Genomic DNA, 138,304 nt, shown 5'->3' with positions numbered 1-138,304 from the left:
AATTGTTTTACTTGCAGCTTTCTACAAAGGGTAACTAGCACATGTTGTGCGACCAGGAAGGACAGGTCACATTTGGCATCTTGCGAGGGATAGTTTTGTGGGTCTGCTTTGGGGACCCATCTAGGTATCCCCTGTTAATGACCAGCTTAGAGAATCCCTTTTGGTGCTGAATTAGTTAGCTACTTGTTATAGATGCTCCTGTTGGAATATGTGTCCAGATCTTTATATGATGCATACTCCACGACTAGACTAAAGATAACCAGTAAAGGCTTTTGTTTGGATTGATGCCCAAAAGAACCTTTTATAACAAAATTAAGAATACTACAAGCGTTCAAGTAAACCCAATCATGCAAAATACGCTAGCTATTCTGCTAGTGTTGGTAATGATTGTAGAATTTATCCTTAGCTACCAGAAACTTGGTATGGAAACAACTTTAATGTCAAAAAAAATCAGCCCTAGCAACTTTCAAAATTCTGACTTTAATTTGTCAGCAAAATTGTTCAACTTTATTAACCTTTTTTGGTAATGGTCAACAGATCAAATCAAACAACCCATAAAATCTCTCAAAATTGGGTATTTTCTACTACTGATGTGTGTTCGTGGAGGAGTGCATGCGTGCGTATAGCACATGACCTTCGCGTCCATTTATTATTATTATTGTCCTGGCTGTTGGATGCTACCAAGATCGCGGCAGCAGAACAGCCAAGCGAGCTCCTGTAGCTGGATAACACCTCTCGGGCCAGTTGCCGCGAACGCATCTCCTTTTATCTGGTGAAATAATTAGGTAATCAGAGTACAAATAAATTTGATGTGAATCGTTTTATCCCCTTGCACTTAACATCACTTAGGAGCACATATAGTAGCTTTTTTTTTGTTGTTTCTCTCTTTAAAACGTGCATTACTAATAGCAAAAAAAAAAACGACTTGCATGAAAGGTTAATAAAACTCTGTGCTGTTACTCGACTCTGTTGGGTGTGAGTGTGACTTTTGTGTTGAATTCCTTTGGTTTTTAAGGCATTTAAGTTCTTGGTAAACGATTTTTACTTTAATATATGTTGCAAAAGATAATATTATTGTTTAGAAAATAAAAATAATCAGGAGAGGCATAACATTTGAATACATTCTTTTTTTGTATAATCTTAGATTGATATGTAAAACAAGCTATAGCAATTACTCCCTTCGTCCTATAATATAACAACATAAAACCAGATGGATACATCCTAAAACTATGAATCCTCATAGCCCCTGTTCAAATCGATAGCAGTAGGATATGTTATTTTAGATGTTACTGTCCCTCCATTTTGTATTATAAAACTACGAATCTCGATAGCCCTCCTGTTCAGATTGATACTAGTTTACTCCGTTTAGTATTATAAGTGTTTGACTTTTTTCCTAATCAAACTAAATTTATTTAATTTTGACTAAATTTATATAAAAATATAATATTACTTTCAACACAAAACCTTCCATTTTGTGAAGTTAGTAGAAGAGGATAGATCCAGTAAATTGTAGTACATACGAATGTCAATCTTAATTATTGTAGATTAATACACTGGTAAGGGTCGATCAGGCAAATACCAAAGCTGACCCCCGAACAAAACAAACATATTATCAAACTATATTCAATGCTAAATTTAATGAAACTAATTTCATATTTTAACTAGAAAAAGTCAAATGATTTATGATATGAATCGGATGGAGTATATTTTGGGACGGAGGGATTACAAGCAAGCCCCCCCCCCCCCCCCCCCCCCTCCACACACACACAAAAGCATGGTGCACGAAATCAATTATAAAATGAGTTCGTACTCTTGCACGTGTTGTATGTACGACTTCGGTACAGAATCACCAAGTCGTTACAGTAGACCAAAGTCATTTCACTATGCACACAGCTCTCCTGTGTGTTCCTGCTAATGATTCAGATCCACTTAATTCTGTTGCAGCAGTTGGCTAGGCAAAAAAGGTAGTGGGCACCTCTCGTACCACATTTACCAAAAATCACATGCAAATGCGGGCAATGTATCAAGTACTAACATTATATGGGAGATGCCGATAGTTGCAGCTTCAAGAATCTCTAGCTTACTTAAACAATTCAGATTTTCATTTAAATTTTGAGAACTGTAGTTATTGTATTTAGAAAATGAATTAAATTTGGTTGTGTGTCTAAAAGTGGAGGCCGAAATGTAAATAATTTTCACTATCTAAAGGAGAAAATAAACTAGAAACAAAAAATTAGAAAACTTATTTTCTAGATTTTCATCAGGTAGCTACTTAGCTGTTTTACCAGATTGTTGGTTATGAGTGAGGGAACTCCAACTCGAATAATTATATGCTTGGTTTATCAAGCTTGATTTTTTTTCTAAATTAGAACTAGCATAGATTAATCTTGTTGACACGCTTTTTAAATTGTTAAATACGTTTTTTTAAGAAAGAGGTTGTAGGGTTGAGTGTCCTACCTCGTTTTAGGTGTGTCTGAAAAAGCTAAGCCATCGTAGTCAAACTCCATACATCATTCTTAGACCAGGTTTTAAATACTGTATTTTAGACCATAAACTCAATATATAATGATGAGCTAAAAAAGAGTTTGGGCATGTCAGTAGAGGACCCAAGCACAAACTCTGTTTGGCGTGCAAGTTGGCACCAGTCCTACATACTGTAGTACTCCACCGTACACGCCCACATTGCTGCCATCCACTGCGGCAGTGCTGCTTCTGCTGGTGGGCCCCACCTCGCTCCGCTGTGGGGCCCACTTCCGGTGGGGGCCAGAAATTATTGCGCACAAGACCCGCAGGCCCAATGGCGAGCCGCCACGTGTACCCGCGCCTCCCCTCCCAGGCCAATCGGGAGGCCTCGTCCCTCGGGGACCCACCTGTCGGTGGCACAGAGACCTCCCCACACACGCTCGTCTCCCACTACACGCCCCCCCGCATATATTCCCGTCGCCACCACGGCGCAACTGCGCGACCGGACCGACCGAGACCGCCTTGTCTCCTCCTTTTCTTTCCCTACTTTTTTTTCTCCACTCGTGTGTAGTGAAAAAAAAAAATCGCCCACTTTAATCATATTCTGTCTCAAAATATATGACTGACGATTAATTTTAGCAAGGTCTCAAAATTAAAGTGTAGTATTTTTATCGACAAAACATTTTTCATATATTCAAATGTTAAAAATCTAATGGTAGGAGTACTAATTAAATTGACATTAACCTAATTGCCGGTCAAATTCTGCAACAGTAGAATCGCACCTTTTTTTAAATTTTTTTTAGCACGGAAGAAACTAATATGATTAATTAAATTTTGCATAGTACCGGTACTGTGTTGGATAGTTGTACTCAGTACTAGTGTTGTGACTCGACTCCAATAATAAAATAATAATATTACTATTCCATCTATTCATGTCCTTGCGAAGCCAAATAGCGCTGAGGCTACTGCTTGCAGCAACAATTCTTCCTTTTCTATTTCCATATATAGAAACACCAACCTCCTCATTTCTCCCCTGGCCCCAACCCCAAACCCACTCTACTCTACTGTGCCTCACCTCTTGCCACTACTATTTCTAGTAGTCGTGTATCATCATTTCAGATATCATATCGCCACCTCTCGTTTTTTTAATAATATCAGCGGCGAGCGAGCGAGATGGACTCCCCGTCGCCTATGGCGGCGCAGGCGGCCGACCTGTCGCTGACGCTGGCGCCGTCGGGAGGGGGTGGTGGGGGAGGAGGGGGAGGAGGAGGCGGCGGCGGTGGTGGGTCGTCGTCGGCGTGCATCGACGGCAAGGACGTGCGGCTGTTCCCGTGCTTGTTCTGCAACAAGAAGTTCTTGAAGTCGCAGGCGCTGGGCGGGCACCAGAACGCGCACAAGAAGGAGCGGAGCATCGGGTGGAATCCCTACTTCTACATGCCGCCGACGCCGCACCCCGCCGGCAATGCCGCCGCGGCGGCGACGCCCGGTGGGATGTCGTCCGTCACGACGCCGTCCGGGAGCTACGGCGTCGTCGGTGGTGCCGCCGCCGCGGCGGCGGCTGTCGTCGGGGCTACTGCTGGCGTTGGGGGCGGAGGTGGAGTGGGAGGGGGGCTTCTCCCGGCGCACGCGTACGCCGGGCACGGGTACGCCGCGGTGCCGACGTCGTTCCCCATCGCGTCGCACAGCTCGAGCGTGGTTGGCTCCGGTGGGCTGCAGTACTACGCTGGTACCGACTGCGGCGCGGCGGCGGCGGGTGCGGCGAAGACGACGACGACGGCGGCGGCGGCGGCGACGGCCGTGGCGGGGAGCGAGAGCGGCGTGCAGGTGCCCCGGTTCGCGACGCACCAGCACCATCTCCTGGCGGTGGTGAGCAGCGGGCGCGCGATGCTGGCGGCGCCCGACCAGCCGGGCGCCGGGCGCGACGACATGATCGACATGCTCAACTGGAGGCGAGGCTCCCACGGCCCCACCGCCTCCGCCGCCGCCACCACGCCCTCCCCGGCAAGCACCACCACCACGCTCAGCACCTTCGCCAGCGCCGATGGCAGCAACAACGGCGAGGAGAACGAGGAGCTCGACCTCAACTTGAGCCTCTAGCTCCCACCACCACCACCTCCTCCTCCTCCGCCGCCGCCGCCGCCGCCGCGCAATCCAAGAAGGCAAGGTTAATCAATCGCCATGTTCTTCTTCTCCAAGCTCCACCTACTCCTCTTCCAATTCCTCCTCGTGTGTGATTAATCCCCCTCTTCTTGCTGCCTGCGTACGTACTCCTTAATTAATTAGCTCTTAGGGACGTTAATTAATCTCAGTTCTTGCCTCTTCTCCTCTCCTCTCATCTCCTCTCATCTCACTTGTATGTTAATGTTAGTACTCCTTGTAATCGATCAATCAGTCCTCTTTTTTTGCATCCTTTTTTGTCTTCTTTTTCATTTTGCCGTCGATTTCTTGGCTTCTCTCTTCATTTTACCTTTCATGTTTGCCTCTGCTGCTGTATATATCTGTGACTGTCTCTGTAGTCTGTACTTGGATGGCACTTGCAACCAACCGCAGTGCAATGGCCTGCAGAGGCTCGATGGTCACACTGTTCATCTCATGCTCGAATCACCATTGACATGTCCATCTACTTCTACTACTTCTCATCGTATCAAAGCGTTTTCTTTTCTTTTCTTCTCTGAAGCCGTGAGTTTTCTCTGGTTGCAGCTGCATCTACGTGCCTGTCAATCCATTCAACTACGTTCATATATTCTCCTCGTTGCAATTTTTTTAATACGTTTTCTCATACTGTTCATGGACCTGGATAGATTAATATCCGTATACACATACTGTACATATTTGGTGGTACTAGTGTATCTATCTATCGTCTGCTGCACTAATTCATCATATCCAACGGCTGTGACTGCTAGTACTAGCTCTTGTTTGTTTGTTCGATTCTGTGGCTGCAGAATAGTAGCAGAAGGATATTAGACAAGAAGTTTTTAATTTTTTTTTACATACGTCATGCAAGGTGAACGTGCATACTACTACGGTGTATGGTAAAGAAGGTGAAGTAGTTGCTGGTTTTTACTACTACTGTACTATTTTAATCCTTGTGTGTCCCAAAACTGTTGCTGCTGTTTGGCGTACGTGTGCATGTTGCGTTTTGGTGACATGAGATGAGATGCAGGTTTGGGAGCGGTGGGTGTTGAACAGTGATGCAATCAATCTCGCTATGTATATACTCCTTCTCGTGCTACTGACATGTGGGGACATGGCATGAGTATACAGTAGTAGTATACTCCATGTGTGTGAATGTTCAGGTCGGTGTCCCATCGCGTCGGATCGTGTTTCACAGTTGCGAGAGCTTTTTCTTTCTTTTTGGCTACTGCAACGCTTTCTCTCTTCTTCCTCTTTTCTGCCATGAAAGCCTACTATACGACTAGTCATCTCCTGACTTGAAAAAAAAAAACCAGAAGAAAAGGCGAGAGAGAGAGAGAGAGAGAGAGAGAGAGCTCCTGTTTCGAGTTATGGTGAGAGGTGACGCGACTCACGCACCGGACGGACAAATCCGCGCCGTCCAATAGCCAGCCAGCCAGACCCTCTTTGCGGGCCCCACCTGTCAGCGCCACGGTCCAATCCCCGTGCCCCGGCCCGAGCCGGATCGTCTGCGCGCCAAAGCCCAAAACGACCCTTGGGTGGCTCGACCGGTCGGGTCGGGTCGGCAAACTCCCACGTGAGCCGTTAGATCGGGTTGTCAGGCGATCACGACCGTCCATCGCGACGGCTCTCTGTTCTTTCCGGCGGTTAACAGTAGCCATCCAGGAAAGCTACGTCGACGTGGAGGAGGAACATGTCGACACTTGCATATTCCGAGACTCGTACTCGCGTACTAGTACCGAGTACAGTACTAATTTTTGTTCGTACGTACACGTGGGCGATATGGCCAGCTATACGTACACTCGTACCGCCGCACCGCGCCAATACGTAGACGTACGGAGTGCCGGGCCCACCGGTCGGCGTGTGTGTGTGACTGCGGCTGTTTCCGGCTGGGGGCAGGAAGCAGCAGACAGCGGCAACCGATCTGGTTCCTCGCCGTCTGCACAACTGGCGGGGACGACGACAGCGTGGACACGACACGCGCATGTGACCGCGCCCCACCCTCTGGGGCGGCGGGCCCACCTGTCAGTGCCTCCTGCTGTTGCGAGCGCGCGTATAATTAACTTCGGTACTCCTCCGAGCCAATGCTAAAAACTCGTCCGTTAACTTTTTACATCATGTTTCAACTATAAACAAAATTTTATGAATACTATTTATTTTGTTGTGATATATTTTACTATTGAAGAAACTAGTATGACGTATTTTAATACACTTATTCTATTTATTTAAATAATATAAATGATCAAAGTTGTTTCACAAGTTAAGATTTTTGTCGTGTACTAAAATCTGGAGGTAGTACTAGTAAAATTATGGCGCTGATGAATGGTGATGACTGCCGGAGCCACAGCTCAGAGCTACTGCCACCAGCAGCCATTTTCAACTCAGCCGCAGCCAAAGCGAACAGCCCGTACATTAGGAACTTTAAATTAAATCATAAAGTTTAAGGGCCTACTATTTGTATGGGAGGAAAACCAAGGGAGTCAGGGGCTGTTTAGGATCCCTCCTATCCAAACACCACCTCATATTTCTATGGATTAATATCTACTAGTGTCATTTGGTTCATAGGAATGTAGATATAGGAAAACCAAATAAAAATTTTCTTTCCTACAAGTTGTAAAGAGAAAACATAGGAAATTTTCCATTCACTCAAACCTACTGAAAAATTCCTATACATTGAAGTGTGCATGTTTTCCTATTCCTATATATTAATTCCTCCAAAACAGATAAGTCTTAAATGTTGGCTATTGCTAATAATAATCTACTACTCCCTCCGTCTTAGAATATAGTAGTAATATAGTACCGAATGTGATGTACCCTACTACTACGAATACGGATATAGGTCAGAATACATCTAATCCGGTACTAGATTGCTATACTCTGAAAAATTTATTTTTGATAGTAATATTTCAATCCAACAATCTATCATCTTAATGACTTTCTCGGATTTAATGTATGACTCTTCTTTCTTCCACATAAGATTGGCTATACGGGCATCGAGAAATGTAAATATTAATGAATCGCTTGTTCACGAGGAATGACTAGTAGCATGTTTAAATGGATGATAAGTAGAATTACTTATCCTTAGTCTGTGTGCCAAGATGAAATTTAACCATGAGCTTTTGTTTCGTGTCCAACTTTAATCGTCCGTCTTATATAATTTTTTTACGGTTTGTATTTTTATTGTTATTAGATGATAAAACATGAATATTACTTTACACATGACTTTTTTTTTAACTTTTAAAAAATCAAGATGATTAAAGTTTGACATGAAAACTGATGACCACACTTAAAATGGGACCGGACGGAGTAAAATGCAGACGATGAGACTGACGGTCACAGGACCAGCCGCGGCGGTCCCGGCTGCGGCAGCCGTGTTGTCTCTATGCGTGCGTAGCTGTGTGTTGGAACAGCCGCCCTGATGATTCTCTGTGGCGCAACATCTGTGCCACCCAACTCCCTCATTGGCCGCCTCAGTTATCTCTTGTCGCCTAGCGTCCTCGGGAAAGGACAGGGATGAACAGTCGATCCAACTAACAACTGTTTCAAAATTATTTATGTACAAATAAATAAATAAATTTGTTCTTTTTTTAATCAAAGAAGCAGATAATTTAGCCCACTGGATTTGGTAAAAACAAATAAGGGAAAATAATATATGTATCCGTTCGTATCTGAGACGATTGCAACAGCAGCTCTGGTCTGATACACTGATGTGCCATCTGTGTGTGTGTGTGTGTGTTTTTCTTGGATTGTTGCTTGACTGGCACGGGGCAGCTACTTGCTTTAACTTAATTAAGCAGGACCATTTCTGGATAAACTCGTAATTTAGCAAACCGGTCTTACTTCTTTTTGTGATTGCCGTGCTTGTGTGTGGTCATCAACTCATCACGAGTGCACAACAAGTTACATGAGTATAAATACAAGTTGTAACATCTGTATTAAAAAATGTCATTATTAATTTATTGGTAGGTCAACTTACACGCAGTGAAGAAAATGAGAGAGAGAGAGAGAGAGAGAGGGGCTGCGTGGTCTTAAAATAATTTGTCAGTTTACGGAAATAAATAAATAAATGATGAGCATGCAGCGTTGGTCGTATGTACTGGTTAGTTGCAATTATACAAATGGTATAATCACTATAGCATGGCATAAGAAGAAAACACCATGCATTTCTCTTTCTCTCTAAATAAAGTGGTACAAACCCTCTTTAATAATTCGATTGTGAAATACGATAGTGAAACAGTGATTGTACGTTAGCCGTTGATGCACAGTACCCGTAATCCTAGTGGAGATAATGTGATCATGTGCAGAGCTACTGTTTTGCATATGTATCTTTTAAATATTTGCATTATATGCATGAAATTACATTGGTAGATTAATATTAAAAAAATATTCCATATCATATTGTTTTATTAGGTTTTAGAAATACACCACAATTAAAAAAAATACATGGATTTACATTAATTAGTCCATTTGTATGCTATAAAGAGGACATACCTAGGTCATGTTTGATAGAGCTTAAGACATTCGGTTGTATTTTCTTTTGGAATCTATAGCTCATCAATCTATATTCTAATAATAATTTGTAGATATAGAATTAGAATCCAGAGGATGAAAACTTGATTTTTTCTATATTTTTACCATCTAGGCACCTACTTCTCGAAAACTCCAGCTCTCCAAACACAATGAAAATGTAGAGAGGTTTTTCCCACCTAAGACCTTATTTGATTAATTCCCATAAAGCTTTATTCGATTAATCCCACTCACAACAGAATTAATAAAAAATTGGAAGGAGATAATTCTGCACCTATTAAGGTATAGAATTAATCTCTCTGATGAGATTAACCGAATAAGGCTAAAGAAAATGGAGGGGATTAAGGGAAAATAGTTTCACACTAAAATATATGTGAAATTATTTCCATTCAAATATCCCTCAAACCTGGCGAACAAGGTCTAAACTAGATGATGAAATTTCCTGAATGGGAAGCGAAGTAGAGGAGGACATGCATTATTTAGCAAAGCGATTGGCATGATGCCATCGGTTTTAACTATTTTTGTCTCTATATCGAAGCGAATTATTAAAGAGATCAGTGTTGTGTTCTGCTCGTGATTAATGAAACTGTTTATACACGCCTGCATGTGGACCGCTGCTTTTATGTCCTACTCGTATCATCTACTTGCATGGATCTTATTGCAAGGACACATAAATCCGAGACAGAATGGTTTCGTTTGTCATTTTCTCCCAACCACCTCTAGATCTTCTCCCTCACACTTTCTCCCAACTGCACATAGGTCCCGATTTAAATCCAACATAGCTGGAGGCACAATGTTTGAACAATTTTTCCGGATCGTAATTAATCACGTCAATCCATATACTACCCCCACAGCCTTAAATCTGGAATTACAACGATTTAGGGGCTTGTTTGAAACGCAAGAGCAACGCCTCGCTCTCTTCAGCGAGCTAAGTCGATGTTAAAATTTAAAACTTCAATGCTTAGTATGTGTTATAGTTATCATTAGACTAATCGTGGTCTCCTTTAGGATAAAGATTGAAAAACACATAATAGAAAAAAAAAAGGAATGTGAAAGGAATAAGGCAGGGTTGCGCATGGAAAACCAAGGAATAAAAAACAGAGAAATTTTTGTAGGATATGATGTTTGGGTCACAAGATTATCTTGAAGACATGATTTATCCTCCATCCTATTCCTATGCTAGCTAGTAAAAAAAAAGGATGAAGTGAATGTTTGAAATACTTTGGAATTCTTGCGTTTTTTATTGCAATGCAAGCTACAGTATTCATCCATAATTTCATTGGGCAGTTCCTGCTACGTACAATGGTGGACAAATCCTTTTTAGTCCCGGTTCACAACCCACTATAGTCTCAGTTATACAACCGGAACTACGAATCCGGGACTAAAAATGCCCGGGTTGAAATAACTGGGACTAAAAAAGGATCTTTAGTCCCGGTTGGAGTTACTAACCGGGACTAAAGATCTAGTCCCGGTTAGAGTTACCAACCGGGATTAATGTTTTTTTTCTTTTTCTTTTCTTGCTGCTCGCATGATTTTGAGCCCCACAAATCATTCATATTATCCACAGATCATTCGAACACCACAGATCATTCACAAAATCCCCAAATACATCAAGCTGCATTTCTATCTCCAAATACATCACAAATCATTCACAAAATCATAAAATCATCTCCACAAATTCATTCACACATCACACAGATCAGAAAAAGAAATCACATCTCACAGATCGGCCGCACAGATCAGAAAAAGAAATCCACATCACACAAATCGGCCGTACACATCGCACAGATCAGGAAAAAACCACATCGCAGAGATCGGGTGACGGCCGTCCGCCGCCTCGGGCTCCGCCGCCGCCTGGGGAGCGTCGCCGCCCGCCGCCTCGGCGGCCGATGCCTGCCCGCTGCCGCCTCGAGCTCCGCCGCCCGCCAGGGGAGTGCCGCCGCCTCGCTGGCCGCCCACCTCGGGCCTCGCCGGCCGCTTGCCTCGCCTGCCTCGCGGGCCGCCGCCTTGGCCGCCCGCCGCCGGCCTCGCAGGCCGCCTGCCCGGCCGCCCGCCGCTCCGCGCCCTCCCTACCGCCGCGCGCCGCCCGGCCTCACATGGTAGGAGGAGGAGGAGGAAGAGAAGAGAAGGGAGAGGAATGGGAGAGGAGAAGGGATGGAGGAGGATAAGGATGGAGAAGGGATGGATGAGGCTATTTAATTAATGAGAGGGGAGGGGAAAGGAAGGGGGAGAGACCGAGGTGGCCGGGCGGGGCAGTGGCGCCAGCTCGGTTGATTTTTTTTTTTTTTGTCCTGGTTGGTATAACAACCAAGACATCTTTAGTCCTGATTGTTTATATCAACCGGGACTAAAAAAGAATTGGGGCCTAACTCGGTCCGATAACTTTTTGAACCGGGACTAAAAATGATCTTTAGTCCCGGTTGGTATTACCAACCAGCGCTAAAGATCAAAATTTTTTAACCGGGACTAAAAATAATCTTTAGTCCCGATTCCTATTCGAACCGGGACTATTGTGAATTTTGGACGACCGAGCAAAGATGATTTTTCCACCAGTGGTAGTAAATTAAAGGCACCTGACCAATGACAAATCTTAAAGGACCATAAATCCTAAAGAGAAAAAAAAAATCTGTGGAAACAATTTGTTTCAAAGTACCCCTTAATTTGCATGATTTTACTCGAAACAATTTGTGATGACACAATACTTTCACGGATTTTAACATATTTTCTCTTCGAACTCATAAGAACCACGCACATCAATATATTACAGAGAGAGAAAATTTCGTACAAGTGCACTCTGCTGTGACGGTCACGAGGGTTTTACATGGAATGAAAAGGATAGCAAAGACTGGCTTAAGAGTGAAAAATTTTTAAGACATTGCATCCGCGCGTTCAATTCCACGACAACGGAAACGACGAGAGCGCAATCCAAGCATCCACAACGATGTCTCTCTCCTCGCATTTGGACGCGCTGCATATGCAATCTACACAGCCCATGATGATCGAGAGCACTGCACAATCGTCTGAGAGAGAGATCCATCCCGATCGTACGTACGATTCGCACAGGGAGATTGTCGCTGGATCGAAGGGCACGCAGCACGTGTAGCACACAGTCCGGTGACTCTCTCTCTCTCTCTCTCTCTCTCTGAGCTGTTCATGGACTGATCGATCATCAGCTGCACCTTCTGCAAGCTAGCTGCCTCTCTGCATATCGATATACTGTAGATATATAAGCAGTGTTGTGCTTGTTGCATCTGCCTGGCTGATAGCTGGAGTGTATCTGGTCTCAGGCCCAAGGCCCGAACGGATTATTATCGTGGATTATCAACATGATAGTAATAGGGAAAAGATTAATTTTTGAGAAAAATAAACATAATGAATAGTTTAAAACAAGCTGCCTAAACAGTGCAGCAAAATAACTTTTTTTTAGAAAACATGGTACTAGTAGGATTGAGCAAATAATATGTTTCAATAATCCAATTGATAAGTGAAGTGAGTGTAGCTCAACTGATTAGGTTCCTTTTGGTGGAACTAGCCTACCCGGATCCAAATCCTATATTTGACATGGTGCTCGCATTTACGCCTAATTATTCTTTTAGTGGTAGGTGACGTATATGTTGACAGCGAGGCGCCCGTGATTATTTATCGGATTAGTAGTGTGGATTATCTATTCGATTATAAAGATAAATTAAACAATTTAATATATAAAGTCAATATAAATAGCCTAAAATAAGTGGTCCAAACAATGCAATAGAAGATTTTTTTTTTACAAAACATATTATGTTACATACGTGGAGCAGATAATCTGTGGCAATGGTTTGGTGAAGTAGGTTGTAGGCTATTTACGTGCTTCTGACCTACTTATATTGCATACCCATTTGTTGGTCTGAGTTATTTCATTACAAAAATATTACCTCCTTCTCTAAAAAAACTTTCATTTAAGTAATACAACGAACCTGAATACTGCATACGAACCTAGCTAAAAATGAAGTCTATATAACCTGAATACTGCATACGAACCTAGCTAAAAATGAAGTCTATATATATAGGACCGGAGAAGCTAGAAGTACTCCCTCCGTGCCAAAAAAAAAAAATAAAATAAACCCCGGTTTCCGTGTCCAACGTTTGACCGTCCGTCTTATTTAAAAAAATTATGAAAAAAATTAAAAAGATAAGTCACGCATAAAGTATTAATCATGTTTTATCATCTAACAACAACGAAAATAGTAATTATAAAAAAAATTCATATAAGACGGACAGTTAAACGTTGGCACGAGAACCCACGGTTTGTCTTTTTCTGAGACAGAGGGAGTAGATGATAAAATAGCCATTGTTGGGCTAACAGCAACACATTTGTATGTACATAGTACGTTTGTGCTATGCAGCCACAGAGAATATGTTGGATGGCAGGTTGGCAGTCAATGTCTCTAATACTGTTTGCAACAAAGCCCAACAGAGCACTGACTTTTCCTCACAAACAAACATGATAATGTATGAAACTGAACATACACATATTGCAACTACTTAATTATCTATTTATGTGCCTGCACATATATAGCAATACAACATGTTGCTATACATAGCCTGGTCTTTTCCAAAATCCAGGGATGTACTTTGGGCAAAAACAAAAGCCTAAAAAAAGCTTTTTTTAAGATGGGACTAAAACTTTTAAGTCGCCCCTATCACATCGGATGTTTGGACACTAATTATAAACATTAAACGTAAACTATTAATAAAACCCATTTATAATCTTGGACTAATTCGCGAGACGAATCTATTGAGCCTAATTAATCTATAATTAGCCTATGCGATGCTATAGTAAACATTCTCTAATTATGGATTAATTAGGCTTAAAAAATTTGTCTCGCAAATTAGCTTTCATTTATGTAATTAGTTTTATAAGTAATCTATTTTAATACTCTAAATTAGTGTCTAAATATAGAGACTAAAGTTAATCCCTGATCCAAATAACCACTAAATAGCTAGGGTGTGTTCACGTTCTCGATTCCCTTCTTTCATGCTCTACCTTACCTACATCAGTTTCATGCTACACCAACCAGCGTTGTAAATTCATGAATAGTTAAGCAATCGATCGCCTGTTTCCATGTGCGAACAGGGCGTCACATGGACTCGTGTGCCCCACGGCGGTCAACAGCGCCAGCGGCACAGTCTAGTCCGGACGACTAATGGCGTTTGATCAACTAATTATTTTTTAATATAGATGACATTCGGTATTGAAATTTGATCGAAATTTATTTTTAATTCTATCATTTCATGTACAGCCGATTGAATAAGTTGTGGATAAAAATGTCATATATATTTCTTTAATGATTTAAAGCCTAATGCTGAGAAATAAACTGCAATGGATGAAAACCCTAAAATCAGCTGTAAAGTTAAGTTTTAAATTTTAGCAAAGGCTTATATGACGAATAATGTAAACAACTGTTAGCTATGGTTCTTTTTTTAGTGTGAACAGTCCTTGGTGGCAGTAGCTTATTATTTTAAGTTCTCGTGCTAAATAAGGATATCAAAATAAGTAAGAAAAATATTTTATACGTACAGACTATCTCTGAGAGCGTGATCCAATTGGGACTATAAAAAAATACAGACAAAAGGGCAACATTGCAGGATAGAGACATGACTGATATATATGAATTTATATGACTCAATCTGCTGGTTTGTATTTTCCTGGAATACATTACTATAAACACATGCGTGCCTTGAACTGTTGAACATATAATTCCTCCAAGTTGCAAAGGAACAGAACATTCATGTCATCCTGCAAGTGTGAGCGTGGTCCAAACTAATAAATTTATTCCCCTTCCTGTCAAATGGGTCTCACTGGATTTTCAGTTAGATTTTGTTCAACCACCCATCACACCAAACTTTGATTTCGAATCCGATCCAATCCTCTCTTTCCCCCTTTTTATGCCTTTTTTTTAACTGATGGTGCCTTTTCTATTCTCTTTTCATCTCTGATGGAAGTGACGAAGTAGTAGTACTATGTATAAGTAGAAAATGTTGTAGGTTGGGGGGTCCCACTAACAGGCTGATGAAAAGAAGAACATCACCAACCAAATAGCAGGAGGTGAGGGTGACAGTATAATAATCTCTCTAGCAGCAGCTATTGATAAGCAAAAAATATGGAGACAAATGGGGCCTAGTAATAGTGCATACTGCACAGTAAGGCTTTACTTCTTTTGAATGGAGGAATTTCCCTTTGAACCGTTCATTTCAATCACAGGATTGAGAAAAAAAGAAATTGAAAACAATGATTTTAGTAGGAATGCAAGTCACAAAACACACATGAATGATTATTTGAATAGACCATAAACGTAGAGATCGAATAAGAGAAATAGGCTTTAAGGAAATTTCTAAGAGGTTAGAGCTTTTACTAACTTTTCTCCAAAATCTATTTGCATCAAGTCAATCCCTAAGAATTTCACAGAAGTTGAGAAGCTCCAATCATTTATTTCAAAGGACTAAGGATTTGAATGCTAATAAATTCCTCCATAATTCCCTTGTTTCATGGGAATTTTGGGAATCTTACGAAGAAAAAACTCCTATGTGGTGATTTGAATGAAAGAAATAGCTATCCAAAAATCCAATGAAATTCATCTGGATTGACTCAAAACATAGGAAATTGGAGGAATTCTAACATGAGCTTCAACCTCTTTAAAAGAAACCATTTATGTTTGTCTCTCTCTTATCCAATTCTTACGTTTTTCCTACACTACATCCAAACGGTCATTCATGCAGTTTTCCTATAATTTTTCAGTCCATAGGATATATTTCAGATGTTAGGGCACTTCAATCATGCTTTTTTTTTTTTTCTGTTCCTGCGTTTCAAAGAGCCCGATAATGGAGCTGAAATGTCGGAGAATTGAATGAGATTTCCCACTAAAATTCAATAAACCTCTTGTGTTTTGAAGGAGCCCTTAACTATGACTATGAAAGCTTACTCTCTGAAGTAGGGGCTATTCGGTAGTGCTTGCTGCACTGAGCTACACCAGGAGAGCAAAGTTTAACTATCCTGGTGTCAAATGAAGTAAAAGTGACCCCTAACTGTTCTGATGTCAAACGTAGTATAAAAGTGTATCATATCCGGATTCCACAGTCTCACAAAAGCGGTTATCTCGTTGGGCTGAGAACTACACTCTAATCGATCAATCACGGATAGCCTAGTTTGCTTTCAGGCAGCTGGCCTGGCCCATTGCTAAATATGGGCTAACTGTAGGGTAAAATAGAAATAAGTCCACTATATATCCCCAATCTTTTTGTCAACATTAAATGAAATTCATGTCCTTCACACCGAGACCACTTGAATTTCTTTGGTCATTTGGTCAGGCCCTAAGGTTGAAGTGGCATGCGAAATCACTGGAACAGAAGGATAGGCCCTGGACGATGGCGACTTTCAGGCCTGGGAATGATGTGGAGACCATATTTCGCTCGGCGGCTGTTAACAGTGAAATTTGGTAAGCCCAGAGTAGTCATCGGCTTAGAGTTAGCATCGGCTTCGAAGTCCTGAGATTAGCCGATGAGAGTTGTCAAGTCGTCAGTTGTCGGATTCTTGCTATATTCGGTTAAGGAAATTGATCTACTAAAGGAAGCTTATCCAGAAGAGACCGAGTTCAAAGAGAATGCGGCGTGGCAAGTTATCTATTAATTAGGAATAGTTTGTTAGTTTCCTTTTATCTTTAGGAAAGTGTGTTTAGTATCCTATAAGGACTTTATCTTTTCCTTTTATCTTTAGGAAAGTTTCTTTCTTGTCCGACAAGGAATTGTATCAACCCGTGGGTATAAATATGTACACCCGGGGTCTATGTAATCTATTTTCACGATCAATACAATTCGGCGCATCGCCACCTTTTACCTTTTCTACTTTATTTTATCGTCCGGCGGGACTTGACACCTGACGCGGGGCTGCATCGGTGTTCGATCTCTGGCTAAAGGGTAACTCCAATGTTCCGCCGGCCCGGGCAATTGTATCGTTTACGTCGGCGTCGTTCAAGGCTGCATCAGTACATTCGACCTCTTGGATTGCTCTGGTTTGGATGATATATTTGCCTACCTATTTATCATGTCTCTGTTAATCTAGTCTTAGCATATCAATTTAGCTCTATCGGCTGTCTCTCGCTTTAGGGTTTCTGCCGGTATCGGCTAAATCATCGGCTTGATTGTCTAGATATTATGTTTCTTTTCATACTTAGTGCTGCATCAGTTAAGTTTGATCTACTAAGTCGTGCTTAGAACCATAATCTCTAGCCTGCTTATTGATTGCCAATAAGGGTTTCATCGGGGTTTCAGTCGGTGAGTTATCTGGACGTTGCATTGGCTCATGAGGATTGTATATACATATAAGTTGGATTTAGCCGATGACAACAAAGGTTTCATTGTTTAATCTAATCTTGTGGATTTCATGACATCGGACCTCCAGCCGATGTGTGCTTTAACCTTCGGACCGATGCTTATTTATCATATCATTGATAGCCGATTGGTTTATATTGGATTATATTGTTATTTTATTACATCATCATCAGCCGATTGCCTTTATATCATTATCTACATTGGACATATAGCCGATTGCTTAAACCCTATCGCTATCGGCTAGTATCGGCATCGGCTATTATCGACTATCGGCTGGAACTACTCCATCGGCTTGTCAGCCAATCGGCTTTTTGATCTATTATTTGCAAATCTTGTCAGTTGTAGGATTAAACTGACTGGCACGCCCGCATCTCATTAATCTTTGGACCTGCACAGGAGCTAAGCAGATCTCCCAGGCCGGTGTGTTCGATTTTTTCATCAACAGCGGCAGGGTACATTGTCAGCAATGGGAAGAACACTGACTTCTGGACAGCAAACTGGACCGGGAAGAGATGTTTTGCTTGGCGATGGCCGATCCTACACTCGCTTTCGGTTGCCAAAGCCCTGTGCAACAATCGATGGGTCTACGGGCTGCAAGGGGCGTTGTCCAACGAGGCAATGGGCGAGTTCTTCCAATTGTGGAAAGAAATCCGCGATGTGCTGCTGCTACCCTCGGCGGATGAGATCAGGTGGAAACTGACAAATGACGGGCAGTTCTCGGTAGCAGAGAATTGTCCTATGACATGTTCTTCATGGCAACAGAGAATTGTCCCTATGGCGAGCTGCTATGGCACTCCAAGGCCCCCTCACAAGTCCGCTTCTTCATGTGGATTACGCTAAAGGATCGGTGTCTTACTGCTGACAACCTTGCCAAGCGGAACTGGCCTCATGACGACATTTGCCCGCTCTGTCAGCGCCAAGACGAGGACTGCCACCACCTGTTCGTTGGCTGCGACTTCACGGCGGCGGTGTGGAGAATTATCAGAAGATGGTGCAATGCTAGCTTCCCAATTCCGACAGATGAGGAGAACACACTAGCTGACTAGTGGTTGGCACTTGGCAACAAGATGCTGTTTCCGGACGAGCTACAGGATGGATTTTGACAGTGCATTCATGCTAATTTGTTGGTTGATTTGGAAGGATCGTAATGCAAGAATTTTTCAACATGTGCCCAAGACACCGGAATAACTTGCGGAGGATATTGAAGAGGAAATTGCTGTCTGGAGGGTGGCTGTTTCGCGAGTAATCGCCATGACTGTCTGCGGGGTTTAGCCCTACTTTCTTTTCTCGTTCTTGGTTGGCTGGGGTCTTTCCCTGGCAACCACGGTATTGTAAGTCGTTGTAACATTTTACTGTATTTTCCCCCCAAATCTTAATGAAATTGGTCGGCTAACTTTTGGCCGACCCGTTAAAACATTAAATGAAATCCATAAACTTAAAGTTCATCTATTTTCACTATATGTCCTCTCAATGCAAACTTAGACAACTATATCAGTTTAAACTCGATCCAAAGCATAGTAAAGTGAGAGAGTAGCACTATTTCGTTCCTGTTCACATCCATATCTTTCATGAAGTAACTTATATATATGTTGAACTCCGTTAATTAAAAATTAAAGGAGTATATAAACCGGTTCCGTAAATATCTTAAGGCGAGATATACAGATGCCAAATAGGTGTACAGTACTCGAAATTACAAAGATTATACCAGTATAATTAATCGTTGGGATTAAGAGCATGAACGACCCAGTTACGAGGGGTGCACGGAGTACGTGTGTTGCTTGCGCGCGTGTGGATCGACGAGATTCTTTTGCAAAAATTACCTAATTAATTAATCGGCGTGCTCTCTGGCGTCGTCGTATATTGTTTATTGTTTGGCTAGAGTTCGCCGGCGGCGGCGGCGGCGAGGTCCTCACAACCTGGGGAAGGGGCGGGCGAGGCGGTCGGCGTCGGTGTAGATGTGGGCGCGGGTGATGTCGGCGAGCGAGGTGCATCCGCTGAGCGCCATGGTGAGCTCGAACTCCTCCCGCATCATCCGCAGCACGTTCCTCACCCCGGCCTCCCCCTCCGCCGCCAGCGCGAACACCACCGGCCTCCCTATCTGCAAACGCAATTCAATCCATCAAGACGACGACGACGACGATGACATGTATCACGCCATAGATCATCGGCTATCGATCGAAGGACTTACGAAGACGCCGGCGGCGCCGAGGGCGAGCGCCTTGAAGACGTCGGTGCCGCGGCGAACGCCGCCGTCGAGGTACACCGGGATGCGCCCCGCCGCCGCCGTGACCACCTCCTCCAGGGCGCTGATGGTCGCCGGGACGTAGTCCAGCTGCCGCGCGCCGTGGTTCGACACGATGATCCCCGCCGCGCCGGAGTGCACGGCCAGCCTCGCTGCGCACGCGCGCATAAACGCATCAGTTTCCTTTGTGATTTTGTGGATTTCAAATCAGTCAAATCAGAAGAAATGCAAGAAACAGGAAGCTATCCTACCATCCTCCGCGGTGATGACGCCCTTGACGAGGATCGGCAGCGACGTGATGCTCTGCAGCCACTTCACATCCTGCAGCATCATCAACAACACACACCGTCAGAATTTCTCCCGATCTTAGCATCAAGAACAGTAATTTCGATAAGTTAATTTGCTGGTAAGTTTGTTGTAGCATCGATGAGCATTGATCATTACCTTCCAGCTGAGCGTGCGATCGATCTGCCCGGCGACGTAGGAGGCCAGCCCGGAATCGTTGCTCTGCAAATGCCAACGAAATGGTTCAAATTGCTGCATAGAACAGACCATTTTTCCTTCAGAGAAAATAACTGTTTTTTTTTTTGGCTGAATTAACCGACCTTGTCCATCTCTGCAAGGTCCAGGCCTTCGAAATTCTTCAGTGTCAAGTATGGTGGCAGAACGAACCTGCAACAACGCAGCCATTTATCACATCACTTAACATTTACGACAACTCGCTGAAATTCATTTCTAGATCGTGCCAAATTCAGGTGGCTAGTTAAGAACTCACCTGTTCTTGATGTCAGCTTCCCTGCGTCCCAGTCGCGGAGTGTCCACGGTCAGTGCGATCGCCTTGAACCCAGCTCTCTCGGCTCTTCTGACAAGCTGCTCAACCACATTCCTGTCCTTGTACACCTGTAGATGTATGCAGGATCATACAAGAAAATGAGATACGAAAATAAAATGTAGCCAAAGTATGCTACATGAGCAGAGTGATATGATATGGTTTACATATAGCTGGAAGAAACGGATTCCTGGTCCAGTTGAGGCGACCTCCTCAACACTTGAAGTAGCCCAAGATGACAGTGTCTGAAACATGAAGGCGATACCAAATTAACATTGGCGTTCATGCAAGTTTGAATTTCTGTTTTGGTTTGGTTTCTTTATGCATCCAAGGAAATGTTGTTTGCTATTGAACATGACAACATGTAGATAGCATACCATTATAGTTCCTGCTGCTGAAGCTGCCCTGGCTGTTGCATACTCTCCTGAATACATATGGTATTTTAGTTAGCCCAATTCTATGCAAAGATCAATGTAGATCATGTGCTTGCTTGTTACATGCTAACAACTTCAGTTTATTTTCAGTTTTTGTAGTAGTAATATGCTTTTTTTAAACAATATAATATGCTAATGTTGATGGATGAAATTACTTTTGGTTTTGAGTTTGGGCTAAATGGAAGGCTGTACAACAATTAAGCAACATAATTGAAATGGCATATGTACCGTCAGGGTGAGCCATCTTCTGCATGGCACTGGGAGCAATCATTATGGGCATTGATATCTTGAACCCAAGAACAGTTGCGGACATGTCGATCTTTGAGACATCGATCAGGATGCGGGGACGAAACCTAGCCAGAAAAGGTTACAGTCAGATTGTGGGCTGAAAAATTAACAAATGTTCAACCTAAGGAATGTGATTGAAAAATTTAAGTCATTTGCTAAAGCTTTCGTAGGAGAAAGTGATAACGTTAGATGTTGTATGATAGATATTCTGGGTCTGGGAATAAGATTATGATTAGCTGAGAGTTTCACTGATTGGCAATTTTACTGAACTAATGAAATGCCCTTAACTCTATTTTGAAAAGAATACGATGTGCTCAAACTAGTCTACCTAGTAAAAAGACCGAGTGGTCAGGATTGGACAACTAGTAATGTTTTGTCGATCCATCCTACTTAACTATGAGCTATCAGATTGAACTTGTACATGGTAGACTCATAGGGAGGCATTTACACAGATGAAATATTTTGATGCACAATATGGCATAGGGAGGAGTAGTGGTGCAATTAATTTGTAACATGTCAAGCAATCAAGTAATTAAGAATTATGGCTTACAAGATCCTGGAGAATGCCTCCCTGTTCTCCTTGAGAGTCCACTCATCCTCAGCTCCAGAGGCGTAGTAGTCGTAGATCATCTTCGGAAGCTTCTGCTTCGCGATGGCCTGGTACTCCATGACATTGGTGATCTCCCCCATTTTCTCCTGCCTTGTGAACCCTGCACCGCTCTACACCCAAAGAACAGCACTGTCAAAAGAATTGAGCTATAGCTTTCCTCCTACTAAAATAACAATCATCTACATGCATGATGATAACTTATTCTTTTTTTTTTCTGATAGAACACATGCAACTATGCAAGTCTGCTAAAAGTTCATAGCAACAAGGTAAACAAAAAAAAAAAGACTTTCCATCATCAGAGAAACCAAGGGACTCCTTTCTCTTGGAGTGCGTGCAGATACCCATTTTTTTTGTTTCTGCAGAAAATATGTGGTATTCTTTTAACAGAAATGATAAACAAAAAAAGAAATCTTCATCATCTGTACCAACGATCAAACGACGTTGGAACTGAACAAATATAAAAAAACCTCTCATCACTCATACAAACAAGAGAACTAAAAAATCAATCAGAAACAAAGATGACAACATGCAATAGATCCTAATAATTTGGTCATTTTGAAACTATGCGTGCAACAAATTCTTGGCCACGCCAGAAGAACTATTACGACTGAAGAAATCACGAAAGAAAAGATGACTCAAATCAAACCAATAGAAAAGCAAATTCTGTACACTGATATGCATGTAGCTTATCTTACCTTGAGAGACACTGGGAGGAAGGAGCAAGAACAGGAGGAGGGAGTGGTCAGTGGTGTTGGTGCAGGTAATATAGGTGAGGGAGAGAGGTCTTTGAGTTTCTGCACATGAAGACAAAGATAGGGGGGGAGACGTGGAGATTTGTTAGGGGAGAAGCGAGAGAAAGGGAAGGGAGGAGGTTATGGATGAGCTTTTGGAGGTTGATATGAAGGATGGCTCCTCCTACACTACTTCCTCATCCACTTGACATCACCACTCCCCTCCTCCTGCCATCCAACATTTCTTTCTCCTTTTCTTTATTTAATTTTCAGGAGATGAACACACAAAGAAGTCATTTTTTTTCTCCAGCTGAATTGGAGTGGATTATCTCCTTCCCTAGTCAGGGAAGAAAAATGTATATTTAAATTGTTCTCCCCTTGTTTAGCAGGATAAGGGTGAGTAGAAGCCAGAAGAGAACAGTAGGCCAGCAGGGGGGTTTCTGTTATTAGGTGGGGATAAGATGGCAATTTTGGTAATTTTGTTGGCATAGCATAGGCTGTACTGCAGATATGATGACTTTTAAAGACCAGACAGATCATCGTCCAACGGAGATGGGGATTCAGACAGTTATACAAGATTATCATAACAAGACCATGCCATATATAAATCGACACGGCAAAAATACACAAGAGCTCTGAGATATTTAGGCTTTGCAACCATTTTCAAAGGGCAAACACAACGCAAAAGAAATGCACCTGGGACGAACCACGCTCAATAAGGAGAGACAGGTAAATCTGATAGATGAAGTCACCGGAAAATGTGTTTATTCAGTAAGGTTTTGACCAAGCCTCCCAACTTTAGCTCACTTCATACCAGGCACCACACAGGCTTTACAATTGCCAAGAGTACCTTCTACAAGAACTGAAACAATTGCAAGGGGGTGCATGCAGCGAACTCTTGATCGGTTCGCCTGTTGCAAAACAATTAGTTAACCCAACTTGGTACCACCATTGCGAAGCCCGTGTTAGAACTTTCAGTTAAAAAAAAAAGAAAGTCTCTTTACTTTTCAGTTTAAAGGAATACATTATATTTCTGTCTACCTTTTTTAAGACGGTGATATTTACTACACAGATATTGCTATATTACTAGCACTCTGGCATTTCCAGGGAGGTGCTTTAACAGCTTGTTTTTACAGAGCTACAGGTGTTACTAGGGAAGAGCATTACATACAAAAAGCATTAGTGATTACTTCTTTTTTTTTCTCTCTCATTCAAATGCAAATAGCATATGAACAGATGTCGACAGATTATTTCTCCCCCATAAACAAACTCATCATGATTCTCTCACAAAACACACTCACTCTGCACAAACATTGCCTTACTTCCCCCTACCATCATCAGTCCAGACACTGTCCCAGGAGTTGTTAGCTTTTGGTGCCTCAGCAAAATGATGCCCTGGACCTTCAAACGAAGAAGTTTCTGCGCCCTGAACCCCACCTTTCTTTGCTTTTGTTTTGATCCCAAGCAAGCGTAGAACGAACCTCGCAAGTTCACCATAAAGCATTCCAGTCCGATCACATAGCTACGATGAAGACAACGGTGGATCAGGAAGGTTATAAGTATAAACTTGGATCAAATTCAAATCAAATTCAGAAGATACCTGCAAAAGAGCTGAGATAAACATGTGGAATGCCTGTGTGTTCTGGCTAAAAAGGAAAGCAACTCGCCCACAAAAATTCACAACACCATGCATCTGCAATCAATGAGAAAAGGTTAGGAAACTGTGTTCTCCACTCCCAGCATACCAATCACAGGGTAAAGTTCACTTTTTACTACAACCGATCTTTTTTTACTTGCCATTTGGAATGTCAACAAGATCAACACATTTGACCACTGTTTTTTTTATATGCTCGTCAACATTAATAAAAATATAATGATATAAAATGTTGCCAATGTTTTTGAAATGGCTACGGCATTCTAAAATGACATTTTTTTTGAGAACAGAGTTAGTAATGTATATGAGGCAATAAATTAACTACAAGTTAGACAAGAATTGCTACATGGACTTTGAATTCCATCTACTAGGCTTCCTACAATAGAAATAAAAAAATCATGAACTTCATATGTAACAATAACATGGTGATAGCAAATACATGTTATGGCTGCAAATTAAGTTCCACAGAAATTTAAACGTGGCAATCATGCTCTAGTTTGTTAAAGATCAATTAAAAACAATAATCGGTATCAAATCCAGGAGTGACTTGGTAGAAAATGTGTATTACCACTCGCAGGAAGGACATCCAAAAACCAGGGGGTGGTGCTGGTGGCCCAAATGAATTTGGACCTTGGTTGTAAGCACCCATGCCCATACCATAGCCACCATAGGGACCTCCCATCCCGCTATTATACATGGACCCACCGTACATTCCAGAACTTCCATACATACCCCCATAACCTCCTCCATAACTTGAATACATGTTATTTCCGTAAAGTCCGCCGCTACTATAAGGTCCACCAAACCCACCAAGCGAACTATACATACTGGAGCCATAACCTGCATTTTGATCGAGAGGTTAAGATTCTGAGCCACTAAGTGTATCTGATTATGCGATTACAGAATTAATGATTACCTCCATAAGATCCGTATCCTTGCTGCTGCCAAGGCCGTGGGGGCACAGGCCTAGAGATGGTGCTGTTCACATTGGAAGCAACATTGCTCTCTGCGGCAGAAACAACTTCCCCAGGTTTTGCTGTGCCAGAAGCTTCGACGATATCACTAGTGCTACCCCCGGATGGGGGCTTGAAAGGCGCTGGACCAGATGAAGTTCCAGCACGTTCCCATGGTTTGGGTGGTGGATTACTTCCTGCAAACACATTCCCTAGTGAATTAAGGAATTGGCCCAAGGCCTACCAGGAGAACAATTACTCTTCTTGTAAATCTCAAAAGGCAAAACAGATGGACACTTATCTATACTAAAACACTGATATTTCAACTTGACGTAAAATATATCATAAGTTTCACTACAAGAAGTGTGCACTCAGGCAAAACAACGTCTCGGAAGCATTAACAGAGAAATGATAGTGGATAACTTGCAAGACTAGGGGAGAAACTCATAAAGTTATCTTGCAAAGATAAATCTACTGCAAGAACCTGGAGTCACGGATGCTATTACAATGTTGATTGTAAGCAATTGGGACCAGCAGGCAGGCAGGAAATAATTCAATCCTGATAAAAACTTTGCAACAAATACTTCTAGTAGGATATAATTTGTAATCATGGAAGCGTACATTGCAATTACTAAGTCCATAACTAGTACACACAAGAATATCACAAATGCAGAATTTGTGAGCTCTGAATGATTAAGATCAACAAATCCGATTATAGGTCAACTGAACAAATTTAAACATAGACTGCATATTTCCGTATGAGCATAAACATAATAAGCCTTCATTCCGCACCGTCCGAATTTCTGATAACACTGCATTTGCATTCCTTACAACTGAGCCACGATAGTTAGGTTTCTCACAAATTACTCCATTTTTAAAAAAATAGTTCATAAATAAATCCGACTGGAATCAGTTAACACCTGGATCATGGGCCCAATTGGATTTGTTCCCCGTCCTACAAATACCTATTCATTACCCTATACCCTCCCCTGCACCCAATTGAGTGCCCAACCAATCATGCAAATGCTGTCATTAGGATCCCCAAAATTACTGAGGTGATCTAGCATGTAGTCATTGTGAGAAAGGAAGCAGTTTCGTTGGCACTACCTCAGCATATGCTCACATCTGCATGAAATCTTGGAATAATTTAGAAATTGAACGCATATTGCTCACAAACACATCCAATAGCCAATTCTACGGTTCACGATTGATTAGTCCCTAAAGGACAATTCTACGTTTCATGATCGTTTAGCTGATTAGCTCCTAGCCTCCTACCCTAACCACAGTCACAAAATCCCCAACATAAATCAGGAACTCGAGGAACCAAAATCCCCCTCCAGAAACGAACCGAGCAGACGTAACCCCTCACGAATCGATCGATCCCTCCCTCCTTCCTTCCCTTCTCCCCCGGATCGAGTCAGCCTAACCACCCACCCAACCGGTTCCAGAGGGGAGAAACAGCGCGAAGAGTCGCAGAAGCAAGCGACGAACCTGCCATGGGCGCGGGGTTGCGGAATCCCTCCTCCCCACCCCCACCCCCTTCCCGCCGCCGCCTCAGCCGCGCGTCGCCGGCGGCAAAATCCGGCGCCGCTTCTCGATCGCGTTGCCGGAGGAGGAGAGGAGACGAAGCCGCTTGCTATTATTGCAGGTGGCGCTACACGCGTGGGCCTTTTCTTCTTCTTTTTTTTTTCTTTTTTTTTTCCGTTTCCTAGTTGGGCTCGAGTCGGGTCTTGGCGCGTTGGGGGCGGTCAAGCGTTGACCGTTGACTAGCCTTCCTGTGGGTCATTAATCTTGTGTTAATGGGCTGTGTATTTGGTCCAAGGCCTTCGGTTTAACGAGGAATAAGAAGAGGCCCATAGGAGTACTAAGGTGGGCTTGGGGAGAAAAAACCATGAAATTTGTCAACCGCCTAAATATTTTTTTTAAAAAAAATAAATCAGCCATCTAAAATTACGATACTATGTGATGAACCAAAATCTAACTTTTTATTTTATTGACTTATCTTTTGTATCTGAATTTTTCCTTCTTTATTAGTTTTATTGAATTTTAAAGTTATATGTCTGGGCTATAATTCTCAAAAAAAAAAGAAGGGGAGAAAAAGAGGGGACATTTTTATATAATAAATCAAGCGATATAACAAGAGTGATTCAATCTTTTCCCCAAGGATCCCCGCAACAAAAGGACAACCTTTATCCGAAGGATAAGATAGTCACTAGTTGACCTAACGAATAGGGAGGTCCAAAAGGCTAAAATGAGATATACTATACTCATTTTCTCATTAAAAGATATGGAAGTTTAACCAGGAAAAGGGGCTGGCCATATGGGTACCCATATTCATATCCGTTAGGTGAAGCATTTTTTTTCCATACTCATATTCAGTTCATTTCGTTTAATAACCATAGTGGTTTATGGTTTAACAAGCATCCACCCCTAGATTTAACTTTATGATGGAATGTTGCTCACTATCTAGCATTACTCAATAATAATGATTTACAAAGGGAAAGGAATATTCCTAACATGCACCGTCATGTCATTCCAGTGGTGGAGTCACCGCCGCCCGTCAAGCCCGAATGACTAAAAACGTTTTTTTTATGATCGACTAATTTTAATATCTATTACATCGGTGGAGCCTGGGCGATTGCTCGATATGTTTGGGAGGTGGCTTCGTCACTATGTCATTCATATCCAGATTTCTTTCTTAGGGTGCACTCGTTCCCGCGGGCAACCGCTCCCGCCACCTCGTTTTGCGCTCGCACGCTTCCTAAACTGTTAAACGGTGTGTGTTTTTTTTTAAAAAAAGTTTGTATATAAAAGTTGCTTAAAAAATTTATATTGATCTATTTTTGTAAAAAAAAATAGCTAATACTTAATTAATTATATGCTAATGGTCGGCTCCGTTTTTCGTACCGGAGGAATTATTTCCTGTCTCTCACTCTCGATCGGGGCCTTAGCCTATTTCAGTCTATAGCACTGATAGCGCGCGATAGCGCATTCTGGTAGTATCGTAATTCGTAAGTGTTTTCTTTTGTTGTTAAGTTACCGTGTGATTTTGTACCAGCCTACATGTACTAACATACACGAAAACACTGAGGGCGATATCATTAAAGTAAGAACAAGAGAAGGAGGTGATTGGGTTAGCGTAGCCTATGGAGTGCATTATTTTTTTTTTGCCGCCAGCCAGTCACTGCCACGGAATCGCACGAAAACGGTCACGTGTGAAACTGATCACCACCAACTACTGACCTACTGTTGCGTTGTGAAGGTAGTTCGAGACGTATCCATGTGATGCACGTCGATTCCTGCAAAATCCAGTATATCTAGATCCGAGAAACAGGCAAAAAAAAAAATTGTATGGTATACGGAGCAACATACTCCATACAAAAATTGCACAATTAATTGGCTTAATTACATCGCGATCTTTCTTGCTTCTTCGGCGTACAGGAGCGGCAGCGCGGGCGGCCGCCGCCGCCGCGGCGTCATCCCGTACGTATGTCGCACACTTCCGCCCCGCGAAATCCCCAATCCGCGTGCCGCCGTGCGCCGGTTGTTATTAGCATCGCATCCACGACGCCCCCACCACCCGCCGTCCCGTCCACCTCCCTCGCAGTCGCAGGCCCGCACGATGTTGAGAGTTAGTACACTTTGTTTGTTTTAGTGCATACGACTTACTGTCTCCCTGCATTTTATAACAAGTTTGTTCTTGCCACTATCGTTTATCTTTACCTATTTATCGTTTATCTTTACCTATTATAAAAATTAAAGATGTTTTAGCCATAAATTTTCGTATGTCTTTCTAATCCGATTCTGTTTCTGTTTTGCAGCTTCGTTTATTCTGTTTAGCCGTTTCGTTTATTAGCGAGAAGAAAAAAAGGGATTAGACCGGTATTGCAGGTGAGACGGACAGCGAAGGGGCTGACGTCCTCAATGCCTGCCTGGGCCTCAGCCCAAGTAACGTATCAGCCCATAATCTTCTAATTGTGATTAGCCATAGAGTATGCTATTTGGTATTTTCTCCGTCTCAAAATTTAATAATTTTAGCCTTTAGAATTTATTTCTATTTAATTTCACAAATTTTCTTATTAGTACTTGTGTCCAACTATAAAACCTTTTATGTTTTGATTAGTACAGATGTAGCAATAAATAAATTAAAGTGAATTTAAATTTGGTTTCTGTAGAATTTTTCGTCTATCGTCGCACACGCTCACGCTGTCCGATTCCATCACCTGGCATCGAACGCGCGTCTTCCGCATCCTGTGTAAAACACGCAAGGCCGACAACCGCAAGCAATCAAACCCACAAACCAAATATGAAACCCCTGTTTCAAAAGTTCCCAAATTAGAACTCTAAATTTTCAAATTAAGATGATGAAAAACGCCAAATCAACATGAAAGGAAGTTGGATAAAATATATATTCAAACGAGTTCTCACAGTAGATTTCACCTAAACTAAAACGTATAATAATAATAAGATTAAAATAGCCTTCACCCGTTGCAACGCACGGGCATTTTTCTAGTAAAAAAATAAATTTATCTTTTCAGTAATCATTTCGTATTAGAGTTTTGTAAAATAATTGATATAAATATACTATGAGTAGATAAAGAGAAAAATAATTATATCTTGATCTAATAATATATATGTATTAAATGGGTTGTTTGATTGATGCCATTTTCAACCACACTATTTTTGGTAAATTTGCAAAAAGATATACCTATATTTAGTTTGTTACCGAACTTTAGTAAATATATAAGAAATCATGTCATTTTTTTATAATATTGCTAATTTAGTACTATTGATAAATTTTGATAAGGTTTATTTTGATTATAATTTGAACGCCCCTGTCTTTTGACATGAAGGAAAAATAAACTTGAGTATACTAATAAACATGACGGCGCCCGTCTTCACTGACGCAAGCAGTGACACACGAATTCGCCGGCCGGTGAGCTGCTGCACTGGGCATCGGGTTAGTGTTTCAGTTGTTTTGCTCCCTACCCTCGCACCATTTGTGAGCTCATCACATACGGCAACAACACACGCCATCAAACCTACCGAGCACCTGTCAGGCTGTCACCACCCGACCATTCCCGAACTCACGCTCAACTTCTAACACTCTAAAGTTTTTCTCCAAACTTTCAACTTTTCATCACATTAAAACTTTCCTACACACATAAGGTCTGTTTGGTTGGGTATTTCAACTTACCGCACCTCAAGTTAGCACATACAAAAGTGTGGCGAACGAAATTCTTAACATAGCTTTGGCTCAAAAATATGTGGCAAAGCAGCGAGAAGCTACCTAACTTTCTTTGGCAGGCTAAACTATGGAAGCAAAACAAACAAAGGCTAAGCAGTTGTGGCTGACTAACATGAGATGCGGCATTCTGTGGCATAGATCCAAACAGCCTCATAAACTTCTAATTTTAACGTCACATCATTCCAATTTTAACCAAACTTCTAATTTTAGCGTGAATTAAACACAACATAAGGAGGTTGAGTTTAGTTCCAAATTTTTTCTTCAAACTTTCAAATTTTCCATCACATCAAAACTTTCCTACACACACAAACTTGCGACTTTTTCGTTACATCGTTCCAATTTCATCCAAATTTTTAATTTTAACGTGAACTAAACACATCATAAACGGATTGAGATCCTTCGCTGTCACTGTATCATGTTTTTATCACTGATACGTGAAACTGATACATGTCCCAAATGATAAAGGCGCGATGCAGTCGAATGCTGAGGAATCCATCCATTGCTACCTATAAAAGCGACCAACCCACTGATCGCCCTCCACTACCAAAGAACAACACACAACTCGGTCTCTAGTTGAAAAGCTATAGCCATGGCGGAGGAGAAGGAGCTGGTGCTGCTCGATTTCTGGGTGAGCCCGTTCGGGCAGCGGTGCCGGATCGCCATGGCGGAGAAGGGGCTGGAGTTCGAGTACCGCGAGGAGGACCTCGGCAACAAGAGCGACCTCCTCCTCCGCTCCAACCCCGTCCACAGGAAGATCCCCGTCCTCCTCCACGCCGGCCGCCCCGTCTCCGAGTCCCTCGTCATCCTCCAGTACCTCGACGACGCGTTCCCCGGCACCCCCCACCTCCTCCCTCCGGCGAACTCCGGCGACGCCGACGCCGCGTACGCGCGCGCCACGGCGAGGTTCTGGGCGGACTACGTCGACAGGAAGCTCTACGACTGCGGGTCCAGGCTGTGGAGGCTCAAGGGTGAGCCGCAGGCGGCGGCGGGGCGCGAGATGGCGGAGATCCTCCGCACGCTGGAGGCGGAGCTCGGCGACCGGGAGTTCTTCGGCGGCGGCGGCGGCGGCAGGCTCGGGTTCGTCGACGTCGCGCTCGTGCCGTTCACGGCGTGGTTCTACAGCTACGAGAGGTGCGGCGGGTTCAGCGTGGAGGAGGTGGCGCCGAGGCTGGCGGCGTGGGCGCGGCGGTGCGGCCGGATCGACTCCGTCGCCAAGCACCTCCCCTCGCCGGAGAAGGTCTACGACTTCGTCGGCGTCCTCAAGAAGAAGTACGGCGTCGAGTAGATCGGTGGATGCGAAGTTGCAGGGATCGATTGGCGGTTGCGTTCGCTACGTGAACGATTCGTCCGTTGTTTCAGTGGCCAAGTGTGTGTGAGTTTGTTGTTACCGTTGAGTGCTTGTGTGTGGGATGGTTGGTGGCAGCAGAGAGTTGCCTCCGATTCTCTGAGATTGTCACTAAATAAAGTTTGTCCTTTGAAACTAAAAAAAGTTGGTTTTGGTTATGCGGATTGCTGAGTACTCTTATGCATTATAGAAATTTAAGTTAGTACGAGTACTTGTTTAGTTGTTTAGCCACTAATTCGGGAATTTTCTCTCCGTGTTTCTCAAGGTGTCACATGCAAGAGGACACACACTCCAAACGCCTATATGGGCCGTGAGGCCCATGCTATATTGTTGCTGCCTAGCAGGCCATCACTTAGATTTGGCCCCATGTCCACACGGTGCAAGGCTAAAAGGGAAAAAGCTTTGGGAAAAAACACGGTACAAACTTAGAGTCACAGCGTGATGTGCGCACACTCATCTTCTGCCACTTATCCACTATCCTTATAAACACATACTCCCTCTGTTTCATAAAAAAAGAATCTAGCACCAGATGAGATATATTATAATACGATGAATCTAGACATATATATGTTCAGATTCGTAGTACTATGATGTGTCATATCCGGTACTAGATTGATTTTTTAGAGACAGAGGGAGTATGAAAAAATACATATTACTTGTAAATGCAAACACCCCTGTCTAGTACATGAATGATGAATCCTAGTTCCACTACAAAGAACCTATCCATAAGCTAATCAGTCACCATACTCATAAAAGAATCTAATTCTAAAGATGAATATGAACATAGTGTATGTCAAGATTCATCTCCTAGATTAGGTCTTTTTGCGGGACGGAGAAAGTACATTTTACTATGTCCTAACACACCTCTAACAATATTGGAGACCATGCATCACGCAAAATGTCTACTCCCTCGCAAAGTATATTTTAAAGAGAGGGACTGCTCTCTCCGTTTTAAAAAAAAATTAATCAAACTTGGACTACATCCTTACCTAGGTTGGATTTTCTTTTGACAAATGTAGTATGTAGCCATGTATGTATGGAATTTAAATTCAATCCTGAGGAAATAAACGGGACGAACCACGAGATGATCAGATTTATCTCAACTTCATAGCGCAAACCGCGAGACAGAGAGAACACAATAATGCCACTCCAATAACCAGAGGCACATATGAATTTCAATTCACTCGAAAAATATTTCTGGAAGGGAAAGGTTTAACGCTGGCTACGGGACACGCTTATTCTTGTTCGAAACTCACGTCTCCCACAAAAATTTGTACAGCAGCTTCATCTAGGAAAAAGAAGGAAATTCACAAGATTGTCTGAGTGATGGCAATGGCAGGTAGCAGCAGCGGCAGGGTGTTCATGATGGCCAAAAAACAGCATAGCAGAACGATGACCCAGCTAAAAGAACACGGGCAGTCATCGCAATAAACTTGTAGCAGCTCCCCACGGTGAGCTCTTGCTGGAAAGGTGACAACAATTAATCTGATGATGATATCTTCAGTTCCTGCAGGTTGACAGAAATGGTGATGAGATGCAAATTCTGTAGTAATTAATTACTGTAGTTTGTACTGCAAATGCTACTGGTAAGAAAATTGTATTGTAAGATGTTTCTTGTAGATGTCAACTTGTGTAGTGATATGAGGACACCTCAGGCATTATGTGAACAGAAATTAGGATGCCATTGGGGGATACTAGTATAATAAGATGAGAATATTTAACAGAATTATCTAAAAAAAAGAATATTGAACAGATGATGTAGAGTGACTTGCCGGCAGCTTTTACTGCACACAACGAACGGGGGGAAAAGAACAACTCGTGTCTGAAGAAAAATGAACTCATTTTCAATTTTTGAAAACGTTCTTCATGTTTGGAAGTTGGTTGCAGTGAGAACCATGCCAGCATACAGTTAGGAACGGAACATCCATCAAGACCTGAAACTGTACTACCTCCCTGACTGTTTGTCTCTCAGACTACTTCAATTTACTCCCTGTTGATGAACATAGCAGTCACGCCAGAAAAATGTACTACTAGTACTTCTACTAAATAGAGTATTACCTTAATCTAGATGCCCAGCAAGAAGGTGTCCATGCATACACTGAATCAAAACATGCTCCTAATTAATTGGCTAGCAAATTAGGAGGTCAGCTGTCTAGGATTTTCTAAACAATACTACTAATACTGGTTAAGATTTGAGTATGATGTTTTAATACTTAACAATGGTCAGGTTTGCACATGTAATCGTGTACACTACCTGGTTAGGTCCCCCACCAGGAACACTACCCATCAGCCAACATTTTTCCAAACGGACCTGCACTAGATAGTGCGAAGTTGGAAGTTTGCAACCTTTGAAGGAAAACAACGTTCTATCCATAAGATGCAAGGTGCCTAGCTCACTTTGGAAGCTTGCAAAGCCCAATTAAAGGAAAAGCACAAGAGATACATAAGTCCTACCCATTTCAGGATTTTTTTTAATCGATTTTCATTTCTAACACTGGTTTGACAGGCTCTAATGCCAAAGCAAAATTGAGCTGAACTTTGGTTCATATATATCAAGCTTTAGTTGAGAAAATTTGTATAGAACAAGTGTGAATTGTGATGATGGAATAAATAAGATCACCAAACAATTATAACATATCAATAGAAGACTATCTAATACTACCAAGGTTCATAAAGTTGATCATTCAGAGCTGTACTAACTCTATCTTTTCTTCAGATAGGAGAACAAGTACTACTAACTAATCATGCACAGGTAGAAATGCTTTATGGTACTGTCAACACTTTCAAATATCTACTGTCTTTTATACTCCAGGTTTCCATTATCATATTCAGAGCAGGCATACCTCTGTTAGTACTAGGAAAAATCTTTTATTATGGCATCCTTCTTAAAAACTAAGGCTGTGTTTAGTTCACACTAAAGTTTGGAAGTTTGGTTGAAATTGGTACGATGTGATAGAAAAGTTGTGTGTGTATGAAATGTTTGATGTGATGGAAAGTTGGAAGTTTGGAAAAAAACTTTGGAACTAAACAGGGCCTAAAGTGGGTCTCGCTTTACTAAAATTTATTGTTTGATCCACAACCCACCTTGAGATGTTATATGCTATATATGACCATAAAGTTTTTCACTTCTTTAATTTGGCTTTTATGTGGTTGTACCAAAGTGTCATTTCAACATTTCACTTCAGAAAAAAAAAATATCATAAAGCACTGTTCCTTTAGACATATAGAGCATTTCTTCAATTTCTAACTTCCTAATTAAACCAATTACTACTTGGCTAAGACTGTTCATCATGCTTTAATAATCTACTAGAACTGGTAAGTTCTAGTAATGAGTACGCATTGCAATGCAAATAATAAATGAAACACCTTTTCTTACTGTATAAAGATCTCACTTATTTTCCATAATTTTCTTAGAAGGAACTCTTGTGATTTGAACAGTAACTTGCTTCATTCAAGGCTTGCTGCATATATTGTCATACGAACAGTATATACAGCTTGCCAGTTCATGTTGATGCAATTCATACTATTAACTTCGATCCTTTTTCCGTGTATAATGCGACGTAGAGTAGATATGGCTTCCTACAGTTTATTGCATTAAAAATGCAAAACCGTGCAACTCAGAACCCATGTGATTGGCCTGATTCCTACGAAATCCCTCCCCCAGCGATGAGCAATCGACACCTGTTTGGCCTGAATCCATGCAAAGCAAAATGCAGGTATCCCGCCTCGAAAGTTTTTGGGGACACACGTCGAATGCAACAAAAGAGTTTTTAGTGGGATTTTTCAGGGAACGAGGCCACCTCGAGCGGCTTCCAAGAAGATTGCAATCGAATCAAGATGACGAAATTGCGCGAACATTAGTCTTAGATTACGAAATCTAGTCTCTTACCTTTGGAGGATGCGTTGCTGGGATCGATCAGTTCTTGCTCTTCTCCTTCATGCCGGAGTGGCGGAATCCATCCCACAGCTGCAACGCGGCGGTGCTGGTGATCTGGCCCTCGGACGCCGCCGGGTGCGCCGCGGCGGCGGCGTGGCCAAGCAGGAAGGAAATGGTGGAGCCGTCCAGCCTCTGGAGCTGCTGCTGATGGTGGTGGTGGTGGTGGCCGGACATGTTCGACGGCGAATTGGACTGAAGGGTCCCCCTATTGGCACCCAAGAAACCCGAGGACATGGAGAAGTTGAGGTTGTAGTCGCCTCCGGCAGGAGGCGGAGGCGCCGCCAGCTGGTCCTGGGCGAGCGAGTAGTGCGCCGCCATGTCGGCGCCGGGGGCGGAGAAGTTGAACGGCGGCGCCGGCACCATGCCGATCGGTGGCGCGTCGCCGAAGCTCGAGGCGGCGGAGAAGCCGTACGTGGACGCCCCCTCCGCGCCTCCTTTCCCGGGGTGCGCGATGCCCACGCAGTCGGCGCCGTTGCCAATGGCGCCACCCCCCGCCGACGACGCCGCCACCCCAGCAATGAGCAGCTCAGTGAACGATGCGGCCTGCGCCGGGGCGCTCGCCACGGTGACCTCCTTGTCCGACCCCTTGCTGGTCTCCGACGTGCTACTGCATCCGGACTTGTTGCTGAGCTGCTGCTGCTGCGAACGCCGCCGCGTGGGCGCGGCGTCAGCGGCGGCGGCGTGGGGAATGGCGGCGAAGGCGGCGGGGTCGAGGGACGGGAGGGTGTCGATGGCGGGGGAGGCGGCGTTGATGAGCCACTCGATGGCCTTGCTCGGCTGGTCGAAGCCGAGACGGTCCTGGAGGTCGTAGAACTGGATGGCGGTGGCGACGGAGAGGCGGACGCGGCGGTCGCGGATTCCCTTCGCCGTGTACACCTTGCTGTGCCTGTCCTTCCCCCCCGTCGCCCTCACCCTGTAGATCCGCGACGCCGTACTCCCCGTCTGCCCCCACACCGCCTCCACCATCTCCCCTCCTCCTCCTCCCCGCCCACGCTTCCCCCGCCCGCCGCCGCCGCCGCCGCCTTCCCCGTCCCCCACCGCCGCCTCCATCCCGAAATGCGGTGACCGGGGCGGCCAATGCCTTGTTCCGCGAGAGAGGCTCCCTTTTTTTCCGCGGTGTTTTTCGCTTGCTTTTGTGGGTGATTTTTGGCCTCGCCTCGCACGCGCGCGCGCTCTCTCTCGTCACGCGCGCGGGCCGGTGCTTGCTGCTGCTGCTGCTGCCTGCTGGCTGCAGCTGTGCCGTGCAGCAGCAGCGGAAGTAGGCTTTGGAATGGCGCGGCGTGTGTCAGATCTGCCTGCGGCGGCGGCAGCGGCAGCTCACTGCCTCATCACTGGTGTAGCTGTCACCTGTCAGTGGACGGCCTTGGGGAGGCGCCGCCGCGAGGCTACGGCGTTAGCGGCCGGGATAACGGGAGGAGGAGGGGTTGGGTTGGGTACTTAGGTTGGGTTGCCGATCCTGCCCCTTCTCCGAGGATGCGACAGCTGTTACTGCATGGGAGGGACCCAAGGGGGGAGGCAAGCAGTGGATGCTCACATTCCTGCACGTACTACAGTGCTTGCTTGTTCCTCTAATGTGGAGCACACACTTTTTTTTTTTGAGACATTTACTTTGACACAAGTTGGGCAACCATGCTACTACATTCACAATCCATTAGTTATGATGTGGAGATCAATTGTAGCCTAGCTTAAATTCCTAGACAAAGATTATGCATTTGGTAAAGTAAGATTGATCTACTGGTTTTAATCTTTGATCTCTAGCAAGCCTGTGTTGCGAGAAAATTGTAGGGGCATAGATGTCCGTAAGTATTTTGCTCCTGTTTCGATAGTTTGGCGAACATAGGCACAAATTAACTGCTACTGAAATCTAACGACTAGCAAGGTTTATCATTGTTGTAGCTTAACCAGGCTGGAACGAATCTTGCCGGCTAAAGCCATGAGAGATATATATCAAAATGTACACAAGCTCACTATCGATAGAAATCGAAATGTGCAAGCTCACTACCGATAGAAATTGAAACGTACCAGCTCACTGCAGATAGAAATACAAACAAACCTTGCATCACGTCCTAAATAAGTGATTTTTTTTGCGAATATATTTTAAAGCGTTTGCATGTTCCTCTTTCTATCCGAGTGCATCCCCCACTCTCTTGCTTCTTTTCCTCCCTCCCTTTTATAGTCTGTTAAGTCAAATTTAGTTCAAATCTACCAAAAAAATTATTAAATTCCAAATCATCAATGTTAATTTTGGGCCAAGCCAATGTTGCAAGAAAATTGTAGGGGTATGGATGTTCACAAATTTTTTGCCCCCGTTTCTTGGCCGTCGATAGTTTGGCGTATATAAGCAGGAATTAATGGCTACTAAAATCTAACAGCTAGCCAGGGTTATCTTTTCTATAGCTTAACCAGGCTGGAACAAATCTCACCAGCTAAAGCCAGGAGAGATGTACATCGAAACGTATGCAAGCTCGCTGCTGATAGAAATCGAAACGTGCCAGCTCACTGCAGATAGAAATACAAACAAATAAGTTATCTTTTTTTTTTGTGAAAATGCTTTAAAGTCGTTGCATGTTTCTCTTTCCCTCTAAGTGCATCCCCTATTCTCTTACTCTTTTCCTCCCTCCCTTTTATAACTCGACAAGTCGAATTCAGTTCAAATCTATCAAAAAATTGTTTATTAAATTCCAAACCAACAATGTCAATTTTGGGCCAAACCCCAACTCACCTCCTCCTTTTTGGGTCCGCAACATGGCCCAACCCACTAGCCGCTACCCACCTAGCCTCAAACTATGTTGATATTAGGCTCTGATTAAGTGCTTGAAGTACCACCTCAGTCTAACTATATGGGCAAAATTTCTTATATTATGGGGACAGAGGTAGTATTGCCCAAGCCAGTTGCAACCATGTCGTTAGGAGTTCAGACACCATCATGTTGTTGATGTCTCCTTCTTCCTTGACGCCATCATGCTTGGGGAGGGTGCCGCTGCGAGGATACGGTGTTAGCGGCGAGTAACGGGAGGTGGTGGTGGCTTGGGTTGCCAATCCTGCCACTCTCCATGGCGCATCGAGGATGCGACAACTGTTACTGCATGGAAGGGACCAGGGGGGCAAACAGTGGATGCTCATATTCCTGCATGTATTGTTGTAGTTGCTTGTTACTCCAATGTGGAGCACACACTTTTTTTTGAGGTGTGTGTGTGTGGGGGGGGGGCACATTTACTTTGACACAAGTTGGGCAACCATGCTACTACATTCATAATCCATATATAGTCATGATGTGGAGATCAATGGTAGTCTTAACTACCTAGACAAAGATTATGCATTTGCTAAAGTAACATTGGTCTACTGGTTTTAAAGTCGGTTATCTCTTGATCTCTAGCAAGCTTGTGTTGCGAGAAAATTGTAGGGTATAGATGTCTATAAGTATTTTGCTCCCGTTTCTTGGCCGTCGATAGTTTGACATACATAGGCACAGATTGACTGCTACTGAAATCTAACGACTAGCAAGATTTATCTTCACTGTAGCTTAACCAGGTTAGAATGAATCTCGCCGACTAAAGCCAGGAGAGATATATATCGAAACGTATGCAAGCTCACTACCGATAGAAATCGAAACGTGCAAGCTCACGACTGGTAGAAATTGAAACGTACCAGCTCACTATAGATAGAAATACAAACAAACCTCGCATCAAAGTCAAAAATAAATGATTTGTTTTTGCGAAGATGTTTTGAAGCCTTTGCATGTTTCTCTTTCTCTTCGAGTGCATTCCCCACTCTCCTGTTTCTTTTCCTCCCTCCCTTTTAGAGCCTATCAAGTCAAATTCAGTTCAAATCTACCAAAAAATATTTATTAAATTCCAAATCAACAATGTTAATTTGTGGGCCAAGCCAGCGTCGCGAGAAAATTGTAGGGGTATAGATGTCCACAAATAATTTGCCCCCGTTTATTGGGTATCGATAGTTTGGCGTATATAGGCAGGAATTAGCGGCTACTGAAATCTAACAACTAGCAAGGTTTATCTTCACTATAGCTTAACCAGGCTAGAACGAATCTCCCTAGCTAAAGCCAGGAGAGATATACATCGAAACATATGCAAGCTCACTGTCGATAGACATCGAAACGTGCCAGCTCACTGCAGATAGAAATACAAACAAATAAGTGATCTTTTTTTTGTGAAGATGTTTTAAAGCCCTTGCATGTTCCTCTTTCCCTCCAAGTGCATCCCCCACTCCATTGCTTCTTTTCCTCCCTCCTTTTACAGCCTTTCAAGTCGAAGTCAGTTCAAATATATCAAAAAATGTTTATTGAATTCCAAATCAACAATGTTCATTTTGCGCTAAACCCCAACTCACCTCCTCCTTGTTGGGCTCGCAACATGGTCCAACCCACTAGCCGCTACCCACCTAGCCTCAAACTATGTTGATAATAGGTTCCGATTAAGTATATGAAGTACTACCTCAATCTAACTATATGTACAAAATCTCTTACATGAGAGGTAGTATTGCCCAAGCCAGTTGCTACCATGCCATTAGGAGTTTAGACACTCTCACGCTGCTGACGTCTCCTTCTTCCTTGACATCCCTCATCGCTCTCTTTTATCTAAGGTGTTGATTCCCTCGTCCTTCTTCATTTTCATCCTCTTTCAATCTCCCTACACCAACACACAGTCAAGCTATCTTTGTGTTCAATTTGAGTGACATCAAAGTTATCTTCGATTGTGTTCAATTCCTGGTTACATGGATTGATATTACACATATGAATATGGTAGGAATAATTCGATTGGTTTTACATCTTCCTAGATATACATATGAATGTATATGATTCTCATGGCATGATATATGTGCTCACATACACGCACACACATACACCGTTATACACACTCCCACGCCTACACACATATGTACAAACACTAACTAGATATACTAGATATAGCAATAGTAGTAAGTATTTTTTTTACATAATAATAGTAGTAAGTAATTACTCCATCCGTCCCAATATGTAGCAATTTAGGATGGAATTAGACCCATCCTAGAACTACAAGTCTAGGACAGAGGGAGTATATATATTGGTTAATTGTTATACCTACTGTCCCAATTGTCCCGCAAACTATCGTTTTGTGTCATTGTCACAATGTAGCCGTAGTTGTGTGTCACTCGAAAATGCACTACACTTTTACCGGATCAGGTTAATTGTGTCTACTTCTGCCTCTCTTAGGCCATTCCCAACCTAAGACACTAGACATAGTTTCCATAAACTCCACATCATCAAGAAACTAGTACTAGACACTACTCTTCCAATGCAAAAACCACTATTCCATACTTAAATTTAATGCTACCTATCTCACATGATGTCTTAGATGTTGTGTAGAAACCATGTCTCATGCAAGACATGGTTTCCTTCTCTTTCCTCATTTATTCACTTGCCACATCATTTTTCATCCTATGTGGCAGCTTATTTAATGTTATGGACACCATCCTAGTCATTGGGTTGGGAATGGCCTTAGAGCAGTTACAATAGCAGACTATTAGCCAGCTACAAACATATTTTAATGAGATAAAAGATGAGATAGAAGAACAGCGGGCTACAGATCTGTAGCCAGCTACAACACGGACTACAAGACACAATGTGTGTATGACAGTAGGACCATATACTAATAGTATAGTAAGCAATTATTGTATGAACTGGCTATTAGATTAGCTATAGATAAATTGAAGTTAGTAGTTAGCTATACTATTAACCTTGCTCTTAGGGCATCCACAATGTGCTTGAAAAGCAGTCCATAGGGAATAAAAAATTACATTCAGCTAACTTTACACATTGTGCAACTAGTCTATAGCAAGCAAATAACAAAAGCTGCCCATAGCACTATGGGTAGGCAAGAAGACAATAAAAAAGTATAATTGTACAGTGGCACTGTTCACAAATATTAAACAAAAGAACTTGTAACCGTTGCACAAGTAGCCGTTGGCTTCCTAAACATACAACACTACAAAAACGCACTGAAGGGATAGCCCAAAAACTGAAACAACATACACCAGCAACATACACAGCTCTCAATTTGCTAGAACACTAGTTGCAATGGATCCCTCCACTAGAAACATCTCAAATTTCACGAATCAAGACTCCCCAAACCAATACTCTGAGAGTAGTGACCATATCTCACCCCACACACCCCAATCCCAATTTATCTTTGCATCACCAAATTATCTACAAAACTTCAACCCTTTTGGTCCAATAAATCAGCCACCCTTCAGTCAATCTTCTCCAAGATTTCAAGGCGTTCAACACCAAGGGAGCTGGCTGCAACATACTCCACCAAGCTACCAAGGTTTTCATTTACAAGAGAGTTTTGGTTCACCAACTATGCAGTTTGGAGCTGCAGCCAATAGGCCACCATCTGTGCTGCAATTTAGCTCTTCGGTTGGTGCTGTAGCCAACACTTCTTCTCATGGATCTGAGTCTAGTTCTCCATGCCCTGCAAGACAAAAAGAGAAACAGCATGTCACCATTGATGAGTCAAGCAGTAGTAGTGAAGAAGAGCCAAAGAGGCGTACACGCATAAATTGGACTGAAGAAGAGAACCTACGCCTTCTTAGCTGTTGGTTACATCACTCAACAGATCCTGTAAAGGGCATCGACAGGAAATCAGAATATTACTGGAAAGCTGTAGCTGATGAGTTCAACACCAACGCGCCAACAAATGGACACAAGAGGTCAATCAAGCAACTGAAGACACATTGGGGTGATGTTAAGAGAGAGATCACAAAGTTCTGTGGAGTATATGGTAGACTTAAAACTACTTGGGGCAGTGGGCAATCTGATGACATGGTCATGAACTCAGCCCATGTGGTATTCAAAAAAGAAAACAAGGACAAACCTTTCACCTTGGAGTACATGTGGAGAAAGGTCAAGGATCTGCCTAAATGGCGTAGAATAGTCCAAGAGGAAAGTGGAAATAAGAGGACCAAGGTTTCATCATCAGGAGCATACACTTCTTCATCTAACCAAGACACAGAAGAGGAATCCATTAGCAAAGAGAAGCGCCCCGAGGGACAGAAGAAAGCAAAGGCTAGGCTAAAAGGAAAAGGAAAAGATGCTGCACCATCTCCTTTGGGCAGCCAACCAAGTCAGAACATGATTCTGTATCATGAAGCTATGTCACTTAAAGCAACAGCAATGATAAAATCAGCAAAAGAGAAGAAGTACCAGACCTACTTAAAACTGTTGGAGAAAGATACTTCAAACTACAGTGAAGCACAACACAAGAGGCATGAAGGAGTCCTGGACCAATTAGCAAAAGAACTTGCTGAGGAGTAAATAATCAGCAAGTGAGGCTTGTACTACTATTACCTATTACATTCGTCATATTTAGAAGTGTTGAAAGTGCTACTTTCATATTTAGAAGTGTTGTGAGTCTATTTGTAACCCTAAATTAGCTACTGTAACAAGTTGAGGCTCTATATTTTATGGCCATGTTGTTAGTGTACGTGTAAGTCAAATTAATTAATCCTATTGGACAATAGAGGAATCACCTTTGTTTATCCTTAGTATTGATCCATGTCAAGGTCCATGATAGCTCCACCAGAACACATACATATGTAGTAAAATAATATTAATGCATGCCAAAAAGCAAAATATATATAGCTATTGTGGAACAGGGCATAAAGCAACATATAGCTGTTGAGAAAAAGACCACCAAAATATAGCTGTTAAGAAAAAGACAACCAAAATATAGCTATTGAGAAAAAGACAACCAAAATATAGCTGTTGAGATAAAGCAATAGATAGCTGTTGGTATTCAGCAGCTATAAATATGATATGCAGTCCAGGACACCACTCCCTCATTCACACAGCACACACTCTCTCATTCACACAGCACACACTCCCTCATTCCAGAAAACAAGATGTCAAGTGACTCTCAAGATCAATCTAGTCATTCAGATGAGTCTATAGAGGCTGAGCTTGAAGCTGAGCTTGAGGCAGAGCTTGAAGCTGAGCTAGGGGCTGAATTGGAAGCAGAATCAGCTGGTAGCTCTATTCGCCGTGGGGGCTACACACGAAGGTACATCAATAGAGATCATCAAGATGATCACAACAGATTGTTTGCTAAATATTATTCTGCCAATCCCTTGTACACCGACAATCAATTCCGTAGGAGATTTCGAATGAGAAAGCATCTATTTTTGCGCATAGTTGAAGCTCTAGGTGTTTGGTCTCCATATTTTTGTCTACGGCGAGATGCATTTGGTAAGGTGGGTCTATCACCATTGCAAAAATGTACAGCTGCCATCAGAATGTTAGCATATGGTTCACCAGCTGATCTTATGGATGAAACATTTGGGGTCGCCGAAAGCACAGCACTAGAGTGTTTGATTTATTTTGCTAAGGGTGTAAGAGTCATTTTTGGCCAACAATATCTACGAAAGCCTACTAATGAAGATATTCAACGTTTACTTCAAGTAGCACATGGGCGTGGATTCCCTGGGATGTTGGGTTGTCTTGACTGCATGCATTGGGAGTGGCAAAATTGTCCAGTAGCATGGAAAGGCCAATTTACACGTGGTGATTACAAGGTACCTACTATAATGCTAGAAGCAGTAGCATCTTATGATATATGGATTTGGCATGCTTTTTTTGGAGCTGCTGGTTCAAATAATGATATTAATGTTTTGGACCAGTCACCATTGTTCACTGAACAGCTACAAGGTAGAGCACCCGCCGTTCAGTTTAGTATTAATGGGACACAATACAACATGGGATACTATCTAGCTGACGGTATATATCCAGAGTGGGCCACATTTGTCAAAACAATCAACAGACCTCTAAGCGCTAAGCATAAATTGTTTGCAGCTCATCAAGAAGGAGCAAGAAAAGATGTGGAACGAGCTTTCGGGGTTTTGCAAAAACGTTGGGCCATCATACGTCACCCAGCACGGCTATGGGAACGGGAACAACTTGCAGATATAATGTATGCATGTGTTATTTTACACAACATGATAGTAGAGGATGAGAGAGGCATCTATGACATACCCGATGACTCAACATATGAACAAGGACATTCCCCGCATTTAACAGGACTTGATCATGGACCAGTCCATGGATTCTCAGAGGTCCTAGAAAAAGATATGGAAATTCGTGATCGACAAGCCCATCGTCGTCTCAAGGAAGATTTGATAGAGCATATATGGCAAAAATTTGGTGGTCATCGACAGCAACCATGAGGAAAAAAAGCATATCAGCCTTGTATTTTGCTAGTTTTCCTTAGCCATGTAATTTAGGACTGTCAGTTTGTTTCCAGTAATTTGTATTCGTAAGTAGAATTATCGTCAGTACTTTTTACTTTGTCATGAATCTTGTACTTGACTAGTTAATTATCAATTGGTTGATTCAAAGGCATGCGTTTCATTGTTCTCACTGTAGAAAATGAACTAAGTCTATAAGTGCATATGCACACAAAGGAGAGATGCACATACGCGTATGAGCATGGAGATAAAATGAGTCCAGGAAGCATCATGATGACAAAAAAAAAAAAGAGCAAAGACTATGAATAGGAAGCAATAATACCCGATGTACCCAATGGTCCAGGTGCATGCGTGCTGCAGCTTTTGCTCCGGCTACCCATCGGCGGTCGTTCGCCTTCATCTCCGGCTGTGCACCGCCGCAGCCTCCATAGCAAACTCGCGAGGCCGTGTTGCCTAGATCTGAGCCCATTGTGAAGGTAGCCAAACTAAAAAAACACACGAATGAGGAGTAAGCGATGCAGATCGATGAAGGGGGAGACCAATGGGAGGAGCGATGTTGCGGGCACCTCATGATATGGACGGCGACGGAGAGGGCTGGTTCACCGGCGGCGGCGTGAGGAGTAGGCGGCGACGGAAAAGGGCTGGTGCGGCGGCGGCGGCATGGGGAGGTTAGAGGGCTGGTGCGGCGCCGGCGTGGGGAATTCGGGATGAGAAATTAGGGGCGGCGGAGAGGGCGTGCGGCGGCGTGGGATGGGGCGAGATTTAGGGGCGGCGTGGGATGGAGCGAGATTGGGATGAGGAGTCGGACTCTCGAACTCGCGCGAAGGAAACGAGAATAGGATGCGGCTGATTTTTTTTTGCCTTCAGTGGGACCCACCTTAATTGCACACATTGTGGTGGTTTCCAAAACTATGGACTACTAGATGTGGGTCCTATATCTATGGACTGCTTTACCAAATACATTGGTGTTGCCCTTATGACATTACATGAGCAAAGTTACATTGCTTGTATCGTTGTGCGCTACCATTACATAATAATAAACCTCTACCATGTTTTGTGCTGTATTGTTTCGCTACGAGGTTCAGATTTAGGGTGAGTTTGAGAGATAGGGGATTAAAAAGATTAGGAAGATACGCAAAACGAGATGAGTCATTAGCGCATGATTAATTGAGTATAAACTATTTTAAATTTCAAAAATGGATTAATATGATTTTTTAAAGCAACTTTCCTATAGAAATTTTTTAAAAAAACACACCGTTTAGTAGTTTGGGAAGCGTACGTGCGGAAAACGACGTGTTTTCTCACCTTATCTCACACAAACTAACGCGGCCTTAAATGTGAGTTTTGGAAGAATTTATTTGAAAATAAAAAATTAGAAAAAGCCATGAGCCACTAGGACCCTGACATTTCATGTTCCTGCTACGTCAAATAGCTGCTCGATCAGTAGCGAACCTCTCCTTTTCGGTGCTTTTTAACTAACGGCGTGGTTTGAGCTGAATGAAGAAAGAAAAAAAAAGACGGAGTAGGACTAGTAATTGACACCATCATTGACGACGGCGCGGCTGACAATCTCTGGGAAAAGGGCACACCGCACATGTCGTTTCAGAATTCAGTTAGACAGAGCCTGCCGCCTGCAGTTATTGCGCACCTTTTCCTTTTTTTTTAAGACCTTTTTTTCGTTACCATTACGATAGAGTGGACTTTTCTTTTTCGAGCAATTTCTATGAGCCTACTACTTCGCGGCTAACCAACACGACCCTGCTTATAATGGTACTCCATACGTTCTAAAATATAACAACTTTTATTTTTTATTATATCTGTTTCATAATATAAGACTTTCTAAAATTGCTCCCCCCACATATATATATATGAATCTAAACAAATATACATGTCTAGATTCATTAACATCTAAATAAATATGGACAATACTATAAAGTCTTACATTGTGAAACGGATGAAGTAGAATTTATCCTAAAATATAACAAATTTTCCATCTACATTCTCTTCACAACCAATCACAGCTTTTCACCATTCACTTCTCCCACATACATTCACTTTTAAAACTTATCCAATTACAACCCTCCACCACTCATTTGTACATACTTTTTTAATAACCGTGTCTAATTCTAAAACTTCTTATATTCTAGGACGGAGGGAGCAATAAACTAGTAGTAGCAATACTTTATGTGTAATTCTTCTTCTTTTTTTAGTGCTACATGTACTAAAATTTCTTACAAACTTTTTACTAATAGAAATCTAATTCATTTGATTGAGTTAACTAGAAGTTATAATAAAAAGTTAAAGATTCAATCACAATGTGACACCTCATATGTGTAAAAAGTTTATAAAAATAGTTTAGTACGCATATCGTTTCCCTTCTCCTGTTAGAAAGCGGGGATGGTTAAAATTGATCTTCATAGGAAATAAATACTCCTTATTAGTACTAATTATTCCATACATGGATGGTAATTATGTAGAAAAGATGTTGCGATGGAGCTCTGGTGGCCACACAACTTATGTGGAGTTGGCTCCGCGCTGCGCTTGCGCATCCATCACATTGTTCACATGGTTTCCCTCTACCTGTGCCCGATCCGGCCTGTTGCCATCCAAAAAAACAAAGGAAGAAAACTATATGATCTGCGGTAGGAGTATGTAAAAAACCATAATTATACCTTGTTTAGATCCTACCTCAAAATTTTACACCATGTTACATCGAATGCTTGAACACATATATAAAGTATTTAATATAGATTAAAATAATACTTCCTCCGTCCCAAAATGTAGCTATTTTTAGCACAGTGACTTGTCCCAAAATGAAGCTATTTCCCCACCTACCCTCTCCTCTCAACCAATCACAACCATTCTCTTTACCTACTTTCTCTTCTCCACCAATCACAACTCTTCTCCAATCATCTCTATCTACTTTCTTAATAAGCATGTCTACCTTAAAAATGCTTACATTTTGGGACGGAGGTAGTAACTAATTGCACAGATTGCGACTAATTTGCGAGATGAATCTTTTAAGCCTAATTGCTCCATGATTTGACAATGTGGTGCTACAGTAAACATTTGCTAATGATGGATTAATTAGGCTTAATAAATTTGTCTCACGGTTTACTGACAGATTCTGTAATTAGTTTTTTAGTGTCCGAACACTCTATACGATACCCTATATAATATTGGATGTGACACACCAAAACTTTACAAAGGTCTTGTTTAGTTGCAAAATTTTTCTTCAAACTTTCAACTTTTCCATCACATCAAAACTTTCATACACACACAAACTTTCAATTTTTCCGTCATATTGTTCCAACTTCAACCAAATTTTCAATTTTAGCGTGAACTAAACACACCCAACCTTTAAACACCCCCTACATCCTGCACGTCCTGCGAGTCCGTGACATAACAGAGTACTATACCCAGCCCTAGTTGTAGGAGTGGTACGTAGGAGTAGATTCTTCAGAGGGACAGTCGTACGGCTCAAAGCAAGCACTGTATGAATAGCACGGACAACTGACCTTTGAACAACGTACCAGTGATTCAGCACAAGTTCCCACTGTATGCATGGCATGCATATGATACAGTAAGATGAAGTTACAGTGGCAAGTTTGGCCTATGTGCATACTGTAGATGCCTAAACATCGAGAGGTTGCAACAGGCTCTAACAAAACTCCGTTTTGTATCAGGTAATTAGACTCCTTGGCTGGATAGTATAAATAAATTGTACTACTACCTTGTCCGAGGTGAAAACACAAACATATTAGTTGGTGAAGAAACAAATATAGCGATTTTATACAAAACAAGAAGCACAGAAAAGGGGAAAATAATAATAATAAAAAGCAGCAGATAATATGAAAATAGATGCACAATGGAGACGAATTTTACGTGAAAAACCCTTGCGGAAAAAACCACGGGCGCTGACTGGCAATGATCACTATTGAGGAGTTGGATACAAACGCAAGAGATATATTGGGCTGTCCCACCCTCCTCATGCGGCTTACAAGGGATATATATAGGAGAAATCTAGGAGTCCTAATAGACAAAGACTCGAAGTCCTGATAGGAAACTAATCCAAATATATTGTGGGCCTAAAATTTAGATCACATATTTAACGGCAGATGATTTGATAGTTTTTTTTAATAAAAAATGTGTCACATACCATTAGAAATAAGAGAAGACAACTAAATACTCCCAACAATTGTAAGGGATGCTCGAGCATAAGAGGTTTCTACTTATCATGACTAAAGCAAGGTTGTCTGTCAAATCAGCTATAAATCAGTACTCTCTCGTCTAAAAAAATTCTAATTATGAATCTGAATATAAATATAGATTTATAGATAGAAATTTGTTTGGAGGGTGTACAACATAATTATTGTTCACATGTGAAGGTCATTTGAACAATTAAAGGAGATCGTAAGAGCTCGTCATATGAGCAGCAAGTCAGTTCAAAAGTATGGCATCATAGCATCATGTCGACAATATTGAATGAACCAGTTGAGGAGTTGGTGTCACCGATTGATGCTTACTCTGCACCTGCGATATGTGATCTTCACGCTTCCACACATGGAATTATACAACAATCCAATCAAGTATTAGTAGTTTGAAGGGAGCAAGCTCACACACTTTTTCAAATACGAGTAGAAAACAGATAATAACTTGATGAGAAAGGTTAGGATACTCCCTCCTTCCCTAAATATTTGACACCGTTAACTTTTTAAGATATGTTTGACCATTCGTTTTATTCAAAAACTTTTGTGATATGTGTAAAACTATATGTATACATAAAAGTATATTTAACAATAAATCAAATGATAGAAAAAGAATTAATAATTACTTAAATTTTTTGAATAAGACGAACGGTCAAATATTTTTAAAAAATTTAATGGCGTCAAATATTTTGGGATGGAGGTAGCAGTATATATGGAGCTTTCTTCTCGCTTAGTAATGACCAGTGAAGTTCATGAAGCGCATAAATTCTCGGACCCGCACAATTGTCGAATTGTTCGTGTCCTTCTCTTGAAATCCAAGTCAACTATCATCTTCGCAATGAAGAACACACATTCATACGCGATCACTAAAATAGTATGGCACTCGCACATGTACAATTCTTGTTAGAATGCACGAAGAAGCCAGTCAATCTTCATCAGCACTTCCACCAAATGTTTGGATGAACTCAACACTGCTACTTATACTAGTTCTTTGCATACGCACAAACTGTGTGCATTTTCTTTAAAAAAAAATGAAAAGGCAAAGACAAAATTGTCGGCCTCGAAACCCTCTTCTTAACTCTAAATCGCGGTCTGCATATTAATAGACAAACTAAAGTCTATAACATATACAATACAATAACACACCTAGAATTATATAGCAATCAACTGGCGTGAGGGACAGCGGCAAGAGTAGGAGGGAGATAGCTTGTGAAATCGCAAGCCATGACACTTGGTGGCTCTGGCGGTAGATCTATGGAGTCCAAGTGTACCGGTTCGACGTCGTTGGAGGAGGAGAGGAGGTCGTCCCAGCGGCAAAACAGGATGAGAAATTTTACGGTACATTGTACTGCAAGTATATACTACCAGTATATTTGATCTAACGGTGTAAATTAATCTGATCTTTCTCTAAATTATTCTGCAGTATAAATTAAATAGAGTATATTTGTCTTTTTATCTATTGGGGGGGGGGTAATTTTGTAAATTCGCATTTCCTCACTTAGTCAGATCTGATCGATAGGCGCCCAGTCAAAGCCGCCACTGGGGAACCGTGCCATAGGCGCGCAGCTACGGCAGCTCGTAGCAGCAAGGGCAGCCGGGCGGCGGCAGGTGGAAGCAGCAGGGCGGCATGAGGCATTGCGGCAGCAGCAGGGCAGGGAAGCCTGGCGGCGGCGATAGACTATAAGTAATGCACAAATCACAAATTAATAGTTCTACTAGACAAGGACTCTTGTCCGACCTTGACCACCATAAAAGTTCACAAGTAAACCAATTCACAAGTGTTTGTAGAGAATTAGACTTGTTAACTTAATTACTTCGAGTTGAACTAATTAGATAGAGCTAGATAGGTTTAATTATTGCTTGTGTATCCATTTTCATTGAAGCGGATGAAGCCTGAATCATCAAACAAGTCTAATGCACACATGCAGTAGTTATATCTTGTCACGGGCTCAGGCTTAACACTCAAGAGAACTTATATCGCTAGAGACTGACGGAAGCAAGTTCCTGGAAGCGGACAGCTGCTGCTGGGCCCGACGGCGGCGATAGTTCTACGCACGACAATGGCAGTACGATGGCTTTGCTCCCGGCGAAGACTGTCGCTTCCGGCTCCGGCGGCGGCGACGGCGATGACGTCGTTGCGTACGAGGAGCCACACGCGAGACAACGTGAAGGTAGCTGCCGACTACCCGGCGCCGCGTACTCCCTCCGTCCCAAAAAAAACCCAATCCTGAGGGGGTAGACTGGATTGGTATCACGAACGGATGACGAGATCCGAAAAATACCACCGATGGAAAATAAATCCTGTTGGAAAAAATCTCAATTAAAAATGACTAAACAACCCCTTTCAGATTTTTAACAATACCAAATCTACCCTTTCATATACTACAAGTATATACTTCAAACAGGATACCCCACATGAGATCCACCCAGAAGGCGTGGCCATCATCAGACATGAAGGCCGTGTCAACGTAGAACCACTTATCGACCATCCACTCGCCGGGAAGGTTGGCCCTCTTGATCATCTTCCACGACGGGAGCGACGACAATGGCCGCCATTGGTAGACAACATCTGGCCAGCTGATCACCGGCATGTCCCACGGCTTGTCCGCGGGTTTTTCTTCCACTGCCATTTTGCCCAGATACGTTAGAGCGTAGTCCCCTTCATCATCATCAATGGCGGTGGTGGTACGGCGGCGCGTGACGAGCATTTGAGTGGTATGGATCGTCGCCTTGTGGCTCGATAACATCGGGATCATGGAGAGGGACTCGTCGATGGTGTCGTAGATGAGGTTGACGCCAACGATCCTCTTGGTGAAGTTGAGGTAGAACACGATCAAATTCCTGTCCATGGTGGCGATGCCGGAGACGACGCCTTGATCCTCTCGTCTCCTCCCAGCTTCAGCGTGAGGAAGGATAGATTTGGCGCGTCGGTGACAAGCGCTCGGAGCTTGACGTGACACATCAACGATTTGGTGTCAATGTGATCGCCGAACATGTTGTCGTCGAATCCCAAGATCACTTGGTTTCACAGGGGAGGTCCGGGGTGAATGGTGTGCTTTTTGCGAAAATTTTCTACACGAAAGTTATTTTTTTTAAAAAAAACCATATTGATTCATTTTTTTTAAAAAAACTAGTACTTAATTAATCACGTGCTAATGGATAGTTTCATTTTACGTGCACTGCAGATTATGTGGGAACCACCAGGAATGAACACAGCCTAATAGTCATGATCGAACAGCAAATTTATCCTATGTATATATGTCGAAACATCGACAGACTGCAACAGATTCTAAACAATTATAGTCCTTGAATGGATTATAAATATGTTCTACCTTGTTTTAGGTGAAAACACAACATTTTAGCTGGTTAAGAAACAAGACTGGTGATTTTATAGTACAAAACAAGAAGCAAAGATAAGGAAAAAAAATAAAAAATGAGCAGCAGAAAATTTGATGGTTTTTTCAATGAAAAAATGTTTTAGGTGAAAACACAACATTTTTAGCTGGTTAAGAAACAAGCCTGGTGATTTTATAGTACAAACAAGAAGCAAAGATAAGGAAAAAATAAAAAAAAAAAAGAGCAGCGGAAAATTTGATGGTTTCTTCGATGAAAAAGAATACGATGCTATAAATATAGACAAGTCATAGACCATTAGGAATAAGGGAAGACAATGAAATAGCTTTCGGAATCGAACAGTTGAAAATGATGCTCGAGCATGAGAGGTTTCTACTTATACTAAAGCAAAGTTGTCTGTCAAATCAGCTATAAACCAGCACAGCATATTTGTTCACACGTAAAGGTCATATGAACAAAGGAGATTATAACAGCTCGTCATATGAGCAGCAAGTCAGTTCAAAAGTATGACATCATGTCGTCAATGAATGAACCAGTCGAGGCGTTGGTGTCGCCCATTGATGCTTATGCACCTGCAAAATGTAACCTTCACCTTGGCAGAATCGCCAACTTCCATAGTTCAAGCAAGTATGACGTGAGAAAGCTCACACATCTCCCAGAAGAAAAACAGAAAAGTTGATGAGAGAGATTGGGATAAGATGGACCTTTCTTCTTGCATAGTGAAGCTCATGAACTGAGGAAATTCTCGGACCTGCACAACTGTTAAATTGAACTTGTCCATCTCTTGAAATCCAAGTCAGCTTTTATCTTCACAATGGTTAGACTGGACGATGGAAATAAGATATGGGCAGTAGTGGCAGAAACCTTATGACAAACGCATTTATACTATACATGGTCACTCAAATAGTATGGCACACGCACATACAATTCTTGTTAGTTTGTTTTCTTCATGAGCATGTAGAGAGCCAATTAAAATGCATGAAGAAGCCAGTCAATCCTCATCAGCACTTTATTATCCCAACATACCAAATGTTTGGATGAACTAAAAACTGCCAATTATACCAGTTCTTTTCAAATGCACAAACTGTGTGCATTCTTAAAAGAAAAGGCAATGACAAAATTGGTTGTTCTATTTGCACTGCCACGAAATTCAGTCTGAACTCTATGTTATCATATGAAAGAAGAATAGTCTTGGTTTTACAGGGAAACAACTACACTGTATTTGTCAAATGTTTACCTTACATATCGTACAGTTATGTAGGCAGCTTAGCTATTGCTGTTTGGCCTATTCCATGATAGGTAATTGGCATCACCGTGTGGCCTGCACATTATTCAAAACATGAGGACCAAGTCTAGTTAATAGACAAACTAAAGTTTACAGCAACACACGTAGAATTATACAGCAATCAATTGGAGATTTTTGTTTATTGATGTGCGCATGTACAGATTACAGAACACTCCAGACGTATGTGCAGAGGAAGTTACGTTATTAATGAAAAATAAAAAAAAAAGATCAAGAGGAATATTTATTGCCTGGCTCCGAAAGAAAGATGGTAACACCATAAATTCATACAGGATAAACTTAAAAAGTAAACCTTAATAATTACCTTGGATTTTTCACGTGAATCAGAGCAAAGAGAATGGTTAAGAAAAGGCTCAAGGAGCCAGTGATAAGATACGCGTATCCAAGAAAGTCATTCTTGCCACCTAGCCAGGTTGATGTTGTAAGAATTAGGCTTTTCTTGCTGCCAAAACTGTAGGTATTGTAATTGTTTGCTATGTGCATCGTAATGATTTCATCAGCCTGTAGATCCTCTTCAATGACACCATAGAGCTTTCGAAATTGGGGAAGAGCAGCCGTACGCATCCACACTATAAGATCTTCCTGCTGGCTCAGCTGGCAGAGAAACAAGTGTTTTGCTAATGACAAACCAAAAAAAAAAATGTGCATGATTAAGTTATAAACAATAATTGAGATATACAAGTACTCACTGGTAAAGCAGGGTCAAGTTTTCCTCCCCCAATTAAGGATCCATTCTGAAAGTTAAAAGGATATACATCCTTGCCAAACTTATGCTCCCGGTCACTTTTCCATGAAATATTCTTCCTGTTGACCTTTATTTCCGTGGATCCACGGGTAAATCCATAAGTGTCATTGAACAAGCTCCAGGCAATCAAGCCACATGGAACAATTGGAAGGCCATCATTCCTTTCAATAGGATCACATGAACTATGTGTGTACTTCTGCCCATAGCGTAGTTGCTTATCACTTCTACTTTTGACATACCTGTCAGCATCAACAAATTCCATTGTTCGTTAATAATACACAGAGATTCTTTTTCAGAAAGAGAAAGCCAGATACATCGATACAATGACAGGAAATTGAATAAAGTTGTATCATCAGTTCATCACCTGCGATGATTCTGGTAGAAGTTGTCGAGTTCATAATACACATAAATTGGTGCTCTCATAAGGTATTTAACCTGCAAAGATACACACTATTAATTTCTGGCCCAATTACACATGATATGGACAGGAAGAAACAGCAACATGATGTAATCTGTGCGCCAAAAAAACCCTAGATAATTATAATACAAATAAAACTGGAGAGAAAAATCATTATGGAAAAAAGGGATGTTAGATCTCACAGGAATACCTTCACTTCTTGAGTGCAGTTCTTTGAAATCGAGCTATCTTTAATATACGCCTGCCTATTTCTTTTGTAAGCATTAGGTACACAATCAATATCATAACGGTGAGCAATTTCTGCAACCTGCACACGCAGAATATGGAGAACTTAGTGTGTATTAGTATGATCCACCAACTGATGGTAGTTCAACATCCACCGGACAGAAATGAAAAACAATTTACATGATTTGAAGCATGAAGGCAAACAAGCCCAACAGGAACAAAAGTAACTCCGATCATCAAGAAAATAGTTATTACCTGAAACAACGAAGGTAATACCATATTATATACATTAAACAACAAATTAAATTCTGTAGAAAGCATGTAGTTGAGTCAATGCCAACTTACACATCCTGGTGTCATTGCCGGCTTCCAAGCTGGGAGGTTCTGCTGAGTGAACCTATAGAACACTGCAAAACCAACACGATTAACTGTATGACCATGTAATAAAGTAGGATTTGCATATATAATAAAGAAGCAAATAAAATTAAATCTGTAGTCTGTAAAACAAATCATTCTCTCATCATCTAATATAGTTCATCATCCATGCGAAGTTCAGCAAGCGCAAATAAATACAAAATACTGCCTAAAATGCTTCAATTATCCATATTTACATGGTTTAGGAGGAACGATAGAGATAGCTATTCATTTCCCCTCCGCCGATTAACACCATGCTAAATGACGCTCGCCAAAATTCATATGTAAGTATCATGAACACTTCCAGCCTATGACCTCAACGCCGCCAGATCGAAGCGAGCCCGTCGTCAGAGCTAAGCTACGTGTACGGACTCACCTCCCGATCTCGCCGGCGGGAAGCCCCGCTGCCCGCCGTTCGCGGCGGCCTCCCCACCACCGGACGCCGACGTGCTCGCCTCCTCCATCATCCCGCCGGCAAATCCCCCCGCCGAGTCGGCTCGCCGCCGCGGGATCCGAATCCGGCGAGAGAAGGGCCCGAGGAGGAGACTTCGCGAGAGGAGACGGAGCTAGACGAGACGACGAAGCGAGCCGCAGAATCTGGGCCTCCTCAACGTTTGGGCCCATGTGATCTCGATTAAAGCCCGGCCCATCTAAGTGACGGCGTGAGGTGTGAGGGTTTGCGATTGACGGCGAGGGCTAACGGCTGTAACGGCCGGGGAACCCAACTCTGCCTCTGCGCGTCGCGGTCGGGGAATTTTTTTTTTCTCTCCCAATTACGCCGCGGCGAGGAGGAGAGGGGCGGCGCCGCGGCGCGGCGAGGGGGAGAGGTGAGGAGAGGAGAGGGGAGGGGAGATGCGGGAGGAGGTGAGGAGCTCGTCGGGGGCGGCGGCCGAGCCGCCTCCTACGCCGGTTGCAAGGTACGATCGCGGGGGGGCGCTCATTTTTGGCGGTAGATTCGCAGGGGTCGCGGTGGGCGTGGTCGGTGAATCGGGCTCTCGGTGCTTGGATCGATTGTGTCGTGGTTGGGTTCTCGAGGTGTTCGTTGGATTTGTTACTGGGGCGGCGATTGCTCGAAGGGATTTTGGTCTTGTGTACGGCGAGCGTAGTGAGGCGGTGAGTGTAGATGTTTGGTTAAACCCTAGGGCGGGAGCGAGCTACTGGCCTGCATCCATCACGGTTTTGCTCTCGGGCGAGATATATATCCCTCTAGGTGGAAACCGGGCGATATTTGGTGAGTTGATTTAGCGCGCTGTCTCATTCATGGTAAGTAGGAGTTGCTTGAATGCCAATTCCAAATGTATAGTTGGAAAATTTTGATCTTGTGTACGGTGAGCGTAAGGAGGTGCGATAGAGTGTGGATGTTTGGTTAAACCCTAGGACGGAAGCGAGCTGCAGATCAGGCGATTTATTATATCGTGGTTTTGCTATCCGACGAGATATTTATATGCGATTTTTGGTGAGTTGATTTAACACATTGTCTCATTCATGGAAAGTAGGATGACAGAGTTGCTTGAATTCTAATTCCAAATATATAGCTGGAAAACTTATGAACTGGAAATGGTGGGCGGGTATTGGATGACTAGAGAACTGCGACTCCGGGAGCTCTTGAGCCTTGCATGGGCACACTTAAACTCATGTTTTTGTTATGTTTCTCAGTTCTGCAGGACCCTCGTCACCTGCTATGCAAGCTAATGTTGCCAGCATAGATTGGTCGGGTAGCAGACAAGCTTCCAGAGTTGATTCCTCATCACATGTTGCTCCGCATGCCCATCAGCCTTCTCATAGTTTCGATGCCACTGGAACTGCTTTGGATTCTGCACCGTCATGTAGGCCATGGGAACGCGGAGACTTACTTCGTCGACTGGCAACATATAAGCCTACAACTTGGGCTTCTAGGCCTAAGGTTATTTATTCCCTCACCAGAGCTATTAGTATAACTTACTTCTGTTGTTAATGGTAGGAAGACACAGATGGCCGATACTTTGAGGGTGATGTTTTTTCTTTCTTTTTTTTTTGTTATTGTGTATTATAGTGAAATTATGATCATGGTAAATCAACTTATATGCATAGACTTTTCTTCGTTCGTGTCATTTATAATAATAATTTTGTTGCTTGCAACCCCATCTTTAGCCCTTCAGCTTATAAGCATAAGCGAAAATTTGAATTTTAAAACATAATTTTAGAGTTCATATTGGGTTTTTTTCATCTTAGTTTATTTTCCAGCATCTGCTTTTAAAGCGCTAAGATTACACATATAAAAGTTTTACCCATAAATTATTTTTTAATCACTAATAAGCTGTTTGCTTATAATAAGTATAAGCGGAACGTTGAGGCTCTTGGATATATTGAAATTTGACTCTGGTTCATGTCTCTTGTGCTTGTTGGAAATGCAATTTTTTTTATTGTATATGTTAGGTTCAAAAGAAATTCCGGTTTCCATCTGCAGTATTTATTTTTGAGGAACATTCTATACTCATTTGACCACACTTTAAGAAAAACATGTATTGCAGGCTGCTAGTTCTTTGGCTTGTGCTCGGAGAGGTTGGGTTAACGTTGACATGGACAAAATTGAATGCGAGTCATGTGGTGCACATCTCATATTCAGTACATTGACATCCTGGTCTCCAGCTGAAGGTATGTTTTCAGTAACTAAGCTTTTATAGACAATATGTTAGTTTGAAAAGTTTCTGGGGGATATTATGTGTGGTTTACCAAGTTTCTTCAGGCTTCGGCATCTTTTAATGGTGGAAAACAAATCATACAACATTTTTATTTTAAATGCCCATACCTAATTAGAGAGCATAAACTTCTGAAAATAAGTTGTATGTCTTATTACAATTCACATGGTTTAGTTATGATGTAATGCCTTAACCATGCTGTGACTAGCAACACATTTATGCTTTCTGGTTTGTGCATTTACTGATGTGAATGCCGTTCACTGTAGTCAAATAATACCATTATAAAATTCTTTGTGCAGAACTAATCGACAATAGTTGAAAACTTGTGAATTGTGATGGTCATAAAAAATCGGATTGCCTTTGTGAATTTTTTTTGAGAATTATTTATTTGCCGTTCATAGTTTATGGGCTTCCTTATTTGCCTACCAAATTTGACTGTTCCTTTATGTGCCATGGTATGGAATTTTGCATCTTCTATGTGCCACTGCCGTCACCTCAGGCCGAAAGCTACTGTTAGGGGTGGAAGGCTTGTCAGTATTTTGATAAAATCCCCGATCTACCCCTGGCCTACCTGTCAAGTGTCAACTTCTATTCCTCTCTCTTATTATTCTTCCTCTTCCTCCTCTGCTTTTCTCCACTGACCGCTGCCTCAACCCGCATCACTCTGCTGGCCCTTCTCCATGTGGATCGCCAGTTGGTGCTATTCCAGCGGGGAGCAGGGGAGGAGCTTGAGGCGTATGGTTAGCAAATTAAGGTGGGCACATGGTTCAACTTGTCTCCTGCTGTGCATCAGGTCCATTTCAAGAGCATAGAGTACAGCTCGAGTATCTCGATCTCATCTTCTTTGGTTTCACGTGGTTGTTGTCGATCTGCTTGGCCCTGAGCTCATGGCTGATGCAGCATTTTCTCTCCTTGGCCATGCCACTACCCTTGCTATAATTTCATTGATTGTAATTTGATTACATGCATTCAGTGGCTGCATTTACTTTATTACGAGGTGATTCTCTGTAAATTAGTGTCTCCTATTTGATGCATCTGTTCATGTCCCAAGATAAATTGATGTCTCCTTATTGACAAATTGTTTGGTCGTAATTTCTCCCCATCTCAGTTTGTATGTGTCTCCATATTAGTGGATGTGTCCCCAAGTAGCGTTACTCACTGAGCACTAGCTCATGGTGGGAAAACTGGTTTGTGGGTTCTTTGCTGTCGAGCCATACTGTGGAGAAGTCGGTATATCTTGTGGAGTTCAAAGGACAACACTACGTTCTTCGTCGATTTGCCCTCAAGCCAATCATCAGACAGGGAGAAGAGATCAAGGGCATTCTAGTCTTTTCCATGCTCTCTAAATGGCTTGCTCACGTAACTGGAGTGCCAAAGGGAGGGTGAGAAAATCTGATCTATTGGCATAAAAGAAAATAACAAGTTTCAGATGACATAAGGAACTTGGGGGGTTACAGCGGAAAACAAGGATTCATCTTTTCTTTTGTTGCATGAATCTCATCTTTACAACTAAGTCATATCTTGAATTAACACCCAACATTATGTCAACAAAGGAAGTAAAATGTCATTACGCATCATCAATAAAACTCTATGCTTAGTATTCTACTGCATAACAAGTCTGACTGATGTTACTTATATCTCACCATTGTGCTAGGCTGGAAAATAAATTGGTACCTCTCCCTTTGCAAACTGAATTTTGCTCAGCTATGAAACCTTTCTTTCTATGTTCTGTATTAGTTTCAAATGCTGGAGAAGCCTTTGCCGAGCAGCTTGATGCATCACACCATAATAGCTGTCCCTGGAGAGGCAATAGCTGTGCTGACAGCTTGGTGCAGCTCCACCTAACACAATCAGCCCTTATTGGGGGTTTTAAAGATCGATGTGATGGACTTCTGCAGTTTACTTCCCTTCCAGTGATTGCTTCATCAGCAATTGAGCACATGAGGCTGACCAGGAGTTCCCAGATTGACCGCTTATTATCCCAATCAATTACCTTTTTATCTGGAGAGCTTAGTTACAAAGCAGAGAGCACAACAGGAATTGATATCCAGCAAGATTCCTCTTGTAGCTACTCAAAAGTATGTTTACTTTTCTTCCATGTTCTCATGTGATGTCTTGGTTTTGGCATTATTAGTTTACAATGACTTTGGAGACTTTAGCTTTCGTTGATATAACTTCTGATTTGCTTTTGCTTTCTAGGCTAGGAAGCTTATAAGCCTTTGTGGATGGGAGCCTAGGTGGCTTCCAAATGTTCAAGACTGTGAAGAAAATTCAACCCACTCAGCTAAAAATGCAGATTCGGTGGAACCATTTTTTCCCCGTTTTGCTGAACATCAAAAAAATTCATTCTCTGGGTCAGCCAAAAAAGATAAAGGAAAAGGCAAAAGGCCACTCAAAGACTCTGGATGTAGCATGAGATCACCTTTGTTAGATTGTAGCTTTTGTGGCTCTACAGTCAAGATCTGGGACTTTAGATCTGTGTCACGACCTTGTCGTTTTAGTCCAAATAACATTGATGCACCTGAAACAGGCAAGAAGCTTGCTCTGACACGTGGAATTAGCGCTGCCAGTGGGATCAATGAATGGGTTACTGATGGGATGGAAAGAGATCCTGCTGAAGGGCGTGATGAAGAAGCAACAAATGAGGGTAAATCATTATCAAATGCTGGAGTGGACCTGAATCTAACAATGGCTGGAGGATTACCATCAATTCAATCTTCTATACCAATTGCATCTGAGCGTTTCAACGGAGGATTGGGAAGAGATCTGATGATTGGACAACCTACTGGAAGTGAAGTTGGTGATCATGCAACTTCATACGAGTCCCGAGGTCCAAGCTCAAGGAAGCGCAACCATGAGGAAGGTGGGAGCACAGTTGACAAGCCACAGGACAGGCTTCAGCATGCTGATAGCATAGAAGGAAGTGTGATAGATCGTGATGGTGAGGAAGTTGATGATGCTGTGCAAGATTCGGACATCCCGAATAAAAGGTCACGTGGGTTTGATCTATTTGGTTCCTATCTTCCATCTTCTTCTGGAGCTGGTCCCAGTAGAAACTTTTGCTTTGATCCTGATGCGGATGCTGGTAAATTCAGTCACGCTAGAGCTGCAGGTCTAGCCGCTGTTGACAGAGATTCTATGAGGGAATCTTCTGTAGCTGCAATGGATACTGTTCATAGTGCTGATGAAGACTCCATGGAGAGCGTTGAATACTATCCAGGTGATGGTAATGATATTGACATGCCCTCATCTAGTGCACACAGAAATATTGAAATGGATGATGTCTTGGACCTGAACTATAGTAACCAAGCACAGCAAAGTGCATGTGTACAGCCTGCTTCTGGAAGTGATGGAAGGGAAATAGGAGGAAGCAGTACAAATGAAGGGGAGGAAGTCCTTGATGCAGTAACAGCCCCTGCTTTTGCAAGGGATCAACTTAGTGTAGGAATTAGCGGTGGTAGTGTTGGCATGGGTGCTAGCCATGAAGCTGAAATTCATGGAATTGATGTTTCTTTGCAAAGGGCTGAAAGTGTTGTAGGTGATGCAGAACCTAATACTGAGCTAACAGAGACGATGGGTCATACTGGTGAATCAGTTCCTGGACCTGGACTAATGGATGAGTTTGTACCTGATGAAGTTGATCGGCAAGAACCTCATGGAGATAGCCAAGATATGGTGTCTCAGTCAGTCGGCCAAGCTGACAGTGGCTCAAAAATTTATGGTTCCACTAAAGCTGATTCTGTTGAGAGTGGAGAAAAGATAGGAGGGCATGCTGTTGGTCATGCAAGCAGGATGCATCCTTCTCTTTCTTGCAATGCAGGGATGCAGACCGGTTTGGATGTATCTAAAGAGGAAGTGACACAGGCTGGCAAACTATTGATCGCTGATGATGTGCCAATGGGGTTAGATTATGACCCTCAGAATGGATTAGGTACTTATGATCAACCTTTTTCCTTGTTACATATAAACTAAGTGTATATTTGCAATGTGTCCTTTGCACCATTTTCTGTGGGTCTCGTGCTATGTTCTTTTCCCTAGTACAATGCAGTATTTGTCATAGATACTTGCTGCTCGCTAGCTATGCTTTCTTTGAAGTTGGTACTTATTCTTGACTTGTGATATTCTGTTCTGTGGATTTTGCAACGTGACTGGTTTTGTAATCCAGATTCAAATATTTTATACATTTCACAGAAGATTCAAATACTTGATGAAGACTAGATTTCATTTCCAGCACAGTTGTATTGATCCTCGTTATATTGGTAGTTTTGCATTGCGTCCTTGTTTCAAATAGGATGGATGGCTTTTATACTGATTGCTCCCTGGACAATTTTTTTTTTATCCAATGGAATGGATGAGATTCTACATCGATTGATCTTTTTCTCTTTAGTTAGATCTCTGTTTTCTTCTATCCAGGTTCTATTCTTCTCAATCTTGTTATTTGTTTCTCAGGAGCAACAAATGGAGAAAATGATTTTGAATCAGGACTTCCAGAATTTGATCCTGTTAAGCATCACAACAGTTACTGCCCATGGGTAAATGGAACTGTGGCAGCAGCTTGCTGTAGCAACACTGAATCAAGCTCAAGTAGTTCACCACTTTCTGGCTGGCAATTAACAGTTGATGCACTTGACACATTCCAATCTCTTGGTCAAGCTCAAAATCATGCTATGCGATCTGATTCCGCAGCCTCGTTATATATGGTAAAATTCGATCGTGCTCATCCCTCTTTTAAATTCACCATGAAAATTTGGAAGTTTGTGGCAACAGATAGTCATACTGGCTTATGAGTTGTGACGCAAAATAATAATTTAGAGTTTATATTGATGCATGTCTATGCCATATTTGGTTGGCCCTGAAATTTACTGACGAAACTCATCATCTGTGTACCGCAGGATGATCATGTAACTCCTAACCACAAGCTCGCCAGAAGGGCATCAGTGAGCAGAAGCCATGGGAAATGCTGATTTGAGGCCCTTCCACGCATGCTAGCCTTTACTAATCACCCAAGTTTGCAGCAATACTATACCAGTAATTTCACAGCTTATCCGAATCAAAAAGAAAAAAAAAATAAAGACACAGCTTCTCAATCATAAGTAACATTCGCCAGAGATCCAATTTGGCACATCGAGGAGCGTATTTACATGTAATTCTTTCTGAATTATGTTGGGTTGGACATCATCCCCAGTATGTTGCGCTGCCCATGATCAGACAGGATAAACCGGCTAATTAATAATCCATGTTAGTTACACCGTGTGACCTATATAGTTGTTGCTCAGAAACCGGCAATTTGATGTGGTGTCCAAACGATAATATCATAGTACTGTATTTATTCTGAAAGAGTCGATTCAATGAAGTTGTCCCCAGATTGACATGAACATGTCGCATGTGCAAGTTAAGCTTACCAATCCATTAAAGTTTATTACGATTGATTTTATTTCTTACTATTTTTTTTTGCTTGTATGTAAAATTTGAACGCATGAACATGTTTGAATTCCTACAGGATTATTACTGCAAACAGGCTCGGTTCCTGGCTTGTGGGCCTGAGGGCCTCTGCTTCCATGCATTGTGTGATCTTTTCTTCTTGCCCGAATCCGACCATCCAATGAGCGCCACCCAGAGTGCCACGTCAGCACCAACCTCCAGATAAAGAAGCGGATGAGACATGCCACTTCACACTCTCTTCTTCTCTGCTCGAATCGGAGGGAAGACGACGACGAGGTCGCCCGCGCAGCAATGCCGCTCTGCAGCTTCTACGCCTCCACCTCCCTCCCCGTCGCCAAGCCCCACTCCCTCCCCTCCTCCTCCTCCTCCAAGCCCTACACCGCCACGCCGGCGCCGACGCCGACGGCGGCGTCGGCGTCGGCGTCGGCGGCGGCGCTGTCGCTGCACCTGCCCGAGCTGCCGTCGCGGGTGAAGGACAAGATCCTGAGCCTTGAGCTGATGGGGGTGGACTACGGGCGCGCGCTGGCGCTGAACCCGGCGCTCCGCGACGCGGCGCCGGAGTCCATCCACGCCGTGGTGACGTTCCTCCAGTCGCGGGGGCTCCACTTCAAGGACCTCGGCCGCGTGTTCGGCATGTGCCCGTCGCTGCTCACCGCCAGCGTCCGCGCCGACCTCCGCCCGGTCTTCGCCTTCCTCACCGACGACCTCGGCATCCCGGACACCGCCTACCGCCGCGTCGTCGTCAAGTGCCCCCGCGTCCTCGCCTGCAGCGTCCGCGACCAGCTCCGCCCGGCGCTCCTCTACCTCCGCCGCCTCGGCTTCCGCGACGCCCGCGCCCTCGCCTTCCAGGACCCCATCCTCCTCGTCTCCAGCGTCGAGCGCACCATGATCCCCAAGCTGGACTTCCTCGCGGGGCTCGGCATGCACCGCGACGACGCCGTCGCCATGGTGCTCCGCTGCCCGGCGCTCTTCACCTTCAGCATCGAGCGCAACTACAAGCCCAAGTTCGAGTACCTCGTCGCCGAGATGGGCGGCGGCGTCCACGACATCAAGGCGTTCCCGCAGTACTTCACCTTCAGCCTCGACAAGCGGATCGCGCCGCGCCACCGCGCCGCCGCCGACGCCGGCGTCTCGCTGCCGCTGCCGGACATGCTCAAGGCCACCGACGAAGAGTTCATGGAGATGCTCGACAAGGAGATCGAGCTGCAGAAGCAGGCAGCTTAATTAGCCAGAGTTTTAATTAGCGGCGAGTGTACATGCATTTGATCATGGTAGAATTAAGCTGGATTAGTTGCATGATTTGTACATAACTATTGACATTATTATTTGGTGTCACCGTTGGTGACTCGTACTAAAATATGGTACCATTTTCTCCCCCTTCTTTCGTCAATTTAGTTGTAATTTGTAAAGTAGTTGTATATGAAATGTATATATGATTTTGCAATGTATGTTGAACTTGTGAATGAAGATGAAGTAGAGTCTAGTGAAAAACAAGGTGATCCGCAAGACTGCAACTGTAGTATGTTCCAAGAAGTGTAAAACAGAATGATCATCAAAGATTCAAAGATGATATTGCTAGAGATTATTATTGAATCAATTGCCATCTAGCAATATGGATTAATCAGCTCTCATCATCTGATTGGCTTATTAGCCGAAACGGAAATTTGAATTTTTCAGCTAAATTTTGAAGTTTATTTTGAGTTATTTTTCATCGTATTCTATTTTCCAACCTTGCCTATTAAATCCCTAATAACACATATATAGAATTTATTATCCATAAATCAAATTAGACGCTTTGTTCAATTTTTATATGGCTTATAGCAATAACTCAACCGATCAAACACTATGGGTGTGTTCGGTGGACATAGTTGTGGCTGTACAACCACAACATCTACAGAAAAATTGTATTGGGTATTGTACTGCCGCCAGCCACAATCATAACTGGGTGCAATGTAGCTCAAGCGAACAAGCCCTATAACGTGTACCGTTTGTCTACAAAGTTATAGCCCTACATTAAAATACATATTTTTTTCTTAAATAATTTAGCCGAATTTTTATAGGGATAGTTTGATGTGTGTGTCTTTTGGTTGGATGGTGAATATTTATATTTACTAAGCTATCATCAACTCCGTACTAGCTAAAAGGCTAACGAAAGCCCAGTTCCAGCCTTACGTGGTCAAGAGGCCCAAACAAAATTTCAGCCCATCCAACGAAACCCTAGCTCTCTCTTGCCCTCCCATAAATGCAGCCGCGGCGGCCAACTCCTCGCCGAAGTGCTTTGCCGACGCCGTTGTTCTTCTCTGATGCGAATCTGTTGATTCTTTCTTGCCTCTTCATTTCCTTCTTTTCTCAGAAGATTTCCTCCACATATTTCAACTGCTTTTTGTTGGCTTATCGACTTCCAATTTTCTGATGCACGGATGCGTTATTAGGAGCGTGATGATATGATATTTGTCGCCCCAGTCTTAGGATCCGGATTCCGGGCCTGTGCTGATTGACATGTTATCAGATCTGACTCAATAGCCAATGCGTTCGCGCTCTTCGATGTTCTTCGCTTTGCAGTTCTTGAATTGTTGATTTGTTGTTTTGTTGTGGCTTTTTTCATCTGATTGGATTGGTCCATTGGTTCTATGTTGAGGATGATGATGTGATATTTGTCGCCCCAGTCTTATGATCCGCTGTAATCGCGGATGTGTGGTGATTGACATGTAAATCTGACTCTCTCGTATAACTCCAAAATCCGGTGTGTGTTGATTGACATGTAAATCTTACTCTTTCTCCTAAAAATACTTCATAGATAAACTATGAATCTTTCCATCTTGACTAGAGGTTTTACCTATTCGCTTTTTATGCATCAAGCTTTTTGTTTGATGCGTGCGAATGCTTGTGTGGGTGGCTCAATGCGCTGGGAGCCCTGACCGGTTGAAAATTTGTTGTATCAAATTTCCATGATTCCATCGACTGTACTCTAGAAAGAAGAATGCTGTAATTCGCGTAAATGTGAGGAACATTGGGACAGGAAGAATAGCACAAGGAAATCAATCCATTAAGACCTAAAAATGTGTAGCTTTACGAGTTAACGTTGTGGTGGGATCATGTGATCAAAACGAAACCAAGATTTCCCATGGAACTGGAACCGAATGCCTCTGCTCTTGCTCATGTCGGTGGTGAAATTGGCGACGACGTTGTAAGGCCTCTCACAGTGCGTCGACCTGGATTGTGTATTAGTCGTGTCACGTCGGATTTTTGCTGCCGTGTTGCTCAGACCCGCGTCAGCTAGGGCGCTCGTGCCTAAACTGGGGGCGCAAAACCTTGCCTGGAAAAGAGGACGCACGGAGGAATCGATGTGAGGCGCGTGCGCTGTGGCAGTCGTTCCCTCGCCGCCTGATGCTCTTGTGCGAGATTCCCCTGGCGAAATCCCCTATTCGCCCTCGAAAAATCAGTAAGAAGTCACACCCAAATCCCCTCCCGCCACCGATTTCGTTGCCAATCACACAAGAACACGAGAGGAATCACACAAGAACACGAGAGAATTCACACAAGATGAATCACCCAAGAACACAAAGAGGAGAGGAATCACACAAGAACACAGAGGAATCACACAAGAGTCCACTGTTCCCGTACCCGCTTTGTCCTCGCTGCTGTCTGTTCCCGCCGCCCTCGCCGCCCCCGTTGTCGGGAAAGGCGGATCCGTCCACCGCCGCGTCGATCGATGACAGAGCTGACCGCGGCGGCGCCGGTGGGGTCAGGATCAGCGGCACGGTCGACAGGGAGGAGGCCGTGCCGCCGCGGCGTGGGAGGCGAGGAGGAGGCCGCGCCGCCTCTTCTACCACACCGCTTCCGCCGTGCCTCTTCTTGGGAAGGGGAACCGTTGCGCCGGTGCCTTCTCGGGGACTCCTCCTCCTCCTCGCCGCCGTCTCGAATCGCTCGCCGCTCCTCACGCCGACGAGCGCCGCGTCCGCTAGATCCGCCGCCGGCCCAGCCCACCCGCTCCTCCTCGCGGCGGCGGCGGCTGCTCGAGGTCTCCCACAGCGAGGTCGCCGCGTGGAGGCGTCCCCCGGTCGAGCCTCCGCCACTGCGCCAGCCGCCGCCGCCGGGGACGCCTCCTTGCCGCGGCTTCCCATCGGCGTCGCGGCGAGGGAGGAGAAGGAGGCGCGGCGAGGGATAGAGAGGGAGGGGAAGGAGGCAAGGCGGCGGCGCCACCACCACGACAACGAGGCGGCAACTGCTAGCGCCGTCGCCTCCCAGTGTGAGAGGAGAAGAGGAGTAGTACTCGAGGAGAGGAGAAGTCTTGCGCGAGAGAGGAAGGGGTGGAAGGGGTAGGTGGAGGAAATAAATTTTTGTTCGCTCCACCGGTCCGGAAGCTAGGGTCACGCCCACTGTGGGCTTGGTACCCTTTACCAGTGCCTCTATCCGATTAAGCCACACATATATGGGTGCTTGCACTGTGGGATGGGTGTCTTAGGACCAATTTTTTGGGCTGGGGGTACGGGCCCCATAGCTTGCACTATGAGAGGCCTAAAGGATGCAGCTTCCTCAAGAGTCAAACTGCTACGCTACGCTAGTAGATTTGATGAGATGAACCGATTATGATTTGCAAGATGCGCCTGGTTCTTTACCCTACCAATTCATTGGTAGTGCCATAACCTAAATAAATTTTGACGCTACCAATTTTTTGATAGAGCAAAATTAATGTTTGGTTTGATACCAATATGAAGCCAAATCTATCTATTATATTATTAAAACAGCTTTGAAAGGAGGCAACACGTTCGCTGTGGGGGCTAGAAATTCCCACATTAATCGGAGAAAAAGAAAAAAAAAGAAAAGGAGAGTCCAAGTAGAAGTACAATCTAAAAATAGCTAAAATTCAGAATTAAAAATAAGCAATATGAAAAGAGGAGTCCATATAGGAAGCCAATACGACATTAATCAAAATTCAAAATAAAAATAAAATAAAATCCAAAATTAGAAAAGGAAAGGAGAGTCCAAAAGCAATATGGAAAGAGGAGTCTATATAGGAACCCAATAAATCCAAAATTAAAAAAAGAAAGGAGAGTCCAAGTAGAAATATAATTTAAAAATAGCTGAAATTCGGAATTAAAAATAAGCAATATTGAAAGAAGTTTCCATATAAGAACCCAATACGAGATTAATCAAAATTCAAAATAAAAATAAAATAAAATCGAAAATTAGAAAAGGAAATGAGAGTCCAAGTAGAAATACAATTTAAAAATAGCTGAAATTAAGAATTAAAAATAAGGAATATTAAAAAAAAGTCCATATAAGAACCTAATATGAGATTAATTAAAATTCAGAATAAAAATAAATAAATCCAAAATTAGAAAAATAAAGTAAAATAAGAGTTCAAGTAGGAATACAATTTAAAATTAGTTGAAATTAGGAATTAAAAATAAGCAATACTGAAAGAAGAATCCATATAATAACCCAATATGAGATTAATTAAAATTTAGAATTAAAAAAGATAAAATAATATCCAAAATTAGAAAAATTAAAAGAGAGTTCAAGTAGGAATACAATTTTGAAACAACTGAAATTGAAAATTAAAAAAAAAATAAAAAATAAATAAAAGAACACAGTACTGTATTAACTATTTTTAAAAAAATCTGAAATTAGAAAAAGAAAAATAAGATTTCAGTTAGAAATACAATTTATAAATAACTAAAATTTGTGATAAAAATAAATATTATTGAAAGAAAAAGACCATCTAAAACAAATGACGAGATAAATTAAGTAACATGCCTATAAAGGAGTAGAGTGGTGGTGGTTGATACGACATATAAAAATTGTTAATGAAACACCAAATAGAATCCTAATGACGATTAAAAGGAAAGATGTCAGGCAGGCTGTAAAGCAAACGAGTAAGGCGGTTGCCGGGACTTCTATTCGATTTTTAAAATCTCAATGACAATAAAAAGGATAAGCAGTTGGCGGGGTGTATAAGAGTATAGTTACAGAGCCACCGACGGTTGACGGGACTTCTAGAATACAAAAAATGAATTCCAACGATAGTTATGTTCGATTTTTAGAATCACAATGACAATAGAGAGTAAGCGGCGGACGGGCTGTAGAGGGGCATAGTGGCATCGTTTGATAGGACTTCTAAAAATTATAAAAAATGAAATTACAAGTCCAATATTTAAAGTTTCGGAACTTCTAAAAAGTAAAAAAAACCAATAATAATCATGTCCAATTTTAAAATTTCAATCACAATAAAGAAGGAAGGCAGCGGGCGAGCTGTAGAGGAGTACAATGGCAAAGCCGCTGACGGTTTGGCGGGACTTTTAGAAAGTAAAAATGAACCCAAACGATAATTATGTTCGATTTTTAAAATCTCAATGACAATAAAGAGAAGAGACAGTGGACAGGCCGTAGAGGAGTATAATGGCAACGTTTAACGGGACATCTAGAAATTATAAAAATGAAATCCAACGTGACAATAAGCTCTAAAACTATAAAATCCAACTTTAAAAGGTTCGAAGAAGAATGAATAGGAATAGTGGTAGATCAAGCAAGCAAGCAAATAAAGAAGGAGATGACATAAGGGGTAACAGCTGGTGTGACTTCTAAAAACTATATAATTAGAAACACGAGGATGATAAGGTTTAGTCTTTTAAAGTCTTAAAAACAATGAGATAGCTATTTAATAAATTATAAGTAAAATCATACTAAAAAATATATGATTTTGTTTGGGTGCTAACCGCGCAATTGCGCGGGCCACCCAGCTAGTTATGGTAGTATGGTGAAGAAATTTTTGAATGTGACCAAATTAAACATGAGTAATATCAATTATTTGGCTCTAATCAAAACTAGCATGTTTACTATTTAAGTTACCAAAATTCATGTTTACTATTTGAGTTACTAAAAATAAAAATTTTGGTAGGGCATGTGTTGGTTTTAATCCAAAACAGCCCCATGTTTACACTCTACAGTCCCCTAGTATGTTCTACCGAAGAGTTTCAGACTCCTTGATCTCTACTTTTTTTTTTTTTTTTTTTTTTTGGAGTTCAGACTCGCTCTGATCTACACGAGGTATTTCAGTCCAATGCAGCAAAGATTCGTTTTTTCTTCATTCAGAGGAAGTAAAATACGGGGTTTTCAGCTTCTTCTGGACAAAGCAAAATTCAGCTTCTTCTAGAGGAGGCAAAAGTTCAGGTTTAGGAATAGAAAGGATCGACGAGCCGACACGTCGGTCTCATTCGATGGGCCGAGACGATACAAATATTCCTCCGGCCCACTGCAGAGCGAACTCGATTCCTCCCCTTCACCTCTACGCGTAAAACCACAACCAAAAGCAAAGCACACGAGAGAGAGACCCACCCACCCCAACCATCCCGGAGGCGGAGAGCTCGACGCCGCCGCCGACGAGCCGCAGCGGCGGAGCAAGCGGGAGCGGGAGGTGGGGATGGGGTCGAGCGACGGGGACAAGCCGCTGCGGCGGATCGCGGCGTCGTTCGAGGAGCTCGAGGCGGTGGCCAAGCAGCAGGCCCCCGGCCCGGCCATGGAGGTGGGCTCCTTCGCCCGCGCCTGCTCCAACGTCTCCGTCCTCTTCGGCTGCCTCGGCATCGCCTTCAAGTTCGCCGAGATGGACTACGTCGCCAAGGCAAGCCCCCGCCGCCACCCCCGCTCTCTAGTCTTCGCTCTCCCTTGTCCTCGAGGTTTCGTCGGAATTGCTTGACTAGATTGACCTCTTTTTGCTGCTTACCTCGGCTTAATTGTTGGCTAGTCTGTGTGGATTTGGTTAGGTTGAGACCTCGAGGGGATTGATTATCTCAACTTGAGCTGCTTTAATGCTAGGAGATTGTGTCAAAATGATCTGAAATTCTCACCTAGATGGGTGGCTAGATCAACTGTAAGGGTAGGAATGTGAGCACGCATCAGGATCAGATCACCTCCCAAATTGTGATGACTTTGACTTAGTGGATGCTTAGTAGTTGGTGTTAGAATCATATCTAGTACAGTTCCATGCTGAGAGCAAGCAACTCAGATATATCTGAATTGACATGACTCAATCCAAATTCTGAATATTGACATGAGTTTTTTTTGCTGCTTAGGAGTTAGGTCGGCTATTAATTGTTTGCTACTACCTCCGTTTCAGGTTATAAGACTTTCTAGCATTGCCCACATTCATATAGATTGAATCTAGGCACACATGTATGTCTAGATTCATTAACATATATATATATATATATGAATGTGGACAATGCTAGAAAGTCTTATAATATGAAACGGAGGAAGTAGTATGCATGGTTGTGGCTAGATTGAGGGGATCACCTGAATCTGAGCTGCTTAATGCTAGGTGATTATGTCGAAATGATCTGAAATTCTCACCTAGATGGCTAGATCAAGTGTCAGGTAGGAATGTCTGCACGCATCAGGATCAGATCACCTAATCCGTGTTGCGATGACTTTGACTTGGTGGATGCTTAGTAGTTTGTGTTAGAATCCTATCCAGTATAGCAGTTACTCGTAAGTTTACTATTTAGCAAACCAGTTTTTCTGTTTATCAGGACCTTGTACTTCTGCAAAATTGATGATAATGCCGCCTTGGTTCCCCCACTAGGCATCCCTTGATTAACCTGTTTAACTATAACTTGCTTTTCTGAGCTTTTGTTGTGGGGGCTTTTAACTATTTGCCACTTTTAGATTTGGCAAATAACTATTTGCCACCCCTATCTCAATGACATGTGGGTCCAGTGGCAAAAAGTTAATTGCCACATCTAAATGTGGCAAATGGTTAAATATCTCTTTGTTGTGTGTTGTCTGATTTAGTTCCTCTCAATTGAGTGCAGGTTGATGATTTGCTGGAGGCATCCAAGTCAATCTCAAAATTGCCTGAGATGGTTGAGTTGGACATTCAGAAGGGCACCGTCAGGCAAGCTGGGAGCCATACTAGGAATATGCTGAGGGTTAAGCGTGGGATTGATATGGTTAAAATTCTGTTTGAGCAAATACTGGTTACAGAGTAAGTTAAAGTCATAAACTGAATTTTGGTGTTGGTTCCTTCTCAGTTATTCTAAAGTTGGTACTCTTGGATGCATGTTCAGTAAATGTGACCAAAACGTTTGCATACTAATTTCAGGGGCAACTCCTTAAGGGATGCAGCATCTAAGGCTTATGCTCAGGTTTTTGCTCCTCACCATGGGTGGGCCATAAGGAAAGCCGTTGCTGCTGGAATGTACGCCCTTCCCTCAAAATCGCAGCTCCTGAAGAAATTGAATGAAGATGGTGAGTGACGGGTCTGATTTCTCTAAACTTCCATGCTGACAGCAAGCAACTCATATATATTTTTTGGCTGACATGATTGCATCACATCGTTTTTGGGATATCTTAGAAAGTACATAGTTTGTTATTTTTGCATAACTGTTTGCTACAAGAGAGCTAGTAATACGTAAATACACATATTGGTATCCAGTGTATCTGTGTATATGAACTAATCAAGTGCCAGAAAAGAGTAGAAAATGTAATAGATGAGTTATCAAATTAACAAGATATATTAGTTTTTCTAACCATGTTATGACATTATTCTGACCTTGGGAGATTTTGCTCCTCTGCTTCGTTTTGCCCCCTGCAGAAAATTCGGCAAAGGTTCAAATGCAGACTTTCATCAGAGCATCTGGACCAGTAATTCTCTACGTTGAAGATCTGTTTACCTCAAGGAATTTAGGCATGGACTGGTGAACCAAAGCCTACTTATCCACTTCGAATGTACTAATCCAATTAGACGGTGTCAATACGCACGCTTTGTATGTACTGATCCAATATGATGGTGTGCTTTGAGCTATGACTACAATCAGTTGTATCTGGTTTCGACCTGTTAAATAAGCTTCAGTCTATGCGAATCAGCTCAGTGATTGACCTGCTGTGCTGTTCTGGATGCTGTTTTTTTAACAGGTGAATGAGAAATTAAGAATTCGTTGTTAGCACATAATGCAGTTTGAAACAACTGAATTCTAGTTGCATATGTCCTTCCTCCGTCCCATAATATTTCCTTCGTCCCAGAATATAAGGCATCCTCTGTCCCAAAATATAAGGGATATATTTTGGGACAGAGGGAAGATATCAAATATCATAGAGAATTTGAGATGGCTGGTAGGTATTAGCCAACCGATGCAAAATTTCCAGCAGTTTGCTGCTTCATGTGAGATGATTCACTACAGATCTCGTTGTGATTTCCAAATCAATGTATCTTTCAGTCAATTATAGTCGGACCATATGCAATCAGTTTTACACACCAAACCAACTGAAACTGAACATGTGGGAAAACACACATAGTGATCAGATATCAGTACATCAGATATTGTTAACATTGTAGTGATCAACACGGATTTGTCAACATTGTAGTGCTCACAATATCAGAACACAATTTAGCACAATAGATCATGCAAGCTCAAGCATGAAATTTTAATGATCGTGCAAAGTCAATTTTAATGATTCGTTGTAGTAACTTTTGCCGGTAGAAAGGGATTATGCTTGCATAACACCGAGAAAAATTATATTGATCTTCATTTCTGGTAATTAGACCATGATGCCAAGAACACCAGAAACAAGATCTTCAGTTGGCATCCTCAGAGATGAAAATTTTTCATAATCTAATCATTTCCAGGACTTCATACAAATTTAAATGAGGGACAAAAAGCATCTTGAAAACTCCAGATACTTGAGAACTGTCCCTAGTGTGACTTGACATATTCCGATGTTAAAGCATTCTGATTCCTTCACCATAGTCCTGGTTAGAGGAAAGCAAAACGAAAATGTTAGATTTTATATAACCGGAATGAGATTCTCCTTTGTACAATAACGGAATCGATACTTTACCTTCACGACGACACATGAGCAGCCGACCACCTCTCTAGCCTTACACATGAATCAATTTTGCAAAGCTGCATCAAATATAGCAAGTGGAAATTTTTGAGAATCAAGATATTGCACCTTTACAATAAGATGTACACATTACTACACTGATATGCACGCTGGATTAACTGACACAACAGAGAACTTTGCTAATGTAGATGTAACCAAATTCTCACTCATGCTGATATTTAGGACCTAAAATATTGGGAATAAGAAGAGAAGCAGGTACTAAACCCAGCCCATTCGCCAAGAGTTCTTGTACTAGGAACAGTGACCAAGTGGCTTTAGCAAGCCTATTAACTGGTTGGTCTTGTTTTCTCCTTAAAATGGAACGTCTTCTTTTTTACTACCTCCGTCCTAAAAAAATCATATTTCTAGCTCCAAGGCTTTGTCCTACAAAAATTGTATTTGTAGCCATGTGGAGCCTGAACGCGCTGATGAAGACTAGAGGCGGGGGGGGGGGGGGGGGTGGTGAATAGGCTGTCCCTGAAAACTTAAAAACAAATCGCAGCGGTAAAATTCAAACAGACCCGGAACTTCCTGGTAAGGAACTCCAGAACTTCCGGTGTTCTAAGACAGGAACTTTCGGGTAACAGAACAGATATGAAATTTAAATTTCGAAACAAGAGACTAAGCCAATCTTCACAAGATGGTGCACAGGTATTCTAAGCAGAGGATATATCACAGAATCATCCACAGAAACATCACAAGAGCGATTTTTTCCCGAAGTTCGGATCTTGTGATCCTACTCTCCGTTGAGGAGCTCCAAGAGCTGGGTCTCGATTAACCCCTTGCCTCACTTGTGCAAAAACCCCAGAGGAAATCCACAGCCTTCAACCCCAAACACCCCTAGGCAAATTTCTAGAATTGAGTGACCACCAAGATCCAACTCAATCTACTTTTAGAAATCCACCACAAGTGTGGGTTGCTCTACTTGGAAAGCCTCTAGAATCTCAGCACAAGAACTTCACTAACTTACCTCGTTCCCTTTTGGAGGAGAGGAAATCCTTCACAAACTTACCCGGGACATCCACAATATGCAACAGATTCTCGCGGGTGACACCTAACCGTCTAGGAGATCATCTCCAAGAGTAATAAGCATCGAGATGACAGCCCACAAGATATTCCAAGTGCTCACCCAAGATCCTAGTCTTCACACCTCTCCAAATTTTCTTCTCTCCCTCTCAATCTCTCTTTCACACAAGAATTAGGCTCTAGATTCAGTGGAAAAGACAAGAAACACTTGGGAGAGGCTAGCAATAGCTCTAGGTTCGAAAAGTGAAAGTGGAATGGCCAAGGAACGAGCTGGAAACGAGCTGTATATGTATAACGGATACAGAGACTTGCTTCACATTTGGAATTACACAAAAAAGATTTTTCATCGGTAGGTGACGTCATCTAGCCGTTACTCACAAATTTGAACAGGAAACTAGACAGGAAGTTCCGGACCTGGAAGACCGGAACTTCCGGACTACACTTAGGAAAATCTTTTTCACAAGACCGGAACTTCTGGACCTGGAAGACAGGAAGTTCCGGACTTGCAATTTTGGACAAATGGAGAATTTGCAAAAAAAGGACTCCTAGGGAAACTTGACACTTGGTTCACACTAAGAGCACTTGATATATCTCAGAGCATCACCTGGAACCCCTCTTAATAGTACGGTTTTTTCCTAAAAACTCGATTTCAAAAAATAAACTATCCTATGCACTTCTCGAGTTCCGGTCCGCTTTGATTTTGTACTTTTTGGGGGGTCTCCAAGCATCCATCTTCTACACCTTGGACTAATGCACCTGAAAGCTACTCAATGAGCTCATTAGTCCCTTAACCACATTTGTCATTAATCACCAAAACCCACTAGGAGGATTAATGCACTTTCAGAGCCAGCAAATTGATTGATCTAGATAAGATTCCTAATGCGAGCAGCAAATTTTTGGTGCCAAATCCATTTGGCGCTAAAGCATGTAATTTGGGCTGCTAATGCATGTAATTAAGCATGCTAATAATATGGTTAATTCTCTCAAACTTCCTTTTAATCATTTGTATATATGGAATATGTGCATGCAGTGGGTTCATTAAATAAGGCCATTGTGATCATTTTCCAATCCTACTGTTTTATCCTAAATTAGCTATAAATGTAATTTTTATGGGACGGAGGGAGTATATAAAACGTTGGCAATGGCTTGACCGTTCGAAAAAAAAGCTTTAGCAAGCCTCACGGAGACCCTTGACAAGGTCATCATGAGCAGTTTAGCACCCGTCTTCTTCATCACAAGCTGGGCTCTCCATTGTCTCCAAGAACTGGAGCAGCTACCTGAACTGGGGCTGGGATATCCTCCCTGATTAGGCGAAAATGAAATGTCAGTTCACTGAAAAGTGAAAACTGGGAGAGAATGTTGAAATTACAACATCCTAATCACAGCAGTTACCTTCCTAGAATTCATGCTAAAAGCACAGGATGCAAATGCACCATCCATGCATATGATCTGCAAGACCGCAATCGACATTCAACAGGTTACAGTTCAATTGATTTCAAAGCAAGCACAACCAATCTCCGCGAACACCTGTAGCCCTTTGCTCAGGTATTTTGGGTAAGACCATGCCCATCTTTCAACCCAGAAAATTCATCAGTACAAAACGTTCGCAAAGATCACTTTACCCAACCTCCACAAATTATGCTACATATAATTCGACACAAAGAAACTACGCGATTAAACATGGCAATACAAGCAAGAACATTGCCACAGTAGGTATAACGTTGCTTGATATCAAAGGTTTACATTCTCAATCATACTGATACTAGCAACCGTCTACAAATACACCATTTCTCTAAACTAAAGCACAACGAAACAATCGCATCATATCCGGCCATACTCCTAGATCCATCTTCGAACATTACACAACCCGCATCAAGATTCTACGGCTACATACAGAAACATCAAGACGCGTGGCACCAGCAGCAACACGCGGCTAAGGAGCTAAAGAAAATCTCAGGCTTCGAGCGCGCAGTGATCTGAGAGCGGATGGGGATGCGCCGATGAGGGGAGCAGAGCTCAGCGCCGCCGCCGCGGCGGTGCCGCCTCCTGGGGTTTAGGGGGGCGGAGGCTGGTTGCTCAGCTGGGCCGCATATCCGCATCTGAGAATATCGTGGGCCTGAATTTTTGGCCCTTTTCTACTAAATTGTGGCCCATTCATGAGTAGAAAACTTACGGGCTCGTATACATGGATGGGCTGAGTTTGAGGGATGTATTTGGGAAGATAAAAAAAAAAAGGAAAAATAACAATAGTAACTGAAATGAAATTAAACACTATACTAGTATAGGTTTAGAAAACCCTAATTTTTGTTGATTCAAGTCTGGCTTATGGCCCCCCATATTTCTTGGATTTTAAGGTTTGACAAAAGAACCCTTCCATGTAAAATTTTACAGTCCTATGAAATTGTATTTGCCCAAAACAGCAAACATATTATATCAAAATGATGCAATAATCTTCAATGGTCGACAAGTTTTTTTATGGTAGCAAAGTCGAGTAAATATGTGTGTTTTGTAGTTGTTTGAGATTAAATTAGATTGAGTATTGTGAAAATCTAGAACCATATAACTCAAGAGGTAAAGTCTACCCGTAGAGCTCCTCGTTGGCTTATCAGTTACGGCCAAATTTTAGTATTATAACTTACTTTTAAATTTATTTAAGGTTTTCTTTTTCTCCTTTTAAGCATTGGGCGTTATGTTGCTAAGATTACCAGTAGAAGTACAGCTATGCCTATTTTTCAATTTATAAGCCAGGAAAAAAGTACCTACCAAGCATGTCGCTTTAAAAAGTATGATCGGTTTTCTTAAAAAAAACTAGCATAAATGGTTTAAATGGCCATTGTCCGTTATATATAAAAAACATATTACACCTTCCATTTTTTGATTGGTTGTCATATTTGCTTTGTGCCCCGGTACCAATACAACCCCCCATGACACTTAATCAGTATTGATCAACGTGTGTTGACGTTTCGTATCCATGCACGCCATCATGATCTGCATGGCGCATTGGCCTCGCCCGCGCGTCGCGCCAATTTATTGTGATCGCATAAAATCCATGCATACGAACTACTCCCAAATTGATTTCCGCAACACACCATACAAAAGCATCATTAGCGTCTTCCACTTGATTTCTGCCAGCTCCCAACGTCTTGCGACGATCAAACATGGATCTTTTTTTTTATTGTTTTTAGCAATATGATGACCAATCGCGGATGAAGGGACTACATACGACTCAGACGACAAATAATCAATTGAACTATTTCAAATAAAATTAAATAATTAATAACCTTATTTTTATAGACGAGTATAGATGGTACTCTCTCCATCTACTTTTGATAGTCATATTTTATCTTGACACACAGACCAAAAATAAGTAATTCTACTTATCATCAATTTAAACATGCTACTAGTCATTCCTTGTAAACAAGCGATTCATTAATATTTACATTTCTCAATGCCCATGTAGCCAATCATGTGTGAAAGAATGGAGAGTCATGCATTAAATCCGAGAAAGTCATTAAGATGATAGGTTGTTGAATTGAAATATGCCTATCAAAAATAAAATTTTCAGATTTGGAAATATGACTATCAAAAGTAGATGGAAGGAGTATTAAGCTATCTACTAGGCTGTTTGAAGGTACTCTTTTTTCTCTCTCGCTCTTCCCTCTACATAAAAGTTCGCAAACCCCCTAACATCATGCCATTATTGATGCCCTAAGCCAAACACTTAGTAATAATATTTTACAATCCTTACTACAAAATACTCCATATTATTTTGTCTAAAATGTACCCTCTAAACAACAAAACTTCCCTTTGCGTAAAAGTTCTTACTTGTGTCACCTACTCGTATACCCTAACATCATGCCATTGTTGACACCCTAAGCCAAACACTTAGTGTAACAATATTTTTACAATCCTTACTACAAAATACTCCATATTATTTTGTCTAAAACGTACCTCTAAAAACAACAAAACTACTTTAGTGGAGGGTGTAGTTAGTAAAAAAGCCGGCTTTGTCTCCTCGTATATACACTCTCTCGGCCTTGCTCGGTTCCTCCTGTCCTGTCTCCCCTCTCCACTCCGCCGCCGCCGCCGCCTCCGCGAAATGGCGAATCTGCCGCCGTCGCTCTCCATCGGCGCCGCCTCCTTCGCCGCGCCCTCGCCCCCGCCGCCCTCGCCTGGTGCCTCCTCGTCGTCGTCGTCGGCGGCGGCGGCTCCGGGGGCCGCCAAGGACCGGAAGATGGCGTCCGCGGAGCAGCTCGTGCTCGACCTCTGCGACCCCGAGCTGCGGGAGAACGCCCTCCTCGACCTCTCCAAGGTCTCCCCTTGTCGCGAGAAGCTATGCGTTTTCTCTCCTCTTCCTCAATTTTCATTTTTTTTTATCCTCCTCTCTCTCGATCGATCGCTGTGGGCTCCGGCGAGGGGGATTTTATGGTTGGATTCGGGGGGGAATCTGTACGTGCCATGTGGTGGCTACGAAAGTTGCAGCCTTTGTGATGTAATGCTCTGTCTAGGCAAAAGTAGGTTGGGACTTGATGATCTGATGCTAGTAGTCTGTTCTGAACGCAGATCGGCTCACATGCTACTCATCCAGGGGTAAATAGCTTGCTCCATCTACTGTTTGATCAGTGTTTGGTATGGGAAAAACCAGTCCTTTTTTTGTACGGAGGGTTCTTCTCTGGGAGTTCGTGGTATGCAGATGTGGTAGCTTATTAGTTTCATTACATTCTGCCTGCCCCATATCCGGCAATGACGAGAATCTAGAGATTTTGTGCAATCCTTCAGTTAATTTTAGTTGGGTGAATCATATAACCTTTATTTGTGAGTGGGAATTTGCGTTTTGTTTTGATGTCTATGCTGTGATGATGCATATTCAGAATATTTGTTCTGTTTATCTGCTATACATGTTCATATCTCCTGGTTGCAAAAGAGTTAATTATCTCCAGAGGGCATCCTCAGCTTGCGATTTCTGTTTCTGTGTCTGTGTTAGGTCACTTAGTTTGTTCTACTTAGGGTTGTTCTTATTATAATGGATAGTGCTGTGGTTGTATTCTACGTTCTGTTAGGATTGGACAGCAGAAGGCACAGCCCATGATTTATTAAGAGTACCAATTAATCTAAGAACTAGAAGATATACATATATATATAAGTCAGAATCACCATGCTCTGTACTTTTTTTCATTTAATCTTGATAAGTTACATATTCACTAGATATTTTCTTTGTCGCTATAGCATGAGTGTAAAGAGCAAACCAATCGTAACCACTAACATAAACAACTACTTTTTGCTTAACAGAACATTAATAGTAGCCCAAATTGGATTTTAATATGTGAAATTGCTTATTTTGCTTTTTAATGTTTGAAGTCATAGGCAACAAATATAGAATACATCATTCTTTTTTAAAATTTTAATTTGACAACTGTAACAATGAAAAATCGAATACCTATGAATCCAGAGTTGCTAAGCAGTTAAAAATATATGACTTGTTGAAATTTTTCTCCATCAAGTCAACTTCCCGCCAAATTGTGTTCTTGGTGGCGTGGGACCTTGGGAGTTCCAATAGCTTGGGTTTGCATTCAAATCCTGGGCCAGCCTCCAGATGCATGGTGTTAGCAGATCTCCTTTGAAGCCCAAGCCCCACTTGCAGTGTTCCCTAGTCCTCTTTAGTTCATGGGTTTGCCTTCCATAAAAACGAAAAGGGTCGGCCTGCAGGTATAGTGGATTGGACAAATTGATCCAGGTGCCCACTGTTTCCGACATGATCCACGTAGATGTAAAGGGGCCGTGGCCCAAGTAAAAAGGTGAGGTCCAGGCGGCGCCTGGAAACCCAGGCCCAAAACTATTTTGCCAAATCGGACATCGTGTCTGAGTCGGATTCCGACATGGCAACACCTGTCTGATTCTGACTAGTAAGTACCTCACAAGTGTGAACACCCAAATCTGAGTCAGACCCCGACAAACTTATCCTTGTCTAGGACTGTAGGTACACTTTGCTGAATTGAATCCATGCAGCCTATGAGTACGAAGATTTGCTTGGGCATAGGAGCGGTGAATGAAATTTGCAATCTGCTCCACCCTAGACGAGACAATGAAAACAGTAACTCACAACTCATTTTTCGTTTATGAATTTAGGCATAACTTTCCTTATTTTGATGCTTTCATAGTACTCCTAAATGTACTGTTTGGCATCCTGTGGTTACACACCCTGAATGGTCTGATACAAGAGTTAAATGTGTGATTGTGCCTTTGTGTGCAAGTGTATTGGGGACTGTTTCTATCTATGGAGTGGAATCTTACCAATTCAGTGCTTTATGGCATATAGCTTCTTGAAGATTCTCCTATTTGGTAGTTGATTAGTTTTTCCGTTTTGCTGTTCAGCAAAGAAATTCATAAATCATTGTTGGTTTCTCGTCACGCCTGACCATTTTAGGAATAGAGATTTTGTTGCCTAATGATTTTCATGGACTTCTTTTTCCAGAAGCGAGAGATTTTTCAGGATCTTGCTCCACTCCTGTGGCACTCTTATGGAACAATTGCTGCACTACTCCAGGTAGGTTACAATTCTTCGTGTTGTTTAAGTCAGTGTGGTTGAGTACGAATGTTAGTTCTTCCGAAAAGAAATTCATTTGAGTCTTTCATGGTTTTCTCATTCAGTTTATTTGTGGTTTGGATAATGCAGGAGATTGTGTCAATCTATCCATCACTTTCACCCCCAACATTATCTCCAGGGGCTTCAAACCGTGTCTGCAATGCACTTGCACTTCTTCAGGTACACCTTTACATGAGAAAGAAAGAAACCTTACGACAGTGAGAAATCTCTACTTATGACACTGGTGCCTCATGATGGGATGAGAGAAGGCTATTTTTTCAGCATGTTGCAATGCATAAAAGGGGGATTGATAAAATGCTACTACCTCTATCCCCAAATATAAGGGACTTTGCCTATGTAATTACATAGGCAAAATCCTTATATTTGAGGATGGAGGTAGTATCAGCTTAGGATCCCTAAACTGATTTAATACAACATGTTGCTTTCTAAACTTCATTGTATTTTTATTGCAGTGTGTTGCCTCACACAGTGACACGAGGATTCCTTTCTTGAATGGTAATAAGTGCTGCCATTTTTATTCCAAGTATTAAATATTTCCATGATGATACTCATTGTTCAAGAATATTTCCCCTCTTGCCCAATATACTATGTTCACACTATTATTGTATTTATTAAAAAAAAACCATGTAACAGATAATGCTGATTGCATCTATTTAGTTTCAGCTGTGAGCAATATGACCTACTTATGGACTATGGCAGTCCCAATGCTGAAAATTTCAGATAATACTAATCACATCTAGTTAGTTTTGCGCATAGGAATGTTCATCTGTATGTGGCTATATGCTTCCAGTTGGCTATTGTGAGTGACCTGTTTCCTCTCTTGATTTTTCCCTTCTTCTTTTCAGCTCACATCCCACTGTATCTGTACCCTTTCTTGAATACTACTAGCAAGACAAGGCCTTTTGAGTACTTGAGGCTTACCAGCTTGGGTGTCATTGGCGCACTTGTGAAGGTAATTGCAAGCCAGAACTTTATGAAAATTATGAGGGATATGGGTGTGTTTCTTGAGTGGAAGTGTAGGTTTTTAAAGCTAGACCATTTTCTGATCTACTAAGATCCCTATTCAGCTGTTCAGGTGATTGACATGTGGTTCAATTTAACCTTACCTATGCTGGTGGGGTGGGCACTTCAGCTTCTACATGTTCCTCTTTTGACTCCCTTCTACATGACTTTTTGGGAAATATTTTGGCCTGAATTTATAAGAGTATCATTGTGTTCACGTATATCTAATATGAGTCTATAACTTTCCTTATTCCAACAACTTCACAATTGATACACTTCGGGTGGCAAGCCCTCTTGTATAAGAGAAGCTGTGAGTTTGAACTACTTATTTGGTATATCTAGTATATTATATTCTTTGCCTGTTATTTTCCTTCTGGGTTTACTTCTGGACAAGCTGCTTGTTCAGTTTTTTCTCTGTTCTTGAATGGTGGTTTGGTCCAGTTCTCAAAACTATGTTGAGAGGGAGGGGGTGAAAGAAAAAAGAAAAGATGGTGCAAATGGTATGGACTATGGGTAGAACTTTCCCTTTCTTCATGACAGTTCTTGTGGACACTGGATACTTATCTAGTCATGCTGATCAAATGGCCTGATTTGGGTTTGGATCCCCAAATATCCCTATGTGAACTGCAAAGTTTGAGCCAAACAACTCGATGATGTTTTTTTTATGGGCATACTACCAGGTTTAAGCCCTGTAGTTAATTTTATAAAATAAGATGGAAAAACCATCAACAGTTTTACAGAGTTTGAGCCAAACAATTCGATGATTTATTAATGATCAAGTTGCTTTTACCAGACTTTGATTTTGTCAATGAGCATACTCAATAAGTTAATTCGGTTTTGTTTTGCAATATATGCAGGTTGATGATTCTGAAGTCATTGGGTTTCTGCTGCAAACTGAAATAATTCCTCTGTGTCTCCGTACTATGGAGATGGGCAGTGAACTTTCAAAAACGGTGTGTAGCTACCTGCCTCCTTTCTCTCTTGTAGTTCTTCCACTGTTTTCAGCTCTTGACAACACTTCACATGTTCTTTGGTATGTTTAATTATTCTAGCCTGAAATTTACATAGAGCAAAACTCTTCTTTCTCTATCCCTGTTAAGTCAGATTATCTTACACTTTATGTAACCAAGTCATGTTGGAACCTAATATTACAATGGTCATGAACCGCTTAGATTATGCATCATAGTTGGCTTTGTAGTTTGCTTCCTTTTTGTTTGGTTTGATCTTATAAGGAAGTCGTAGTTTCTTTTGACAATTTTCTAAGCTGCTATATGTGTGAGTTAAAAGAGGGAAAACAAATATTTGTTCGGGAATAATGATGCACTTGTACCTGGTAGCAATAGGCTGTAGTACTGTATTAGATGGATTTGGTGCTTCACTTTTGCTAATCCAATCAACGTATTTTTGCAGGTTGCCACCTTTATTGTTCAAAAGATTCTGCTTGATGATGTTGGGCTTCGCTACATATGTGCTACTGCTGAACGTTTCTTTGCCGTAGCCAGTGTTCTATCACAGATGGTTCAGGCACTTGCTGATCAACCTTCTCCAAGACTGCTGAAGCACATAATTCGCTGCTACCTCAGGCTGTCAGAAAATTCCAGGTTCATTCCATCATTTGTACAGATTACAAAATGCAGAAAACTGGTCAATGCGTAAGTTCAAAATAGACCTGGGGCCTCCTATAATTCGTTTTTTCATCTCATGCAGGGCATGTACCGCGCTGAACAGCTGCCTCCCCAACGCGCTGAAAGATGGAACCCTCAACAACTTCCTCCAGGTGTGTGTCTCAACTCTCAACTCACGACATTGCCAGTTACCATCGCTTTACCGCAAAATATTTACATTATAATTTACACAGAAAAGTTTCAATTGATTCCTGATTCCACCTTCATCTTACTTGCGCAGGATGATCATGTCACAAGGCGTTGGCTCCAGCAGCTGCTGCACAACATGACTATGGCCGGCATGGGAGGAGCTCCTCATGGAGGCCTTGATCACATCATGGGGATGTGATCATCTGAAACGAAGCTGGCTGTTTGCAACTCATCATATGCCTGAAATCAGGACTCAGGACTAGTCCATCTGTAGTTAGCCTACCAAAAGGATTATACTTTTAGTTTTACCTTTAAAAAGAAATGGCGTGTGCCATTGAAGGATAAGAAATGTGTTGGTTGTAGTTAAAAGGTACTGCTTGCTATCCTGTGATGCTGTAAAAATGCAACAGAATTGCGCAGCTCTCTGCACAAGTAGTTCTCAGCTTTTGGTGAACAGTCCGAAATGGAGAAACAAAGGTAAAAACATCAGACTTACATGGTTCTCTTCTGTGGTGTTGCATGACCCGATTACATTTGATGAGCATAGTAGGCCATAAATTTGCTACCTTTTGTTCTTGCTTTTTTTTTAAAATTTTTTTTGGGTAAATTTGCAATGTGACCAGTCACATGATGGCTCATTGGTGCAAGGGCAAACATCTAGCCCTTTGATCACAGTTTTTTTTCCCCCTCTATCCTTAAAAAAAGTTTTTTTTTTTGCGCCAAGATTTGACACATTTTGGCAGTAAAATGTCCAACAGATACACACCGGCTTGTGCACTACATGCACACGCTGCCAACTCATGTACTGTTCCAAAAAACTAAAAAGCTAATAATATACAAGTTGTGTGTGCATCTGGCTAGCTCCATGGGATACATGCATCTCTTCAGGCCAAAGGTGACCCTTGATGCCACCACAAAGCCAATTTTATCAGCAGCCATCTGGAGCACTCAAGCTGCAGCCACCATTTCTGCTAGTCAAGCAGCCAGGCAACCCAACCCTCTGCTGCTACCTCCACCTAACCCAAACCCCCTAATCTAATCAACATCAAAAACGAAAAAAACAAAATCTTTTTTTAAAATTATCAAACCCCAAACCCAAACTCTAAAACGAAACTACTAAGCAGCTAAAGCTTAAATCAACCCCAAGAGCGGCCGGGTTAATCACGCAATTAAGCAGCTAATAGCTTAAGTCGCCCCTTCCAGCACCTCAAGAGTTCACCTCACTCCTCCCCCTTCTCTGATTCTGTCTATAAACCCCGCCTCCTCCCCTCCCATCTCATCTCAACTCATCTCATCTCCCTTCTCCAGATCAAAAGATCCTTGCTTTCCCTCAGGATCGGCCATGGCGACCGCCGTTGCGTCCCAGGTACGCGCCGTCCTCGCGGTTTTTTGGATCCCCTGGTTGTCGCGCTGCGCGCGATGGTGCTGAGTTCATGGGGGGTTCTTGTGGCTGTTTCTGACACAGGTTGCTGTCTCTGCTCCGGCTGGCTCGGATCGCGGCTTGAGGAGTTCTGGGATCCAGGTGCGTGGTTTGGTGCCCCTGATGGTAGAACTTGCTTCTTTTTGGGTGGAATCCTGTGAGGATTCCGCGGGCTTGGATTGGTCAATGTGTAGTAGGTGGATACAAATCTATGGGATATATCTCAGATTGGTTCAGTATTGAGCGCTATTGAGAGCTAGGCAACGCCAGATATTGCTGCTGCTTGTTAATTCGATGTGCAGATCAATTATCAGGGTTCAGGGTTTTGGTTTAGTAGGCTGTTTATCCTGAATTCACAGCGTTCTTGAATGGTGGTGCTAAACTATGTGCTGGATTTCATTCTGTGTGATTCCTCAGGGTAGCAACAATATTAGCTTTAGCAACAAATCATGGGTTGGCACCACATTGGCGTGGGAGAGCAAGGCCGCGCGACCGAGGCATGCGAACAAGGTGCTCTGCATGTCAGTTCAGCAAGCGAGCGAAAGCAAGGTTGCTGTCAAGCCTCTTGATTTGGAGAGTGCTAACGAGCCGCCGCTCAACACATACAAACCAAAGGAGCCTTACACCGCCACAATTGTCTCGGTTGAGAGGATCGTAGGCCCCAAGGCTCCAGGAGAGACATGCCACATTGTTATTGATCATGGTGGCAATGTGCCTTACTGGGAGGGGCAAAGCTATGGCATTATTCCTCCAGTAAGTAATTCCTGCTTTCAATCATTTTCCTTGTTTAAAATAGAACATTATGCTTATGCTTTGTCGGTTTCGTTCATAGTCTATTTATCTGATTGGATATTGAACGATTGTCTCGTTGACACTATTAATTAAGAACTTACAAAGATATAGTCGGTAGTATATTAGGATTATTTCTGTAGACACTGTTTCCAATGTTCTATTCAATGGCTTAAAATTGTAAACCTAGGTGAGAAAACCTGCTCTTGATAGGAGACTTGAGTATGTGCACACACTATTAATACAGTTCCAGTGGTATCTCCATGGGCATCACCCTCTTCACTGTTCTCTAAACCCTGTGCATTTTTGCTTGTTAGGGGGAGAACCCGAAGAAGCCTGGTGCACCACATAATGTCCGTCTTTATTCAATTGCATCTACAAGGTATGGAGATTCATTCGATGGAAGGACCACTAGTTTATGTGTGCGCCGTGCCGTTTATTATGATCCTGAAACTGGCAAGGAGGACCCCTCAAAAAATGGTGTCTGCAGTAACTTCCTATGTAATTCAAAACCAGGGGACAAGGTTAAAGTGACAGGTTAGTTGATTTCTTTCAGCTTCAGATGAATGCAAAGGCTTTGTGAGTTTCCTATGAGGTTGTTTAACTTCTAATTCCAAGCGGAGCAAAATTAGTTGTTTTAGTTGCGTTTTTCCTGAAACCCACCTTTGGTAGACAACCTATTTCTGAGTTCATACATACCAACAACAAATAAACGGTTCTCTGCAACAAAGGTTCCAATAGCCTCTCCTCTAATATGATTATGCCCCTTCTACAATATGATTATCTTATCTTGCTCCTTTCCTTTCTTACTAAAGTTTGCAATCGCATCTTAGTTTACCCTTTTCTTTGTTAGTCATCATGTCCTTTGTGGCACATGATGGATGCCAAGTATCTCACAGTGATTTCCTTCTGAACACCAGGTCCGTCAGGCAAAATAATGCTCCTGCCTGAGGAAGATCCAAATGCAACTCACATCATGATAGCTACTGGCACTGGTGTTGCTCCATTCCGTGGCTACCTACGCCGTATGTTCATGGAAGATGTCCCAAAGTACAGATTTGGTGGCTTGGCCTGGCTCTTCCTTGGTGTGGCTAACACTGACAGCCTTCTCTATGATGAAGAGTTCACAAGCTACCTTAAGCAGTATCCAGACAATTTCAGGTTGCTAGACATCATCTGTCTTGACTCTTCGTATTAATTATTAGTACTACATGCATACTTGGCTGAAACAGCGCCACATAATGAACATAGATGCCTCTGTCAACTGATGCCATCATAGAATTATTGAGCTTTGACTTTGAGAGTACCACATAAATGAGCTGTTTTTGTTAAGTATATTCGTGCATATTGCTATAATTGAATTGTGTTGAATTTGTAGGTATGACAAAGCGCTAAGCAGGGAGCAGAAAAACAAGAACGCTGGTAAGATGTATGTCCAGGACAAGATCGAGGAGTACAGCGACGAGATCTTCAAGCTCTTGGATGGCGGCGCGCACATCTACTTCTGTGGTTTGAAGGGGATGATGCCTGGGATTCAAGACACCCTCAAGAAAGTGGCGGAGCAGAGAGGGGAGAGCTGGGAGCAGAAGCTATCCCAGCTCAAGAAGAACAAGCAATGGCACGTTGAGGTCTACTAGGATCTAAGTGTCCAAGGATTATGATTGTTGCGCAGTGAAAAAGAGAAGACAAAACGCATGATCTGATGATTCTTGTAGGGTGGTGTAAAATCATCATTTTTTTTCTGAATATGAATCATAAAATCACCCATGTAATTCATAAGCTTCTGCATCACATGATGAACGAAAGGAAGCATGTAACTTTTGCCTGTCACTATTGCAGCTGGTACCTTTGCTATCCACCATACTGTAAGGTGTTTTGTCTGAAGCTGATTTTCAGGTACCTGTCAATCTGTCATTGTCTATGCATATAAAAGTGATGGGATATCGTTGATTCAAATCATTAAAATATAATCCGCCGAAAAAATCACTAAAACGTGCTCTTGGAGGCTGGAGTAGCCATCTTGTGGCTTGTGAGCTGTTTATGTTTATCATTTCAAGTGTTCTATAGCAAATTTCGTCCTCAAAGCACAACCTTTTTATTGTCAAACTTGAATTTCAGCTGTCTATCCAGATTTTTGCAGTATTAGATGGTGTCTAATCAAGTGCTAGCTTGCTATATTTTAGAATGAAGGAAATGGCACTCTTATCTGATCTCACTAAATCTTCAGAGTAAAATGTCTGAGAGTCATGAAATACCTGCATTTGTTGCTGAGCTATGCTTTGGCCCATTCAGAGTTTCCGACCATTGGTGATCAAAATTCACCAGCAGCAGCCAGCCACGTTGTGTTTGGTGAATGACGTTATTCAGATCGAGCTGAAGCAAATCTAAATCCTCCTGATACAAAATATACAAACTCTGAACTACCCTTGCGATTTTATGACACCCACATGCTGTCTTGTATCTAGTAGATTACATGAGCTGTTTTTCTGTTTAATCACCTAACGCCACCACAAACGTTAACGTGCCTCAGCACAATCCCAACAAGATCTGAAATCTGACGCTATACAGCACTAAGGTCTCTTTTCAAGTGAATGGAATTTACAGAGATTTCACGGAAATTGATCCAAAACCTGTTAAATTCTTGTATTCCAAAGGAGCCGTAAAAAAAACTAAAAGAACAGTGTTACGCAAAACTAGAAAGCATGGTAAATAATTCTTTTGATCATTTATATATATATTTATATCATAAATGACTATCATAGTACTCCTATAAAAAGTAAATCTAAAACTGGATGTGACATATTTTAATACTATAAATTTAGACAAATGTACGTCCAGATTTGTTTATAATACGTCACATTTATTACTATGTTAGTTTTTTAGGGAGGGATGGAGTACCATGTAAGATTTTTCATCACAAATTATGTACAAGAGCCAAACTGAATTTAAAAATTTATGTAAAATTTCCGTACCCTCTCTCTTTTCTCCGTGAGAATTTGGAAGTTGAAAACGCTAATTTAATGGTCATGCTCTGATGCTCTCGCAGTGGCCTACGTATTGTCAGTCATTGTCAGTTTGCCACCATTCCTCTTTGGCCTTTGGCACAGGTGGGGCCCACAACCTGCGGTGGGCCCCACCACCCCGCCGACGTCAACCCGATTAATCCAACCGCGGCCACGTCAGCAGGCCGTGACCATCCATCCCCTAACCACCCCCACATACTACCACCCGCGTCGCGTCTCCATTTGCTTTCGCCTAGTACTAATCACTCTCGAAATCGCAATTACTACCACCGTAATAATCTCGCCGTCACCCTCCGCGGCGGCGTGCGCTGCTCCGATTCACTCCCTTCCATCCATCCCCGGTCGCTGTCGTCTCCGCCCAGGCCAGCACTGACTTGTCCGTTTTATCCGCCTCCGCTTCTCTTCCACTGACCCCTTCTTGGCCTTTTTGGGTGTCTCTCATCCATGAGAGTGATTAGTTGGAGGTTACCAGCTGTAAGTACACCAACAAGCCCTAATAATAGCGAGGCTCGTCAGTTGGGAGGAGGGAGTGGCGGGAAGGAGGAGGGGAAGTTGCTGAGCCAGCGTTGTGGCGGCGGCCGGAGTCGTCGCACGCCATGGAGGCCGTCCAGCCGCCGGTAAGCGATCCGGCCCGATTCCGTCTCTCTCTTCTCCTCTCCTGTGAGTGCTGTGATGTGATCGCGGCTGATACGTGCGCCTCGTGCTTATTTATTTATTTTTAATTTTTGTTGTTGTTCTTATGCTTGATCATGAGGATGGGAACTGGGTTCGTCGGCTTGCCTTTTTATGGGTTGGGTTTTTTTTTCGGGGTTAAATTCTCTGCAGTGACTTCGTAGTTCGTACTGTTGTATCATCCCGCTATATCGAGATTTCTTTAGAAATATTCCGGGTTTCGCCTGTGTGCTTTCTGACGTGTTCGATGATCAGTTATTTGCTAGCTCTTCACAATTCAGTACTCATGTGAGATCGCAGTATATTTATATTCATTTAATTCAATTTCAAAAGAAGTTGACCCGCATCATTCCGATGCTCAAGGTTTCAATTCTGTCATCTTTTATCTACTTTAATCTCAAGATTGAATTCGGTATCTGCTTGCATGATCAAACTGAGTGTGAAAATGGGTGCAGGTGTTGAGTGACAGATTGAACCCGTTGATCCACCACAGATCAGCTTTTCCAGCCGGTGTTGTGCAGCCTCAAGATCATGGTGACAGCGTTCCGGGCTTGTGCAGTGGATCTTTTATTGACACCAGGGGCAGGCTTAGCAGTGGATCAATGACATCTGAAGATTCACCGGCACTGACGCCGAGATGGTTGTCCATCAAGTCCAACTCCAGCTCTGACAACTGCTTTGAAGGATCGAAAAGAGCGGTATCGTGGTCAGACCGGCATGTTTTCAATCCAAATGGGCAGGTCAACTATGCAGAATTCATGGATTTGATGAAACAGGAGCTTGATACCCAGCTTGATAGGCTCAAGGGGGATGTAACTGGGCTGGAAAACTTTGCGTTGCCGGATAATGGGTATATAATTGGTACACACCTGGGCATGTCTCTTGATGTGATGCTGATTGAGATTGATGAGAGGTTCAATGCCTTGAAGTTACTGCTGGCCACAGTGTTTCGGAAGGCTAGGGAGATGGACAGCTCGTCGGTGTCTGATCTGCAGTGGGAGCATGAGTTGCAATTGGAGGTCATCAACATTACAATAGGAGAATTCATCAGTGGCTTGCAAGAGGAGATGGAGAGGAAGCTGTATGAGCAAATTTCTATGACAAACTCCATGAGTAAAAATTGGCAGGATGCCATAGCTCAATTTGCCAGCATGCGCGATGATCTGGGTGCTCTTTCTAAGCTATTGTTGCCCTCACTACAAGAATCACATATTTCTCACAGCAAGCATGAAACTTCAAGCAACAGGAGCAATAGGTGGAAGTACAACATCTTTGGAAAGAAAAACAAGGAGGATCATTCATCTCGCGCGGAGGAAAATAAGAGTTTCAGGAAACAGAAGTCCATGGTTGTCTCGGAAAAATCTGACTTCCGTCACCTGAACGGTATGAGTAAAGAGGAGATCATAACTTATTTTAAGTCCGAAATGAGCAAATTGAAGAGGATGCATGAATTGGATTTGCAGGAGAAGACCAAGGAGCTCTTCAAATTCAAACGGGAGAAGGGATTGCTTACTCTCAAGAATGATGTGGAATTTGAACCGTTAAGAAAGAAATTTCCACAGATTATTTCTAGAATGGACCAAATCATTTCGAAGAACATAAAGATGCCTTCACTTTGCATGACTAATGATGGACTGGATGAAAGATGCATATCAGCAAAAAGAATCGATTCTTTATATTACGAAAATCAGCATCTTAGAGGTTTGCTTGCAGATAATATGAAGGATGTCAAGGAATTATCATCTCAGCTATCTGAAGCCAGTAAAGAAATGTCTATTCAGTTGTCATCAGAAGACGATCTCCTGAGACAAATTGCCAAAATTAAAGAAGAATATGAGGATCTCCAAATCGAAGCCGGTGTTAGGGATGGAGTGTATCAAACTGTTACAAGAAAGTTGCTTGATGATTCTATGAACAGCATGCATGATGCTGCAACGAATTTTAGTACAGAACTGTCTTCTCTTGAAGCTATGATATCTGAAAAGGAGAAGGCTTTGTGTTTGTCAAATGAAGAAAACCGAATGTTGAAAGAAAAAATAGCAGAGTTAGAGCAATGTTTGATCCAAGATAAACAGGAAGATCCAGAAGTCATCAAGCAAGAGAGTACAGAGATCATTTTGCGTGATATAGAGGTGGCGCCTCACATATCACCAAGAAGATCACATGAGACTCCCAAGCAAGATATGCAATATGATGAACTTGTCAAACTTAACTCAAGTTTAGAAATTGCTTCAGCTGCATTGAAGGAAGTTGAAAATAAAAATATCGATTATAATGGTATTTTCACCAAAAATGAGCAAGAAAAGCAACTGGAGTGCATTTTAATATCTATTATGAAGTTGTCAAAGGAATTTGTGGAGATCGAGCAAAAATTATCAGTAGAAAGAAGTGCAAGCAGGTTTGTCTATCTTCCTTTCCACTTGTTTTTTCTGTAATTGCATCGACTTACTACTTGAAAAATATAAATCCAATTTGGCATACCAAATATCATCTACAGCATATCAAACACAAGGTTTTGTTAGTATCTTTAATACATCATATATGATTGATTTAGAAGTGTATATGTTGTCGCTTGTTGCTTGTGAAAACTGCAGCCTGGCTCTTACCAAAACCTGACCTGCAACTTCTGCTGTCCTTTTTTTTTTAAGAATATGCTCCATTATAACTCGATGCGATTATTGTTGCTTTCAGGTCAGAGGATTTGAGTGATCATTGCAACCACATGGTCAGACAAGCCGTTGTACTAACAAAAATAGGCCTTTGGTACAAACAAATGCTAGAAACAAGGCGTTCTGAGCTCCAGAAGGCTGAAGCCAAGGTAATTCTTTGTTTTTGCCTGTCCAATTTCCCTTTGGAAATTACACCAAATTTAAAGCACAAATCAAGGGTATATTCTAACTCCCCTTTGAGAACTTGAAGATTTGTGGAAATACCATTAAAGGGGCTTCCTCTAGTGAGTTTCTTCTTGACAAACTGATACATAAATACAGCCCATAGGCTTATTTAGTACTAGTAAGGACTAACGACAAACACCTCATATCCTATCATGATCCAACAACTCCTAATCTCAACTTAAGTCGCACCTCAGTTTTTCCTTTTTTGGGCGTAAACCTCAGACTGTTCTTCACACGGAATACTTCATTGATTAATTAAGCTTTGTTTGACTACAACTGTGATATATCGCTATAAATTCAAAGAGACAACGTTGAAATATTTCCGATGTGATTCAGGTTGTCATTTTGGGCGACAAGGTTAATTCACATTTAAACCTTCTTCAGAAGATATATGTAACTCTTGATCGCTACTCCCCTACATTACAGCAATATCCTGGGGTAAGTGTTTTATATCCTGATATAAATGCTGCTTAGAGCATTCGATCTCCAGTACTCTTAGTTTGCAAAGAGTTTGCATGCTTGGATTGATGTATCCTGCAATGACCAGTTTAATAGTGGCAACAACTGAGTAATAATATGAGTGCTCTGTATGCAGTTGCTAGATGCTTTCTTGAAGACATGCAAGCTTGTTGCAGGTTTGAGAAGTAATCAGAACAAAGATGATACGACAGCATAAAAAGGGCAACTAGGTGAGACAACAAGAAATATGTTTTTAATTAGTAGTTTGAGTTTCTCAACTGTGAACTGCAGCCTTTGATTAATAGCATTTCTTTAAAAGAAATCTTTGCACCACCTGTCATCCTTGCAATCATCATCGACTTCAAATTTCCAATATGATTTTCCGTGTAGGTTTATATTCATATTATAGTTATGTATGAATTGTGGTGAATTTTCCAGTGTTGGGTATTGAATGATGAATACAAGTAGTGCAGGCATGCTCAAGAGTAGACTCATGAGGACCTACTGCCAGGAGGGTACAACTGACACACTGATATCCTGGCTCATCCGCTCATGTGCATAACCAATTAGCCATGTGAAGCTCCAGTTGTAGATCAAGTGGAGGATTCTCAGACTGAATTATCGATATCATAGGATGTTGATTGTTGATGCGTATTTCGAACCAGCTGAAGTAGCACTCACCTTCTGATCTGCAGCTATATATATACACGTTCAGAAAATAGCTCCATGTAGTGTTTGTAGGTCATGCAGTTATACGTACAGGCCAGAAACTCAGAACGACATTCTGTAGAGAATAATTATCAGCCAGTGGCCTGGTAATGTACAGATTACACTGTTCAGGTCTTTGGGTAGACGGGATAGGCGCATCTTTGTTTAGCCAGATACACGTTTTGTAATCATCCACTATGTAACTGTTTTCATCTTTCAAAACTCATTGCCAACTAACTGTATAGCTAGATTACCTGTATAACGAGAAACTTTGGTCCATGTTGGATGTTGCAAGTTTTAGTTGCATGTCGTGCTTGTGTATTTTTGTTTGCCCAACAAGGTTTATAAACTCAGGAGTTCAAGGTTGTAACGTAACATTCTGAAATATCATTAACCTAATTCTATAAACCGGAATTAAAAATATACTTGACTAACAATTTGTCTACGAAACAAACGTTCAGTTGGTCCGTGATGCAAAAGTATCAAAGTTTTATATGTTGATTTTTTTTCTGCTTTTTTGGAATTATCAGGCTATACTGGGATTTGTTTCTCCATGATCACACGACGTTGGCGCCTCCGATTTGTGGGAATCATTGATTACAAAACTGTTATGAGTCCGTGCCAGTCTAACATGAGTGATTAATGACAAAGCTAACAACATAAGTATTTTAAGCAATCGAGCCATAGAGCATATCAAAACATGAAAACCCACTGGGGTTGACCGTATCTGAGACGATATGCTCTGACTGATTTGTATGACCAGTGACAACACACAGGGTTGTCACAGTTTGCCTCCACTTATCATGTGATGCGCAATTACCGTAGTACGCTTCTGGTCTTTGATTTTGTGACAGACTCAATAAGCCGGTACATCCATCGGTCAAGCATTCCTGTATCGTAGGATGACAGAATTGGTATCAGTTTTAGAGTGAAATTGTTATTATTACTCCCTTTTTTTAAAAAAAATAACACTCTAAAATCATGCATATGAGATTACCAATGAACTATTGCTACTGACGCCAATCCCTAACACCAACATGCTTTTAAAACACACATTCTTGTAGGCTGTGGAGGCATACCTGTCATTGCAAAGGTACCGCCAAGAACTGCACATAGTCGGGTGAGGAAATGCAGGAAGTTCCTTCTTTCTTCTTTGATTGTGACTGTAATTGGTGAGAGATCATACAAGAAGTACACAGCTGCAGAAGGAAAACATATTAGTCCTGGAAACAGATGAATATACCATGCTTGTAGTGAAGGGAGAGTTACCTGGCCACGCGGACCTATCAGTAGCGCGTTTAGGAACAAAATACTCGGTGACAGAAAACTGATTTGTTGGCAACACCTGCTTCGAGAGGTATCTGTACTCGGTTGGAACAATCTGCATATCAATTACAACAGATGAGGACACTTCTTCTCAAACAAATAATGTGATGGATTTCCATCTGATCTGATGGTGAAACAGCTCCAAAGAATGATTTACATAGGTTTGTAGCAAAAGGACAAAAAAGTTGGAGGGATGGAGTTCTTTTCCACAAGGCTCCATAGATGATTTTGAATTATGCATATATGTGAACTTCTATATTCATGATTACATCCTCTTTCGCAAGCCTTGTCCATGTTGGAACTTGCAAATTGCTGTCTGGACATGAACTACTAAATGAATGACTACTCAAACTCACCTTGATATAGTATTTGAAGGTCCCACTTGTATCATGGAGTATCCTTGTAGTCTCATCCAGTGGATTATGAATTCCAGGATATTTTGGACCAAAGGATAGGTCATGGATGATATGACTGACGTTCACATGGCTTGACCCATCAAAAATCTACATACAACAGATGAAAATGAAAATTTACATAGAGAGAGTAATAACAATACAGATAAAAGCATAAAACACTTATTTATAGGTAGCACAAAAAGAGGCTGAAATCACTGAGGCCTTTATGTGCTAGTTAGGCGGCATACCAGAGTGTAGTACACCATAAGACGGGGCTAGCAAGCCACCTATGCGGCATAATAAATCAATTAGGCGCCTTAGGCAGTAGTGCACCGCCTAGCTACCTAGGTGGTTGCTTTTTAATGCATATTTTTCATAAAAATCGAAGAGACATAAGCACATCCAATGTAAAGAAAATATTGTGGTTCATATAAGCTGACAATTATATAATGTGATGGCCAAAAGAAGATACTTCCCACGTCCTTTTTTTTGTTCCAATCCCAGCTTGATCTGGTGTGCACCAAACTGGTGAGTATTGAGTTGTTTACTGGCTAACTTATTATTATTATTATCATTAGGTTGTGTTATTTTCCTTCTCTCGTAATCACTAGCATCTGTTTACCATTAAAACATTATCCTAATTGTGGACAGTTTTAGGAAGCCTTGTACAAGATGCACAAAGCACTTGTCCAATATGGCATTACCAGGAAGTAGGAGCTGGCTGGTTTCAATAGTTTCTGAAGGGATTTTTAGTTGAATAATTTTAAACCCTTGTGAACATGATCTGTCATAAACTGAAAACCTAGAAGCTTATACAATAATCCTGGCAACTTCATACAAAAAGAAATTAACATATTTCACAGCAAAAAGCATACAGATGGAAGCACAGAAGTAAAAAAATATGCAGTTTTAGATGAATAACCTTCTCAGCAACAAAAATGTTCAAACCATGAACCGAGATATGGAAGTTACCAGCAACCCTCTGCACATCTAGAACACCATAAACCTGTGAAAATTGAAAGCAAAATGTTTTAACAAGTACATGGTATGCCTGATGATAATAGCCTTAATAATACCAGTCCATAAATTAAAGGATACTGGTAGAGGAATATCTTACTCGGCACCCTTCACCATTTTCCATTGCTTGTTTCACACTCTTAACCATTTTTTCTGCATCTTCATTAAAGGTGTGCTCTTGCTTCTTTTGTTCATCTTCATGCTCATGGTCATGATCTGTTAAACCACTAGCTTATTATGTATAGAAAAATAAGCGCCAAGAGATTGTCAACTAAACTGTGTTTTCAAGGGGAAAGTTTCACATTAAGAAGCGATAAGGTAGGGTTTTTTTTTTTTACTTAAGTAGATAATCCCTATAAAATAACTAGATTTGATTGTTTTTTATCTCTACTAAAAGTATTCGAGTTAATGACAGTGATGGTAAGTTCTACATCACCATCCCTCCTCCCACCTTCCCAAATGACAATCCATATGTTACTCGAAACGAGAATTAATTCTTTCCAATGCTAATTTTTCAGCAAAGACAATGTTTGACCATGACAGCAAGCTCAATAGCTAATTATTGGAACCATTTTTTTTGGGTGGCTGGTACATCTTTCCAGAAAGTACCAAAGCAAGCTCGATAGCACATTGTTGCAATCAATTTTCTTTTTTGCTTGAACTTATATACTAAGAAAGGCAAACATTATATTACTAAGAAACACTGTTTCCATGCTTGAACCCATTCCAGGCTACGTACTTAATGGAACATTCTAAATAAAGCATATTTCTCCATCACATCAGACATTTTAACTAAATCAGTATAAAGCATGTTGGCGCATCAAATGGGACATTCTGACTATAACATATTGTCAATAGATTTAGTTAATTTGTTGTCTCAAGGGTTTCCCTAGATCTGTGTCCTTAATATATTACTTAAAGTATTGTTTGGATAATTGGACCACAATTATAACTGCAAACAACTATTACTAGCGAGCTGCAATTTACAGTGAGCAAAAGAAGGAAACAATGTACACACTAGGGACTGAAACAACAAAAATTCATATGGCAGTTCAGTGTACATTAGTTTTATCTTTATGGAAGCAGCAGAGTATACCATGATTGTGAGTCCCATGCTCCTTCTCAACTAGATCATTTAAATACTCCGTACCAATGATATGGCCATACTTATCCAAGCGAAGCTGCATTCAGCAGAAGAGGTAAGGTTAGAAACATTATATGAGTGCCAGATACTGAATTGAGAAAAATACTATGGTACAACTTTTGTTGGGAAAAAATATATTTGTTTTGTAAAAATGAAGAATACTGCTTGCACTAGAGCAAGGCATGCACTGCCAGTCAACGGCTAAAAGAAAATGTTCCCTTCTAGGTGCATGAATACTATGACTGCACCATGGATAGCGAGTATGTGTTATTATCCATAATTAAGGGATTTATTATTACCGCGTCATAAGCAATGAGGATAATTAGTGCAACTACTGAATTTGTCTATTATAGAACATACACTAAGTCACAGAGTAACAAAGTGTTCATGTCAGGTGGTACCTTCCAAATATTTGTATGCAAGTCCACTTCATGCTTGCCAGACATGTCAATTGCATCCACACTCAAGACTAAACAAAAGAGCCAGGGGAAAAAGGTCAAACCATAATCTCCTTGCAAACCAACGTTGAAAAGAAACCTCATATCGAACTGATAAGGATGCATTTAATCAATAACTGACCTTCACATGGTAGAGAGGGAAATGACATATTTATATGAATTGGCAGAGTTTCTCCTCGTTTCAGATCTACAGACATCTGCAGACAGCATCAATTAGATAGTGATGGCTCATGTCATGATTTCTTAGTAAGATACTCCCTCCATCCACAAAAGTTATACCTATTACTTTTGTCACTAAGACCAAGGAGAAATTAAATCATCTTAGATGTTACAAAATCAAGGAGTAAATGCAAGCATGCAACCAATGAGTATTTAGATGACTCTTTGGGTTCTAATCAAACATTTAATTTATCTCTTGATTCAAGTCTTGAATGCATATAAAGACTACAAATAGGAACAACTTATTTGGAAAAACTCAAATGTGAAATATGTCTAACTTTTGTGGATGGAGGGAGTATATGAGAGGCCCATGAAATTGGCATTGGTAAGGACCGAAGCAAGGAATGAAAAATCATCATATCCAAATAGCAATCAGTAGATATTTAAAACAATTAGAATAATGTAATTCAATGAAAATCATGGTTAAGTTCTCCAAGATACCCTTCTGTCATCATACAGATTCTCTGGTCAATTTTGTTAAATAGACCAAAACAGGATAGCTATCACCTACATACATATTCCCATTACTAATGAAATATCATTAAAAGCTGTTATTGAGTGGCAAAATAACCAACTTATATGCAAAATTACAGTAAAGTTGCACATGCTAGACATAGAAGAAAAGGAAACAACCAACCATACCTGATGAACAGTATAGGTGGTAAGATAAAATTTGAGCTCGTGCGCAAATAACGTAACCATTATAATTAGTCCGAAAATCGTGACTGCAAACATATCCATAGTTGCACAAATCAACCAAACATCTCCAAATGAAACATCAGTACCCACAGGACAAAATCATGAAGAAATAGGATCTCCCATACCGATAGCACCAGAGTAAGTCTTCTTTAGTAAGTGGTCTTCCGCATGGGGGAAGGCATTGAAATTTTTCAGAGACGGTATCCTCCCCATTTTTCAGCTGCACAAACCATATCAGCATTGTCATACAGGAATAACGCACTGTCCTAACGTTGCACGAAACCAAGTAGAAACTCTCTAACATTTCACTCGAATTCTTCGATAACAAACCCTTCATAAGATATAACAGTAACGATCTTCAACTATCTCTCCATGAACATAATGCTACATTTTTCACATAAATCCCTTAACGTCTCTGAATGATTGTAACAGTATATCATCCATCGGATTACCAGATCCATCCAAATCCCCAGAATTTTCCCAGAGCCCACACGGATAAGACAGCCTCCGCTCTCGCAAAAACAAAAACCGGACAACGAGCTACTCGATATCCCTCAACCGCAACGGCAACACCAACACCAGCACCGATCCCCCAGAATTCGAACCCGGAGGACCAGATCGGACGACGAAAGGGAGCTCGCGGACGAGACGGAGCTCGGGATTCGCTCGCTCACCTGGGGGGGCAGGAAAAGGAACGGGGCCGGAGCTCGATTCCCACGGGCGGCGGAGCTGAGATCTCACGGCGGCCTCGCCGCCTCAGGGCACCACGCCGAGACCGGCGGCGATGGCGGAGGCGGAGGCAGGAAAAGTCTCGTGTCGTCGCGGTCGGAGCCGAAGCCGATGAGGAGGAAACCGGAAACCCAACAACCCGAGAAGCCAAAATACCTCTCCCTGCTCCCCACGCGTCCGCCATGGGTGAATCTCCACCGTCCATCTTTGATCGGACGGTCAGAAACCATTCCCAGCTGACGATGGGCTTTTTTCTTCGGCCCATTGGGCTTGCAATTGGGCCCATTTGTTTGTATGTGGCTAAAGCCCACCAGAAGAGAGCTGTGTCCTCGTCTCGTCTCGTCTCGTCGCCGGCGAAGCTCACCGACGAGGCGACGCCACCCCAGCCGCCGCCGCAGCCGCAGCCCGGCGACCGGCGGCGCCGCCCCCGGCTCCCTGACCCTGTCGGCGGCCGCACGGGGGTAAGGCGGTTCCCCTGTCGGGGCTCTCGCCGCAGGTACGCGACGTTGCCTCTTCTTGTTCGTTTCCCCCCGTGCTCCGGCGATCTTTTCGCCGTTCCAGATCCGCCTCCGCTCCAGTGCTTTGACCTGGCGTTGCGCGGGTTAACTTTTTGCTATCTTGATTAAGCTATTTTGGGTGGTCATCTGCCTGTCCCCCGATTGAACAGCAGGGATCGATTCCTTGTTGGGGTTGGGCATTTCGGCTTTGATGGGAGACGCCAAGGAAGGAGAAGAGGAGCTGCCGCGCTGCGTCGGCTGTGGCCGGCGTGTGAAGACGCTCTACATGCAGTACTCCCCGGGCAACATCCGTTTGATGAAATGCGTAAGAGAGGGACTAGTGTTGTTGATAGGGCATGTGTAAATCCTTTTTGTCATGTGCGTGTAATCTGTTTAAGTTTGGATGCCCTGTTCTTGTGCAGGATACCTGCAAGGCTGTTGCTGATCCCTACATCGAGTGCGAGTTCACGGTGCGTTAATCTAGCAGTGATGATATCGAATTTCTCGCCATACTTGTGTGATCCGATTGTTTGCATCACATATGCAGTTTATTTACTGCTGAACTGATGCATTGAGTTGAGCATTTAACTATTCTTTCTTTTTTTTCGTAGATAATCTTGATTGATCTGATTCTACACAAGACAAGAGCATATCGTCATCTTCTATTTAATAAGTTGAGGATTTATTCATCACTTGACAAGGTGGGAATCATATGGTATTCAAACTCGTTCACATGCTACTTTTAGTTAAAATGAAAAAGGAGGTGGGCTCAGCTCTTTTGATGTTTACTTCCGTTTTCTTCAACAATGCTTCTTCCTAGTTTTACCTGTACTCTGTCCTGTCTGTCTGTCATGCTGCTCAAGAATTATTAGCTTCATCTGTCTTAGATCTGCTTGTTAGTTAGTATATTCTTGGTGTCTATGTTCTGTATTACATGATATCTTTAGCCATTTATGCCTTGTCAGTCCATCTGACAATAGTTTAAAATAGCCAATCCCATGGAATACACAGTTTTCTATTCATTCAAGTTATAACTGCATAGTTTGGTAACGTTTTTGTAATAACTTTCTGTCACCTTATGGTAGTTCCATTAGCCGTTATTCCCTGATATTTTGAATTTGTTTAATGGGGTATGTCAAGACTCAAGAGTTACATTTTCCTATGTTCCTGATTTTTGTTCTTTTCAGGGAGTACTGGTGTTGTCCATTCTGACGCATCTTGTTCTTGATGCATGTATCCATTCTATTTATAAATGTTCATCTTCAATTTTGGTTTTTTTTTATGTATATATTCAACTTAAGCACCCCTTAACTATGTAAGTCAGAATATCTTTTTCAAGAGGCAACATAGCTGATGGGGATTCTTCCATAAACATATTCTCAGTGATTCTCAATTGCAGCAAGGTAATTAAAGTTGACTGCATTGAGAAGTTCTATGTTTCTGCTGCTCATTACCTTAGTAATGTATCCGGTGTCTATTATTCTTCAGGTTCTGGGCGATGCATTGTTAGGGAACATCGTATTTATGACCATGTTATTCCTGGAAGTGCAATTTATCCTAAAACTATCTTTTGATATTAGAAGGTACATTGAATACCTGTGATGTGGAAATTTCAATTACATTTGTTGGTAGTTCATTACGCGCAAATGAATTGGTGTATTCTCAATTGGAATTATGCAACCAGTAGGGATTCTGTAATAGTACACTTCTGTTGTAGAAGATGAAACCATATCAGAATTTCACATTAAATGTGTCATGGGTTAACAGTTGCGCTTACTTTGTCATTTCTCAGGTATAGGGAGGTTCTGTTAGCCGTCATCATTTCAAGCTACTTCAAGTTATTTCTCATGGCAATGATGGTATAGAAGATTTTTGTGATGATTTATTTCTAAGTTTTATTTGACTTTTTTATTTCCTTTCACATTCATCATCAAATTTTGCAGGTTTGGGAGTTTCCGTCATCTGTTATATTCTTTGTTGAAATTTCTGTTCTCTCTTCAAATACTGTAGCACTGAGAGGTAAGTGCACATTTTCTTTCCTCGGATAATTCTCGTCTTTGTTTATGACAATTTAAACTGTTGTATGAATGTTGTTTAGCTGTTCCTTTTTCTTGTGCTCCCACTCTAGTAACATTCATGTTCCCTCCATTGGGTATATAGAACTTATGCAGCATCCCTGGTCATTGAATGTAGCTGTGTTGAAAAGCATGTAGAAAAGCTGGAAATCGTAGATTTTAGTGTCATTACTTTATGTATGTTGTGTGAACTGGCACTGAATTACAGAATCCTAGTAACTCTGCAGTCCTTCCACAAGCACTACTATACAATACTAGGGTGAAAAGGGCATCTCTGTTGTCACAATCTCCAGTGATTGGATCATATTGATTACCAAACATCTGCATCAAATAATTGAGGTTTTGCACATCCCACCGTATCACACATAATTGATTGATAGATGCCTCAGCTTTATTGTTTCCATCTTCTAGATTTTTCTTTGAAATAAGCTGCAAGTCCAATACAGAATCAATAGTATAGTGCGTATATCACTCCGATACTTCATATTTGAATGCTGGATAGATAACCTAAATACAAACAGGTTCATCGTTCTGAAGCATTAATATATCGATGCACCCTTCTCTTTCTAGAAAAAAGTACTGACAGGGATGTTCTTTGATGAATAGGAACCTAATACATAGCTCATACTATTGATGATCACAATGTTCCTGTTTCTTTTGCAGTTGTGACGGAGTTTTCAAAGGCCCATTGCTTCGGAGTCTGCTTTGGAGCGCACGCAGCAAGATACCTGACTGAGCGATGGCTTCTCGGGGCGCCATGAACCCAACCGCCGTGCTTCCTGCATCCATCAAGCTCCCTGTAGCTCGTGGTGCCCCCCAAATTCATCAGGATTCAGGACCACCCGCCATGCTTCTTGCGTCCATCAAGCCCCGTGTAGGTAGCTGTACTCCCCAGTTTATGCAGCATCTAGGCATACTGTGCCGCTTTGATGAGCTTGCTCTGATGAAACCAAATGTGATCATTTGCAATGCACTCACTGACTATGATACACACTGTTCCTGTGAGTTGCAACTGGAGTGTCTCTTAGGCCTTATGTACGAGATGTTGAGCAATCCTCTCCTAGTTTCCCCATCTAACTGGGGACAGTACATTACTTTATGGCTGGTCTATTTTCTTGTACTTATATGCCCAACGCAGTAGCTGCTGCTGCTCCTGTTCAGCGAAGTACGCAATGAAAGGGCCTGTTCACCTTCTGATGATTGTAACGGTGGCTTCTGAAGAGGTATGTTCCCTTTGTTCCATTTGCAATATAATGATACGAATACATACAACATACAGAATAAGGTTCTGAATATTACTCTTAACAAGTTAGGCTGCAGCAGAGTTTCAGTTCAAGAGTCTGAATATTACTCTTAACAAGTTAGGCAGCAGCAGGGTCTCAGTTCAAGAGTTTTGTTCTTCAGTGCTCTGAACCTTCTTGAATTGAACATGTCCCTCTTTTCCTGTGCTCCTTCCCTTCCTTTTGCTGCTTCGTCACCACCAAATGCGTATCTGCACTAACACCAAACAGCTCCAACAAATATGCAATCTGCTCCTAATCCACAGTTTTGTTAATCACCTGCACTGAGGCGAGAACTATTATAATTCGTTCACCCTGCTCATGATACATACAAGATGATGTATCGAGTAGACAGGGCACAAAGTTTGCTTAAACAAAATTACACTTTTCCCCGGAATTAAAAAAACTCACACTTTTGTACGTAATTTGCGCTAATCTGCTTGTGTAAAGCATCGCATTATCGGTTGGGTTGCGATCATCGCGGCCGGCACCACTGAAATTAACAAGTGGAGTACGTGCGCACTTGTTTAGTGTGAATGTGTGGTAGCTTTGGTCGTGTTTGCTTCAGTCTTCTGTGGAGCCTCCACTTTAAACAAGCTCCTCTCACACCATCATTTTTAGGATTAGGACAAATAGCACACTAATTTTTAGCATAAGGAACACACTATCTATTGCGATGAAAACTAGACCAAGTCAAGAATTAAGACACGAGAAATAGATTTCTTGTTTTTTTTTCCTGAAATCGTTGTACTTTTAGTAATATTTTATTAATGTGTAGTTGGAACAAGAAAGTTCAGAATTTGTGTGCTCGAGGCAAGCGGCCAGCAAACAAGAAGAAATAGATGAAGCATCATCAAGGCTTTCTTTTAGCTGTTTAATATTTGTTGAAATGATCACTGTAGTTAGTAAAAGAAGTTGCAACTAATTAATCTCCGCAACTTTTGACGAATGTTGCAATCATTATGGATTCGGGTGCTACAACTTAATTAGTGAGCTTAAGCACATCAATGCGTTACGTGTTATGTCAGATTTCCTCATCATTACGTTCCCTAAAGCTAACTAACAAAGCTTAAATTCTACAGTAGCAATGAGTAGCTAGCGGCGAATCGTATCAAGAAACAAGGTAAAATAAATAATATAATCTAAAACTTTATGAAAGATACTTGTCAAGACATAATACTCTTATATCCTCCCTTGACCTTCGTGTTGTGTAACTTTCTTATCATCTACTACTATAGCTAGTGCTGTCACCTTTCATCATCTTCCAACAAGAAGTGGAATTATAATATGGAGTTGAGCCTAATCAGTGTGCCTCAACTTTTTTTTTCTTTTTTAAGACGGTGACTACTTATGATCAACGCGGGATTTTGAGTTCTTTGTCTGAAGAATATTTTATCTTTAGACCGTAAATCAAGCAAAATTTAGTGGCCATGGAATGTGGCTCTCTTCAACCGAGTCACCAAATTACATGATCAACGGCTATTAATCTTGTGCACCAAACCTTAGCTTCAAAGAATTCTTCCTTGTGCATGATTGCACTGCAATATATGAAATCTGACCAGAAAATTCCTTGTCCTGTCATGTAGATTTCAGGGCCATCACTGGTTGTACCGGACCTACTCTATTTTAATTTGGGCCATTGCAACATTAAGAAACCAGACTCAAAGCTTCCAAACTGATCCACAATACAATCCCAAATCAATATCGTTATTTCATTTGCAAACCAATAATTTGAATTTTTAATTTTTAATTGGATGGCAAAATAAGCAGCATAAACATTAATATTTTTAGCTTCCTGATTTAAATTTCTATCTCTTGACACCAATGATATACTCCTAGGTAAACAGAGAGGGGAAAGATGTCATAAAATGAATCTGACAACATTAATTAACCATAAATTTAGCTGACGTTGACATGCTAGAAAGATTAAGCATTAGACTGGGGAACAAAGTTGGTCAAGCACCCGTTCTAGCTTACACTTATATAGCTAATAGGAAGCTTTTGCTGCTAAATGTGCGCCCCAACCACCACCTAGCTGCGTCTAATTTCCCATGACACGAGATCGATCATATCGATGCCTCTAAAATCCTTAATTAGGTCGAAACACAACACGCCAAGACGCGCTTAGCCAACACACATCAAGAGAACTAATTAATCACATCTTAATTGGTAGGAGAAGTCCAATGCTGATTAATCATTAAAAGGGATGCAATTAAGTAGGACTCTGAGATCTTCATTGGAGCAAATGGGATTCATAGACTGGTGATACCTTTGTTCCCAGTGTTGTCCATGTACAGTCACTCGGATTTGACGCCCTAACAATACATAACTAGTACTTGTCATGCATATTAACTAGGAAATTGATCTTAGCTAGGCCCCAAAATGATAGGGGGACACGCTATCTCGTGATAGTTATTGACACCTACATAGAAAGTTACAGTTATTTTAGACAGAATTCACGGCCCAGTTAGTTGCAAGAAGTCACTGTGTCACCAGATGGCCTACAGCCTACCAGTGACCAGCCACCGGCCGTCCCATTTATGTGTTAAACCTTGTTTGGATGAGCTTATATCAGGTACAGTTTCTACTGTAATCTCTGAAAATGATTTGTGTAACTCAAGTAGACATACACTCGTTTCATGCATATCTTTCAAAATGTTACAAAAATGTTTTTTTATAAAATAGATATCACTACACAAACATATAAGGTCAAATTCGACTTATATAATTTGGAAAAGAAACAACAAATATCAACTATAAAAGTTACGCACGTTTGATAGCCACATTTATCATTTGTGTTTCAACTCATGTAAGTCGAATTTAAATTTGTATGTTTACGAAGTAATATAATATATTACGTACTGATCAAATTGTTTTAATTTTTTATGACTTTTTGAGTGACACATGAAACGAGTGTACCACTCAAGTAAAAAAGAAAAGCTTTCCCATAATCTCCACCTTCTCAAACAATAATTGAGAAGATTATAAGAACCAATCACTGCATAAGGTGTGCATGTGTACGTTTATAAAGACAAGTATGCGTGTTTGTGTATATGAGTGTGTTAAAAAAAATGAATTCAGACAAAAATAGACTATTAACAAGAAGGCGTTAGCTAAGAAATTACACACTTTATATAGATTCTAGCTGGTTTAGTGACCAAATTGTTTCCAAGGCCTTACCTAGCTCTTCCTCGCCAAAAGAAAAGGAAAAAAAAAATGCAAGGGGTTTGCTTTTTTCTCTTCGTTTTTTTCTTTTATACTTTGTGGACATGGGGCCATGCATGCAGATGCTTTTTTCTCTAGGTTTAGGCAGCCACAGCCTCTAGGTATCAACCAAGCAGCAGCAGATTTCCCCAGCACCCCACGGGTGATTGCCCCCATCTGAAATAATTTAATCGATCGTTGGCAAATCGACGAAAAGTAAATACAGTAGTGGATTGTTCGTAGCTGATGCATGCTTATAATTATATATTCTTGCAATTATATATGTACCCCGGCCAATGCAGGAGCAGGATCGACGACGTGATATATTCCCCGGTCTGTGGATCGATCGATCTACCGGTTGCTATAAAGTGTACGTGCGTGCAGTGACCATAGGATACCGGCATATTGTCACGTTGATATCAGTCCACGCATGCAGCCATGTACTACTCGTGTTTAGCTTCTGAAATTGGGGAGAAGTTTGGGGAAAATTGTTAGTTTGGAAAAAAAATTGAGAGTTTTTGTGTGTAGAAAAGTTTTAGATGTGATGTGATGTGATGGAAAGTTTGATGTGAACTAAACACACCCTAGTACTCCCTCAGTAGGCAGAATATAAGAAATTCTGGTATTTAAATCTTATTCTAAAATGTAGAAATTTCTAATACCATTCCGTTAATCACCCGTCATTTAATTTCTTTTCTATCTTACCTCTACTCGTTAATTATTTTTTTCTTAATATTAGCTTAAAAATGCTTATATTCTTAAAAAAAATACTATTATAAGAAAAAAAGATAACCAAGGAGAAACTTAATTATCAAATAATTACAATCGTGTAATTAATTGAGAATTGAACAGAGGACCACGGGGTTAAAATGACACGCATTTTCTATCACCGCTATCAAGTGCATCTGGGGATATTACAATAGGCATCTGCGTGGTTTTCACATATCCTATGCGTCCACTGGGCCCAGGAGGCATTGGCACGGCGAGTGTGGTGGCCCGGCGGCGGCGGAGGGCGCGCCGACGCGTCCTGATCGGGGCGGGCCGGCGATGTCCCCGGCCGCCCCGGCAAGCACGCATCTGAGCCGTACACCCCGTGCCCCCGGCATCTGCACCTGCGTGTACCGCTCGATCGCATCCGTCCGCGTCCGTATCTGCATGCATGCATGTGTGACTGTGTGAGCAAAAGGTTTGCATATTACTTTTTTCGTTTCACAGCGTAAATCATTCTAGTTATGGATGTGTGAAATAATAAAATGACTTTGATCGTGAAACGGAGGGAGTACGTTGCGTTGCATATGAATCGGCTTGTACCTGTGTGGCTGTTTGGTCTGGCTCGTACTAGGACACATGCATATACGTATACCGGGAGGAGCAACCACGTACGTACGCAGCACTGCCAACTACGTAATCCCTTCACTTTAAAATAGACAAACATAATAAAGATACGAATGATATAAACTTCTTAAGATTTGTAGTATTAAGAATATATCATATTTTATATTAAATTTATTCATTTTACAACGGAAAGGATATTACGCTAGCTATTCCGACCATACGGGTATCTATTGAGGTGATTTGTATGGCATTGGCAAAGTGGTTCAGATAATCCTGGCAGAGAGGCATGAATTGTTTCGCTCAACCAGATCACCATGAATCGATCGGCCGGGTGCATTGCGCACGTTGTCTTTGGAATTGACGGATGGAATCAACCAATTATAGTTTTATTACCTAAGTTACGCTTTGGGCCACATTTTATTACCTAAGTTTTACTTTGGACCACACTTAAACATATCTTTTCACTTTGGACCGGATAAATTTACCATTGTTACGATTTGGACCACCACGAACGATTTTTTTCTCATGCAATCAACGATCTTAAACACATCAGCTCTAGTATACGGCCGATCTCCTCTATATATAGTTCATATGTTTGCCGAAAGGGAAGTTAAACATGACGAGAAAAGTTGTTCATGGTAGTCCAAACCGCAACAATAGTAAATTTACCCAGTCTAAATTAAAAATATAGGTTTAAGGGTGGTCCAAATTGAAACTTGGGTAATAAAAGATGGACCAAAGTGTAATTTACTCAAAAAAAATCAACCAATTATCTCCAGCAATGGATCGGAGCGACGTCCACCCAGAGGCGAAGCCAGGATTTGAGATTAGGAGGATGTCGGTGAGGGTAAGCCATAAGAGTTGAGAATGAATAACCAATATTAATATTGATAGTAAAAAAAAGGGTCAAATAGTTACTCTCAATAACAACCAATGTTTAAACTAATCCTTTAAAAAACTTGAATTTTAGCCCTTTAATAATATCATCGAAAGTTTGAAACTAGTCTTTAATTTATTGCTAAATTCTTTTAATGTAAACTATTGAATAATCTCACAAATAAGTATAATCTATTTTACTTTGAAAAAGATGAGAAATCACAAACTAATTTTGTAGATCATGTTTCTTGCTAATATTTTTAGACTTACTAACTAACTAAGCTGATAATAATTTCAAGCTACATAAGTAAACTAGATAAATACTTATTTTAGTTAATCTTAATATAGAGTAAAAACAGTTGGGTGTGGTGGTGGTGTTCGGATGGGGGGTGTTGGCACCCTCTGGCAATCCCCTAGCTGTGCCACTGCGTGTCTGCGTCCACCATCCACGGGCATCACGTAGGCGCACTATATGTATAACTTGTTGCATATATATGCATGCAATATGCACATTCTCGACGTTTCGAAACGTTGGGTTAAATTTTATAACTTTGACTATTAATTATTTTTTAAAAAATAATTTAAAAATAATAAAGCAACATATATTGATTTATCTTACAAAGGACTATAACAAAGTAAAATTAATTATTTACTATATACACTATAATAAAAATATATTTTAAAGATTATGTTATATTGGAAACATCAATAATTATGAACCGGATGAAGTAAATTCCGTGAACCTCCTCAGCTTCTCTTGACGCCGCATCCTCACATTCTCACCTCCCTCTCGAGTCTGGACCATGCCCCAGCTTTAATTTGCTGGCGGCTCACCTCTTTTTGGTGTAGATCCATGCATGACCACCAAATCATTCTGTTCTTGATACCTCCTCCCTTCCGAATGTGTCCATCGTATCCGTGACAAATTCATCCCCCCAATCCAAAATCCTACCAAAACGTCGAAGCTGTCATGGCTTCCTGAATGATTTTTGGTCACCATACTAGTAGCACACGACCATGCATTATCAGCTCATTACTGTCGGTTCGGCTTGAACCAATGGCGATTGGCTGTGTTTGGAACTCCAAGTTCCCGACACCTCCTCTCGTTTTCCACGTGCACGCTTTTTAAATTGCTAAACGGTGTATTTTTTATAAAAAATTTCTATATAAAAGTTGTTTAAAAAAATCAAATTAATTATTTTTTAAAAAAAATAGCAAATACTTAATTAATCATACGCTAATGGACCGTTCTGTTTTTCGTGCGGAGAGATTGGGCTCCCAATCCTAAAATCCGAACACAGTGTGTCTATAACTATATACCACTGACGGTTATCGCAACAAATCGGCATTGCTTCGAACTGTTTGGATGCCTGATGTAAAAGATAGCGGTCCGGGTTTTGAATTGGTTGGCTGGTCAATTGGACTGCCCAAGGGTTTAACAACTATCCAAGGTCCCTTCTTTTTCCCCGCAAACCACAATTAGAGAAACGGATTTGCTAAATAATGGAAAATACTATAGGACGATATCGTGTTAAATAATGAGAAATGTCCGAACGTGCTACCGTTCTGTATCATTTCCCGGATGTATGGATTGAACCCACGATCTCAAGTGTGCATGCTTGGGTCCCTCACCAACCAAGCAATGTCACGATTCCAATCAGTTTTATGCCAGTTACATTGTAACTATAATTATACCATAATTACATGTGAAAGTTTTTCATCCAAAAAATGGTCAAAAGTTATATAGCTAATCCCTTAGAGAAATGACCCCACTAAGGGCCTCTTTGAATCACAGGATTGAGAAAACGTAGGAATAGAAAAAACGTAGGATTTTGATAGGAATGTAAATGTAAAGCAGAGGATTGTAAAACGCAGGAAAAATATAGGAATGACCGTTTAATTGAACCGCATGAAAAACGTAGAAATTGGATGAGAGAGATAGACTCAAAGAAAAGTTACCAAGAGGTTGAAGCTCTTGCTAAATTTCCTCCAAAATATCTATAGGATTGTCCATTCCATAGGAATTTTAAAGGATTGTGAATGATTCAATCCTTTGTTTCAAAGGGCTATATAGGAAAATTTCTTATAGGATTAAAATCCTCTAAAATTACTATGTTTTTCCTCCAATTCAAAGGGTCCCTAAAATACAAACAGTAATTGATCCCATGGATTAAATTTCTAGTTCAACCACTGGAGTTCTAAAAAGAAAAGTTCAACTACTGGTGACCTAGTGCACGAATCTTGATGTCGATCAAACGGCCAAAATTCGCAAGATTTAGGGCTGATTTGGTTTGAGTCCCTACCAAAATATTGGTAGTGCCATAGAGTAGATTTATTACTATTTAGGCAATCCAAATACTATCAAAGTACTATATGAAGCTACTAAAATATTGGCATGGCACAAATTAGCACTAATCCAAACATGCCCTTATTGAACCAAATCAGCCAATTAATACTCCTCAATCACCAATTTACCACCCAAATACCCGGATCCAATTCTTGACTCGACGCACGAGTTACACACTTAACTACACGAGACGACGAAACTCGAGTAATTAAGCCCAGCCAGGGTCATATCGTTACCTCGCCGCCGCACCGGTGAGTGTGTCAGTCAACGCCACTAACCCAACTCCACTCATCCTCTCCTCCCGCCTCTATAAATCCTACCCGTACGTGCTACCAACTGCTCGCTCGATCGATCGCCCACACGCGCTCCGCACGTCGACGCGCAAAACCCCTCCTCCCCTCCCCTCGCCGGCGATGGAGCCGGCCGCCGCCGCCGCCGCCGGGCAGCTCGACGTGGACAAGCTCACCTACGAGATCTTCTCCATTCTCGAGAGCAAGTTCTTGTTCGGTTACGATGATCCCAAGCTCGTCTTCAGCGGCGGCGACGAGCCGCAGGGGGCGGTGAAGGGGACTCCGGCGAGAGGCCCGGCGGTGGTGGAGCGTGGCAAGGTATGCGTGCTGTCGATTGATGGGGGTGGGCGGGCGGCGGATGGGCTGCTCGCCGGCGCGGCGCTGGTGAGCTTGGAGGCGTCGCTGCGGCGGCGGACCCGGGATGAGACGGCGAGGCTGGCGGATTTCTTCGATGTCGCTGCTGGCTCCGGCGCCGGCGGCGTGCTCGCGGCGATGCTGGTCGCGCGCGGCGGGGATGGGCGGCCGATGTTCTCCGCCGAGGACGCGCTGGCGTTCCTCATGAGGAGCCTGCGGCGAGGGTGGTCCGGCGGCGGCGGCGGCGGCGCAGCCGGTGGCATCCGCGCGCTGTTCCGCCGCCCCGGCGCCGCGTTCCGGAAGGTGTTCGGCGACCTGACGCTGCGGGACACGGTGCGGCCGGTGCTGGTGCCGTGCTACGACCTCGCGTCGGCGGGGCCGTTCCTCTTCTCCCGCGCCGATGCCGTCGAGACGGCGGCGTACGACTTCCGCCTCCGCGACGTGTGCGCCGCCACCTGCGCCGGGTCGGACGGCTCGGCGTCGGCGGTGGAGGTGCGGTCCTCCGACGGCGCCACCCGCATCGCGGCCGTCGGCGGCGGCCTCGCGCTCGGCAACCCCACGGCGGCGGCCATCACCCACGTGCTCAACAACAAGCGCGAGTTCCCTCTCGCCGCCGGCGTCGAGGACCTCCTGGTCATCTCCATCGGCAGCGGCGAGTGCGACAACCGCCCCACCGGTGGCGCCGCCGCCTCGACATCCGAGATCGTCAGGATCGCCGCCGAAGGCGTCGCCGACATGGTACAGAAAAAAACAATCCATCCAGTGTGTCTCTCTGTGTGGTCCTCTTCTTCCTTTCTCGCATGCATTCTTGTTCTTCGTGCTCCCTTGGCTAACGCCTTCTCCCCGACGCATCCTTGACTCCAGGTGGATCAAGCAGTGGCCATGGCGTTCGGACATAATAGGACAAACAACTACATCCGTATACAGGTCAGAGAACTCACAGCCATCACTATACCACCATGATATCTTTGCGTTTGCTTTAGCTTGATCAATCTCCATCTCCATTGGTGTCTTTGATCTTGCAGGCGATGGGGTCGCCGCGGGCGAGCCGAGGAGGGATGAGATGCGGCGGCGGCGGCGGCGGCGATGGCGCGGGGTGGGGCGTGGCGGAGGAGATGCTGTCGCAGAAGAACGTGGAGTCGGTGCTGTTCCGGGGGAAGAAGCTGGCGGAGCAGACGAACGCCGAGAAGCTGGAGTGGTTCGCGCACGAGCTCGTCAAGGAGCGGGATCGCCGGAGGACGGCCGGCGCGCTCGCCCCCGCCGTCGTCAAGCAGCAGCCGTCGGAGTCGGCGCCGGCGACGGCGGCCGCCGCCGATGGCCACACGCCGCCGCCGACGTCGTACTCGAACCTGGTCAGCCAGATGTTCACCACCATCCTGTAGACCTGTAGACGTGCGTGCGTGGCAAGCGAAATGTGCTTCCGATGTATTGATTCTCTCCCCTTATTTTTGGCTGAATTTTGTAAATGCAGAGTAACAAAAACGTGCATGCTTGCCGTGATCTGTACGTAGGACATGCCTGTTTTTTTTTTTAATCTCCCTCTAAATCCTAGGATGCTTAATGGAGAGCTGGTAAGTTGACTAAAAGCTGTAGAATCAAGTTAAGTACTGCTAGTAGTGATAGCTGCAACCTGCAATCAAAGAAACTCAAGGCAAATAATAATATATTTAATTAAAAAGAAGATCAGATCACTGAAACAAAGTGCTAGATTTAATGAAACAATTCTAAGAAATTGTACTTGGCCTGTACTGTCAGAATTTCAACAGGCAATACAAAAGGTACACTCCTGAGCTGTTGCAAGTTGCAAGCTTCAGACTCCAGATTCCAGAACAGTAGTTGCTCGCAAGTCGCAAGTTTCCAACAAAAGAAAATAAATAGAACGTAGTTGCTCACACATCTAGCGTGATGACCCCGTTCCCCGTTGATGCACGGAGAATTTCAGTGTGGGTAGGGTAGAACTTGTCTGGCAATGTAAATTAGTAGTAACATGCATAAAATCTGGCTATTTGCATTTACTGCTATCACACAATCCAATGCAAAACTCATTCATGATCGGTCAACTTCACAATGTTTACCATGTGATAGAACTATAGAAATGAATGAGACGTCATGGAGATATTGATGTCTAGATTTTCGATGCAAAATGGATTTCTCTTTTCTTCTCTGTACCCAGAGGGAACAAATGCTAATCATATTCCAGAAGCAATAGTTATTTCCTACGCAAATGAAACTGACTATAGAATTCAAATAGTACTAGAATTCTTGTATTTCAGAAGCTACGAGGGTGTGAAAAATGGTTAATCCATGCTTACCTGTAGGCCCAATAGAGGAGCAGTACTCCCTCCATACTAATAAAGAAAGTTGTTTAGAACAGCGACACGGTCTCCAAAACACAACTTTGATTTCTTATTTCTATAAAAATATTTATTGAAAAGTGATATACGTATACTTTTATGAAAGTATTTTTCAAGACAAATCTATTCATATAATTTTTATATTTTCAAACTCAATAACTTGAGAGTTATTTATGATTTATATTATTAAGGCTTAACTTAAATAATATTGTCCTAAACGACTTTATTTATGAGCACGGAGGGAGTATGCTAATTACTCCTTTAACGCAGCGGAGAGACAGGTTCTGGGCAGGCCGGACCCGGATCTGCGACTGCAAGAAGCATGCAGCTTAACTCACTTTAATTAAAAACACCAAATCCGAGGTGCGCGTGTTGACGGGCAGGTGATGTATTCTTTGATCCGTCGAAATAGGTGGCACTCTTCATGCAACGTGGAGGCCTGGAGAGCTGCCGAGCTGGGCATCGGTTATGGCTTGAGATGCTCCAAATCCAGCAAATTTGTCTTCAAATGTGATTTGCCTCATATATATACTCTCCTGCAAGAGGCGTCACACCATTGATTCCACCCATCAAAAGAAATAGTGCAAATGAAAAGATCACAGAGAACAGGGATTGTATCAGAATGCATGTATATATTGATGTCAGGAAACACATGTTCAACTTGGGTTGAAGGATTGGATGTCTTACTTTGTTATTCATGTGGTGTGGGGGACTGAGCTGATCCTAAATCCCAAGTAATGAGCATTTAGGTCCTGTTAAGAGTAGCTTATTAACTGAGTGCATGGGCTACTGTATATTTTACCAGACACCACAGATCGGACCTACATATACTGTCCCCTTCTATGATGGAGTGGCCTAACAGCAATGTTGATAAACCATCATGTAAACAGCACCAGACCATACTAGTAGGTAAATAGGCATGCATAAAGCATAATGATCTAGGTTACAACTTACAGGCTACAAAGTAGTGCTGGTGGTGCAAAAGTAGCTCCAGGGGGTGATAAACAGGTACTACTCAGGAGTCAGGACAATGCCTAAGACAAAGGAGGGAATATAAAATTTCACTCCAGCCACACCAACCAGCCTTTTTCCAAAGATCAAAGCAGTAATTTGTACTGCATGCTACAGTGTGAAGATAGATCACTGATGAGAAACCAGCACTTGTGCACCAGATGGCATGAGCTCGGTATCACCATTCAGTGCACCATTCAGGTATTCACTGGGAGGACCAGACACTCCCAGTTAGTACAGCTGAGGCTTTGAGTACTGCATGCCCACACTATAGTCTTGTCCCCCTCCCTCCCTGCTGCTTGCTTTGGATTCCATTTTCATGCATGCATAGGTACATAGGTCACACGTGTAGCATTACTAGTACATAAATCTGCTATGGCTTGTTTGTGTTTGTAAATGCAACTATGCAAGTAGCCAAGAATCTCTCTAGTCTCTACCCAGGGATGAAGTAATGGAGCCATCACTCATCAGCCATGCAACAACTTGCAACTTGAAGAGTTGGATCTAATCTCGCTCCTTTTGCACAAAAAAGATGATCGAACCACGTTTGCAAAGCGATTTCTTGGAAAGAGGAGTGATTAACTATTGTAAGTAGAAAAAAACCGCCCTGGGTAAGGTTAGTTAGCAGTTACCAGCTTCGTCCCCTCTGTTATAGTTTACTCTGGGGAGTCAGAATGACGGGTTATTTAGGGGTCTAGTATCTTTAGTCACATGTTTGGCTACAGTAGTGGAGATTTTTAATGTTTGTTGCTTTGTCATCGACGATCTTATAGTTTGTTTTCTTAATGAAGTTATATACATAGACAAATTAGACCTGCAGTGTTTGTCTAGGGAATCCTATCCTGCATCTCTGTAACGAAATTCGTCAATACAGACAAAGGAAAAACTGTTCATGCTCATGCTTTTATTTGGCTCTCTGGTTGTTCTCTTCCATTTTGTACTGGCCTGCTATTTTCAAGTAGCTAAGCTGCTGAAGTATGTAGTTGCCATAGCATCAAGGTTATAAATTGTGAAATGGATAAAAGTTGCGTTATAGTCATCATTTATTAATAGTCAATGGATCGTTCCTTCTTTTTTATGATTAGTCGATGGAGAAATTTCTTGAAGTCTGAAATTCAAATGACGGATCGTCCTAACTACCAAAAATAAATGGTAAACTCTGAAGAAGCACAAAACACGAGCAAGAGAATAAAATGCTTCCATATTTTACATCCAAAATAAATACACAAGATACGGATATTGCTGCATCAAATGAATGGAAAATGACTGCTTACTTGACAGGTTGACAGATATATATGATTGGGTGGCCACACGTACGCCACCATGCCAGGACCATGCATCTGCTGTGACTGTTGTGAGCAGCGTAGCGTACTTCGATTAAGTTGGGACCCTGGATGAAGCTTTCAGAAAATGTGCTGCTCACCTGCAAGAACAATCAGTCTGCATAGCGCACGAGCAACGCATGCAGACTGCCTATACCTAACTCGCAGCCGATTAGATTGTTTTAATCAATGGAAGTTTTAAAGAAAAAGATATGTGTTGTATTGATTATTGTATAGTACTATTGACGCAAGCAACACTTCTATAGGTGTGCAATATATATCTTATATAGCATTTGAATTGGCATAAATAAAGATGCAAAATATAGCTATAGCCAAATGCATTTTCCTACTATGAATTTGCAACCTCATTGACATATATAACAGAGTCGTAGATGCAGTTCACTGCATCTTCAAGAGAAAGAGGCATTGTTTTGGTAATATATGACAACAGGAGAGGGGCCTGGGAAACAAGAGTAAAAGGGGATTTTTCTCATAGAATGAAAAAAAAAAAGAAACAGGCCCAGGTATAGATTTATCAGGTAAGTATGGCCTAGACTAAACAAAAAAAAAAAAGCTACTCTGAAAAGTACTCTGTAGTAGCTCACAGAAGATGTATACGCATATTTGGGTTATTGCCAATCTCATAATCATTGAACTGAAAGAAATTTGTGGGTGCTTATAGTCTTAAGAACTATATATAGTTTATATACCCTTTCAATGTGACAGTTAATACCTTGAAAAAATGGAGAATGATAAGGCTATATTCTCTTACCTTTTTCACAGATGCTCATGAAGGGTGACCAATTTGCACATGAAAATTTCCTGTGGGACAAACCCAAAATTCTTCAACAAGAAAAGGAAAAGGTGGATGCAAGGATATAGGAATGTAAAGGCTAATAAGATGAACTCAGAGAATATGCAACAGATAATTGAAATGATTACATAGGGAACAAACCATGCAAAGCCTTCTTTTAAACTGAAAATCGTACCTGTTTCTGTTGAAGATGTGGAACCATTATGTGCAGCGATACAATTGCTTTGAGCATTTCTAGCTCCAAATAGTAGTGTGAATTTACTAACCTATTTATTCACTCACAATAGAGCACATATTGTACCAAAATACATCAGTAGACACTACCAAACTAAACTGAAAGTTGCTCTGTTGGGCAAATTAGATTAAAAACAAAGCTATAAGAATATGAAGTCTGGTTGGAAAAGATTTCTCCCAACAGTGCACTTAGACATTTATTATATTAGGTCGCTGGGCAGCATCTGATATCATTGCAAGGGTAGAAGACTTGAACACAAAAAAGCTATAAGGAATATCTAAATATGACAGTTTAAAGATATGATGGTCCTTACAGGACCTATGGACCACAAAAATCATAGCCTTTCCTGCTGCTAAGAAATTGTTGGAGTGCAAAACTTTGTCCTCGATGAAATGGGATTTAAAATTGTAACTGTAAAGTATATTTAAACTCACATTTCAAGCATTACATGACCGTATTATAATCATGTCACCTTGAATGTGCTACAGTTAGACTTCTGAACTTTTAGGAAGTAGAATCCAATATAAAGGGTATGCAGACATTTCCACATATCTGTATAAAGTATCACCGAATTGAGATTGAGACCAACTGACAGAACAAATCTTGATCAATTATAACTATTGTTCCTTCATTTCTGTCAAATTAATATGTTCAGCAAGCATTCTCCAAAGGCTATTCTGCTACATCACTTGCATGACAAGCATGTTCCCTAACCCCCTAGTAATATTTGGTGACATTCCATGATACACAACCAGATAACAGGAGTGGTTGGTGTATGGCTTCTTTACAATATCCATCATGCATTTCATCTTGTGCACTCATACAAGGTTCTGTCTGGCAGACAACCTAGACTTGTAGTTAGTGTGTTTTAGTCCAAGGCATAGTAGGCCAACAGAGAAACAGCACTTCCAGTGGAACCTGGCTTTTCTATATGACATGGAATAGATAATAAAGCAAATAAACTTCATAAAAAATAACATTGCCATCGGTACTGATTTCTTATTTCATACCAAATTGGTCGGTAAACAATATGGCCCTCAACTCTCAGTTGGGGTTTGATTAACTGTTTCTGTAAAATGGATGCACATAAATACAAACCAAGGAGGAAATGGAAGAATTGTAGGAGGTTAGCCACAACTCACAAGTCACAACCCTGACGGAAAGTTTAAACACCGTAGTATTTTGGAGGCTCCTCTCATGCCACTAAGGACTGCTCCTTCCACACTTGGACTTGTGCAAAAATCTCCGCAAATAGCCAATTTCATGCTCTTATCCCAAACACACTTGTCATCTCCACTTATAGCGATGGCTGGGAAAGCACTGCCCCTGCATTTTGTTTAACATGAAAACTAGCAATGTCGACGGAATATGGCATCAATAATTGGGTAAGATTTCAACCTAGAATACTGACCATCTGTGGGCTTTCATAAAGATTGGCTGTGGTATGTTCAATCCTGTAGCCTGAAATTCTTTGAGCAATTCCTCTGCCACTTTAGCAAGGGCATCAGCTGAAGGTTTCCGTGGACCAATATTATTGATTACCTTTGAAGCATACTCAGCTGTCGAATGCAATACCCAAGACTGACTGAATACACAGAGTTAATGAAAATGAACCACAACACAGCAAAAGATCTTCAGTGTGTACAAAAGTCTCAAAATAAATACACACCTGTTAAGCGGTACATGAGCACGTCCTGGCTTGCTACTATCACAAAAGGCCCAGCTTAGGTAGTCAGAATTATTGAATGAGAAACCTTGAACAGGTACCTGATTGAAATATCATGGGACAGAAGAATAAACTGACTGAATGAAAACTACAAAATTTTCCAAGCATCATATAATAGACAACTTGCAGGATTGATTAGATTATGTGAATAATAAGGGCGATTGAAGATCCCTTTAGTGCTATGCTATTTAGAAATTTATTTTTTCTCAGCAAATGGTTCCATCTAAATGTATTGTGATAACTGATAGCAGGCAGAAATGTGCTGTGACAACTGATAAAAGATAATGGAATCCTATTCAACTTAACATAATAGCAAGTAGAAATGCATTGTAATAACTGATAAGAATGAAGTGTGTTACAAACTTGCCATGGAAATTTCATCATAAAATAGGTAAGTGGAAGAACAAGTGAGGGGAATGGTGATGATCTGGAGTTACATGAATGGCTAACATGCAGGTTGCATATACCTTAGTCAAAGGCTCTGAGAATGCTAACATAAGAGCAAAACAGGGGCGGACAGGGATATCCTGAATCATCATTGACAATTGTGGAAGCAATGACAAATCTGAGAAGGAAAAATAATGCAACTGCTCAGACATTCAGCTGAGATATCATAAAAATACCGCTGTTCTGTGTAATTAGGAACAATGGTACAATGTATCCTACATGAGTCCAATCAAACACCGGTTTATTTTGACATTAAGTAACCTGCATTGTACCCTTCATTAAATGTGCATTTTCTTGCTGTCAACTTATTGTTTGGACATGGTAGCTGCAAAACCATATTCTTTAAAAGGAAAAAAGGAACAATCTTCCATAAGGAGGCAGGCATAGATTCATATAGGAGCATTTTCTTACTGTCTTCACTATTTTGTCAATCTATTACTACATTTTAAACAAATGTAGAAATCTTAAGATACAGACAATGATAAAATTAAGTTATAGAAAACAAGAGTTATTTTTCTAATCAAAGATAAATATGGTTATCCTGGTTACCATAAACCGTCAGAAAAATTAGAACAAAGAATTTATGGTGAAAGAATATTTTCTTTAATTAATTGTAGTGCTAGACCTCCTGATCAATATAATTTGTTAAAAAAAACTATTGTACAATATTGTCTTTCAAAACATAACATAAGTTCATAAACCCATTATTTTGAAACTTGTGTTATGGTAGTGCATATTATGAAGATAATAGAATAAAACGAACCAAGAGGCGGTGGTCTTCCAGTTAGCCCAGAAAATCTTGGTGATGCTATATTCTTATCGGTTGCTACAACATAATCAAAATGGCCAAGATCTCTCCCATCCAAACTAGCCAGTAACCATGAACTCCTATCTTGAATCCAGTCCATCCTGCCAATGGTGACACCAAATTTGGCCACCACACCTAACAGGCACAAGAGATAGCATGTATGAGCAGCAAGTTCTAGATTGCTGGTACTGAAGAGTCATAAACTCATAATGCTACAAAGTAAGTCTAACCATCCTCTAGACAAAGTGATTTGCATATTGAGTTCATGCCTGGCACTCCCACATACTTCTTAATTGTTCCCTCCTGTGCGAATATAATGCCAGAAAGCTTATGTTAGTAAGTAGAAAGTATCATTTCAAGCGGTGCAGATACATAAGACTACATATCATTCTAATCCACCCCCAACTCCATCTTTTGATAAGGATCAGCACTACGATAGTACCATCAACATCAGAGACATCACAGGTTAAGTTGATTCTGAACATGTGAGTAACGGTAGTTCGATCTATCCACTAAATTTTTAGAGTACTGCACATTATATATTCAGTGATGAGTAGATTTGGCAGCAGAAAGATGGCTTACTATTCCAAGTGCAACCTACTGCATTCTGCATTCAGACATTCAGTTAAGGGGTTCACCAGTAAACTATCCCAATTCCCACAGTCATGCTACCACTAGATACGTGACATGTTCAAGTTGAAGCCTCAACTATGGGAGGGTTTCGAAGCCTAGAACCTTCTCGAAATCAGTGAATTTGCCGGCCTCCCGATCGAAGCACGCGAACATGGCCTTCCACTCGGCGACGAGCCCCCGCGCCTCCCACCCGCTCACGACCCGAGCAACCTCGTCGTTGCTCACGGTGAAGTATGGCGCGCCGTGGTCGAATCGCAGCTCCGTGCCGTCCTCCATCACCTCCCTGCGCCCACACAAACCAGCAAAATGGGGTGGAAAAAATAACAGCACCGATCAGCGCGGAACCAACACACGCGGCCCGGGCAGTAAATTGGTCGAGCACCTCCGCTGCGCCATGCGGCCACCGGCCCCGCGGCCGGAGTCGAAGAGCGTCACCGCCACGCCGCGCGCGGCCAGCAGCGACGCGCATACGGCGCCCGATACTGCATCGGTGGACAAACCAAAAAGGGGATCGCAGGTACGGGTCAGTTCAAACGGGAGCAATCGGATCAGAGAGAGAGGATGAGGGATTGGAATGGGCTGCGTCTGCTTACTTCCGCCCCCGATGACGGCGACATTGGCAGCCGAGGCGGCTGCGGCAGCGGCGGCGGCGCTCATTGTTCGAGGCTTCCCGGCGACGGGGTGCGGTGCGGAGAATGGAGAGCTTTTCCGATCGAGGCGGGAGGGCTTGGCTGCTTCCGCGGTGAAGAGATTGCGCGCTGCGGCGTCGACGTGGCGTCTCGTGGACCCCTCGCTTTTCTGGGCTCTTCTCCATCCGGCCCAGCAACTGAATTTGGCCCATAAGGTCCAAGTCTTCTGGACTAATCTTTTCGCTCATACTTATACTTATACTTATCAGCCAAACCAAAATTTGAATTTTTAATCTTAAATTTAAAGTTGATTTTAGAGTTTTTTTTGTTATTAAAGTTTATTTTTCAACATTTGCTTTTAGGTCACTAAGAAGCAGAAATCCTGTTTGGCGATCGATCGCCCTGGGGATGGATCAGCGATCGATCCCCTCCCCCCTCCCTCCCTCCACCCCTCCACCTGGTTTCATTTTTGGCACCACATTATTTTCCTATTTTAGTAAATTTATACACCTAAAGTTTATACACCTAAAGTTTACACATCTAAAGTTTAGAGACCAAAAGTTTATAAGTCAAAAGTTTATATATCCGATTCAAATTTGAATTTGAGTTCAAATATTTTTTATATATAGTATTTCTATACATCTAAAGTTTATAGACCTAAAGTTTATAGACCTAAAGTTTATAGATCTAAAGTTTATAAGTAAAAAGTTTATATACCCGTTTCAAATTTGAATTTGAATTCAAATATTTTCTATATATAGTATTTCTATACATCTAAAGTTTATACACCTAAAGTTTATAGATCCAAAGTTTATAAGTCAAAAGTTTGCATACCCGATTCAAATTTGAATTTGAATTATGTCGACGTTTGATGTCTCGACTACGGTATTTGGACAGTATAGGGATCGTCGGTGCTAGGATATACGCGAGACTGAGGTAAAAGAGATGGGGACGAGGATTTTTATACAGGTTCGGGCCCCTGAATTGTCAGGTAATAACCTTACATCCTGTTGGCCGAAGCCGGTATTGCTCTTTATTTACTATAATCACACTAGTACAATATGTGGGGTAGTCTATCTAACTGTTGTCGACATGGCGGTCTGAAGGTCTGACTCGTAGTCGACAACAGGGTAGCCTTCCTCCTCGAGCTCGCGCCCTAACGGAATCAGAGACAGTGCTAGATCCCTATGGCCGGCCTCTGAAGGTACCGGATAGGGTCGATCCAAGCGTATCTCTGATGTCGATATCCGGCGGCTTGTCTTGGTGTATGTTGGCTTGTATGCTGTGGCTTCTATGTCGATTGTGTTGGGTGTTGATTTTGTCAGGTGTTAATCCCGTTGGGTGTTTATTGTCTTGTCCCCCATGGTGGTTGTTGATCGTGTTGATCGTCTCATATCATGGGTGTCCCCCTGTCCTCCTAGGGGGGCTTGTATTTATACCCATAGGTGTCCCCTCGTCCAAGTAGAACTAGGGAAACCAATATGGATAAAATCCGAGTAGTCCTTGTCGTTTCCATGTAGAACTCTGGTTGTCTTTCCTTATCCAGAATTCCCTCCATATCTGAAGTCAATTTCCGTATAAGACATGGTATGTGGTGGATCCTGCCGAGATTTAGTCAATTACTATTAGGTATGTGGATAACCCTTACAAATTATATCCGATTCAAATTTGAATTTGAATTCAAATATTTTATATATATAGTATTTCTATACATCTAAAGTTTATACACCTAAAGTTTATAGACCCAAAGTTTATAAGTCAAAAGTTTACATACCCGATTCAAATTTAAATTTGAATTCAAATTATATATATATATATAGTATTTCTATAAATAAATTTACTGTAGTGAAAAAATTTGTGTGGTGTACTGTAGTAGAAACAGAAGAAGGGGGAGAAGAGGGAGGAGTATAGGGGGAGGCGGGGCAAACCGATCGCTGGGCGATTGCCCATTAGCCTCCCCCACTAGGAACACGTATATAAAAGTTTTATTCACAAATTATTTTTTTGTTTGCAAATAGGGAATAAGCAAAACGATGGGGCCGCTCTTTTCTGGACTTTTTTTTATTAAAAATTGTCGTGCGTAATTTTTTTTTTACGAAACGTAACTATAGTTGATAATATTATTACACTTGGGTTAACTTGCATTTACACCACAGTAACTGAGAACTAATTGCGTCCACTTCTCCACTATAAAAACCATTCAAGCCTCCGGTTTCCAGCGCAAGAGGCACAGCGCGCCACTCCACACGAAATGGCCAAGCTCACGGTGTTCGTGGCCATCCTCGCCGTCGCCGCCGCCGCCGCCGCGGCCGTCTCGACGACGACAGCGCACGGCGTCGCCGGCGGCCGCCGCGCTCTGGATGAGTACAGGAGCGTGCTGCGCGTGATCGTACCCTTAGAGGTGGCCGGAGCGCCATCGTCTGGGTCGTTGGACGACGACGCGGCGGCGGCTCTCGGCCCCGACCTGCCGGAGTTTGGAGCTGCGCCGGCGGCTGGCCCCGCCGCGGCGGCGTGCGGCGGCGATGAAGTTGACTGCGACAACAAGGTGCCGGTTTATGGGCCGTAGCCCATGTCGTGTGAAGGTTTTCACTTCGTCGCCTACGGAATTGATGAAGTGCGTCGTTTTGACCATGTAAATGGCCTTCAGATTATTATTGTTACACCTGAATAATGAAATGCAGAACTATATATATCCTAATTTAATCACCTTATGTTTTTTTTTCTCTCTAGGATAAATGTTGCTAGCTAGTGATTTATCATATTTGGATATGTGAGACTCCAGCAAAGATACAGCAATGTGACAGATTTTTTTTTCTTCGTGCATGGTTTATTATCCTCGTCTTCTTCATCGGCTCCATTTTAGATAGCTGAAATTGATGGATTAATGGATTATCTGATTTTCTTTATAGCTATTTAAGGGTACAAGCGAATAAATTAAATCATACAATATTGAAAGGTTGTTCTACAAAAGTATCTCAGGAAAATTTGATATAGAATTCTCCTTTACACGAAACACACCGCTTAGGAAGCTTGCAAATGAAAATCCAAAATCATAATCAGTGAAGAACAGGGCCGGCCATCGTTGTCAGCATTCTTTTTTTTCCTCAAACAATAAATTAATGTGTTTCCATTTAAAAGAAACAAATTGTCTTCTATCCGAATATCCAAAATAAAGCCAAACCAAGGTGACCGCCGAGCAATCTACCTCAGTCCAGAACTTAAACGACATTGCACAAACCGTTCTGTCGTTATAAGATTCGATGATGGTTCATATGCAGATAAAACTCCAGAATCTGCTTACAAAATAAACAATAGGTTAGATGCTTGCGGGGATTTTTTTTTTGGAATGCTCAATTAACCTTGGCGAATGGACATATCAGACAAATGTACACATACTCGAACAAAATTTTGTTTCTGAACCAATGAGATTAAGAACAAAATTTGCAGCAAGAAGACAACAAACTCACTAGCATTTCAAATATTCCATACGATATATTTTAGGTGTTTTTAGATGAAAGATCATCACGATCCGGCTTTGAAAGAAAGCCTAGACGTCCATTACAGAGGTTCATTACAAGCCCAACCTAAAAACAATAGGAAACATACCAACACTAATTCCATCACAGGAGCTTGCATCTAGCAACATCTTCTACCCAAGTTCCACACAAAAACACCCAAAAGATCAATTTTCCTAACCCACGAGTGCTATTTTTTCAGATCTCCAGCGGCAATACACCCTGAGGATATGTTCAAGTAGGAGTTGAACTGCAGATATACTGCAGAGCCACATCCAAAGCCAAAATAAGCTTAATATATCTGCTTCTTGAGCAGAGTAAACACTAGCTAGTACTCCTGGTAGAACTCCAGATAGATCTACAGAGAGCACAGAAAACGTTGAACGAATCAATCGTTGAATTCATATTCAAAATCCTCGAATTCGTCTTCAAAATCACCCATCAGGTCAGCACCCATGGAAGCCATAATGTCATCAGGAAGCCGCTCAGGGAGGCTTTGCAGTATTTTCTCCCACTCCAGTCGGAACCTCAGTGCTTCGTCGGCGTAGCTGCAGAAGAGCTGAATTGGACTGAAAGGAGGTTCAGTAGAAACGAGGAAGACGGGATTCAACGAATCTATGGCTCCGCCGATCTTGGTCGTCTCCTCGCTCTCGAGTTCATACATGTAGATGTCCGCGGATGTGAGGTCGTCGCGCTCCTGGTAGTTGATTCGGTTGCCATCAATGGCGTTGAACTTATCCGCGTTGATGGATATGCACCTGGTGGCGCCGACGAAGATGGCGCGGCCGCCGCCGATGCTCTTCACCTCCTCCAGCGATCGATCTCCTTCACCCCTCCCGTGCTCATCTTGTAAATCTGCACGATCTTTCTGTCCATCTTGAAGATGAGCAGCGCTTCCCCCGCGGATTCCACCACGAAGCAACGGAACGCGGGGTTCGCGCGACAGGTGTTTGTGATTTTGACGGCGAGAGGGAGCCCCGTCTTGATGGCCTCGGGGACCAGGATCGACGCCACCGTCCCTAGCTCGCCGGCGGCGGCGTAGCGGCCACCGACGACGGCCAGCCTGATGAGAGCGCACGCGTAGCTCTCCTCGAACACGGAGAAGCCTTCGCTGTCGGGGTCGGCAAAGTAGGCCTTGGCGGAGTCGTCGGCGAGCAGGACGAGGGTGGGCGAAGCGCCGATGACATGGGCATCGAACCCGTCCTCGCAAGGCAGCGGCGCCGCGAAGCGCGTCGTGGCGCCGCGCTTCGCGGCGCCGGTGAACGGGTTGAGGACGCGCACCGCGTGCGGGGGGGCTCGCCTCGGCCAGCACGAGGTCGCCGCCGGGGGCGCTGGCGATGAGGCGGTAGCGGCGGCCGCGGCCGAGCAGCGGCAGGTCCATGCGGAGGAAGCGGCCGGTGGCGGCGTTGGCGAAGAGGCGCGCGTCGGTCTGGAAGACTTCGTCGAGCATGGCCCAGTGGCGGGGGCGGAAGCGGGGGTCCCGGGCGCTCGCCCCCCTGGGGTCGTCGGTGGCGGAGCGCCAGCAGCGGCAGACGGCGCGGTAGCCCATGTAGTAGTCGAGGTCGCTGGTGTGGAGGAAGCAGCGGGCGATGCGGTTGATGAGGTCCACCGGCAGCGTCGACCGGGGCTTTTAACTATTTGCCACTTACTTGAGTGGTGCTTAACGATTTCACTAATCCCATGTGTCATAGACACATGAGGGCCCATATGTCATAGACACGGTGTGACAAATCGTTAATTGCCATATCACAAGAGTGACAAATAGATAAATTTCCCGTGTCAGGGCTTTTAACTATTTACCGCTTTTATGAGTGGTGGTTAACGATTTGCCGTGACCAGTCCGCCATTGCCGTAGGCTGGAGGAAGGGGTGAAAGGTTTGGAAGTGCGGAAAGCAGCTGACCGACGGGTGACGGTGGCGCGATTCGAAGGGACCAGTGGCTGCACTGCCCGGGGATGTGGAGTAGACTTTTATTGTGGCGTTTTCCAACGTGGACGACGAGGCGAAAGGACGTCCTACTCCCCTACTATGCGCGATTTCCGGGGGAGGTGGGGAGGTGGTGGGACGTGTGCACACGTCCCCCGGGCAGTGCAGCCATTGGTCCCTTCAAATCACGCCACCGTCGCCCGTCGGTCAGCTGCTTTCCGCACTGCTTTCAAACAGTCAGCGTGCCAACGTACATTCAACGCCATGCTATTTGGCGCTGAGGTGTCTAAATTCAGCGCCACACGATTTGGCGTTGAGCAAAAGGGTCAGATTTGAAATAAGTTTTGGCAACGGTTCATTTGTAAAAATAGTTTTTATAAAGGGTCAAATTATCAAAATTTGTGGTTTTTCTTGTTGTTGCCTAGTACTAGCTTATTGCCAATGCCATGATGCATCTTAAGGATCTTAAGGTTATACTTTTGCAACATTGTGGTTGCCCTTAAACGTATAAAAAATTTTACAGGAAAGTTATTTAAAAAAATCGTGTTAATCTTTTCTTCATTTTTTCTAATACTTAATAAGGTCAATTAATTGTGCACTATACTCCTTCCGTTTAAAAGAAAGGCTCTGTTTAGTTGGTTCGTGTGCCAAAATTTTTTAAGTATACGAATACACATTTAAAGTATTAAACATAGACTAATAATAAAATAAATTATAGATTCCGCCTGTAAACTGTGAGACGAATCTATTAGGGCATTCCCAATCCAAGACACTAGACATAGTTTCCATAAACTCCACATCATCAAGAAACTAGTACTAGATACTACTCTTCCAATGCAAACACTACTATTCCATACTTAAATTTAATACTACTTATCTCACATAATGTCTTGGATGTTGTGTAGAAACCATGTCTCATGCAAGACATGGTTTCCTTCTCTTTCTTCATTTATTCAATTGCCACATCATTTTTCATCCTAGGTGTCAGGGTTATGGATATTACATACCTAATAGTAGTTGACTAAATCTCGGCAGGACCCACTACATACCATGTCCTATACGGAAGAGGAGTTCTGGATAAGGAAAGACAACCAGAGTTCTATATAGAAACGACAAAGACTACTCAGATTGTATCCATATTGGTTTCCCTAGTTCTACTTAGACAAAGGGACACCTATGGGTATAAATACAAGCCCCCTAGGAGGAGAGGGGAGAGGATGAACACCCAACATAATCGACATAGAAGCCACAACATAGAAGCCTACATACGCCAAGACACGCCGCCGGATATCGACTTCAGAGATTAGCACGGTTAGTACCCTACGGTGTCTCCGGATACTGTCAGGAGAGACGAAAGCACTATCTCTGATCTCGCCGGGCACGGATTCGAGGAGAAAGGCTACCCTGTTGTCGACTATGGGTCAGATCGTCAGACCACCATGTCGACAGCAGTTAGATAGGCTACCCCAAATATTGTACTGGTGTGATTATCATGAATAAGAGCAATACCGGCTTCGGCCAACAAGATGTAGGGTTATTACCTGACAATTCACGGGCCCGAACCTGTATAAAAATCCCTGTCTCCATCTCCTTTACCTCAGTCTCGCGTATACCCTAGTACCGACGATCCCCATATCATGCAAATACCGGAATCGCGACATCAAACATCGACACTAGGTGACAGCTTATTCAATGCTATGGACACCATCCTAGTCATTGGATTGGGAATGCCCTTAAGCCTAATTAATCCGTTATTAGCAAATATTTATTATAGCACCACATTATCAAATTATGGCGTAATTAGGCTCAAAAGATTCGTCTTACGATTTACATGTAAACTGTGCAATTAGGTTTTTTCGTCCACATTTAATGTTTCATGCATGTGTTAAATTTGATGTGACGGAAAATTTAAAAGTTTGAAGAAAAAAAATTTGAATCTAAATACGGCCAAATGCAATCTAGAAAAGGATGTGATCCCTTGATCCCTTCGTTGTAATAGAAGCGCCGGGACACATCCTCAGTACGTTCGTCTCGTTTTACGTCGAAGGAGAGAAGGGTTATGAGGCTGCGTTCGGGACCCCCACGGCATCAACCAAACCCGTGAAATCTTTCGTTGATCAGCTTGGATCGACATACGCATAGCACGTCCTCTGTACTCATATTCATCCTTCTTTCCACAATTTCATTCGCATGAGAGGAAAGACACAAGTGAAATCTGAACAAGAAAATGGATGGATACGTACAAGTTGCTGCTGCTGCTCTGCAACACTCTATCGTGGAATCGCAGTAGATGATGAGCCCCATCACCGATTTCCTTTCTATAATATATTTTCCCAAGACAAATTTATTATAAAAATATATTTATTTACACCCAAATTTATCACCTATAGATGAAATAGAAGAAAATTGCCAAAGTTTGGAAAGTACCAGGTTTCCTTCACAGGGCCGGTCAGACCGCAGGTATATGGGCGGTCTGACCGGCTAGTAGGGCCGGTCTGACCGCAGGTATGTGGGCGGTCAGACCGGCAGGGTCCGAGTCCGAGTCTGTTTTCGTCGGGTCTCGGGTTTCCTTAGTCGGGAAGGCATGTTTCGTGTTTTCTTTGGTTTCTATCCCGAGTTGGATGTGGAGAAGGGCCTGTAGAGGGCAAGACCAACCCCTATTTAAGGGATAAGGCCGGTTCATTGTAAAACCCCCGAATACAATCTATTTGAATCGTTCTTTTACTATGTTTTCTATTGAGTAAATTTCACAAAACTACAGATACTTTGATCAAACTATCACAAAACTACAGATTTAAGAATGTATTTCACAAAACTACAGATTTAGAGTTAAATTTATCATGGAACTACTGATTTAAGGTATTATATCACAAAACTATTGATTTAACAACTATTTTATTACAAAACTACACATTTAAAAACTATTTTATCACAAATAATAGTGCTATGATCTAAACTCTAGAATATGTAGTTCTTTGATAACTTAATCACTAAATCTGTAGTTTTGTGATATGGTGCATTAAATCTGTAGTTCCGTGAAAAGTTTAACGCTAAATCTGTAGTTTTGTGATACACATTCTTAAATATGTAGTTTTGTGATAATTTAACACAAGTATATGTAGTTTTGTGAAATTTACTCTTTTCTATTTTACCCTAGTTTAGTCCATCTTCGTCGTAAACCGTCCGCCGCCACTGCGAGAGTGCGACACCTCTTTGTAGGTTTATCCTGAAAACCTTCCGTTTTGCTCACGAGACGGGTAGTTATCCTCATATCGATCTAAATCGGCCTAGAGGCTGATTTTGATCTCTAAATTGGCTCCGCTAGCCGGTTTAACTTTTCTTTTTGCAAAACCCATCTTGATTTGGCTCTTTGGCTAGATCGAGGTGGTTGGCGACTCCATATCACCGCAAGGCGTTTAGGTGTTGCGATCGTGTTTATCGACTTGTCACAAAAAGTTGCTAACAATATTTAATAATTATTTTAATAGACCTAATTTGATAATGTAAGTATTACTATATTTGTCTATAAACTTAGTTAAATTTGAAGCGGTTTAACTTTGACCAAAGTTAAAACATCTTAGAACCTAAAACGGAGGGAATACTATTAAATCCAAATAACACTTTCAAAGAATTCATAGAGCAATTTAGTAGGATTCAAATCCTACATAAATTTTACTAGAGTAAATTACGCTCACGGTACATGAACTTGCGTGGTGGATGCAAATAGGTACAACAAGTTGCAAAGTGCTTATTTCAGTACAATAACTTGTCTATATTGTGCGAATTGGACAAAAATGATCCAAACAAGCAAAATTGTTAGAACTTAGCACGTACTGATGAGGTAGCAGTTGAATTTACATACTTGATTATGTTTTGGAGATCTTATTTGCAATCCAAATAAAAAGCGAAATTAGTGATGCAAAAGTTTGTTTCATTTCATTTCTGAGGAATTTTCGTTCCTTCATAAGTCATCTTATGTTTATTTATATCTTTAGGGCCAAGACAAAATCTGGCGTGGCATAGTGCAAGTAACACTAGGAAATTCATTTTAATTTCTATGTCTAGAAGCTCCATTTTCAATGTTTATTTTCATGACCGGGCATGTTTAATTGTTTTGATTCTTTTATTAATCTAAATATCAAAAATATCATACGGATAATAACAACATATTTTGTATCTTTAAATTTTTATGTGTAATAAAAATTACTTATCATTATGCGTCAGGCTAGATCAATTTTGCTTGTGTGGATCGTTTTGACCTAGGTTCGCACGGACTAGCAAAGTTATTGTACCGAAATAAGCAATTTGCAAGTTGTTGTTCCTATTTATACCCACTACACAAGTTCATATATCATGAACGTAGTTTTTACTACTTAGTCCTTTGATACAAATGATTGTAGTCTTCTAAATCTTATAAAATTCATGTGAAATGACTCATTATTACATAGATTTTGATGGAAAATTAGCATAACTTCAAATTTTTTAAAAGCATTCCTTTGAGTTTTTCTCCCTCATCCAATTCAACAATTATATCAAAATCCTTTTTTTCTATTCCTACGTTTTTCGTTGCTAGTAAGTTTTAAAAGGGGTCTTAGCCACACACACCGTCATTAGTTGTGCCGTAGTTACTGCAATCGAGTTTAAACGCGCCATCGCACACATATAAAATGCCATATATGCATCCACTCCTCGTCTCCTCCGGTTTCATCACTCGCGATCGATCACGCTTTCAAAACGACTCACGAGACCAAAACCGCGCCCGCGCCGGAAATGGCCAGGATCGCCGCCGTCGCCGCGACTCTTCTCCTCGCCGCCGCCGTCGCCGCGACAACCTTGCCGACGACGTCGTCGGCGCGCGGCATCCGCCTTCTGGAGGGAGGAAGATCAAGCCCCGCCGCCGCCGTCGACGACGAGGAGGTCGCGACCGCGGCCGTGGCCCCGACGTCGGCGGGCGCCGCCTCGGAGGCCCCCTTGTCGCTGATGTGGTGGCTGGTCATGGCGCTTCGTGACGGAGGCAGCGCCGCCGCCATGTCCGAGGGAGCGGCGGCCGCCGCGCCGTCGCCGGCAGAGATGTACGGTGACGAACTAGGCGACCTCGAGAACAAGGTGCCGGTGATAGGGCCGTAGACGAAGGGCGTATCGTACGGCCGGGATGATGCTGCCGCGAGTTAATTTATACGTTTCAATGTTCACTGCTCCCTCCGTCCCATTTTCACGCCTAATTTTAATCGACTGTTTTTTTATAATTTATATCTTTATTGTTATGAGATGATAAAACATGAATAGTATTTTATGTGTGATTTATATTTTTAATTTTTTTTAAAAAAATTGAATAAGATGAATGGTTAAAGTTGTACGCGGAAAATTATGGCTGCATTCAAAATGAAATGGGGGAGTATGAAGCAAGAGCGATCATTAGGCTGCTAATTAACGTACGTTTCAGTATTTAATTTGTAAACGGACGTGCTAACTAAACATATAAACTTTGTTACCGTAATAATATATTAGTTGACGTTTATACATTTGTGTAGCTCTAAATTTGCCTATTCTTTTTTCTTGTTTTCAATTTGTTCTTCACTTCTTCTGCTTCAGTTTTGGACTTCAAATATGATCAGATGCATGCAATTGGATACGTAATTAACCAATTTTGATCCAGTAAACAAGCATTGATTACTTTTCTAATTGAGAGTTACGGAAAGCATTTAAACGCGTAATCGAGCTCTAAATAATGTTGAGTATCGTTTCTTTCTGAGGTTTTAAATCTATGCAACGTAACGCATAATGACCTGGATAATTAACAGTGCTAGTATTTTGATCAAACGCTTAAACCTAACGATTCTTAAAAATAATTCATCCCATCAAAGTATCTCTCTGCAAAGAAAAATAATATCAAACTTATCTAGCTAATGAAAAATAATAACTTTGATTAAGCTTTTTTTAAAAAATTAATGGTAGTCTACTCTACTCTACCTACAAACAGTCCTAACGGGATTTTTTTTTCATTTTAATTTTTTAATATTTACAGAAATATTATACCGACGAAAATATTTACAGAAATAGACCCTGCCATCCAAGTATAGAGCAACAAGGTGACATGGCACACGGTACCGTGTGCGTATTTTGCGCTGAGGTCCCTTGCTGGTAAATGCAGTTTTCGCCTGCTCATCGGCCTCCCCGAGGGCGGTAGGGTATATTTCTGTAAATATTTTCGCTAGTATAATATTTCTGTAAATATTAAAAATAAAAATTTTAAAATGAAAAAAAAATTCGTCCTAACGGAAGCAGAAGCCCACTAGATTAGCTAGAACACCCGGCCCATGGGCTTGGCCTACCCACTTGATATTCCAGGCCCATTAAGCCCAACCCAGCGAAGCGAAACATATCCCACCCACCCCACCGTCTCTCTCCATTTGGACTCCGATTCCACGCCGACGTCGCCGCCTGATCGTCTCCGGCGCCGGCGATCCCAACCGCCGCAACCACCGCCTCTCCCTCCTCCTCCTCCTCCGGTAAGTGCTCGCGGCCGCTCGACGGCCACGCACGTGCTCGTGTCTCGCTGTCCCGTCCGCCGCCTCTTCTCCACTCCCCCACGCTTCCGCTCCAGATCTGCCTCTCCGCCCGCCCGGATCTAGCCACCGGTTCGCCGGCGCCGCCGCTCGGGAGCTGAACCGTGTGGCCGAGTGGCGACCTCTCCTACCGCGTAGCCATGGTAAGATCCGTTCATTCTAGCCGGTTTCGTGGTCTGTGTAGCGAGCGCTGTGTTTGCTTGCGCGGGGGGAGGAGGATGATCTCGGAGGTTATTAGTGGTAGGAATGGATCTAGTGTTGGGACTGAGATGGATGAACTTTCTGCCATTTGCTGTTGTTGGTCTTCTGCAGATCAATTTCGTGCTCCTGATCAGCCGCCAGGGCAAGGTGAGGCTTACCAAGTGGTACTCGCCTTACACCCAGAAGGAGAGGACTAAGGTCAGCATCCTGTACTGAATTCTGTACCAACACTGATCATATGATGCTGTTGCTGTTTCTCTGCTCTTTGAGCATCACTAGCGGTGGCTGTTGCTTCTGTTCAATAGTTAGACGATATGCTTTATAGTTCGTGTGATCCATGTGCCGTAGCAGGGTTTGCAACTTAGGCTGTTTTTGCTTAAATGCACACTAATTAAACAAGCATATTATTCTGTTCTAGGATCTGTCTGTATTTAGCACCCATGTTTCAGTGGACCTTATGATGATGATGTTTCTTGTCTCATGCTCAAAGGCACGGTATTGGTTCTTTTTTGGTTCCACTTGTGGGTTTAATGTTTGCCAAAACCCGAAAGATCTGTTCTGAGCCCATGAATAACACTGTAGGTGCCCACTGAACATTCTTGACAGAATACACAAAGCCTCTTCATTTTATTATTCTTGGGTTTGCAGTGCCCAATTGCTTATGTTCTGTTGGTGAGCTGCACTGTACTGTTTATCTTGTATGTAATTTTCTACACTTGTTGAAAAGGTTATCCGTGAGCTCAGTGGGCTCATTCTAACACGCGGGCCAAAACTCTGCAACTTTGTTGAGTGGAAGGGTTACAAGGTTGTGTACAGAAGGTATGATTCCAGCATGTCATTGGTGTTCTATTGTTTGACTAATCGGTTATGTTGCTTCGTGGTATCTTTTAAATTAGCTATTTTATGTTCTGTTTATAATTATGGTGGCAAGGTATGCGAGCCTGTATTTCTGCATGTGCATTGATGCTGAGGACAATGAGCTCGAGGTCCTTGAAATTATCCATCACTTCGTTGAAGTACTGGACCGATATTTTGGCAGCGTGAGTGCTTTGATGCTGTTTATTATGTAGCTTCTCTTTCATTTGCTTGTTGTACTGCTGTTTTGAGTCCTTGTTTCAACCTCATTAGGTATGCGAGCTGGATTTGATATTCAATTTCCACAAGGTAATATCTTTTGGTTCTATTGAAGTTGCTACTACAGAGGATCTAGGATTGGAATTTACATGATTCTTCTTGCTAGTCTATTGTCATGTTTACGGGACTCGTGTTCATGATTTTCAATGATTCATTTTTGCAGGCCTACTACATACTTGATGAAATTCTCATCGCTGGTGAGCTTCAAGAATCTAGCAAGAAAAATGTTGCAAGACTAATTGCTGCACAGGTACAATTTCTGACCATAGCTAACCTAAACTCCGTATTTTTCCTGTTTCCATGACTATGGAAGAGCATATGGTTTGGGTGGTAGAATATATCTGATCTTTTCTGTCTTCAATTTAGATCTGTTTATTTTTGTTTCATATGACTTCTTCATCTAAAAGCTCTTTCGTTTCTACTTGACCTTTTTCTCTTTTCTCTTTACATCTAATTTAAGTTTAACATGTGTACCAAGCTATGAACCAACTTGCAAGTCCTACTTTGTTGTCCATGATGCACACACCATGTACAAGAAGAAAGAACCATGTCCTTCAGAAAAGTTTGTAGTTCTATTTTCTCCTAACAATTGCTTCCCAATTCAACAGGATTCATTGGTAGAGGCAGCTAAAGAGGAAGCTAGCTCTATAAGCAACATCATTGCCCAGGCTACAAAATAAAATTATACTCCAGTCTGATGTTTGCTCTCTTTTGTTGTGTTATATTGGTAAATGCAATGTACTAGTCCATTTGGTCTGTTCAGTTTTCTAAGATACGTCTTTCAAGGTGCCAGGATTAAGAATGAACATGATGTAACTACACTGTATCCGCTATTTTGAACCGAAGTCGGATTTTCTAAGAGAAAATGTGCATGAGAGTTGATCATGGAGAGTGCATTATCTTGAGCAGTTGTGATTATTCCACTTATTGTCCGCCCTCTGTATTGCAATGCGTGTAAACATCAGTTATCAACGTCCCTGATAGCTTTATATTACATGCAACACCTGGGTAAGATGAAATAGAGCTTAGGTTGTACCTTGCTGTTGGCACATGTGAATGTGTTTGTGAACACTCATTGATTGTATACTGGTATATGTGCATCCTGAATATCCTTTTCACTTATCCACCACATTGCCCGTTCAGTTGCTCTCTGCATGCTCACTTTAAATTGGAATTCACTTCTTCACCCAATATTCCCCTAACCCAAGGAAAATGTCACACTTTCATTCGTTTTCACTTCTCGGGGCTTGTTTGCCTCTATAAACACCTGCACTATTGTTTCCTTTCTTTTCTTTCTTGATGATCTTTAGCCTCTGATATCAACGAGAAGTTGTGACCTACCGACTCTGAGTGAGCAAGAAAAATAGAGTGAGCATGGGAGCCGTTGGGAGAGCAAGCATTAGGACATCAACATATCAAAGCTACCGTTCACTTGTCTTTGCATGCAGAGAGTGGAAACTTTGGGCAAAGATGCCTTGCACTAGAGGCAAGCCAGCTACACTGTGTGACTGATAATGTTGAAGATGAGACAACTCATCCACACCGAGTAGTTGATCAGGTTGAACATGAGAGACGGCCTTGCTGCCTCCAGTGTGGATCATGGCGACCCTGATGTTGCATACTAGAACGATAGGCCGCAGTTCGATTCCCCGCGTTGCCCAC

The 138,304-nt window shown here is 42.2% G+C and overlaps 16 protein-coding genes, 2 non-coding genes and 2 pseudogenes across 26 annotated transcripts; 13 read left to right on the top strand and 7 right to left on the bottom strand.

Moving 5' to 3' along the window:
- Positions 1-3,483: 3,483 nt before the first annotated feature.
- On the top strand, positions 3,484-5,054 carry LOC127766519 (zinc finger protein GIS3-like). Its single transcript, XM_052291579.1, has one exon. The coding sequence runs from the start codon at positions 3,637-3,639 to the stop codon at positions 4,558-4,560; it is 924 nt and encodes a 307-aa protein (XP_052147539.1). The 5' UTR covers positions 3,484-3,636; the 3' UTR covers positions 4,561-5,054.
- Positions 5,055-19,051: 13,997 nt separating this feature from the next.
- Positions 19,052-26,832, bottom strand: LOC127766436 (glycolate oxidase 1). Its single transcript, XM_052291478.1, has 16 exons — positions 26,720-26,832; positions 25,192-25,425; positions 24,844-25,115; positions 24,222-24,314; positions 23,943-24,143; positions 22,586-22,756; positions 21,831-22,000; positions 21,221-21,345; positions 20,936-20,982; positions 20,726-20,803; positions 20,505-20,629; positions 20,335-20,401; positions 20,174-20,236; positions 19,981-20,050; positions 19,676-19,881; positions 19,052-19,585 (listed from the first exon to the last, which is right to left on the bottom strand). The coding sequence occupies exons 1-16, from the start codon at positions 26,724-26,726 to the stop codon at positions 19,397-19,399; spliced, it is 2,118 nt and encodes a 705-aa protein (XP_052147438.1). The 5' UTR covers positions 26,727-26,832; the 3' UTR covers positions 19,052-19,396.
- A 4,164-nt stretch (positions 26,833-30,996) lies between these two features.
- LOC127765495 (probable glutathione S-transferase GSTU1) lies at positions 30,997-31,979 on the top strand. Its single transcript, XM_052290407.1, has one exon. It carries the CDS (start codon positions 31,066-31,068, stop codon positions 31,759-31,761), a length of 696 nt encoding a protein of 231 aa, XP_052146367.1. The 5' UTR covers positions 30,997-31,065; the 3' UTR covers positions 31,762-31,979.
- Positions 31,980-32,867: 888 nt separating this feature from the next.
- On the bottom strand, positions 32,868-37,148 carry LOC127765491 (transcription factor PCF6). Its single transcript, XM_052290404.1, has 2 exons — positions 35,711-37,148; positions 32,868-33,328 (listed from the first exon to the last, which is right to left on the bottom strand). The coding sequence occupies exon 1, from the start codon at positions 36,806-36,808 to the stop codon at positions 35,738-35,740; it is 1,071 nt and encodes a 356-aa protein (XP_052146364.1). The 5' UTR covers positions 36,809-37,148; the 3' UTR covers positions 32,868-33,328; positions 35,711-35,737.
- A 4,615-nt stretch (positions 37,149-41,763) lies between these two features.
- Positions 41,764-44,975, bottom strand: LOC127765496 (uncharacterized; annotated as a pseudogene).
- Positions 44,976-53,108: 8,133 nt separating this feature from the next.
- On the bottom strand, positions 53,109-56,266 carry LOC127765492 (putative ALA-interacting subunit 2). The gene is made up of 9 exons (XM_052290405.1): positions 56,042-56,266; positions 55,597-55,658; positions 55,432-55,506; positions 55,217-55,333; positions 54,973-55,043; positions 54,553-54,847; positions 54,168-54,457; positions 53,798-53,881; positions 53,109-53,383 (listed from the first exon to the last, which is right to left on the bottom strand). Exons 1-8 carry the CDS (start codon positions 56,130-56,132, stop codon positions 53,827-53,829), a joined length of 1,056 nt encoding a protein of 351 aa, XP_052146365.1. The 5' UTR covers positions 56,133-56,266; the 3' UTR covers positions 53,109-53,383; positions 53,798-53,826.
- A 180-nt stretch (positions 56,267-56,446) lies between these two features.
- Positions 56,447-63,718, top strand: LOC127765490 (uncharacterized). The gene is made up of 7 exons (XM_052290403.1): positions 56,447-56,582; positions 57,322-57,568; positions 58,176-58,299; positions 60,081-60,421; positions 60,543-62,274; positions 62,793-63,043; positions 63,236-63,718. Exons 1-7 carry the CDS (start codon positions 56,518-56,520, stop codon positions 63,305-63,307), a joined length of 2,832 nt encoding a protein of 943 aa, XP_052146363.1. The 5' UTR covers positions 56,447-56,517; the 3' UTR covers positions 63,308-63,718.
- Positions 63,719-63,849: 131 nt separating this feature from the next.
- LOC127765494 (transcription termination factor MTEF1, chloroplastic-like) lies at positions 63,850-65,252 on the top strand. Its single transcript, XM_052290406.1, has one exon. The coding sequence runs from the start codon at positions 63,999-64,001 to the stop codon at positions 65,007-65,009; it is 1,011 nt and encodes a 336-aa protein (XP_052146366.1). The 5' UTR covers positions 63,850-63,998; the 3' UTR covers positions 65,010-65,252.
- A 965-nt stretch (positions 65,253-66,217) lies between these two features.
- Positions 66,218-66,303, top strand: LOC127769118 (small nucleolar RNA U31b). The gene has a single exon (XR_008016687.1). It is a non-coding gene; the product is annotated as a small nucleolar RNA U31b (small nucleolar RNA).
- A 117-nt stretch (positions 66,304-66,420) lies between these two features.
- On the top strand, positions 66,421-66,506 carry LOC127769117 (small nucleolar RNA U31b). Its single transcript, XR_008016686.1, has one exon. It is a non-coding gene; the product is annotated as a small nucleolar RNA U31b (small nucleolar RNA).
- Positions 66,507-71,060: 4,554 nt separating this feature from the next.
- LOC127765409 (accelerated cell death 11) lies at positions 71,061-73,734 on the top strand. The gene is made up of 4 exons (XM_052290311.1): positions 71,061-71,406; positions 72,596-72,768; positions 72,886-73,031; positions 73,378-73,734. Exons 1-4 carry the CDS (start codon positions 71,209-71,211, stop codon positions 73,482-73,484), a joined length of 624 nt encoding a protein of 207 aa, XP_052146271.1. The 5' UTR covers positions 71,061-71,208; the 3' UTR covers positions 73,485-73,734.
- A 6,001-nt stretch (positions 73,735-79,735) lies between these two features.
- Positions 79,736-85,607, top strand: LOC127766708 (uncharacterized). The gene is made up of 9 exons (XM_052291830.1): positions 79,736-80,004; positions 82,165-82,236; positions 82,366-82,455; positions 82,749-82,791; positions 83,142-83,248; positions 84,156-84,251; positions 84,709-84,899; positions 85,006-85,075; positions 85,204-85,607. Exons 1-9 carry the CDS (start codon positions 79,792-79,794, stop codon positions 85,309-85,311), a joined length of 990 nt encoding a protein of 329 aa, XP_052147790.1. The 5' UTR covers positions 79,736-79,791; the 3' UTR covers positions 85,312-85,607.
- A 612-nt stretch (positions 85,608-86,219) lies between these two features.
- Positions 86,220-89,182, top strand: LOC127766707 (ferredoxin--NADP reductase, root isozyme, chloroplastic). The gene is made up of 6 exons (XM_052291829.1): positions 86,220-86,478; positions 86,578-86,634; positions 86,950-87,285; positions 87,639-87,858; positions 88,242-88,482; positions 88,700-89,182. The coding sequence occupies exons 1-6, from the start codon at positions 86,455-86,457 to the stop codon at positions 88,956-88,958; spliced, it is 1,137 nt and encodes a 378-aa protein (XP_052147789.1). The 5' UTR covers positions 86,220-86,454; the 3' UTR covers positions 88,959-89,182.
- Positions 89,183-90,590: 1,408 nt separating this feature from the next.
- On the top strand, positions 90,591-95,749 carry LOC127765458 (WPP domain-associated protein-like). 4 transcript variants are annotated; one of them, XM_052290370.1, is made up of 6 exons: positions 90,591-90,961; positions 91,472-93,414; positions 93,708-93,834; positions 94,247-94,348; positions 94,506-94,599; positions 95,608-95,749. In XM_052290370.1, exons 1-5 carry the CDS (start codon positions 90,941-90,943, stop codon positions 94,584-94,586), a joined length of 2,274 nt encoding a protein of 757 aa, XP_052146330.1. In that variant the 5' UTR covers positions 90,591-90,940; the 3' UTR covers positions 94,587-94,599; positions 95,608-95,749. The 4 variants fall into 4 exon arrangements, with proteins under 4 accessions (XP_052146330.1, XP_052146329.1, XP_052146328.1 ...); XM_052290369.1 differs by lacking the exon at positions 95,608-95,749 and adding an exon at positions 94,838-95,377; XM_052290368.1 differs by lacking the exon at positions 95,608-95,749 and adding an exon at positions 94,808-95,377.
- On the bottom strand, positions 95,620-101,192 carry LOC127765459 (uncharacterized). Its single transcript, XM_052290371.1, has 12 exons — positions 101,010-101,192; positions 100,461-100,555; positions 100,279-100,361; positions 99,539-99,614; positions 99,361-99,428; positions 98,912-98,996; positions 97,916-98,031; positions 97,721-97,804; positions 96,760-96,906; positions 96,347-96,458; positions 96,157-96,276; positions 95,620-95,967 (listed from the first exon to the last, which is right to left on the bottom strand). The coding sequence occupies exons 2-12, from the start codon at positions 100,546-100,548 to the stop codon at positions 95,894-95,896; spliced, it is 1,053 nt and encodes a 350-aa protein (XP_052146331.1). The 5' UTR covers positions 100,549-100,555; positions 101,010-101,192; the 3' UTR covers positions 95,620-95,893.
- A 225-nt stretch (positions 101,193-101,417) lies between these two features.
- Positions 101,418-105,080, top strand: LOC127765460 (protein ARV 2-like). Of its 2 annotated transcripts, none has more exons than XM_052290372.1 (11): positions 101,418-101,560; positions 101,735-101,886; positions 101,984-102,031; positions 102,173-102,262; positions 102,749-102,794; positions 102,882-102,964; positions 103,050-103,144; positions 103,354-103,420; positions 103,505-103,580; positions 104,300-104,921; positions 104,974-105,080. In XM_052290372.1, exons 2-10 carry the CDS (start codon positions 101,773-101,775, stop codon positions 104,395-104,397), a joined length of 717 nt encoding a protein of 238 aa, XP_052146332.1. In that variant the 5' UTR covers positions 101,418-101,560; positions 101,735-101,772; the 3' UTR covers positions 104,398-104,921; positions 104,974-105,080. The 2 variants fall into 2 exon arrangements, with proteins under 2 accessions (XP_052146332.1, XP_052146333.1); XM_052290373.1 differs by having other exon boundaries at positions 101,422-101,560; positions 101,732-101,886.
- A 7,835-nt stretch (positions 105,081-112,915) lies between these two features.
- On the top strand, positions 112,916-115,130 carry LOC127766912 (patatin-like protein 3). Its single transcript, XM_052292087.1, has 3 exons — positions 112,916-114,060; positions 114,187-114,249; positions 114,348-115,130. The coding sequence occupies exons 1-3, from the start codon at positions 113,092-113,094 to the stop codon at positions 114,702-114,704; spliced, it is 1,389 nt and encodes a 462-aa protein (XP_052148047.1). The 5' UTR covers positions 112,916-113,091; the 3' UTR covers positions 114,705-115,130.
- A 4,896-nt stretch (positions 115,131-120,026) lies between these two features.
- On the bottom strand, positions 120,027-123,401 carry LOC127766913 (uncharacterized). 4 transcript variants are annotated; one of them, XM_052292089.1, is made up of 10 exons: positions 123,266-123,400; positions 123,055-123,154; positions 122,775-122,955; positions 122,270-122,342; positions 121,995-122,174; positions 121,252-121,349; positions 120,728-120,825; positions 120,470-120,643; positions 120,201-120,384; positions 120,027-120,127 (listed from the first exon to the last, which is right to left on the bottom strand). In XM_052292089.1, the coding sequence occupies exons 1-9, from the start codon at positions 123,327-123,329 to the stop codon at positions 120,204-120,206; spliced, it is 1,149 nt and encodes a 382-aa protein (XP_052148049.1). In that variant the 5' UTR covers positions 123,330-123,400; the 3' UTR covers positions 120,027-120,127; positions 120,201-120,203. The 4 variants fall into 4 exon arrangements, 3 of the variants coding, with proteins under 3 accessions (XP_052148049.1, XP_052148048.1, XP_052148050.1); XM_052292088.1 differs by having other exon boundaries at positions 120,027-120,384; XR_008016318.1 differs by lacking the exon at positions 120,027-120,127 and having other exon boundaries at positions 120,236-120,384; positions 120,470-120,639; positions 123,266-123,401.
- Positions 123,402-126,500: 3,099 nt separating this feature from the next.
- Positions 126,501-133,771, bottom strand: LOC127766424 (uncharacterized; annotated as a pseudogene).
- Positions 133,772-135,141: 1,370 nt separating this feature from the next.
- LOC127765101 (AP-1 complex subunit sigma-1) lies at positions 135,142-137,527 on the top strand. Of its 2 annotated transcripts, XM_052289929.1 has the most exons (7): positions 135,142-135,450; positions 135,620-135,706; positions 136,236-136,327; positions 136,440-136,548; positions 136,637-136,672; positions 136,806-136,892; positions 137,251-137,527. In XM_052289929.1, exons 1-7 carry the CDS (start codon positions 135,448-135,450, stop codon positions 137,320-137,322), a joined length of 486 nt encoding a protein of 161 aa, XP_052145889.1. In that variant the 5' UTR covers positions 135,142-135,447; the 3' UTR covers positions 137,323-137,527. The 2 variants fall into 2 exon arrangements, with proteins under 2 accessions (XP_052145889.1, XP_052145888.1); XM_052289928.1 differs by lacking the exon at positions 135,142-135,450 and having other exon boundaries at positions 135,539-135,706.
- Positions 137,528-138,304: the final 777 nt, after the last annotated feature.

The sequence above is a fragment of the Oryza glaberrima genome, chromosome 3 (genome assembly GCF_000147395.1).
Source record: "Oryza glaberrima chromosome 3, OglaRS2, whole genome shotgun sequence".
Classification (NCBI taxonomy): domain Eukaryota; kingdom Viridiplantae; phylum Streptophyta; class Magnoliopsida; order Poales; family Poaceae; genus Oryza; species Oryza glaberrima.
This window is presented reverse-complemented; position numbering and strand designations above follow the sequence as displayed.

Excerpts from the sequence above, each read along its gene's own strand:
- LOC127766519 (XM_052291579.1), top strand. The coding sequence starts at position 3,637 with ATGGACTCCCCGTCGCCTATGGCGGCGCAGGCGGCCGACCTGTCGCTG.
- LOC127765494 (XM_052290406.1), top strand. The coding sequence starts at position 63,999 with ATGAGACATGCCACTTCACACTCTCTTCTTCTCTGCTCGAATCGGAGG.
- LOC127765101 (XM_052289928.1), top strand. The coding sequence starts at position 135,554 with ATGGATCTAGTGTTGGGACTGAGATGGATGAACTTTCTGCCATTTGCT. Across the intron at positions 136,328-136,439 it reads TACAAGGTTGTGTACAGAAG|GTATGCGAGCCTGTATTTCT; the intron begins GTATGATTCCAG and ends TATGGTGGCAAG. Across the intron at positions 136,673-136,805 it reads TGATATTCAATTTCCACAAG|GCCTACTACATACTTGATGA; the intron begins GTAATATCTTTT and ends TCATTTTTGCAG.
- LOC127766707 (XM_052291829.1), top strand. The coding sequence starts at position 86,455 with ATGGCGACCGCCGTTGCGTCCCAG. Across the intron at positions 86,479-86,577 it reads CGACCGCCGTTGCGTCCCAG|GTTGCTGTCTCTGCTCCGGC; the intron begins GTACGCGCCGTC and ends TTTCTGACACAG. Across the intron at positions 87,286-87,638 it reads GCTATGGCATTATTCCTCCA|GGGGAGAACCCGAAGAAGCC; the intron begins GTAAGTAATTCC and ends TTTGCTTGTTAG.
- LOC127766912 (XM_052292087.1), top strand. The coding sequence starts at position 113,092 with ATGGAGCCGGCCGCCGCCGCCGCCGCCGGGCAGCTCGACGTGGACAAG. Across the intron at positions 114,061-114,186 it reads CCGAAGGCGTCGCCGACATG|GTGGATCAAGCAGTGGCCAT; the intron begins GTACAGAAAAAA and ends CCTTGACTCCAG. Across the intron at positions 114,250-114,347 it reads ACAACTACATCCGTATACAG|GCGATGGGGTCGCCGCGGGC; the intron begins GTCAGAGAACTC and ends TTGATCTTGCAG.
- LOC127765495 (XM_052290407.1), top strand. The coding sequence starts at position 31,066 with ATGGCGGAGGAGAAGGAGCTGGTGCTGCTCGATTTCTGGGTGAGCCCG.
- LOC127766708 (XM_052291830.1), top strand. The coding sequence starts at position 79,792 with ATGGCGAATCTGCCGCCGTCGCTCTCCATCGGCGCCGCCTCCTTCGCC. Across the intron at positions 82,237-82,365 it reads CAATTGCTGCACTACTCCAG|GAGATTGTGTCAATCTATCC; the intron begins GTAGGTTACAAT and ends TGGATAATGCAG. Across the intron at positions 84,900-85,005 it reads AGGCTGTCAGAAAATTCCAG|GGCATGTACCGCGCTGAACA; the intron begins GTTCATTCCATC and ends CATCTCATGCAG.
- LOC127765491 (XM_052290404.1), bottom strand. The coding sequence starts at position 36,808 with ATGGAGGCGGCGGTGGGGGACGGGGAAGGCGGCGGCGGCGGCGGCGGG.
- LOC127766913 (XM_052292088.1), bottom strand. The coding sequence starts at position 123,329 with ATGAGCGCCGCCGCCGCTGCCGCAGCCGCCTCGGCTGCCAATGTCGCC. Across the intron at positions 122,956-123,054 it reads GGCCGCATGGCGCAGCGGAG|GGAGGTGATGGAGGACGGCA; the intron begins GTGCTCGACCAA and ends GTGTGGGCGCAG. Across the intron at positions 122,175-122,269 it reads ATCACTTTGTCTAGAGGATG|GTGTGGTGGCCAAATTTGGT; the intron begins GTTAGACTTACT and ends TGTGCCTGTTAG.
- LOC127765490 (XM_052290403.1), top strand. The coding sequence starts at position 56,518 with ATGCGGGAGGAGGTGAGGAGCTCGTCGGGGGCGGCGGCCGAGCCGCCT. Across the intron at positions 57,569-58,175 it reads CTTGGGCTTCTAGGCCTAAG|GCTGCTAGTTCTTTGGCTTG; the intron begins GTTATTTATTCC and ends CATGTATTGCAG. Across the intron at positions 58,300-60,080 it reads ATCCTGGTCTCCAGCTGAAG|TTTCAAATGCTGGAGAAGCC; the intron begins GTATGTTTTCAG and ends GTTCTGTATTAG.
- LOC127766436 (XM_052291478.1), bottom strand. Across the intron at positions 20,983-21,220 it reads GAAGATGGCTCACCCTGACG|GAGAGTATGCAACAGCCAGG; the intron begins GTACATATGCCA and ends ATATGTATTCAG. Across the intron at positions 20,630-20,725 it reads TCCGTTTCTTCCAGCTATAT|GTGTACAAGGACAGGAATGT; the intron begins GTAAACCATATC and ends ATACATCTACAG.
- LOC127765492 (XM_052290405.1), bottom strand. The coding sequence starts at position 56,132 with ATGATGGAGGAGGCGAGCACGTCGGCGTCCGGTGGTGGGGAGGCCGCC. Across the intron at positions 55,659-56,041 it reads CCCGCCGGCGAGATCGGGAG|TGTTCTATAGGTTCACTCAG; the intron begins GTGAGTCCGTAC and ends TTGGTTTTGCAG. Across the intron at positions 54,458-54,552 it reads AACTTGACCCTGCTTTACCA|CTGAGCCAGCAGGAAGATCT; the intron begins GTGAGTACTTGT and ends TTTCTCTGCCAG.
- LOC127765458 (XM_052290370.1), top strand. The coding sequence starts at position 90,941 with ATGGAGGCCGTCCAGCCGCCG. Across the intron at positions 90,962-91,471 it reads TGGAGGCCGTCCAGCCGCCG|GTGTTGAGTGACAGATTGAA; the intron begins GTAAGCGATCCG and ends AAATGGGTGCAG. Across the intron at positions 93,415-93,707 it reads GTAGAAAGAAGTGCAAGCAG|GTCAGAGGATTTGAGTGATC; the intron begins GTTTGTCTATCT and ends TGTTGCTTTCAG.
- LOC127765460 (XM_052290372.1), top strand. The coding sequence starts at position 101,773 with ATGGGAGACGCCAAGGAAGGAGAAGAGGAGCTGCCGCGCTGCGTCGGC. Across the intron at positions 103,145-103,353 it reads CTATCTTTTGATATTAGAAG|GTATAGGGAGGTTCTGTTAG; the intron begins GTACATTGAATA and ends GTCATTTCTCAG. Across the intron at positions 103,581-104,299 it reads AAATACTGTAGCACTGAGAG|TTGTGACGGAGTTTTCAAAG; the intron begins GTAAGTGCACAT and ends TTTCTTTTGCAG.
- LOC127765459 (XM_052290371.1), bottom strand. The coding sequence starts at position 100,548 with ATGGGGAGGATACCGTCTCTGAAAAATTTCAATGCCTTCCCCCATGCG. Across the intron at positions 99,429-99,538 it reads TCCCTCTCTACCATGTGAAG|TCTTGAGTGTGGATGCAATT; the intron begins GTCAGTTATTGA and ends TCTTTTGTTTAG. Across the intron at positions 95,968-96,156 it reads CGGTACCTTTGCAATGACAG|GAATGCTTGACCGATGGATG; the intron begins GTATGCCTCCAC and ends CCTACGATACAG.
- LOC127765409 (XM_052290311.1), top strand. The coding sequence starts at position 71,209 with ATGGGGTCGAGCGACGGGGACAAGCCGCTGCGGCGGATCGCGGCGTCG. Across the intron at positions 72,769-72,885 it reads GAGCAAATACTGGTTACAGA|GGGCAACTCCTTAAGGGATG; the intron begins GTAAGTTAAAGT and ends TACTAATTTCAG. Across the intron at positions 73,032-73,377 it reads GAAGAAATTGAATGAAGATG|AAAATTCGGCAAAGGTTCAA; the intron begins GTGAGTGACGGG and ends TGCCCCCTGCAG.